Here is a 117,108-nt window from a genome sequence, read left to right on the forward strand (position 1 = left end):
CCAAAGCCAGGAAGTAAAGGATCTGAGGCCCAACCTAAATCACACTCTTCCCCCACTGCTTTCATGACAGCACAGGATCTCTAGAAACTAAAAGAGGTTTTGGAGTAACAGTGTCAGGTTACTTTTATGTTTTCCCTCTTTACAAGATGGTAACATGGGTCTGCTTGAACTTTGATCTCAGTTTGAATCCCAGCTTTGACCCTTCAATGCCTGATTCATCTTTGGATCCTGAGTATTTGGTGCAAGGAAATGGCAACCCACTCAAGTAGTCTTGCCTAGGAAATTCTATGGACAGAGGAGCCTGGTGGGCTACAGTCCATGGGGTCACAAAGAATTGGAAATGACTTGAAGCAAGGTAGCACGCATATACAGGTGTCCAATAAATATTATTATTTCTTTTTTCTGGACCTCAGTTTTCTCAGTTATACAGTGAGGTTTCTGATATATTCCTTGAGGTTTTAGGTGTCCAGCTGATTTCCCTCTTCCTCATTTTACATTTGTCACTTACTTACACCACATTATAGAATCTGATATGGAAAGCCAACTCACTGGAAAAGACCTGGATGCTGGGAAAGACTGACTACTTACACCACATTATAGCATCTGATATGGAAAGCCAACTCACTGGAAAAGACCTGGATGCTGGGAAAGACTGAAGGCAAAAGGAGAAAGGGGTAGCAGAGGATAAGATGGTTAGATGGAATCACCAACTCAACGGACATGAATGTAAGCAAACTCTGGGAAAGAGTTTAAGTGAAGGACAGGGAAGCTTGGCATGCTGCAGTCCATGGGGTCACAAAGAGTCAGACTCAACTAAGCAACTAAACAAGAAAAACAACCTACTCACACATACGTTCTCCTCTCCTGATATCCCTACCCTCACTGCTGATTGGTGGGGGGCGGGAAACAGAGGAAAAGGCAGCCTGAAAAGGAAGGGGAGATGCGGCACAGAGAGAAGAGAGGGGTCAAGGCCAGGACGTCTGCTTTGGACTCGTCTCTCAGCGTTGTACTGGAGATTCTAAGACAACAACACAAGAAAAAGAAATCAAAGGCATCCAGATTGGGAAGGAAGATGTAAAACGTCATGCAAATGACACCATCTTGTATCTAGACTAGCCCCAGGAATCTACTAAAAAACCATTAGAACTAATGAATGAGTTCAGCAAGCTTGCAGGACACAAAACAATCCAGCAAAATTAATTGTACTTCTATATATTTGCAATGAACAATCTGAAAATGAAATTAAGAAAACAATTCCATTCACAATAGCATCTAAAAGAATAAAATACATGTGAATACATTTAACAAAAGAAATGTAAAATTTATGTCTGAAATAAAACATTGCTGAAATAAACTCAAGATTTCAAGAAATGGAAAAACACCATGTATTTATGCGTTGGAAGACTCCATTAATATGATTAAGATGGCAATACTGGGACTTCCCTGGTGGTCCAGTGGCTAAGATTCTGTGCTCCCAACACAGGCGGCTCGGGTTTGATCCCTTGTCAGGTAACTAGATCCCACATGCTGCAACTAAGAGTTTGCAAGCTGCAACTAAGACCTAGCTCAGGTAAATAAATACATAAATAAAAATACTTTTAAGAAGATGGCAATATTCCTCAAATTCATCTACAGATTTAATACAATGCCTATCAGAATCCCAGCTGACTTCCTTGCATGAATTAATGAGCTGATGCTAAAGTTCAAGGGATTGAGAATAGCCAAAACAACCCTGAAAAAGAAGAGTTAAGTGGGAGGACTCATACTTCCAGATTTCAAAACTTACTACAGAGCAATGATAATCTAGATGGTGTGGTATCAGCTCAAGGCTAGACATTCAGAGCAGTGGAATAGACATCAGAATCTCTTCTAGAAATAAATTCATACATCTAAGTTCAATCAATTTTTGACAAGGGTGCCAAGACCATTCAACAAGGAAAGAGCAGTGCTTTCAAAACTACTTGAAAGAACAAGGAAAGAAAAAGCTTGGTTTGGGGATAAGGCAGCCTCCGCCATTGTCTTGTTGTGTGACTGAGCAAGTGACTTAATCTCTCGGAGCCTGAGTTTTTTCATCTGTTAACATGAAGATAATGAGAGAGTGCCCTTCTCATAGCTACAAGCGAGATAACCTTACGTGAAATGAGCAGCTTAGATCTGGCCCCTTGAGCAAACCCGCAGACAGGGTTGAGGACCAGGGTGGGACATGCTAGTGAGGGTTAGGGTCTGGCACTCCTCCTAGGCCCCCCTGGGGAACCTCTTTCCCCAGGAAAAGGCAGGGCTGGTGAGGTCTGAATGTGCAGACTGTGCTTGGCAGAGCTCTGTGGGTTGGTAATAAATGGACAGGAAAGGAGATTCCATTACGCAGGAATGTCTGGGGAGGGGGTGGGGAAGGAGCCGGCTCCCTTCCCAGCATCAGCCAGCCCTGCAGCCTTGATTGATGTGCCTTGCATCACAGCAGCGATGGGGCCTGGCGGAAGGAGGCCCCTCCGCCACTCACCCCTCCTGGAGCAAGGCCAGTAGCCAGATGTTCCTGGACTTTGGGGAGCTGGGATGGGGGTAGGGAAGGCCGGCCAGGGGGCAGCCACCCAGATGTCGAGCTTCTGCCTCCTTCTCTTTGGCAGTTGGACACAGGTGGTGTTGGTTCTGCTGTCGACCTTTGGCCAGTGGCCACATCTCCTTGGGACCTGACTCTGTTCAAAATTGGGGATGGTGGCCCTCCCCTGCCCTGTTCTGCTGGGAGAGGCACATAACCACCTAGGAAAGGGCTTTAAGCTCCGAAGAGGAAAATGTCCCAAGAACCTGCCCAGAGCTCTTGTGTTACTCTGCCCAGAGCCACAGAGAGAGTTATGACTGGGGCCTGAGCCCTCTGTGAGTTTGGGGGATCCCAGTGAGGGTCCTGAATTTGTGATTTAGTGAGTGGGTCTCAAGGCAGATTCTGGGCACAAAGGTGGTTCCACCAGCACTAAGATAAGACCCAAGACTTATTGCCTCGTGCTCCTGTCAAGCCCTGTGACTGTAGCTAAGACTTACACAACATCATTTCCAATCTACTAATGATTAGTAGTATTAAAAATATAATAATTAGAGGAGAACAGGAAAAAACATAAGGAACAACAAAAAAAAGAGAACGTCATTCCAAGATTCACCATGCAGGATAATTAACTGCTAACATGTTCATATAAATTCTTCTTTTATTTATATTCTGGACCTATTGATATAAATATTTAGTTAGGTATGCACATTTGGGGGCTTCCCTGGTGGTTTAGACTATAAAGAATCCACCTGCAATGCAGGAGACCTGAGTTCGATCCCTGGGTCAGCAAGATCCCATGGAGCAGAGAATGACAACCCACTCCAGTACTCTTGCCTGGAGGATCCCATGGACAGAGGAGCCGGGTGGGCTACGGTCCATGGGGTCACAAAGAGTCAGACACGACTGAGCGGCTGTCACTTTCACTACGCACATTTTTCCAAAACGTGGGATCATCATAAACATCCAGCTTTGTAACCTGCCTTCCTCCACCCAGCAGCATGTGGTAACCACCTGCCCTCTTCCAGGATTGGAGATCCCCATAGCGTTGTTGATGCCTTTCCCTTGTGTAGATACCCCATGTTCTTGGCTTTTGGGTGATATCCAAAATCTCCCCAATCTGGACAATGTAGCCCTGAATCACTTTGTACCAGTACCTTTGTACACACGTGGATGATTTCCTTAGGATAAATTCCAAGAAGTAACATTGGTCGGTTGAAGAGTACGTGATACGTGGAGTTTGGGGGACACATGACGAAACTGACTTCCTGAAGCTCGAGTCAATCTCACTCACACACACAGGTCCTGGTTCCCCCAATTTGGCTCACCAGCTTGTTCCCACACCTGCCCTCCATGTCCACATGGCCTGGCCCCCCACTTTGCAGGAAGGTGGTGGGCAGGGCCCACAATGGCCAGCCAGGGTCAGTCTGCAGGCCCAGAAACACATCCTTCCCTGTTGTTATCAGGAAGGCAGCAGGGGTCGGGGAGTCCTAGATGGGAACTGAGGGGTCTTTGGATAAGTCCTGTCTGGTCCTAACTTTGTCCATCTGCAGATCTCTTCCAGCTCACAGGGTCTGTGAACCCACATCTCCACTGCAATCCTGCCCAGCTGGAAGGGATGTCTGTGACTCTGGCGGGAACTGTGGTAGCCACAAGGGCCTGCTCACCTCTAACAGACATGAAGACCAGGCTGGATGAGCAGCCCAGCCCTCAGGTAAGCTGCCGACAGTCTCCGCTGTCTCCCGGGTCCTCAGGGAGAGGGGTGTGTGACAACTCAGAGGAGCCGTGACCTCTCAGAGAAGCACTGGATGAGGGGGTAGCATTGGAGGTGACTCCTCAAGGATTCCTGGAACCCAAGAATCCCATGAGTGGCGTGGAACCTGTGCCCTTCATGATATTCCCATGCACATTCAACATCAGTTACTCCTGACAGTATTCCAGACCTTGCTTTACTTCACATGTGTTCGTGTGAGTGTGCATACACATTCACACTGGAGCCTACACTTTCATTGTTTCTCACAGTCTTGATCATGCTTAGACATACAATAATGATAATAATATACAATAGCATTTTTACTAACACAATGATTGAGCATTTACTATGTGCCAGGCACTTCCCAGGCACTGTTTGATCACCCCTAGAGCAGGCACCATCACTAGTTCCATTGCATGGCTGAGGTGAATTCACCTGCCTGAGGTCACAGAGGTGGTAGGCAGAGGAACTCTGCGCTTGGCATGTACACATGTGCATACATACACACACACACACACACACACACACACACGGCCCCTCTCCACCAGCTTAGACACACCCAGCTCACTCCCGCTCCCTGCCTGCTGTCTTCCTGCCCAGGCTGGGTCCTGGCCACACAAACCTCTCCGCAAAGCCTCTCCCAGCCCTTGGTACACAGTGAACAGACTCGGTTTGTTCAGATTCAGGCAGCTGGAGATGCAGTAAATCCAGGCTGTAAGCCCCCTTCTTGGCATCTTGTGTTTTCCCCAGCCCTGAGCTTCGGAACTGGAAAGAGGCACCACCACCTCAACAGGTCCCTGAGCCCTTCACCTTGCAGCTCTCCCCCTCCCCCCTCTCCTTTCCCCTCCTTCCCTCCTCTCCCCTCTTTTTCTCCCTCCTCTGCTCTCTCAAGCCAGTCTTGGGGACCTGCCTCCTGTGTGCCTGGCCGCGGGGCTGGGCTGCAGTGGGGAGGGGAGCCCAGGTTCCCCTCCTCAAGGGACTGACAGCTCTTCCAGCCATGAGGCCCAGAGGATGGGCTTGCTCAGGGTCACACAAGGAGTGAGCGGCAGTGGGGTCAGGCTCGGACTAGGGCTTTTGTTTGCAGAGACACAGCACAGCCTCTCCCGCCAGGAGATCTGAAGGGTGTGTGAACCCTGCGAGATCACAGAGATCAGAGCAGCGCTAACACTGACTGTAGCTCGTGTGTTGGGTGCTGCCTGGCGGCCATTCTTTTTATGCCTTCTCTTCTTCACTCCCCTAAAAACCCACCACAGCGGAAAGTAGCGTTACCATCTCGCCCCCATCTTACAGAAAAGAAACGCAAGGCTTACAGCCAGACAGGACTCAAACCTAGGACTGTTGCTCCAAACTCCAAGTTCTCACTAGGCCGTACTCACAGGCTTGAATGAGGAAGAAACCAGGGCACCAAACAGGTGAAAGCTTTAGGAAACTGGGATTTGAGCGGGCTTTTTAGAGGATAGGGGTAAGGATGGGAGGGGAGAGGGGCGTATTCTAGGAAGTGAGTGCGGCTTGAACCAAGGGATGAGGGTGGAATGTCCCATGAGCCCCGCACCAATGAGGGGACAGACCAGCCCAAGGGGGGCTTGTGGCTAAGTGAGCCACACACAGACTTCTGTCACCCCTCCTTTCTTGAGAGAGGGGTGACAGGCAAGCCTGGCCCTGGGATCCTGTCTGGAGTGCTCCTGGCGGCCCTGCCAGGGTTGGCCCAGAGCTGGGCAGAGGTGTCCCTGGTGTCACTAATTAGGACTCATGGAGGGAAGATCCCTCGTGACTCTGCCACCCCCAGGGAGGATGCTCCGGGGCAGCACAGGTACCGGGTCCTGACGGTCCTTGGGACACATCAGCGTCAAGTCCCTGGCACAGACCAGCGTGCCACACGCTGAGTGCCAGGCAGAGGCTGGAGACAGAGGAGGGGAAGGGGAATGGCACCTCGCCAGGAGTTTCCGTGTGAACCCGGCAGGAGATCGGGCTCCTGCCCCTCGGGCGGGGCAGCTGAGACCAGCACTGCGATATGCTCAGCCAGATCCCCAGGTCACAGGCTTAGAATGGCCCACACTGCAGAAACAGTGAATGATTCGGGCAGAAACCCCCTAAACCACAGCCTGTGGGGTCACGCTCCACTCCTGCTTCCGGTCTTCTAGTTAACACCTCCTCCTCTTTCGGGTCTCGGCTCAGGTGACCCCTCCTGGGGGAAGCCTGCCCTGATACCTGCCTCCAAACTCCACCACACCACGCTGGAGTGCAGCTAAATTCCTCCAGAATAGCACTTACAGAACGAGGGCTTCTCCTAGCATGGCTGGTAATTAAACTCTCCTCTGCAGGATTATTTGGTTGATACTGTGTACCTTCTAGCAGCAAGCTCTGGGAGGGCAGGAGATGTGTCTGTTGTGTTCATTGGTGTACCCACCAGCCCTGGAAAATAGTAAAAACCTATATTTGTTGAGTGAATGGGTGGATGGATAGGTAGATGAATGTCTGTATGTTTATATGGATGGATGGGTAGATGGGTGGATGGATGGATGGTTGAAGGGATAGATGGATGGATGGGTAGATAGATGGAGGGATAGGTGGATGGATGTGTCCTGGATTTGGAGGTAGATGAATTGGTGGGTGGACAGAAGCATGAACAGAAGGATGGTTGGGTAGAACTATAAAACTCTAGATTGCTAAACTCAGATGCTTTTTATTTATTATATCATTAGAATAAAACAGCTCAGCATATAATTAGAAGGTGCAATTACAGAACTCAATCCCCTCTTACAAGAGATAGACAGGCTCAGAAAGGTGAAGTTTTGTCCAAGATCACACAGCAAATCTGGTGACCCTAAGTCCATTTTCTATCAAAGAAAAACAGCCTCCAAAAATGGGGTTAACATCGCTTGTTTCAGTCCTGTCTCTCTGGGTTCTGTGTGACCTGAGACAAGTCACTGGGCCTCCATGTTTCCCTTTAAAAGCAGAGGTTGCTAAATCTCGGGTTTCCTCTGCATTCTTGGGAAGGCCAGCCTCTCCACTGGGTTCTGTCAGGCCTGGTACAGACGCCCTCCCACACCTTCCTCAAAGCCCAGTGGGGCTGTCAGGGTGGACTCCAGGACCCTGGGAGTGTGGTGCATGAGGCCCCAGGTCTGGGGTGGGAGGACCAGTCAGTCTCTCCCTCTTGAGTTGGCCTGGCCATCAACCGTATCTCAGCGTACGATTTTCTATTCTCAGGTGTGCCCCAGGGGGCTGCAGGTTGTGGAAGGCCCACCTGCATGAGTTTCTGGCTCCACATATCCTGCCTGGAACTTCCTCATATTCATGGACACCTGCCCTCGCAGCCCTAAAGCTGGGGAGGGGGGAGTGTGTTCTGTGGAGGCGAACACCCCTAGAGCCAGCCTTGGGCAGCCTGGCCCAGGACCAGGCCAAGGCTACAAGCCAGGGAAATAGTACAACTGAATATTTAGTAAAAAATAAACTTCTTCTCTGTCTCCAGTTCCCTCCCTAGAAGGCAAAGAAGGGGCTTTGTGGACTCAGAGGTCCTAGACACAGGCCTGTAGGAGTAAGGAGGAGGGGAGTGTGTGTGTGTGTGTGCACGTGCATGTCTGTGTGCGTGCATGCGTGTGTGTGTGTGTGTCCCCAGACAGAGGACTGTAGGAGTAAGGGGAGGAGGGAATCATATGTGTGTGTGTAAGAGAGAAAAAGAGAGAGGAGCTAGCCACAAGCCTTGTGGCAGAGGTGTGGGGTGGGATGCGGAGCGGAAAGGCTCTGAGGAAAGAAGAGGAGGCTTGGGCAGCTGTCACAGGGGCTCCTGGGGCCATAAAGTCAGTTTGAGGCCTTTGGACTTTATCCCCTAGAGTAAGGAATCTTTTTTTTTTAAGGCTTTCATGTTTTTTTTGACACTAAAAAAGTTTAAGTTGCACATTCATTGTAAAAAAAAAAAAAAAAAGCAAATAGTACAATTAAATGTTAAGTAAAAATAAAAATAAGTTTTTCTTCTCTGACATCAGTTCTCTCCCTAGAAGCCACCCTGACTGCCAAGTCTTTCATACCCTTGAAGAGAGAGTCCAGGCCACATTTGTCCAATGTATCCATCTCTCCTTTCCACACAGTGGAAACCTATCCTGCCCATTCTGCTGGGTTGTATGTTTTACACATCATTTCTTAGTACATATCTGAGCACCAGGTGCCATCTGCCTACATGCACACACTGTACTTTGGTACCTGGTCCCTACTGATGGACAGTGACATGCTTTCTAGCCTTTCACTTACACGAATAGTCCTGCAATGAATATATCCTTGTGCCTCCCCACTTTGAGCACATGGGCTGATCTATGTTGGATGAATTCCTAGCCATGGCACTGCTGGGTCAAAGGATACATGCATTCAACACTCAGGACACATCCCCAAGCTGTCTGCTTGAAAGGTCTCAAGCAGAGGGAGGACAGCCCTCCAAGGTCTGGTCAGTTGCTCCTGACACATTTGACAGGGATGGAAATAGCAAGGTATTGGATTATGAGCCACACAATCTCGAGGTCTGAGATGGGCTAAAGGATCATCAAATGAGGGTCCACTTGTGAGCTCCCAGCTCTCTGCTATCTGCTGTGCCTTCTGGAGGCTGAAAGAAAGGGGCCCCTGATGACATGTCCCTTTGCTGTGGGGGGAGGCCTCCAGCCTGGAGGTGGTGCACAGGATCCACACCCCCCCACCCCGTGGGATGGCTGCAAACAGCCTAGCATGGACAGGACAGGCTGCCGGCAGCTGTGAGAGGTGCGAGTTCAGCCAAAGCCCGTGCAGAGGGCTGCCAAAAGCTTTTTCTTTTCATTTTTCCAAGGCCTGCATTTGGGGCTGGGCACACTGTCATCCTCATGTTTCCTATTACTTTACAAGGCTCTGCATCAAAGCACCAGCAGTGCAGGCCCTTTGATGTCTGGGCCCAGCCTGCCTCCGCCTTTGGGAGAAGTATCTCTGCTGAGGATCAAGAGGGGAGTCAAGCTGAGATGGTCCCTGGCCTGCCCTGGCCAATGTGGTCCCCTGGATCCACGGACACTGAGACCGAAGGCTCCTGGGGGAGGGTGGAGGGACCATCACAACCTGACTGAGGCCCCCGTCACTGAGTACAGAGGACCCCGAGGCCCAGAGAGGGCAAGGGCTACCCCAGGCCACATAGAGATTTGATGACGGTGGATCGATGCTGGTGGAGGGGATTCCTATTGGATCAGGGGGGTGGGGCAGCCCCTCGCTTGTTGGTCTCTCAGGTTTCCACTTTGCTTCCTAGGAACTTTCTGGTGCTGATACCCTGCAGCTGAGGGAGGTGGTTCGGTGAAGGTGTCTATAGTCACCCTGCCTTGGTTCAAATCCTGGGCTCATTCCTTTTTGCTGTGTTACATTGGTCAAGTTACTTAACTCCTCTGAGCCTCAACTTTCTCTTCTCTAAAATGGGATAAAGATATTTCCTATCTCAGAGGGTCCTTGTGAGGGTGAAATGAGAAGATTCACAAAAGTACTTAGCTCAAATGCCTGACACAGAGTCTCAAAACACACACACACACACACCTCTTATCACTTGATGATAAAAAGATCGGGGAAGGGTTTTCTAAGGAGAGGGGGCTAGTGTGAAGCTGACTTGCTAATACTTGCAGGTCCCCAGTCCTGCCCAGATGTGCTCTGAGGAAGAGCTGGGGCCATCAGTGACATCCAGGGAATTAAGTCCTTCCGTGTTCCTCTCCCAACTCCCCAGCTCCAACTCAAGGCTCTCTTCTGAGCCTCAGCTGGGGGTGTGGGCCCGGGCTGGGAGGTCTGGGGAAGGGGCGTGTGGGAGGACACGGCCCTACAGCCCCGACTCCCAGCCCCGACTCCAGGAGACAGCCAGAGTGGGGAAGGAGGAGCAGTTTCCTGGCACAGCTGAAAAGGTTTGGATTTGACTTGGAAACACATTGAGAAGTCCCTGGAGGCTGCCTCCACAGAAACAGCCTCTCTGAAGTGGAGCCCGGACTGGGGAGGCTGTTTTGTATAAAGGGGCTCCGGGGACCTCAGTGATGGAAGATGGGCTGAAACCTCTACCCCAGAATTTCGCCACAGGCAGACCAAACCTCTGCACTTCCCGAGGGCCTGCCCTGAGTGTGGGAGAATTCCATCCTCAAGCCTGTGCCAACAGGGGACCGAGGCCTGAGCCTGGAAAGGAGGGTTCCTGCCCCTGGGACCCCGCAGATGGGGGAGGAGGAAGCACCTTCTCAGGCAGCCCCAGGACTTATTCCTGGGCTGCACCTTCCTGGTTTTGGCCATATCTAAGTTTAGCCTGTGATTTGACTTACACAACATTTTTTCTTTAAATTGACTCACCTTTAAAAACTTGAATATATTTTTTTTTAAAGGAACTTTATATATGCTACTGTAAATGGAAGACCTGTATCACTTGTCATACACAATAACCATATAAATAGAGTACAATAAACAATGTTAAATTCTAGCTAGTGCCTGAGACTTGTTCTTTCTTTGATTAAAAAATAAAAGGGAAGATTAGCAAGTATGAGAACTGTGTTAAGAACGGGCTAACACCCAACTAAGACCTTTTCCTAGATTAGCACTGCCAGATAAAATGCAAGATGCCCAGTTACATTTAAATTTCAGATAAACAATCACTAGTATTTTTAGTATATCTTAAATATTTTATAGGTCATACTTAGACTAAAAAAATTATTTGCTATTTAACTGCAATTCACATTCAACTGGGCATTATGTATTTTTGTGTGCTAAATCTGGCAACCCTATCCTCAATGAACATAAGATATTCTTTTAAAAGAATAACTTTCTCACTGCTGAGAGATTAGATGTTTGCATGTGGTGTCCCTATGCCACCAAAAATAATCTTGAGAAGAACTGTTCTGATTCAAGGTGGAATTGGAGTGACAAAACATACTAGTGTGGGAATTTGGAGGTGGGGAAGAGAGTTGTGGCTGGGAGAAATTCTGAAATGCTCTCAGAGGAGAGGGAGACATTTGGGCAGGACTCTAGGGCCAGCGAGGGCATGGCAGTGATCTCGGGGTTCTGAGGGCCCTTCCCCCCCACTGGCCCAGGGCTTGAGCGACAGAGGACACTCCTTAGGAATAAAGCCTTGACTCTGCTCTCAGAGGACAGAGGGGCTTGTGTTGGCATGACTGTGGCTTGTGAGTATGAGTGACTGTGTGTGTTTGCCCAAATCACACCCTCTTGGGGTACAAAAGGGCTTTTGAGGGCCTCTCCTCTCACACCACCCCTGCCTGCCCTATGTGGAAATCTGAAACTTGCTTGCATTTCTCCAGTGGTGGGGCGCTCGCTGCCTCCTAAGGAATCTCTCATCATTGGGCAGGGTTGATTGCGAGAAAGCTCTTCCTTAGCCTGAGCAGAAATCTGCCTTCCTGTAGGCTCCCTCTGTCCCGTGACAGTCCTTCAGAGGTTTGTCATCCATGATGACAGCCCACTGGAGTCTGAACGGACCCATTTCTTTGAACTGCGCCCCTTACGGCTTGGTTTCTGGCTTCCTCATTTGCAGGGAAACAGGGCCTGGGAGTGGAGGCAGTGGCTGGACAAGGAGAAGGAAAGGGGCTGTGTGTGGGCAGTGCTGGGAGCTGAGGCGAACACACACCAGCACGCGGACAGGAGTTCCCTTCCTGCAGATGCTCAGCCTGCAGGGGCGGCAGGAGAGCCCTGGGCTCTGCGCCCTGTTCGGTCCCCAACCTGCTGTGTGCCTTCGGGCAAGTGTCCTCTCCTTTCTGGGCCTTCGATCTTTGCCTCATGCACCGTGAATGCACTGGCCTGTTCTTACAGGTAAAAACACCTCTGTCTGTTCTGATTGACTGGTGCTGTGCTGGCTTGGATCTCTGTGATAAGGATTCTGAGGCAGCGTCTGGGTCCAGAGGGAAATCAAGCCACATACAGACAGTGCAAGAGTGGTCTGGGAGCTGCATATGGCCAGTCATGGCCTTGAGGGGGCTGCCAGCTCTGGCAGGGCACGACTCTGCAACGACAAAGCAGGACAAACCAAGCTGCTTGGTGAACTCAGGTATGGGGCAGGGGCTGTCTCTGTGGGGAGGAAGGAGGAAGCCTGCACAGCGTTGATGGCCTTGGCCCTGTCTTTGCCCAGCTTACTGCGGACTCTCACACGTGTGGGGGCCCACGCCCTGCCACCCAGAGGACCGGGGGACAGAACTGCTCTGTGGAATCCTGTGAGCAGGCCAAGACTCGTGGCTGGAGGGCCATGTGGAAGGCGGCAGGGGAGGCTGGCAGGGTGGGGCTCGGGGAGTGCAGATGGGGCTTCTCTGCCGGGGGCAGGTCTTTAGGGAACAGAAACAAGGGTCAGAGCTGGGGCTTGGTTTCTACACAAAGAGGCTTTCTGCCCATCCCTGCCCTGCAGGGCCAGGAGGCTGGAAGAGGGCAAAGCCCAGGCTCTGAGTATCTCAGAGGGCTCAAATTGAATTTGAAAGCTGGGTAAAATCTCTTTTTTGTTCTTCAATTGCCAAGTCATGGTCTGACTCTTCATGACCCTATGGACTGCAGCACTCCAGGCTTCCCTGTTCCTCACCATCTCCTGGAGTTTGTCCAATGAATGCAACTGTCTGGTGGGCAAAATCTCTACAGATCAACAAGTGCTCACTCCAGTCTATGAACAGGCTTTCCAGACAGACGGAAACTCTTACTTCAAAGGTGGTGGAAGAAGGGGGTTCTTCCATCTTCCTGTCTCTCTCCTCTTGCCCCTGGTTCACGACAAGTTTGTCAAGTTCCTTCCCATTCCTCTGGGCCTGGCTTCCCCCATTGTATGAGAAAGGACAGATGGTCTCTGAAAGGCCTGCAGGTCTCACATTTACAGACTCCAATATCTCAGGAATGGTGATGGTAATGAAGAGCTCTTAGGGTTTACAGAGCACTCCCTACTTCCCATTTAGTTTACCTTCTAACTGTGAGGTGGTTAGTGCAGTGACCATGGTAAGTATTATTCCCTTAACTTTTTTAAGATGACAAAACTGAGGCTCAGAGAGGGCAAAAGGGTCTTCCAGGGACTTCCCTGGTGCTACACTGGGTAAGACACCACGCTCCCAATGCCGGGGACCTGGGTTCAATCCCTGGTCGGGCAACTAGATCCCACATGTCTCAACAAAGATCGGGCACAGCCAAATAAATAAATAAAAAAGGGTCTTCCAAGTTCATACAACAAGGTGGTGGCCAAACCGGGACTTCCATGGCTGTGTCCAGACCTTAGTCCACTTGTAACACTAGTTTGCAGGCTCCCAGGGTGGGGCAGATGGGGCCTGGGCCAGAAAAGCCACAGTGGCTTCACCTGTCTGTTTTCCATGTGGATTTCTATGTAGGAAACATTTTGAGGAGCAAATATTTGTGTCTAAAAAGAAATGAAAGCCTTGTGCTCTTCCGGGATTTCTCAGGTAGGAGCTGGGAAGGACCCACTTCTCAGCTGCACAGACTCTGGGTTGGGTAGCTTCGTCTGGGGTTTAGATGAGAGCTTCATGTGTCTAATGGAAGTGAAAGGGATCCGCACAGTTTTTAGCGTGTGATGGCATTTTGGTGAAAACTGGAAGTTTTCACAATGCAGAGAACCCCACGGTATGAAAATGTCAGTATCACAAAGTGTTAATGCTGAAAGGATCTTTAGAAAACATCTGGCTCGTGCATCCCTCCCCGCCCTTTACTGAGGGGAAACTGAGGCCCAGAGAAGGAAAGGGGTTTGGCCCAGGTCACATGGCATCAGAGACAGGATGTGGGTACCCTGACTGCCCAGAGATTTTCGGCACAGACCACTTTTTGGGGCAGGGGAAGGGGAAGAAGCTGAGGGGGCTGCAGCCCCGGGACCGTCAGACGAGAGGTATGTGGGACCCAGCCGCCTGCTGATAAGAGACCCACAACGCCTTTCCAAAGGGATATTTTATCAAGATGTAATTTTTCTCACCGCAGACACTATTTTCTTTCTTGCAGACCATGCTGGCCTTTGCGATAAGGCGCCCAGACATGTTCACACTGAGGCAGCCAAAACATGAGGCAGGAGGAAAAAAATTCCCTTCTTAATCTAGCCCCCCCACCACCATAGCCCAATCCCCCCCCTCATTTCCTCTCATTCTCTCCAAGTTCTCGTGCCCGCCCCCCCCACTCCCCACCCCCACCCCCACGGCTGGCTGGCCTCTTCCTGCCTTCCAGTAAGTCAGCCCGAAGGAGCCAGGAAGGTATGTGGCCCGAGGAGGTCAAAGGAGAGATGCGTGGAGGGGTCTCCCCTGGGGGAGGAGGTCCCGGCCACAGGCTCTCCAGCTGCGTGCAGGGGTGGGTGGTGAGGGGAGGGCTTCCTTTGGAGCCTCTGCCTGCCCCAATCCCCGCAGATGGAACACAGACCTCTCCCTGGTTTGGGGGTTTGAGCTGGAGGTGAGCCCCACATGCTTTACCTCCTGACCCCCCCTTCTGACCTCCTAACTCAACGGTTGATGGGAACTTCTGGGGAAGGGGCTATCCTGCCTACTTCTATGCAAACCCCCCTAGATTTAGGAGATCTGGGACCCACCAGTCATGGCCTAACCAGTCCCTTCTGTTCTCTAAGCTCTCTAGGCCTCAGTTTCCCCAACTGCCAGCTACAGGGGGCTGGATTCAGATGTCCTGGCCCTGAAATTCTCCTTCTGGCATTTTCAGAAGATGGGGTTGTATCCCAGGCCTCCTGGGTGCTTGGCAAGTTGGCTGCATGCCCCCGTGTATCAGTACCCCGCCTCTGCTTTGCTCAGGAAGTCCACCCCGCCCTCCACATCTGGATGGAATTTACCCCCCAAAGCAACTCAATTACCGGTGATCTGATCAGGACGGATCATGTGTCAGAGGGGGCCCTGGTGAATGCTGCTCTGCCAGAGATGAGGGTTCCTGGGTCTGTGATCTACCCCTCAAACAGCCCAAGGGCCCTTCCTGGGGCCCCAAAGACACTGGGCCAGGTGGGCAGTGTTCTGCTGAGCTGGACACTCAGAAGGGGCTGCCACCTCCTTCTCTGTCCTAGGCCCCCTATTCAGTTAAGACCAAATCAGTGCATAAAAGCTTAAAGGGGAAGGAAGATGCTGTATAAATTTTACATCGTTGATTCAGCCAAGTGTCCACTCAGCGGTGTTTGTAAGGGTAGCAAACCTCGTGCCTTCTCTCTACACTCTGATCCCTAATAGGGCACGCTGGAAGGTAAAGGATGCCAGCAGCTCACATGCAGAGCTGCAACAGCAAGGCCTGGGAACCCAGTCCTAGGTCTTGGCATAGCCTCTTTGGGAGGACCTGCTGTGTAGCACAGGGGACTCAATGCCCTGTGGTGACCTAGATGGGAAGAAAATCTAAAAAAAGAGGGGATGCATATATACGTGAAGCTGATTCATTTTGCTGTGCAACAGAAACTAACACAATATTGTAAAGCAATGATATTCAAAAATTTTTTTAAAAAAGCAGGGATTTCCCTGGTGGTTCAGCACCCAGTCATTAAGAATCCACCTTCCAATGCAAGGGATGTGGGTTTGCTCCCTAGTAGGGAAACTAAGATCTCACAGGCCATGTGCTGCAATTAGAGAAAACCTGTATACCATAATGAAGAACCCTTGTCTCAACGAGGACCCAGCACAGCCAAAATAAAATAAATAATAAAGCTTCTGGCTTGAGCAACCAGAAAAAAACAGAAAAGACAATCCCTTCCTGTGGCTTCTGCTAAATGGGTGAATGAGGGGCAGTGGACTTGGAGGTTTCCTATTTCTTCAGGTCTGCCTTCAATACCTCTCATTCTGAGCTCATTGCTCAAGAAATGTTTTCCTGGACATGAGGGCTCCGCCCCCCTCATTACCCACGTATGGAGGAGGGTCACTGAGCCCTGCGCTCCAGGCACTCGAGCTCTGTGCCCATCAGTATAGTGACCTCCTGGCAGCAGGGACCACCAGGTTGAACAGGCCTGGATTGGAAGTCCAGCGGGTCAAAACCCTCATGCTCAGCAGCCCCAGGATCACATGTGAGTGCCCACTGCCCTCCAGGAGACACAGCCCCAGCACACTCCGTGTGGGCTGGGCAGGCCTCGCCAGGCTGGAGAGGCAGTGCACATATGCACGCAGACACGCCACCTCCTTCCATCAGAAAATCACAGCAGGATCAGTCCAGCCAGTTGACTCACGCTGGTTAAGAGCAAATCACCGAGCTCCGTGCTGCTGCGAGGAGGCTGAAGAGTCTGAGGCCAAATGTCACTCCTCTGGATCCCACACTGTCAGGGACGGAAAACACTGACCCAAAAGGCAGTGAGGAGCCCAGGCCGGCGCCAGCAGGCCCTGCATGAGTACGGCTATGCCCCGTGCAGGCAGAGGGCTTCAGGCCAACAGGTTAGCCTCCCTACCTTCCTCTTGCCATTGTTAGGGTGTCAGGAGCGAGCAGATGATGCTTCTGAAACACTAGCAAGTACTTGGCACAGAGTAAGTTTCCCATGAAATACAAAGGCTATTTTATTGTCCATCTTATGAAATAATGAGCATCGAGGCAACCACCTTTCACTTGCCTGGAAACCTTCCTACCTAAAAGAACCCAGCCAAGAGCTTGTTGGAAGCTCCCCTTCTAAAAACGCCTCTGAGCTGTCACCAGTAAAGAGTAGCAAGTTTGTGCTCTGAAGCTCATGGACCTTCACATCAGTAAACTGATGATAGAAGCAGGAGTGATGAGCAGGTAATGGGCGTGCTGATCACTTGGAGAAGGGAAAGCTTTCTGGAAGCCCAAGGATGCCAAGCCGACGCAGGTAGAGGGTCTGGGTTGGGAAGGAGAGGGGAGGCTCAGGTTCAAGCCAGGTCTCTAGAGGTCATGATTGCCTCTTTAACTCATTGATTGCTGTGGGGTAACTGTGGGGTGACAAGATGAAGGGGCTTCTTCAGGAAGCTGATTCTGGGCGCTGATGTGGGTTGCAGCAAGGGGTACCTACTGGTAAGGAGGCCAGTCGGGACATGTTGGAACCTAGACAGGACTGAATGCCAGGATCCATCCATGATGCAAAATTCCAGACAGGGAAATCACCATGTACATGGTAAATCCCCCCTCACATCCTTTATATCACATGACCTTCATGATTCATATTCCCTCCTACTTTACAGAGGAGAGAAACCGTGTCCTTAGCAATGGGACCTCACACAGCTGTTAATGGCAGGGCGAGGCCAGGAACCTAGGGCTCCAGCTCCTGCATCAATGCTCCTCCTTTATGGAAGCTTTGGGGTTGCTCTGCCTGCCTGCTCTTATTACCTATAGAGATATTTAATAATAACACAGTGATGCACAGTCTTGGGACCAGGGCACGGCAAGTGATGAATGAGCCCCTAGAGGGTAACAAGCATTGATTCTGGAGTCAGGAAATCCTGGTTGGAGGCCCTGCCCCATTACCTACCACCAGCGTGGCCTGGGGAAGCATCTGAAGCTCACTGAGTCTCACTTTGTCCCAACTGGGGAGAAGATGTCTGTAAAGGAGGCTCCTTCTCTTCCATGAGCCCTGGGAGGGTATGGGCTTGCCCCCTGTGCCTGGCATGGAGCTTGAGGCAGGGTAGAAACGCAGTCAATATCATCCTAATAAATTGTTCACATTTACCACGGGCATTTTTTTCCTGTGTCAAGCATTACACTAATTACTCAACTAAATGGATGGTTAGGTGGTTGGTAAGAAGAGATCAGACTCTAAGAAGAGTGGTGTGGGGTGGGCGGTGAATACGGACCAGGAGGAAGGGGCCCTGTCTGGAGGGAGCTGGCGAGGAGCTTACCAGCAAAGCATGCCAGCAAGCACAGACTCTGAAGACGCAGGTTCACTTTCTCTCTCTGTCGTCACCTTGCTGTGTGACCTTGGTCAAGGACTGACCCTCTCTGGGCCTCTGTCTTTTTTCTCACAGAGGACAGATGGAAGGCACAAGGGAGCTGGGAGCCAAGCTCTCAGGGCGGGAGGCACCCTCACCTGAGGTCTCCAGGCCTGTTGGGATCTGCCAGCCTGAAGGGGATTTCCTGGGGCCGGCCCAGTTTCCAGCCCAACTGACGTCTCCCCTGGATGGGTGCCCAGAACAGCTCTCTAGTGGAAAAGGCAGGCGGGCATTCTCCCAGCCCACACCTCAGCCCTCCCTCTGGGGTCTCCCCACCCCCAGCTCAATGTGGGGAAGTGGGGGATCCCTCCTGCTGAAAGAAGAAGGCACTGCCCCTTGGCTCAAGCTCCTGATTTGCTGTGTGACCTCAGGCAAGTCCCTGCCCCTTTCTGGGGGCCATGAGGAGGGTAAAGATTTCCAAGCTCTGTGGGGACTCTGACACTCTGGGATCCTGCTGGGGGCTGGGGGGCCTGGGAAAGAGGCTTGAGATGGGAGCTGGACCCCAGGGCCTTGCTTTTCTTGCTGCAGAGTGGACGGTGGAAGGAGGGCAGGGGGAGGCCCCCAGGTGGCTGTGAGAGGGGGCAAGGCGGGCCTGGGGTTTAGGAAACATATTTACTTTTAAGTGTCCAGTGTCACCGGGGGTTTTTTCTTTGGGTTTTGAAATGCTCCAGAAGTCAGCGCTCTTCTTGTGCGTGTTTACCGAGGAGAATATGGGCTGTATTTATTCATCCTTTAGCCCGAGCCCTTAAAAATATAGACGGCTAATGTCTTCAGTATGTATGAAATATCCCATATGCTCGGAAACAAAAGGGGCTCTGTTATTAAAGTTTCATTTCCACACGCCCCCTCCCCTCCCTCCCGCCCGCCCCCCTGACACCCTGCCCTCCTCCCATCCCGCTCAGCCTGCTCGAGACAGAGCTGAGTGAGGAGGCAGGCGGGCAGCCGTGGCTGGAGCCTGGGCACAGCGGTCCCCAAGAGAGAGGGTGCGGATCCGGCTCCAGGTGAGGTGGAGACCATGGAGGACGAGAGCAGGGTCTTCCTGGGGAGAGGGGCCTCTGGGGCCGCTGGGATGGCAGTGGAGGGGTGGGGGCCAAGGTGGCCCCTCTTGTGGGCGCCTGTGGGGCCAGGGCCTGGCAGGGCCCTGATGTCTGGGACGGAAATGCCCGCTCTGCTGCTAACTGAAACCACATGTGTCTCCCAGGCAGCGGGACAGAGAAGCCGCCAGGCCTGGGACTGGGGACTGGGGGGAGGAGAGATGCAGGCTGTCCCCAACTGTGTGCCCAGGGATGGCTGCGGGTAGGGAGGTTCGGGGTCATTTGCATGTGTACAAGAGCATGAGTGATGCGTGAGATGTGTGTGTGTTCACATTGCATGGGTGGGTGGGCAGTGTGTGTGTGTACGTAAGCATGTCTGCAGGTTGGTGGGGTGTCTGCTCTCAGGACCAAATGAGTCTCCCCCGTGGCCTCCTGTGGCCTGAGCCCTGGGCAGACTCCTTCCTAACACTCAGCGCCTGGGACACTGCTGGCTGCCCCCTGGGATGGTCCTCAAGGGATGAGGAGACAACCTGGCCGAGCTGGTGGCAGTCCTTCTCTGCTGTCCTCTGGAGCCACGATCCTCCTTCCTTTTGTCTCCAGCCCAGCTCAGTCCCGTCACACCTGCACCACCTCTACCCATTTCCCAGAGAGAAAGGCTGAGGCATAGAGCAAAGGGCTGACAACAGTCTCTTCTCCCTCATCTGCCTTCATTTTTTTCAGAGTGCTTGTCTCCGGGAACTTGGCATCTTCCCTGTAGCCCTGGGAAGTGAGGAAACCAAGCCAAGATAGGGGAGAGCTTGCCCATGGCACCAGGAGGACAGAATGGGGCTGCCCCAACCCGCAGGGGTCAGGGGATGACTGGGACAAGGGTTCCTTGGAGAACAGCTGCACCCAGATTCTGTGGCAAGTAGGGGCAACCCCCTGCCGGGGGCCCTGTGACCTGAGTTTTCTCTTCCAAAAGAACAAGGCTTGGTGGGAGCTGGGCTCTGGGTTCTGGGGTTGACCCTGCCACTGCCTTGCTCTGGATGTTAGATGGGCTTCCCCTAACTCTGGGCTTCAGTTCCCCCATCCCCCCAATAGCAAGTGTAGACCAAAGTAGTATTTCCCGGAGTGAGGTGTGCACAGCATTGGCCACTTGGAGATGGTGCCATGGGGACTGCCAGTTTTCATTTTAACAAAGGTTGTGTGTTATTTATACCACCACCCCCCCCCCCACATTAGGGGAAAATATATAAAATCCAAACCAGGGAGTGGATTTAAAGAAAAATATAAACCACCCAAATGAATGAAGACTGAGGATTGCTAGGAGATCCCTGGGGTCCTGTTCATTTTGGCAACAGGCTCTCTTTATGTTTCTATCATTTTTAATGTTCACGAGAGTGTGGGTTCTGGTTATCCAGGATCTAAAATGCGATCTGCCAAGTAGGTCATTTTTTGGCCTCTACAAATTAGCAGCCCTGAAATTCTGTGATTGGAGTAAAAAGTTCAGTTGTTACCTTGACGGGGGTGAGGGGGCGGGGAGGAGTATGTGTGTGTGTCGTGTCGTGTTGTGTTGGGTAGGAAGGGACCACGAGTGGAATTGGCAGATCTGGAAAAAAGATCAGCCCATCTGAGGTTGAGGCTGCGTGCCCAAGGTCAGAGGCAGGGAGTTGGGGAAAGAGATTGTTCCCAGACTGACATTTTCAAGTGCTTTGTCTGGCCTCAGCCTTGCACTGAATTGTCAGGATGGGTGGGTAGGCGAGGGGCCGCCCTAGCTCCTGCCTTTCCTGCCATTCAGCCCCAGCTCCCTGGCTATCTGGCTGCATTTTATGTGCCAACCCAGGAGAGGCGCACTGGGAGGGTGTGCGGGTGAGGGCAGCCCCTCCCGTGGCAGGGCACCATCACCTCTCCAGGCTGGGCTGGTTGGAGCTGGTATCACTGAGGATGTACTCCCTCATCTCCACCCCCAGCCCCCGGAAGGCTCCCTGTTGCTGCTATTGTTACTCATGACTGATGCCTCCTTTTCCATGGATTTTCACTGGTGATTTGTTTCATCACCAGCCCTCTAGGCTAGCACACACCGCCCTGATGCAGGAAGTTCACCTCCTCAGACTGCCTGTCTTGTCTCATCCTGCAGTGGGAGGAGGGCATCCAGGGGGCTCACGGAAGTGGATGGCATCCTTGTGGGGATGAATGCATGGCCCCTTCTTGGGGAGGCAGCAGGTGTGGAGGAAGGAGCCCAGAGCAAGTGCCCTGACTGTCTGGGGCCTTAGTGTTCCTACTGACCTCAAGAGGCTGAAATAATTTTCTAGTTCTGCCCTGGGATGGACCAACATCCATCTACCTCTAGAGGGTTCTTGTTCCTCTGCATGCACGCCTGCATGCATATGTGCTCAGCCACTTCAGTAATGTCTGACTCTTTGCAACCCCATGGACTACAGTCCACCAGGCTCCTCTGTCCATGGGATTTTTCTAGGCAAGGATACTGGAGTGGGTTACCATGCCCTCTTCCAGGGGATCTTCCCAACCCAGGGACTGAAGCCACATCTCCTGTGTCTCCTGCAAGGCAGGTGGATTCTTTACTGCTGAGCCACTGAAGAAGCCCCCTTGTTCCTCTACAGAAGTGCTTTCCCAGGGAAGGTGGGGGATAAACCATGTGAGTTTGTGGAGGAGCTCCCTGAGCAAGGATGGACCACATGTAGTCATCCACACTCCTTGGGCCCAGGTTCCCTTGGGGGCTGGACTAGCTATCTCAAACCCTGGGGAAGCAGCTGGCCAGGGTCATGGCCAAAGTTCCTGCTTGCAGACCTTATCACATTCTAAGTGACTTTCAGTGGCCTTGAGAATGACCAGCAGCTACGCCCAAGACCAAGGGCAAACGGAAACCTGGACAGTTTTATGGGCATCGTTACAGAGAAATCAGCCTGGCCTGGGAGTGGGAGGTGGCCCTGATTAGTAGGGAGGACATGGGCTTAAAGAGCAACTTCTTCCTAAGGAAACATTCTCATCTGGCAAATGAAACTGTTCATATGACCACTGTGTGTTTAAACATATTCCCCATGGTGGACTCAGCCATGGATTCGGACAGAGGGAGAGGATTGTAGTTAAACTTGCAGCTTATCTACCCACAGGGATGCCGGAGAGCTCTACTTCCTTAGATTTCATCTTGTTTTTCCTGGGTTTGCCGCACATAGGGTATGAAGCGGTGACAAAGCAATTCACATATAGCTGTCAAACCCAGATCTACTGATAATATTGGCAGGAGGCAAAAGAAAGCTGCACTTTGCTCTTGGGTTAGGAAAAAAGAAAGGGATCAGGTGACCCTGAGCTCTTCTACCACAGCAGTGGGAGCTTGCCAGGTCCCTGCACCTCTCTCAGCTTGACTTTCCTGATCTGTAAAATGGGATGTCACAAAGAGTCAGGAGGTGATGGTACAGAAGGCCTGGCACACACTGTATCCGGCACTCAATAAATAGCATCTCAAAGGTATCAGGTCTGAGGATAACTATGCTGATTTAGGGAGGGCATGGCATTGCCGCTTCATGGAGGGGAGGGGACACGGAGCGTGAGCAGTGAGATGAGGGACGAGCACGAGCTCCCCCAGGCCTGGTTCCCTGGCTCTGTATCTTCTAGCACCTTCCTTCACTCTCTGTAAAACTGGGCCAGGGATAACACCTACCAACCTTGTGGGACAGCTGTGGCGATTAAACAGGCCAACAGGTGCTCAGAGAACACTGCTCTAGCTGAGTAGGATCCTGGAGGCCTGAGGCCAGGTCCTGGGCTGACCCCAGGGACCAGGCCCCTCAAAATCTTTGCTTCAAATTGTCCCACTTATGCCTGGTCAGGGCCAAGGCGCCAGGAATAGGGAGGCCAGAGGCCCCACAGCCCGGGTAGGGCATCCCCCTAGGCTGGTTTCAGAACCTGCCACACACACCACCCCCTGGAGCTCTGATCCGTCCCCGGGCGAAGGGTGGGCAGCAGCAGGGCTCCTGTCCCCGCCAGCAGGGCCGTGGGGCGGCTTCCTACCTGAAGGGGCACAAGAGAAAGGAGGAAACGGAAAAGTGAGGCTCCGAGAGGGAAAGGGGCCTGTGTGGGGTCCAAGTGGAGCCGAGGCAGGGACTGGAGGGGTGGAGGCGAGAGGGTGGGAAACCCTGCGGGGAGAGGGAGGTGGGGAGGCCCCGTGCCGACCCGGCCAGGGCCTCCTTCCAGCTCTGCTCCCTGGAAGCGGGAACCGGTTGAAGGAGAGCCGGAAGGGAGAGAAAGAAAGCAAACAGACTCAGAGAAAGCCTGGAGCTCCGAGCGCTCGGGTTGTTTGGTCTGGCGGAGCCACCTCCCGGGCCACTCCCAGCCGTTCTGCAGACAGACTCCAACAACCCCCACCACACGGGGTGTGTGCACACTCATGCACAAACACACACATACACAGATACAGATATCCAGGTATATAGACATGCACATACACAGACATGTTTGTGTGTACAGACACACACACACCCCCCCATACATACAGACACACACACACATATTCACAGACACACACCCATACATACAGACACACACACACATATTCACAGACACACACCCATACATACAGACACACACACACACACACATATTCACAGACACACACCCATACATACAGACACACACACACACATTCACAGACACACACACAAGGCACATATTCACATGCACAGATGTAGGGCACAGAAGGTCTAAGAATGAGAGGGGGTGCTGGGGACGGAGGGTTTCCATAGCATCTTCCAGCTTAACCACCTCGCTCCTCTCACCCCACAACACACACAGCTCAGCCCCTCGCTGCAATTACAGTAACACCTCCCATGCACTTACCCCGAGCTCTAAGCTCCTTACTTGGATAAACTTGTTTAAGCCTCATAGCCACTCCACAAGGCAGGCACTGTAATTAGCCCTGGTGTGCAGATGGGAAAGTGGGCTCAGGGCAGCGGGGCCCAGAACATGGTGCCCTCCCTGACTCTGTGCCAGGCCCTGAGACCAGCACTCTCACCCCCACGGTCCACACCATGTGACTGGCAACGTGATGCTGCAGGCCCCAGGAAGGCTGGATGTCTGTGTGTGCTGAGCAAGGCTTAGCAGAGAGGAGAGGCAGGGGTCGGCATCACACAGGCTCTCACATCACACTCAGGCTCCATGCCCTCAGGCCTCTTCTTCCAGCATCTCTTCCACAGCTCCATTCAGTCACCTGCATGACCCCTAAGACTCAGTCTGCCTCCTAGGCCTTACCATCCTGTGTCTTTTACCCTCACATAGTTCAGCCAGCCAGCCATTGCCTCAACAAGAAGTGTGTCCTGAGCTTCCTTAATGATAGCTCTGGATGCCTATTGACAAAACATGTTTCCCTTCCATTATTTTATTTCATTTTGCATGTGTGTGTGTGATGGGGAGGTTATTATTTTCTTTCACCTTGGCTCCACCACTCACTGAGAATCCTTTCAGTCAAGAATCAAACTAAAATATATATACATATATCAGAGTCCTCCACTGGGCTCAAAATGCCAACTGCAGAGGTCCAGGGTATGGGAGATGTGGCAGAAAATAACAGCAGCATAGTAACATCTTTGTGAACCGTATGGACAATATATTCCTGTAGAGATATAGCTGTTGAAGGGGGGAGAAGTTAATCTGATGTTGTTCGGTTGCTAAGTTATGTCTGACTCTGCGACCCTATGAACTATAGCCTGCTAGGCTCCTCTGTCCTCCAGTCTCTCTTGGAGTTTGCTCAAATTCATGTCTATAGAGTCAGTGATGCTATCTAACCAACTCATCCTCTACCTCTCCTTTCTCCTGTTAGGCTGCATTAATAAAGGTAGAATGCCCAGAATGAGGGAGGTGATGGTCTTGCCATAATCTGTGCTGGTTTGATTTTCCTGGTTTATTGTGGTCATGTTAGTTCTGAGAATCTGACAGATAGACTGACAGTAAACGAGGGTCAACAGGATGGAAGGGGTCAGAAATTCTTTTCTGTATGAAATAGTTGAAGGGATTGAAGTTTAGCCTGAGGGAGAGAATAGAAAATACTCAGAGGATGGGGTTAAGCTCAGTAGGATAGAGTGCGGAGAGATTTCACCTCTCTAGAAAAAGGGACACTAAAGATGGAATGAATGAGTTGCCTGGAAAGTGAGGCCTCTAACACTGAAGATGTACAGGCCAAAGTTGGAGGCCTGAGTGAAAGAGGCCAAGATCAGTGTCTCCTGACTCCTGCTCTTTCAACAGGTTGTGCTGAAGGGAAGGGGTCCCCAGGGAGTCCTGAGCACACCTGCTCCCCTGGTCTCTCCAGGGCCTCAACTCCTACCCCTGCCCCATGGCCCACCAGGATGAGGACAGAGTCTCAGACAGGGTCATCCACAGTGGGGGAGGAGGCCCTGGGCAGCACCTTGTCCACCCCCTCCCTTTAAGGAGGGGTGGGTGAATGCAGGCAACTGAGGAGAAAGGGTTTGCATGAAGTCAGTGGCTCAGACAAGGCGGCAGATCATAACCCCAGCTTGAACCCAGACCTCCAGCCCTGGTTCCTGCCTCCCCAGCCTGCGAGGTCATTGGTGGACCGACAGTCTGGTTCTCCCCAGGGAAGGCTCCCAAGTCCACTCTTTCCCTCACTCCCTAGTGCCTCTCATTTGAGGTCTGCTCGACATGCATTTATTGAGCACCCCCTAGGTGCAGGCGTTACACTGGCTTCTAGGGGTGCAACAGCAGCTGCACTAGAGCAGGGGGTGAACTTCCTCCCTCTGTCATCTACAGATCACTTCTCATTTTTGAAAGTACTTTGTTAATTTTTTCATCTGATGGCTTACTGTCTGTCTTCACTGTGCCACCCTGCCCTGCTCTCGACCTATCCAAGCCCCCACTGTACTCCCAGATCCAACAGGAGTCCAGGCTCATAGGGTGTGTTTAAAAACTGCTTGCCAGGGGCTTCCTTGTCAGTCCCAGTGCTTAGGACTCTGCAATTCTACTTCAGGGAGAGCGGGTTTGATCCCTGGTCAGGGAACTAGGATTCCCTATGCCTTGTGGCACAGCCAAAGATTAAAAATCAAAAAACCCTGCTTGCTGAATAAATGAATGGGGAGCAAAACTCACATGATGCAGCCCCTGTGGAGCCAGAGTAACAACCAACACTTCCTGAGCCTATCCATGTGCCAGGCACAGGGCAAAGTGCTTCTCCTGCACCATCTCATTTCATCTTCACAACAGTGCCTACAAGGTCATGCTATCATTGGCCCCATTTTACAGATGGGGAAACTGAGGCTCAGAGAGATTGAGGCCCCCATGACCCCTGCCACCTTGTATCATAGCTGTTCACACCCCCATCCCATGTCCTTCTGCCCACACTAGACTCTTGAGTGGCAGGAACCACACCTGCTCTCCCTCTGATATCCCCAGTGTCCTGCACAGGGCTGGCTTTTTCATGGCACTTAAAAGCATTTGTTACATTCAATTGGGTTGAGTGAAGATTTACGAAAGAAAAGGAGGACATGGTGAGTGAGAGCGGGTGAACAGAGAGCATCAAGCAAGGGGCATGAGTGTGTGCGCAGTCGTCTCTGACTCTCTGCGACTCTGTAGCCCATGAGATTTTTCAGGCAAGGATACTGGAGTGGGTTGCCATTTCCTCCTCCAGGGAAGCAAGGGGCAGAGAGCAGCATAATGCAGTGTCAGTACTGGGAATCATCTTCACAGATCTTTTCACCAGTGTCTCTCCTACCCACATTTAGCTTGGGGACTCCCTCAAGAGCAGCCTGCCAAGGAGTTTCCAGGCTCTGCTTGTTTACCACCAGTGACAAGGAGCTCAGCACCTATGAGGTACGAGATGACCCAAGGGTATCACTTAGCCCAGGGTCAGGCAGTCCCGGACAGCTCATTTTTACTGAGTACTTTCTCTGTGCCAGGCACATTAAATTCACAAGAGGTAGGTACTATTATTATCCTAGTTTGACAGATGAGGAAACCGAGGCATGGAGAATTGTATAACTTGCCCAAGTTCTCACAGCTGATAAGTGGTAGAACACAGAATATAATTCAAAGCCCAGCAGTGTGGCCCTAGAGAGCCTGCCCTCCCAACCTGATACCAGTGCTGTCCATTGAAATAAATGTAAGCACATACATAACGTTACATTTTCTAAAAGCCACACTAAAAAAGTAAAAAGAAACAGGTGGGGAAAAAAGGAACCTGAGAAATTTATCTTAATAATACACCCACTTGAATCCAAAATAGCATCATTTTAACATGTAATAAATCTAAAAAAGTCATTCATGAGACATTTTACATTCTTCTTTGGGTTCTAAGTCTTGCAAATTTGGTGAATACTAGAGTACAGCTTAATTTGAACTCATCACGTTTCAAAAGCTAAGCAGCCCTTGTGGCTAGCAACCACCATATTGGACCTCACAGTCGAATACTAGACTACCTTTAAAAGTGCTTGCTGTGCTATATCCTAGTGCATAGGAAGCAGCCAATAAATGTCAGGCACTAAGATGATTATTTTTATCATTGGTTGTTGTTGGTGATGGTCCAGGGGGAAGCTGGGCTGGGGCCCCAAGCCCTTGGCATAAGCACTGATATTTCTATTCTTATGAGTCCTTCCAGCCAGCAGCTTGATGTCTCCCAGGCTAAGCCAAGCTGTGTGAGCCCTTGGCCTGTAGGTTGAGAAGAACCAGCCTCATTCTCTCTAGGATGGGAGGGAAGAACCAGGCTGAGGTCTCTCCATCTCCCCAGCTGAGAACCACATGAAGTGAGGCCTCCTTGGGGTTTGCAAGCCTGTGGTCCATCTGCTGTGGTGTGTGGGGTGGCCAGGCTCACATCTGGAAGGGAGAGCGCAAAGGCCCCTCCTTCTGGTGTCCTTGGAAGGACCACACCTTCTGTAGCACCTCCTGTGTGTCTTAGGCAAACTAGGCCTTTACACAGAACAAACAATCAAACAAATCCCCACCATTTTTTAAGTTTTTTTGTTTTTTTTTTTTTTCATGAGACTCCATGAGTTAAATGGAATAAGGATAAAGGGTCAGCATGGTCCCCATCCCTCTGAGGTCTCTGGATAGCTGCTGAGTGCTGGCAGAGTGGTTCCCAAACCTAAATTTCAAAACCTACCAAGCCCCAAAGGTTGTGATCAAACTGGCCTAGGGTGTGGCCAGGGCTCTGAAATGTGTAAAAGATCTTAGGGTGATCTATCAAGCAGACACGTTTGGAAACCCTTTGGGGCACAAACTCATCTAATTCTCACAGTAGCTAGGGTGCAGGTGTGGTTATAGTGTCTACAGATGGAAACACAGAGGCTCACAGAGGTAAAATAACCAGCCCAAGTTCAGACAGCCAGCTAACAGGCATGAGTAGGGGTTTACTAGCAATAGTCTTAGCCAGTGGCGTGCAGTAAAATGTTTAACAAAAATCACTGCAGACAGTGAGTGCAGTCACGAAATTAAAAGACACTTGCTTCTTGAAAGAAAAGTTATGACAGTGTATTAAAAAGCAAAGACATTACTTTGCCTACAAAGGTCTGTGTAGTCAAAACTATGGTTTTTCCAATAGTCATGTATGGATGTGAGAGTTGGACCATAAAGAAAGCTGAGCACTGAAGAACTGATGTTTTTGAACTATGGTGTTGGAAAAGACTCTTGAGAGTCTCTGGGACAGCAAGGAGATGAATCCAGTCAATCCTAAAGGAATTAACCCTGAATACTCATTGGAAGGACTGATGCTGAAGCTCCAATACTTTGGCCACCTGATGTGAAGAGCCGACTCACTAGAAAAGACCCTGATGCTGGTAAAGATGGAGGGCAGCAGGAGAAGGGGGCGACAGAGGATGAGATGTTTGAATGGCATCACTGACTCGATAGGCATGAGTTTGATCAAACTCAGGGAGACAGTGAAGGACAAGGAAGCCAGGTGTGTTGCAGTCCATGGAGTCACAAAGAGTGGGACACAACTTAGAGACTGAACAACAACTACTCTAGAGGGGAAAAAGCCCTGATTCGTAGCATCTGCCTATATCCATGGTGTAATGACTCCCACCACAGCTCACTTCAAGCTATCAAAGCGATGTCACTGAGCAGAGTTGGGAAGTGCTTCCCACAACTGACCTGTGCGTCAGTATGCTGGGCTCCAGCATACGGCTGGGCCCAGGCACGTGGTGAAACGGGAGTCCTGTTGAGTGGGAGGTAGATATGGTAGTAATTTGCTGAATTTTTAGTCATAGAACACTTCCTCAAATGAAATATTGGAAAGCCCCAATATTTCCAACACATAAAAAGCAGTATCTTATCAAAAGTAGAGATTTATTTTATGAACTTAAATGATAATATCTTGCTCTTGTTAAACTAGGTGAGCCCCAAGGCAGGGTGAGGACTTGTGATCCTGGGCAGAGTAGAATGTGTAAAGAGCAGCCTCTTCTCAGAATCAGGAGCCTTGTGGACCAGGTCCACTGCTGACCTCGCTGTCCGTGTGTCCATAGGCACGTCCTTGCCCCTCTGGGCCTCCATCTTCTTGTGTGTCCAGGAGGAGACTGGACTGCCCACAGGACCCCCAGGGTGTGACTTTCCAGGCTGGCATTGACTCTGTTGCACCCCCTGCCCAACCCCAGCCAGCCTTGCCCTGTATTTATAGCCATGACTTCAGTCTCTCCAGTTCCCCTGAAGCTAGTTCCCAGGCCACATATTTATAAACCCAGCAGGGCAGAAATAGACGTGACGCACAGAGAACTTGGCTGACTTGGTGAGCAGCCTGGATTTGGTGTGTCCGATGGAATGGACTCAAGCCCCCAGTATCCTGGGTACTAGGACGCACGGGCAGTTCAGAGCTGGAAGGGCACTTGGAGGTGCCAAGCCAGCCCTGTGTGTGGCTGGAGGTCACTGAAGCCCAGGAGTGAAGGGATGCATCCAGCGGTGCAGAGGGCATGACAGAACCAGACCCATTATGAAGAGATTTTTGGTTTGTACAAAATGGCTCTCCTCGAACCCTGGGGGACCTTCCCCTATTAATGACCATTCCAGGTAACTTTCAGGTACCAGCTTGGTTTTTCTCCTGCTCTGGGACCATGAAAAGAGATTATCCTCTCTCAGTCTCTGTTTCCCCATCTGTTAAATGGGAATAGTAGTGGTACCTATTTTATCAAGTTGTTGTGGGGAATAAACAAGATCATACTTGATATCATATACCTGGATGGTGCCCAGCACACAGTGTTCAGTTAAATATGGCCCTTGTTCTAATTATATCCTCAGTCACTCCTTAACAAACTCAACAATTATAATGACAGCAGCTGCCTCTTCATAAGCATCTATGCACATTAACTTATTTAATCCTCACCACAGCCATAGGATATCCTTATTATTATCCTCAAAATCATGGGATAACATGTTTTCACATACAGGAGACCCTCTATCCACTTAATGTAGTTGGGAAAGAATTTTCTCAAAGAAACAAGCTAATATGTGAAATCACATTTTTATATACTGGACCATAAAAATACTCAATCCTAAATTGTAGACAGGTTTTTAGCAGGACATGAAGGTTCTAAAGTGGTGAATGATTGAATAATCAGAATGTTAGCATAAGACACGTCTCAGGGGCTTGCAGGATTTATGTTCCTGAGTTTGCCATCTAATATGAATTTTATATATTTTTAATTGCAGATGAGAATTCAACATAATAGGGAACTTGAGGGACTTCCCTGGCAGTCCAGTTCAAAACATAGTAAACTTGAAATATATATGCCATATAAACAGAAGACAGCACTATACGTGTTTGTGTGTGTGTGTATATACATATATATGATGGCACTACATATGCATATTTTTGCCACACTGCCACACGGTATGTGGTATCTTAGTTTCCCAACCAGGGATCAAAACCATGCACTCTGCAATGGAACCGCAGTCTTGACCACTGGACCTCCAGGGAAGTTCTAAGAGAGCATCATATTAATGCCACTGTCTTTTCTGTCCTAATGATACACACACTCTCCAGTTTCCTTTTCTGCTTAATTATTTTTCCATCATACTTCTCACCCTTTGACATATTTATTTATTTTTCGTCAATCCCAACTAACATGTGGGCTTCACGTGGGCAGGGTGCTATTTTTTTTTTTCTCTCTCTCTCTCTTTTGTTCACTGTGTACTGCCAGGACTTAAAATAGTGGATGGCACAGAGCAGGCGTTCAGTTAATACGTGTCAAAAGAATGAATGAGTAAGCAACTGCCTGCGTCTCCATCCTACAAGAGGGCAACTGGAATTCAGTTCCAGTTCAGAGTGGCTGGCCCCCAATTACCCAGCTACCATGGGGCTTCACTGGGGCCTGGCTGACACTCCTCTCTCCTGAGACCACCCAGTGCATCTGGCTCAGGAGTTCTTCCCAGCCCCTCACAGCCACCTCTTGTCAAGGGACGGTTTCCTGATGCTTCTGGAGATCTCCCACAGGATGCTCACGCAACACTGGCTCCTCACGTCCCAGGAGTAGGATGGGAACCCAGGGAGGAGGGAAACGGGGAGGAAGGAAGAGCAGTCAGAGCAGGCTGGGCAGCCAGAGAGGTGAGGGCTGCAGGTCAAGACAGGAAGAAAGGAGGCCATGATTGACCAGCCTGTCCCACAGGTCTGAAGGGGCGGGTCAGTAACGTGGGGTCACATTTGCACATCTCTTTGGGACTGACTCTGCCCACTGGACAATGCCTGGAGAGGGCACCTCCAGTGAGGATTTGGGGACACCGTGAACCTTGCATACTACCATCCCCACCAACCAGTCTGCCTTTTTCTGTTGGGAAAACTGAGGCTCATTGAAAGGAAGTTATCCTTCCAGAACACAGAGCAAGATAATTTTAACTGGTGGGTTTCCTCAATCTCACCAGTTCTGGAGGTTGGAGGGGTTTGAGATTCTCCATTTGGAGTCATGGGGAAGAGACCCCACTCCAACCTTGGCTCCTACCCCCTCCTACCCCTTAGAAGCACTAAGGCAGGATCATACTCTCAGCTCAGACACCTGAGGACCACAACAGCTCTCCTCCTAGTGGCAGAGAGAACTCAGCTCTGGACAGTGCAGACAGTAACCCCCACCTCAGCCCTGATGTGAGATGCTGTCAGATGGATGGGGCAGGTAGGTGCACCCTGAGCCATCTGGATCAGTACTGGATTACCCCTATCCCCAGGGTGATTCTATTTCCATCCCTAGGCTATACAGTTAGTACCTCAGTCACACTCATTATTCCACTTGATAAATAATTATTGAGTGATTCCTGTGTACCAGGCTATGTACCAGGCATTAGAGATAGTCTTCTCCTTCTCCCCCTCCCATCCTCCCATCCTTCCTTCTCATTCATCTGTTTGTTTAGTAATTACTTTAACCATTAAGGCAGCACATTCTATGGATATGAGTGATATTTGGAGCTAGACTATCAGGATATGACCCCTGACTCAGTCACTCACTAGCTGCGTGAGCTTGGCCAGTCATGTAAGTTCAATTTCCTTATCTGCAAAATGGGGATAATAATAGCATCTTCCTTACAGGGCTGTGATGAGGGTAACATGAGTTAACGCACACCAAGTGTCTGGAATAGCACCTGACGTAGTAAACACTTCATAAACTGCAGCTATCATCCTTGTCATTGTTATTATGTGCCTGGCCCTGTGCCAGGTGCGGAGGAAGTGCTTCCAAGATGCTGCTCTCACAGGGATGCCTGCATGCCAGCTCTAGTTCCAGCCTCCACCTTCTGCTCTGGCCTTGCTGCCTCCAGTTCCACCCCCAGAACAGGGCCTTGCACTGGCTCCCCCAGCCCGACAGGGCTACCCTCTCCATCACCTCTCAAGACAGCAGGAAAGAGTCCAGACAACTGAAGTCTGTCACAGTTTGACCATGTTCTCTCACCTCCCTTGGCCCTGCCACACATGCCTTAGCCTCTACCTATCCAGGCCCTTGTGGTTCTCCAGGTTCATCCTCAAATGGTCCTGCTTTCTGGCCTTCACTGGGTCTTGATGGACAGAGTATTCTTCATTCATCAGAATGCCAAGCACTTCCTGCCAAATTTCATCAAATTCAACTGAAACATCATCCTTCATCCCCAGGAAGCCCTCCTTTCTTCCCCTCAGCCAAGAAACATGAGACCTGCCTTTGAATCTGCTTTTCCCTTTGTTTGCAACTTTTCTTTATCCCATGATCAATGGGCAGCCACAGAAAGTTCCTGAGCGTGTGAGCAGCACACTCAGAGATGTGCTTTAGAAGAATGGACCAGATCCTACAGAGGATGGATGGAGACAGGGAGAGTTTGCAGATGGGGAGGCCAAGGATGAAGTCTTTCAGAGGAATAAGAGTTTAATCTTCCTAGACTCCTTCTCCTCTTTCTGCCTTCTCTAGTCTCTTCCTTACAAAATCAGATCCTGTGATTTCCCCAGCATTGACTCAGTAAGTCAGAGGGAAAGTCAAAAGTAGAACCCCAGGCCTGAGCCTGCAATGCATCCACTTAAGCCCTGACCCTTTGCATCCCTTCACTCCATTTACTTCCTCTGCAGCTGCAAAAGCAGGCTGGGGGCCCTGCAGATGATGGAGAGTCAGAGGGGCCAGACTGGGCTTTCCGTTTGCCCAGCCTGTGAGCCAAGCATCCCTAGAGCCCCACAGGTGAGCAGCACACAGCCCTGGTCCCTCATCCACTGCTGAGTGGAGGAGGAGCCTGTATTTCCCCAACAATCCTGGGATGCTGGCCGTGTTTTAATCTGTTTTTCAGAAGGGGAAACCAAAGCTCACAAAGAGTCAGGCAGCCAACGAATGGAGGAGACAGAATTCAAACCCAGATGTGATTCCAAAGCCAGTGCCCTTCCCCCATGACACAAGGAACAGCAGAAGGGACTTGAGGCTCCAAGGCCATGTTCCCTGGGCCCACTCATGGCAGGTGCCAGCCACAGAAGGAGCCCGTGGAGATCCCAACAGCAGGCCCTCTACAGCCTCAGACAAGGGCTGTAGAGATCTGATGCTCAACTAGGCTTCCAGTCCTGGGGACCCTGCTTGCACTCATGGGATGTCAGGGGAGGGAGGACGGGACCACTCAGGAGGCAGCACGGGTTACGTGAGGGGCTGAAAGCAGGTGACTTGACACCTGGGCTCTAGCACCAGGCCTGCAACTAAACTTTCTCTACAACCTGGGTGATCCCTTCCCTGTTCTGGGCTCCTCAGAGCCCCCCTCTCTGAGGTGAGCACTATGGGTATGCAGGACTGTCAGCTCTGTGCTAAGGCTGGAAGGCCTAGAACCTCAGCCTGCAGCCAGAGCAGGGCTGTGGCTTTTAGGGAAGCTGCTATTAGAGGACCTCCTCTCGTGTCTGCTGAGACGCGAGCGGACTCACTCCTGCCTGTGGTGGAGCCCACACCGACAGTGTGCTAAGTCTGAGCGTAGCCTCAGGGGCCCTGTGGGGTGTTGCGAATGAGTCTGATATATGAGTAAGAGCACGGGGGCCCAGCAGCTCCGCCACTCACCGCCCTGTGACTCTGGATGCTGAAGGTACTTCTACGTGCCTCAGTTTCCCCCTCTGTAGACAGCACTCGTGTGGCTGACCCACAGGATTGCCAGGTCAAAGCCCTGGCTGAGCACCAGCAGATACTCAGTACATGGTGGCTGCCATTATTGTTCTGGGTCCTGACACCCTGCCCGGCCCCAAGCTCCCAAGTAGGGTGGGTGTTCCAGGGCTTGGGCCCACACGGGGCCTGCCCAGACCCCCCAGCTGGGTTGGGAGTCTTCCCTCCTTAGGAGGGAGACTTGAATTGGTGCGCTCCTGCCAACCCCTCCCTCCCATCTTGGCAGTGTGAAGACAACGCCGGCCAAAAATATTTGTGTGGGTGGCGGAAAGTTAACTTTTCCGCCTCTCTTTTCTTTCCTGGAAACCGTGGCCACCGTCAAATAGAGCAAAACAGAAGCAGGCATAGAGTGAGGCGAGGCCCCGTGGGGCGTCACAGGGAGCCCTGCCCCCACCTCCACACCTACTCCTGCCTCCTGCCATCTGGCTCTCTCTCTGGTGGGGCGGTGGCTGTGGTGGTGGGGAGAGCCAAAGGCTTAGAATCATGGCATCCCACAATGCCGGGGTTGGATGGACTCTCCAGCATCATCTGGCTTAAGCCCGCCATGGTGCCTTTGGGCAAAATGACTCCAGAGGGCAGAAAGCACCAGCCCAAGGTCACACAGCCAGTTAGGTCTCAGAATTCTCCTGGTCCTGCATGAGATTCTAGATTCTTTGAAACTGTAGTGGCATAAATCTGGCAGCAGCTGGTGAGTGAGAAGGAATTGGGAGACAAATGAGACTCTGGAGACTCTATTCTCTGAGTCCATCACAGTCAAGGTGCCAGATCTAGGTTCAGAGATTAGACTTACCAGTTGCTAGCTGTATGACTTAGGCTGGAAGTCACTTGGGCTCTCTGATCCTCAATTTCCTCACCTCTGAAATGGGATAATAAAAACAGTACCTCCCTCACTGGGTTGTTCTGAGGATCTCTTTCGATGACATAAGTGAATAACCCAGCGTGGGATAGGGTAGGTGTTTAATATCATGAGTGCCCATTCTCCTCCGAGCAGGAGGTTGGCTCCTCTGTACCGATTTCCCCACCACTGAGGCTGCCGTAACAGGTGTCTCTTATCTTTCTGACCGAGGTGCCTGTTGGCTCCCCCTGGTTGGCACTGATGTGCCGTGGCACCTGGGAACATGCTTATCTTTCCTCTGGTCTACCGCACTCTGCCAGCACAGCTCCAGTCAGAAGCCAAGGCCTTGACCCAGCCTGCTGAGGTGGGGGATGCCTGGCCCTGCCGGTGGGCAAAGCTGTGGCCTCCAGGCACCGCAGCAGCAGAGGTCAGCCCAGGCTCCGAGGTTGCCAGTGTCCACAGTCTTTCACGATGCTCAGGATTCTTACCATCCATGGGACTGCAAGGATTCTCCCCTCCCTGTTTTGCAGTAGGATAAGAGAGTTGTAGAGAGTTCAGGTTCTCCCAAGTTCACACAGCTAAGCAGTGGTGGAATACGAGATCTGGTAGCCAATATCTGTAAACTTCAAGGTTTCCTCCCAATGCAACTGGTCATCGACCCTGTCGTAAGCTCTACCTGCCTGTCCTGGGCCATCTGGCCCACCCCTGCCCAGGACCTCCACAAGTGATTTTCACATTCTTGTCTACAAGCCTCCACAAGTGATTTTCAAATTCTTGTCCCCAAACTGGAACTCTCCCCTGCTCTTCAGGCCTCTGTGTGGAGCTGACCGTGTGCATCTCCCCCGGAAATCCCAAACTGAATTCATTTCCCTGCTCCCCTGAACACCTGCTCCTTCCCATTTATTCCTGATCTCTATTAACGAAATCACGCTGTCACCAGAGTGACGAACTGGGCTGCATCCTAGCCTCCTCCCTCTTCCTCCACACCTACTCTCCATCTGCCTCCCAGCCCAGCCAATTCTTCCGCCCAAGTTTCTCTCCCATCCATCTCCTCCTTGCATCCCTATAGGAAGCCTCCATCCCCTCTCTCCTGGATTATTGTCATTTTTAACATTTCTAAATGATCATACTGTTATTATGATTGGCCCTGTTGTCATCCACAGCTCCCCCATCCACAGCTTCATGAGTCAGAGTACCATATCTTCTTTATCCCCATTGGATCTCCAAGACTTTTTATGGTGTCTGAAATGTAAATAGGAGCTCAAATTTTTGTGTATGTGGAATGAAAAGAATAGTTGATATGTATTAAGTTATGACTCTGAAACTGTCTTAAACCCTCTGCAACGCATTTTCTCACTTAATCCTCATTGCAACACTGAGATGGAAATATTACAGTTCCTGTTTTACAGATGGGGATGCAGAGGGTCACAAGGTCACATGACTTGTTGCCCACCACACAGGTGGGATTCTAGCTCAAAGCCTGGGCAAATCACTGCACTACCTCCCTTGGTGCAGAGCCTCCTCAGGGGGTTGTGCCCCTAGTCTGTACCCTCTGCACCAGCATTCCTGTGATTCCTGTGGCACATGTATCTTTGGGCCATATGAGAGAATTTTTTCTAGGAGGTGCCCAAATAAATATTTTTAAATAACTAGATATTTATTTAATGCGTATTAAGGGGGGAAATGACTTAGCACAACATACTTGTGGTTTTCTGCAATTATTGCTTAAGATAAGTCTAAAATAATAGAAGTCATTTAAAGTTGATTTATGGGACGATAATAAGCAAATAAAGTGTCAGGTGGCATAAGGATATAGCAGAAATGGGGGATGTCGAATGATTAAAGCTTGGAAATTTCCTGCAGACACATGAGACCCAAATCCCAGTCAGTTCTCAGGGTTCCCCTAAAGTGGACTCAGAAATTCAGCCTGTAACACCCAGAGAACCAACTCATGCACTGTTTCTTTTCTTGCTTTGCAGATAGATCATCTTGAAGGGGAGGCCTCACAGACAAGAGACGGGTTAAGAAGGAAGCCTTGGGGGTTCACCATCCCCCCAGGCCAGGAAGGCTTGCAATTGGATCCCCTTCCAACTCTGTGAGTTGGCTGAGGAAGGAAGGGCAGTCGAGAGCGAGAGAAGGTCTTAAGAAGATCAGACACCAACAATCACTCAGGCGCCTCTGGCCCCAACCCCAATACGGGTGACAGCTTCTTTGTGTCCGTGAGGAGAGGCTGAACCATGCTGGGCCCCCACCTCCCACCCCTACCCCCGGCACCCAGTGAAGGCAGGTCTACCCCCTGCGCCTTTGGGATCCCTGATGGCAGCTACAGGTGTCTGGCCTTGGAGGCCGAGGAGAGCGGCGGTGAGGAGGGCCTGCAGGGAGAGGTGGGGCTCACAGATGTGGAGGAAGACCGAGTGGCCAGCAGGAGTGGGAACAAGGCCTGCAGAGCCACCCAAGGGGCACCACAGCTGCCCAGAGCCCTGGGCACCCGGCCACCCAGCTGCTCCAGGGAGGCACGAGGGGTTTCCCAGCTTGACAACAGAACCAGTCAGGACGGGGACATCGTGAAGGTCCGGCAGGTGATGACAGCCAGCCTCAGCCCCAGTCCGGGGCCCAGGGTTGCCCAGAAACCAGGTAAGCTCATGGCCCTTTTCCCCTGAACTGCCAGAGTCAGGGAGGACCCCACAGGCGCTCAACATGTACACACACCTCTGGCCATATTTTCCCATGTTACACGAGAGTCCATCCGAGTCCCCTGGGCCTGCACAGGCTAACAGCCATGGAGACACGGGGAGGCTGTGCCGTCTGCGTCGTTCCAGCTGGACCACATTTAAGGGCACCCTTGGCTCTGCCAGAGATGGCATGTGAGAAGGCAGCAAGAGAAAGCCACGTTATCATGCTTAGTTAAAAAAAGCCCATCGCTCACTCTTGTCTGCCTGTTAATGGTTCGTGGTAACAAATGACCTTGGAGTGGGAACACCTGATGGGGTGGGACCATCTCGCTGAACAGGCTGAGTGCCCGCTAGTTGAGGGGGCTGGGGACGCAGTGCTGGGCCACACAGGCGTGGCCCCTGCCCTCATGGAGCTTCTGAGGTAGAGACTGAGCCTCTGCTCTAAACAGACCTCCTGGTTTTACAGGTGGGAAACTGAGGCCCAAAGTGAGGAAGAGACAGCTCCTGGTCAGTCTGCTGGTGGTTGAGTTGAGCCCGTATTCCTCATCCTGGCCTCAGTTTTCCATCTGTTAGGGGTGACAGAGGCATGTCACCGGGACTGCAGTGAGGACCCAAAGACAGTGTGTAGGGGAGAGCTTGGTGAACATAGCATGAAGGAAGGAAGGAAGGAAGGATGATCAATTTCCTATGGCGGCAGGAGACAGCTGAGCAGGGCGGGACAGGGAAACCCACACTGAATCACCTCTACTGCCAGGCCCATGGAAACACTGAAGTGGGTCCAGATGGGGAGGACGTGAGCCCAGCCATGCTCGCTCAGGCATGAGATGCTGCCAGCAGATCCCCGGGGCGCAGGGCATGTGGGGGACCCAGGCCTGGGAGGGCTTGTGCGTCAGGAAACTGAAGGAGCACTTCATTTCTGTGCAGGCGTTGCTGACACCCAACCTGGCATCTCACCAGCCTCCCGCCCACTCTCTTTTCTGAAATAATTCTCTCCAGGGTCTGACCAACCCCCACGGCCACCATTTCCTATTCTCTGTTCCCCCAGGCTCCGGTTACAACAGGGAGCAGGGGCGAGGGGACTTACAACCAAGGAGGGGACTTAGATGCATCTAGGACAGGAAGGGCAAAGGGTCCCAGAAGCATCCAGCAAACTTGAACTTGGAGACAGACCTCCAGGTCCCCTAGATATGGGAGCCCCAGGATCTGCTCCCTCCCCTCTCACAGACCATGGCTAGGGTCAGGAAACATGGGTGACAGTTCTGGATCCCCTCAAATCCTTTCCTAGTTTCTTCATCTATGAAAATAAGAACATGAGCCCTATCTACCTCACAGAACTATCATGAGGTTGCAGGGTAATTTAGATAAGCATGTAAGGGATGTTGATAGCAACTAAAATGATAATCATCAGCTCAACAACACAATAGCTATTATCTGTTGAGCCCTATGTGCCAATTCCACTGTGCTAAGAGCTTCACAGGTATCACTTCATTTAATCACATAACAATTCCCTAAGGGACATACCGTTACTATCTCCATTATACAGATGAGAAGACTGAGGGTCAGAAACTATAAGTAACTCGTCCAAGACTCACAGCTAGCAAGCTCCAAGGCCATAATTCAGTCGCAGTGTTTTGCATGAGGACTTTGTTCTTGGCTACCACTGTGTTTTGGATCTATATGGGAGAATTCTAGGGAGAGAATTGTCTGCTGACACCTTGGAAGGGAAGAGAACGTGTAAGGAGAGACAACCATTAATGGGTCCTGTTGGCTTTTCACATGGAGCTGGTCCATTTCATAGTATCTCATTCTTGTTGATCTTACTCTAGCCTTTCTAAGTAGGTTTTACTATCCCCATTGTACAGGTGAGGTAATTGAGGCTCAGAGACTTAAGCCCAAGGTCCTAGTCAGCACTGGAGCTGAGACTATCTTATTCTTCTTGCTCATAGTCTGGTTCATTCCTCTCTTTAACATCTAGCCAGATGGTTATCTAGTACTGTCCTGAACATTTCCTAGGACAGAAGAGGCAGGAGTGACCTCAGGAGGATGGAGTGGGCAGGGAAGACTTCTCAGAAGTAGAGGCAGAAAGGAAGCTGGGTCTTGCAAGAGAGCAGAAACCCGGGTGGTCTTGGGTTGGAGCCTACACTAGCCTTTCTGCTCCCTTGGGAAAGAGAGTGGCCACAGTCCCTTCTCTCTGTCTGGAGATTCAGAGGGAAGAGGCCTGTGGAGCTGCCAGGCTATTAGTGGATTAGGGCTTCCTTTTAAAGCTTCCTCCCATTACCGCCAAAGGATTATAAGCATCTTCAGACAATCACATCTATCCTTCTACAATTATACCTGCCTCTCTTGAGTGCTCCCTGAAAGTTTTAAGTATGTGCCAAGGCATCTTCTGCATTGGGCATCCAGTACTTGGGGTAGGTGGGATCTAGTGCCATTTCTCTAAGGCCTTAGTACCAACTGAGCAAGGTATAATGGGGTCCTTAGCAGGCTGGAGGGTCAGGGGATGCAAAGAGAGGAAGTGGGCAGCAGACTACAGTTCAACTTTCTTGCCATCAACTGCTACCAACTTGAGAGAAGAAACGTGGAAAGGAAAGTTACCTAGGGCTCCTCATCAGTGCTAGTTAGTCTATAGCTCACCAGAGAGCCCCTCACTGTCCTTTCCACAAAGTCTCAGCTGATCATAACTGGCAGGGCTTATTGAAATTATTCTATAGATAATCTTGTGGAGATCCTAAAGTGCAGAGATGGCAAGTAGCTTGTCCAAGGTCACACAGTAAGCTGGTGGCAAAGCTAGGGCTGGAATCCAGGGTTTCTACCTCCCAGTTCAGCTGCCAGGCCCTGGGCTAAATGCTTTGTATGGGCTATTTCGTCTCATCCTCTAAACAACCCTAAGAAGTGCACGCTTTTCTCAACTGTTTCACAGATGAGGAAACTAAGGCATAGCAAGTTTAAGTGACAAGTCAAAGTCTTACGCTGGTGGGTGGAGGAGCTGACATTTGAACCCTGGGAGATCTGGCCCATGCTTTCAACTTCCCTCTGTGCTGCCATGTCTCCATGGAGACAAGGCAGCAGGCTGTGTTTTTCACCCACGGGGCCTGGGGAAGGCTGGGCTCTGAGGGATGCTGGGGGATTCTGCCAAGCCATATCCTCTCCTCCCAGGGAGACCAGGGATCCACTGCCAGTCCAACCCCTCCTCTGCCCAGGGCTTTGGGAGACCCACCTTCCCTCCTCTCCAGGCCATTGTTTTTGGGGGCCTGGGGTATCGGGAGGGTTTGGAGGCCTTTCCAACTCTACTGGACACAGCTCCGAGCCTCTGGGGTGGAGATGGGGGTATGGACCTGAGTTGTCAGGGTAGCCCTGCCCCTGGCCATGTCTATCCTGTTGAGGTAGAGGAGTCAGTGTCCATGATGAGAGCTGACAGTGGTCACTGGGCCAGGGACAAGGACCCTGCTCCTCAGGCCTGTGGAAGAGAGGCTGGAGGCAAGGCCCCACCTACTCCCCTTCCTTCCCTTCACCATGGTGACCATAATATGGGGTGATGGTATAGAGGCAGGGCTCACAAGTTCACATATACTTCACACATGTACCCACACATACATGCTCACATCCCCTGCAAACATAGGTACAAGCAAATGATGTCTACACACCATGTTCTTATGCAAATACTCACGGGTATATATTCACATCTGCACACATGTGCCTACACATACGTGCTCTCAGACACCAACATACCCGTGCATAGGGTAGGCATTGGCACATACCCTCCCACAGACCCCTGTCTCACTCATGCAGGTTTAACTTTCACATGTGGACACATTCACCAAATTTGTATACATAGCAGTCCCATCAGAAAACACACAAACACACACATTCCTTCCCTTAGATACAGGTTAAAAGCATGTTCTTCTCTCCATTTTCCTTTGCTCACACACCTACACTGTGCAATCTCTCTTGCAGGCACACACGTTTTTTCTGCAGGCATATCCACTCTGCACACCCACTGTCACACACCCACATACAGACCGAACCACTTTCTGTCCTTCCTTTTCTCCATCTTTTTCACTTTCATAGCCACCCACACAGTAATCCTAGCCTCCCTCCCTCCCTCCCTCTGTCTCCCACACAGTTTGTTTCCTGGTTTCTCACAGGCTGGGCTGTAGCGCATGCACTCACAGAGCAGGCAATACCCTGCCTGATGCCAATCCCCCAACCCCTTCAGTGCCCGCTCCCCCCACCACGCCACCTGGGGCAGCCCTGGCACAAGAGCAGCTGCTGGGTCAGAGGAACTCTCTGCAGCCAAGAAGCCAAGCAGAGGGTCACGAGAAGCCAGGGAGGGCTTGTCCCGTCTGTCAACTGACCCCGTGCACTCTAAGCCCAACCGCTGAGGACAGGGGACATCTCAAACCAGGCCACTTGCAGCTCTGCATTTCACAGAACCTCAGGTGGGTGGGCTTACGTCAGCACATTTCCAACTTCCTCTAGCAGAAATCTAAACACAGAACCCTGACAGAAAAAACACACAAGTGGAATCACCCTGGTTAAAGGGGTGGGGTACTTGGAGCCCAGGGAAACTTTGGTGAAAACCCAGGACAGCGTTTTTCCAACTGTGGTTTTGTTTCAGAATTGCTGGGGGAATGAAGGGTGCTTATTATTCCAAGCCCACTGCCAGCCCTTCCACCACTGGGAGGAGGCACCTGATAGTGAAAATCTCAACTTTCCACAGCATCCCTACTTGATTCTGATGCATGATGACCCCTGCCATGGGCCTCTGAGCATCACTGCCTCTGTTATTGCTGGCCCACCAGTTAAGTCAGGGGATGGCCCCAGACAGCCTGGGAGATGACAGCTTTCCTCAATCTCCCTTTGCCTAAGTCCTACTTGGGCAGTCCTGCCTGCCCAAGTCCTGAATGGTTATTCTGGCTACTGCTGCTGAGGAGGGAGAGGATGGGCCTGAGAGGGTAGGCATCTGAGTCTGAAAGGAAACGGGCTGGTGAGATTGGAGGTGCTGTTAGTTATGGGGGACAGGATCACAAAGACAGATTTTAAATGGAGTTAATGGGAAGAGAGAGGAAAGGGGGTGGGGGTGAATAGATGCGAGAGACAAGAAGAAACTGAAATAGCAGCAGAATTTAGGGAACGACCAAGAGGGAGAAAAACTGAGGAAACAGAGAGACACTCAAGCAGCAGAGAGTGAGGCCAGGGAGAGGAAAGAGAGGAGGAGGAGACCCGCGGGGAGACTGTAGGCCGAGCCCCAGGGGGAGGGAATCGCACCTCCGAGGGCTGGGCGGGGCGGGCGGGGCGGCGCTAGGGCCCCGGGGAGCGGGCGGCTGGAGCTCGGCTCTCCAGCCCGCCCAGCCCTCCCGGCTCCGGGTCCCCACGCAGCCCGCTAGGCGGTGGTGGAGGGGGCCGTGGCGGAGGCTCGGAGGGGGCGCCCGGCGTGGGGTGGGGGCGGCGGCGGGGGGTCTCACTCGGGGTGGGGCGCGCTGATGGACGCGGCCAGGTGCGCGGAGGTGGCGGCGCTGGTGAGATCTGGGACCCGGCGCGGAGGCTGGAGGTGAGTGAGGGGGGCGGCCGGGCAGGGGTGCCGGCGCCCAGCAAGCCTCTCCCCTTCCCACCTGTGTTAGTCCGGGCGCCGCCCAGGTGGAGGTGCGATCTGGGCTCCAGTCCCCACAGGCAGGGTGACCTTGGCCAAGTGGCTGCTACAGGCTGGGCCTCAGTTTCCTCACCTGTACAGTGGGGCGGCAGAGGAGGGGGCTGGGGAAATCGCGAAGCCTCGAAGCAGCTCAGCGGCGGAGGATGGGGTAGTGGGGGGAACACCCCTGACGCCGGGCAGCTACTCCCCGAGGCTGCGTGGGAGATCCAGCCCTCGAGCCCCAACCCGCCAGCAGATCACGGCTGGGACAGCCCCGGGCTCGCAGGTGGGCGACAGCCGGAGGTGTGCGCACCCAGACCCGTTCTGGAGAAGGTGGGGGGGGCGACGGCTGGACGCGTGAACGCGGAAAGCGGCGGGCTGGGTTGGGCCCCTTGCTGGCTTGACCAACATGGGCGCCTGTGGGGCAGCGGGAACGGCGTGTGCTGGGCCCGCGGCCCCCCTCTTCCCGCGGGCGGGGCGCCCACCGGCTGTGCGGGCTAGGCACGCAGGATCTGGGCCCCGCAAACCGCGCGAGGGGGACAACCTGCGCAAGCTCCACCTGGGGAAATCGAGGCCTCTCCTGAGTGCCTATGGGGGCGAGGCGGAACTGCCCTCCAGGCTCTACATCACATTCTCACAACTCGCCGCGTGTGCCAAGGTGATTGCTGAGGCCGGACAGCTGAAGGGTGGGGCTCCTCTCTAACCAACCACCGCACCGCCGCCTCGGCGGCTCGGTCCAGAGCCCTGCCAGGACCTTTGTGAGAACTCGGGAGAGAAGTTCTCCCTCCCTCCCCACCTCCACTCCAGGTTATAAGCTAATTCTGGACGGGGACAGGACCTGTGTTCCGCAGGTTGTTCACAAAGGACAAGAGACAGTGGGGAAGCATCATGCGACCCGGTCCCCACCCTACCCCCAGTGGCAGGTGGCACGGGAATACACCATTTTGCTCTGTGATCTTGGGGCAAGCCCCCTGCCCTCTCTGACTCCCAGTGAGAGGATGGGCGGGTGGCCCCTGAGGGGCTACCTGCATTGAAGACAGCAGCCACTGGTAGAGGCTTTAGGGGCAGTCAGAGTTTACCCCACCCTTGTCATGCTGCAAGGATTCAGATGAGATAGGATGCTGTTCAGAGGGACTAGGGGAGGCTAGGTAAGAGGTTAGAAGCCTTGCAGGTGCCAGCCTGCCTGTCACCAACCCCAGGTCTGGGCCCCATCCTGTATTGGGGGACAGCACCACAGACAGACTGGTGATCTCTTCCTCCTCCCAGACTTGTGTTATGTCAGACAGTGGGATGGCACCTTGAGGGAGATGAAAATACTGTGTGTGCGTGGGGCGGGAACCCCTGCCTCTGTCTCCCAGGGGGATCTTCCATTGGTTCCTCCTCTCTTCCCTATCTGTACAAGGAGGGCAATGGACTCTGATCATGCTAGTCTGATATTCAGAGAAAGTGAATTGTTTGCTGCTATGCCAACCTTGGCTCCCAATTGCCACTTTGCAGGCTGGCCCTTGGAACCACCCCTCTTCTCTCCAGTCTAGTACCTAAATGAAACTGTGGTTGAAATTAGGATTTACATGGTTAAAATAAGGCCTTTAACTCCTTCCTTAGCTTGTTATCTGTTACTTTTCCCCTAAGGTGAAAAAAAAACTAAATAAATAAAGACAAAAAACCCTGTGGCATTTCGAGCCTGGCCTGGTTCCCAACTAATCCCTAGCCTCTTCAGTCAGCATTTTATCTAATCTCTCCATTTTAGAGCTGGGGAGACTGAGACCGGGATCAGAAGAGATTGGCTCAGGGGCTTCTGTGACAAGAAGGCAGCAGAGCCCCCTTTCCTTGGGACAGAGCAGCTTCTTGACAAGCAGGAGGGCCAATGTGGCCGAGGAGCCTCTGGAGAGATGGGAGAAGTGCAAGAGGGGCCTCCTCTGCCTCTCCTCTCCAGCCCTAGTCATGCCCCATCTCCCTGGGTGACACGTGTTTCCCCGAGTCCACCCCACAGCCCTGGGCTGGGCAGGGGTCAGCCCACTTTCTCCACCTGCCAGGACCAGGTTTCTCCATCTGGCCAGGCTGAATACACCTCCTGGCCTAGGGGCCTGGCCTGGGAGGCACCTTCTCCTTCAGGGCAGCTCCCAGGCTCCCAGACATGAGCTCATCGGAGCTGCTGGTGCCAGGAAGGGAGGGACTAAGGGGGAAGCAGGCCGTGCTGCCCAGACCGGGGCACTGAAGGCCCCTGGGGCAGTGGAGAGGCACAGCGGCCCGGGGCTGGCAGGCTCTGGCCCCACTGTAGTGTGAAGGCAAGGACAAGACAGGTCAGCAGAGGGTCAGCTGGGGTGGGGATGGGGGCGGGCTATGTGCTGGGGGGGCCCAGTGCAGAGGTGCAGGTGCTAGGCTGACCTCTGCCACTTGCCTGCCACATGACCCTGGGTGAATCCCTTGCCCTGTACGGACCTCAGGGTCCCTGTCTAATTAGGGGGTGCATAGGTCCTTAGGCACTGGGGTTACACTAGTGAACATGATATAGAAGTCCCTGCCCTCAAGATTGCATTTTAACTGGAGAGAGAGAGAAGAAAAAGGAAAGCAAAGAAATCAGCAGGACAGTTTCAGATAGATAAAAGTAGTATGAAAAACAACAAAAAGCCATGTTGCAAATTTGGCGAGCACTTAGAGCGGCTTCTTCGTGTTGGTGGGTAGGGAAGGGCTCTCTCCAGAGGTGGCATCTGATTGGAAACCTGAATGGTATTTGAAGGTGTGGTCATGGCAGGCTTTGCGGAATTGGCTTGTCCAAAACTTGGGTCTAGAAAAATGGTAAGAATTGGGTTGGGAGGAAAGATGTTTCAGAGGATGGTAAATACTCTAAACTAAGAGCTGGGGATGGGGAGTGGGGTGGTCATGGGCTGTGGGTTATAAAAATGCCTTCATCCCTCAGAGCTTCGGGCTGTGGACCCAAAGGAACCCAGGCCTGTGATCTGGTCACGGGGTGGCTGGGCTCTGCTGAGTTAGGCCTGTGAGTGTGTGAGTGTGAGCTGAGTCCTTTGTAAACTGTCACTGGACACTGTGGCTCAATTGCTACCCAGTGTGGCCAGAGGAGGAGTCAGCTTGGGGACAGCCTCCAGGCCCTGTAACTCCAGAGGTGCACAAAATCCCTCTCTCCGGAATGAAATCTTCACCAACTGGCCACTGTGTGAAATTCCACCATCCTAGCTTCATCTTTTCCACTCAGTGAGGCAGTATATAGCGTAGGGCTGTGTTGACCTGACCCTACCCTGCCCAGCCTCCTAGGGCTGCTGCAAGTGAAGCAAAATTCTGTCTACTCCTGTGCTAGCTACTTCCTGCATGCCTGATACACAGACCCTGGGGTTGGACCCCTGGACTCTCTCTCTGGCTTTCTGGGAGATCTTGAGCGTGTTACATAACCTCTCTCGGCTTGTGTTTCCTTGTCTATAAAACAGAAACAATAGCAGACCCTATCCTGTACTGTTGTTCTAAAAATTTAATGCGAAGATAAAAATAACTATTACCTCTTAAATAGTATTATCATGTTTTGATCTCTATTGAAATAGCAAGCCCTGGAGAAGATGGACACTCGCTCAAGACTTGTATCTCAGTGTGTATTACTTTTTGACGTTTAGCCAGGAACAGGTTTTGATAGTGGGAGGATGAGCACAGTAGAGTGGATGGGGCCTGGATTGGGCTTCAGGAATAGATACTTGAACCCCCTGCCTCAGCTAACAGGCTGGTGGTCTTGGACAAATCACTTGCTCCCTCAGGGGCTCAGGCTTTGGTCCTGAGCTACTATGGAATGGACTAGGAAGGATGGAGTGGGAAAGAGCTTGACAGACATGAAAACCACTGGGCTGGCAGGACGGGTAGCCACCAGGGTGGGGCAGGAGGGGGCAGGCTGGATAGGAGAGGGGGCTGATGTGAGACTGAATTATGTGAGAGTGCATGTAACCCTCTGGAATAAAATCTCTTGGAGACTGTTTGACAGATAAAAGCCAAAGTTCTTGGGAAACAGTTATCTTTTAGGGTTGCTGTGTGCCAGAGTGTTTTAAGTTCTTTACATGTCAGCAACTCTATGGAGTAAGTACTGTTATAGGTACTATTATTATCAATAGCTTACAGATGTGAAACAGGCACAGAGAGGTTAAGTGAGCTTCCCAAGGTCACACAGCTGGTGACCAGCCAGGTTCAAACCCAGGCCTTTGGCCCCAAAACCTGTGAGCTTAACTCCTGAACACCATGCTCTCTCCTGCCTTATGGAGTGCCAGAGGCTCGGAGGGGCCAAGCCACGTGCTTGAGAACATACCTCATTCCCCTCTGACCCTCATCATCCCTGCCCCCGAGGTGCTGGAAGGAGGAGCCTCCCTGGGCCTGGGGTTCTGAGGTGCGCCCTTGAGCCAGCGCAGCCTCTTGTCTTCCCCTCTCCTCCTCCTCTGGGAGTCGAGGTCGGGGCGCATCGAGTGCACTGGGAGTGCATGGGCACAGGAGGGCCTGCCAGGGCCTGACGAGTGGGCGACCTTAGTGTCGGTCGTGGCGCCTGAGTGGATCCCAAGAGCTGGAGCTGTAATACACCCCCATGGAGTCTGGCACGACTCCCATCGCTGGACGGACGGGGGAGACTGAGGTCAGAGAGTCCAGGGACAGGCCCAAGGCCCCAGGCCACACAGGCTCTCTGAGTCTCCTGTCATGCTTTCCAGGCTGCTCAGGACTCGTGGGCTTCATGAGGATGTGGGACTTTGGGGACCCTCCCACCGATGGCCAAGGTGGCCCCTGGTCTCAGCCAGGACGTGATTCCTGACATGGCGCCTTTGAGGACGGCTCATGAAGTTGGGGGATGGGGAGGGTGCTGATTAAAAAATAGGCTGTCACGCGCATGGGGAACAGGCCTGCCACCACCCAGCTCTCGCCAGTTGGCTCCCATGCCCAGCTGCCAGGCCCCACTCAGGGCTCCTGCGGGAGGCCCGCCTACACCAGCACTGGCTCTGGGCCTGAGGCTGGATGCTCCCAGCCACCTCGCCTCTCCTCCTCCACCCCTGCCCCACCTCCAGGCGGATGGTGCCCTCACTGGGCCTGGGTGGGCCTGTTGGCTTTAAGCTGTGCAGGGGGTTAGTGGGGGGCGCGTCTGGCGTCCCCACACACTGGCTGTGTGGCCTTGAATGTGGCCCTTTGCCCCTCTGGCCTCAAACACGGAGGAAGAGTGTTACCAGCTAAAGCTCTTTCCTGCTTCCAGAGCCTTTCTCAGATTCCACTGCTCATTTAGACCTGACCACCAGCACTCCCCACTCAGAGAGGTGATGTGCCCTGTGAAGCCCACTCAGCTGGACTGTAGCAGGGCAGAGAGTTAGAACCACATCATCTTCCAAGTCCTAGTCCCTTACAGCTTCTCCAGGGTAAGAAAAGTCACAGAGAACCACCAAGGTAGATGTGAGCACTGTTTCTATTCATTTATTCCCTCATTCAGTCAGCAAATGTTTATTCAGCCCAACTATGGCCTAGGCCATAGGACTGGAAAAGGTTGGTTTTCATTCCAATCCCAAAGAAAGAATATTCAAACTACTGTACAATTGCACTCATTTCACATGCTAGCAAGGTAATGCTCAAAATCCCTCAAGCTAGGCTTCAGCAGCATGTGAACCAAAAACTTCCGTATGTACAAGCTGGATTTAGAAAAGGCAGAGGAATTAGAGATCAAATTTCCAGCATCCATTGGATCATAGAAAAAGCAATGTAATTCCAAAAAATATACCTACTTCTGTTTCATTGAGTATGCTAAAGACTTTGACTGTGTGGATCACAACAAACTGTGGAAAATTCCTAAAGAGATGGGAATGCCAGACCACCTTACCTACCTCCTGAAAAACCTGTGTGCGGGTCAGGAAAAACAGTTAGAACTAGACGTGGAACAATGGACTGGCTTAAAATTGGGAAAGGAGTACGTCAAGACTGTATGTTGTCACCCTGCTTATTTAACTTATATGCAGAGTACATCATGCAAAATGTTGGACTGGATGAAGCCCAAGCTGGAATCAAGATTGACAGAAGAAATATTAATTACTTCAGATATGAAGATGATATCACTCTTATAGCAGAAAGCGAAGAGAAATTAAAGAGCCTCTTCATGAAGGTGAAAGAGGAGAGTAAAAAAGCTGGTTTAAAACTCAACATTCAAAAACTAAGATCATGGTATCTGGTTCCATCACTTCATGGCAAATAGATGGGGGGAAAAAGGAAACAGTGACAGATTTTATCTTCTTGGGCTCCAAAATCACTGTAGATGGTGACTGCAGCCACTAAGAAATTAAGAGTCATTTGCTCCTTGGAAGAAAAGCTATAACAAACCTAGACAGCATATTAAAAAGCAGAGATATCGCTTTGCCAGCAAAAGTCCATATAGTCAAAGCTATGGTTTTTCCAGTAGTCACATACAGATGTGAGAGTTGTACACAAAGAAGGCTGAGCACTGAAGAATTGATGCTTTCAAACTGTGGTGCTGAAGAAGACTCTTGAGAGTCCCTTGGACTGCAAGGAGATCCAACCAGTCAATCCTCAAGGAGATCAGTCCTGAATATTTACTTATAGGACTGATGTTGAAGCTCCAATACTTTGGCCACCTGATCCAACGAGCCCACTCATTGGAAAAGACCATGATGCTGGGAAGGATTGAGGGCAGGAGGAGAAGGGAGTGATAGAGGATGAGATGGTTGGATGGCATCACCAACCCCATGGACATGAGTTTAAGCAAACTCTGGGCAATAGTGAAGGTCAGGGAAGCCTGGGGTGCTGCAGTCCATGGGTTCACAAAGAGTAGAAAACGACTTAATGTCTAAATAACAACAAAAATGGCCTAGGCATGGGGGCAGGGAAATGACATTTGAGGTCCCTGCCCTGCAGGGGCTCCTTACCATGGGGCAGGACAGACTGACATTAAAACAAATATTGATGGAATTACAAATCTCATGAGAATTTGCAGGAGAGGTAGAAGGTGCTGTGGGAGGAATGTGACCTCCCAGGGCAGGTGCGTCCTCCCTGAGACCTGTCAACAGACCTCAAGGAGAGGTATAACCAGAAAGGGACAACTTAGGGGTATGGGGAGAAAGGGTTCTAGGGAGGAGTAGCAGCCAGTGCAAAGGCACTGAGGTGCAAAGTGCTTGATATCTGTCTGAATCCTTGAAGGAAGGCCAGCATGACTGGAGTGTAGGGAGGGCAGACACCATGAGGGGAGCTGCAGCGCAGCCTGGAGGGGCAGTGAGGCTAGTCTTGAGGGCCTGGAGCCTGCAAAGGGGCTTGAGGCCAAGCATAGAAGGGAGGAGCTGTTCCTCATGCTGGTCTTAGAGGCTGGTCTTGCCTCCTTTCTTTTCTGTTTTCCCTCCCATTCCCATCCTGACTGTGCAGCAGACCCCTGCACACTTCCCCAGCCACTGCACAGAATGATAATGCAGAGTGCTCACACCTGACCTTCCTCTGCCTGGATCTTGTTTGCATTCTAATAGCCTGTTGCTTCATCTTGCCTCCCAGGGGGGTTCCAGTCCCTGAGATCTTGAATGCAAGTTGATGAGGGCCTGATCTTGGGCTGGAGGCTACTGTCACTCCAGCTGAATGCCTCTGTTCAGGTGGGAGCCTGTGGACCAGGAGGTTCAGCTTTTGGCCGAATGAAGGCCTGCCCCTGGACCAAAACCCGCTGCCTGAAACTGTGACCTGTCCCCTGTTCCACTCCAGGCACGTCCATTCAACCCCAAAGCCTCGCTAAGACCCAGCCCTAGGAGGAGTTAGGAGGCCTGCATTGTGAGCTGAGCTCTGCTGTATGCGTTTGGGCATATCCGTCTTCATTTCTGGACCTTGGTTTCTCCATCTATTTTGATAGGGAAATACTTGAGTTTTTCTGCACTCATTGTATGGCCATCATGGATGCAATACCAGCATCACCCAGAAGCTTCTTAGAAATGCAGAGTCTGAGGCCCCACTCCAGACCTACTGAATCAGAATCTGCAACTTAACCACATCCCTAATTACTATGCACATTAAAGTATGAGAATCACTGTTCTAAGTCCGTCATTTTTAAACTTAAAAAATGTTTTAATTAAAAGCTATAGGATCTTCCTCTCTCTCTGAAGTCTTACAGATGAAATACATAAGAGGGGAACCACCTACTCTGTATTTATTCATCACATGAATGAGGAGGGGATCACGGGGGCTAGGCCTGGGGCGCGGGCTTTATTGAGAAGGGAGGAGGAAGAGAAGCAATTCTGGTGGGAGAGGGTGGGTGGTGCCTGACTGCCCAGGCCACTCCTGACCAGGTACCCCTAGGAGCCCTTTCAGCTCTGACCTCTAGGGCCCTCAGACTTAAGGGTTTGGAAAAGTGGGCGCTCGACAATACATAGCCTAGCAATGCCTTTCCCCGCTTGTCCCCATCTTGGTGTCCTACTCTGTTCCCTGAGAAATCCCTGAAAGGGTAGCCGGTGCTATTCTTAGCGTGACAGGATGGTGAGAACATGCTGGTGCATTATTTATGCCTCTGAGTCAACAGGATTACATTCAGGTCTCCCAGAACACGGCCCTCCCCGGTGGCCTTCATCACTGCCTTCCCAGGACCCAGGACCCCTCCCCCTCTGGCCCTGACCATCCCTGCTCCCTGCCTCCAGCTCCCACACTGGGAAATGGGTCATGAAAGACAACGGTGAGCTGGGATCAGAAAGGAGTTCACGATGTCATCTCATTTCTCACCCATTCGGCACATATTAACTGAGCATACGGCACGTGGTAGGCGTGGGTGCCTGCCTTCCAGGAGCTCACACTTTAGCCTGCAAGTTAATGGTGCTTTGTCATCGCAAGAGCCTGTGTGCCAGGCCAGATGCCGCGAACTTCTCATGGAAGAACTTATCCTCCCAATCACCCGGCAGGATAGGAATTAGGAGACCCCTACACCGAGGAGGAAACTGAGGCTTAGCATATATCAGGTAGTGGTTGCTCAGCTGGGATCCGAACTCAAGTTGGCTGGAACAGAAAGACCATTCCAGCTCAAATGGTAGCATGGAGCATTAGGGCTTTGGGAAACCCTTGCACTACCTGCTGAGAAGGGCGGTTCAGCTGGAAGGAGATTAACTGGCTGAGGTTGTCCCATTGTCAGTGAATCCTGAGTAACTGGAGAAGCACCTGGAGTGGAAGAACTATGTTTGCTGTGTACACAATGCCTACTGTGGGCTGGAAGGCAACGCCTTATAGGATGAGATGACAAGGCCCCAAGGTGGCACATCTCAGAGAAGCTAAGCCAAGGACCCTGGCTGGGAGCCAAAGACCTGTGTTCTGTGAGATTCTAACCTTTCTCTGCCTCAGTTTTCCGGTCTGAAAATAGCATCTCTGCTCTACTTCTTTCTCTGCCGATATGAAGCTGCTAGGAAAGCTATAAAAGTGTGTGCGTGTTCAATGATAATTACTACATAGAATTATTTATATAAATATATTTTCTTAAATGTATTTTCTGTTGACATGGGGTCTATTTGCCAGACTGTGTTCCAAGCATTTTCCTATTTGTTAATTTACTTATAAACATGTTTATAAAATCATGAGCTCTAGGGACTTCTCTGGTGGTCCAGTGATTAAGACTTCACACTTCCACTGAAGGGGGTTTGGGTTCAATTCCTGGTTGGGGAATTACGATCCCTCATGCCACAGCCAAAATTTTTCTTTAATTAAAAAATAAGATAAAGTCATTAGCTCTAAAGTCCATTGGGTCCCCAACCTGGCAGTACTTCAGAACCCCTCAGGAAGACTGTTAGCATGAATATTCTGTGGTCCTGACTCTGGGGCAGAGCCCAGGAATCAGCACTTTGGACACACACACCCCTACCCCAAGAAATTCTGCAGCACCTGTAGGTTTCTGATTTGGGCCAGAGAGGTGAAGGGACTTGCCTGAGGTTTCACAATGAGTTGGAGACCAGATTGAGACTAAAACTGAGGCCTGAAGTTCCTAGTCTGGCCCTTTCCTCCTACTCATCAGTTGCCCCCGAGCACCTTAAAGGAATGAAGCCAGGGATGCAGATGACTTTGAAGAGCGATGATGCCAGTAGCTACTGGTACCATTTTTTCCATTTAATTGCTAAAGGGATAGAAAGGGGGATGTTTTCCACAGCAACATGATCCCTTAGGACATTTGAGCATCAGGTGGCCGATTTTAATGTTGACCTAGAAATGGGAAACCATGACTGAGGTGCAGAGATACAGAGAAGGGAATTTGAAACCACACATCAGGTCATGTGCCCTCCAGACAAGGGTGGTCTGGTAACTTGGTTACCTGGAGACAGGGCAGGCTGGCAGGAGGGAGACACGTGTGTCTGCCCACAAGGTGTGTACCTGTTGTGTCTGTGTTGATCTGTCGCCTGAGTGCCTGTGTGTCTCCACATGCATGCCTATGGTTGTTCTGTGTGTACACACTGGTGTGTAGGTTCTGCCACCTCTGTGGGTGCACGCGTGAGCAGCACCTTTGTGTGCTGACGTGTGTGCAGAGGAGGATATGCTGTTGCCAGCTAGGCTCTCACCAGCATTAAGGAGGTATCGAGAATGTGTGTGTTGCAGGGTGCGCGCGCGTGCGCGTGTGTGTGTATGTGTGTGTGTGTGCGCGCGCACACGCGTGTGCACACAAATGGTTGCAATGCAGGGGGGTCCCTGAGACCCTGCAGGGCAGAGGTAGAAAAGCCACTTGAGAAAATGTTTTCCTTATTCATGTCCCACCTCCACATTTTCGTGCACCATCCTCAAGCCTGCAGCGTGTGAGCCTGCCTCCGCACCTTAGCCCTAGCAGTTCCCTCTGCCCGGTCTCTCCCTAGACATGCACAAGCCTCACTGCCTCACTTTCTTCACTTCTTCGCTCAGACGTGACTCCCAGTGATGTCTACTTCGATTACCTTATGTACCTTTGGACACCACTCCCCACCCCTTGCCGGCTGTGTATCTCCCACCCCTGCTTTATTTTTCTCTCTGGAATTTACCATGTGACTTAGTTGTACGGTTATTTGGCTCCCCTGCTAGAATGCAAGCAGGGATTTGTCTGTTTCTCTTCATAGTTATTAACAGTGCCTGACCCTTAGCTGGTGAGCAATAAATATCAGTTGAATGAATGAGTTCATACACCACCTGTACTTACTTGTTTCCTTTCAATTGTCTAACTTTTGTTACTGAGATATCCACTTTTACCTCCCCCTAAGCAGTAATATCAGAGAAGGTGATGGCACCCCACTCCAGTACTCTTTCCTGGAAAATCCCATGGACGGAGGAGCCTGGTAGGCTGCAGTCCATGGGGTCTCGAAGAGTCAGACACGAGCGAGCGACTTCACTTTCACTTTTAACTTTCATGCATTGGAGAAGGAAATGGCAACCCACTGCAGTGTTCTTGCCTGGAGAAGCCAAGGGACAGGGGAGCCTGGTGGGCTGCCGTCTATGGGGTCGCACAGAGTCAGACATGACTGAAGCGACTTAGCAGCAGCAGCACACAGTAATATACCTTTGATGTGTTTATTATACTCCTTTTCCAATACACACGTGAAATTTATATAACTAGTAAGATGTTAAGTATCAGGGTACCAGTTAAATCCTTTTGCTCCTACTTAAGGTATGGGGGTACCACACTCTGGGGATCACTGCTTTCCCAGTGAAGGGGTCAACTTCACTGGGAATCAGAGAAGTCTGATGTCTTCTCTGAAACACATGGACAAAATGAAGCTCAAAGAGGATCAGGAACTAGTCCAACATCTCGTCCGTACTGTGACAGAACAGACACCAGAACCAAATTTTCTGACCTCCAGTCTGCTTTCCTTTTGCAGTGTGAGGGACAAGGGGAGGGTGGGGCTGGATGGTTCAGCCTCTCCTCTGGCTCAGGGGAGCCAGATACGCCCGGTAACTGGCGAATGGCATGGGAGGTATTGGTAGCCTTCTGCCCGCTGAGGGCTGCAGGACTACATACTGAGTGGTGGGAGCCTCAGCCACACCTTCCCTCCCAGGAGTCTTGGGTCTGGGGGCCACTCCAAGGGGGCCTGGGCACTCAAATCCAGCAAGAAACAGACCTGGGATTCAAACCTGATTCTCCCCTGCCACAGCATGTTAGCTAGGGGTTGACACTAGAGCACCCTTGCTGAGAGGATGCTGGAGTGGGAGGGGTGTCAGGGGGAGCGGAAGGTTGCGCTGTGCCTGACTGTGAACAGAAGAGGGAGAGCAGACCCAGAGATAGCTGGAAGGGGGAAGGAGACATACAGCAGCCTAGCCTGGGAGAATTATACAGAGGTAGGTTTGTGCAAAGGCTGAATTTAAATCCCCCTCAGGCGTGCACAGTGTTTTATGCTATAGAAATAATTCCTGCATTTCATTTGCTCAGCAGTGACTCTGCAAAGCAGACAATCAGCTCTAGTTTCCTGGTAAGGAAGCGGAGACCCAGAGGTGAAGTGACGTGCTAAAGGCAACCTTCACAGGACGCTCTCTTGAGCAGGACATGGGAAGGGAACAGGCTGCACCTCTGGTTGGATTTGGTAAAGGAGGGCTGTCTAAGGGAGGGCAGGCAGGCTGAACAGATACAGGAGTGAGAGGGTAGACCACTTAAGATTTCTAGCACCTTCCTCAGCAGAAATGAGTGAACCTGAGACCAAAAGTGAGTTGACAGGGCTAGGGTAGCTGCAGGCAGGTGAGCTGTCTATCCCAGGGCCTGCAGTGAAGATGCCTCCTAGGGAGAAGCAGCAGCGTGCCCACCCTCATCCCCCCAACGGGCTCTGCTCTATAGAGCGGGCAGGGCAGCGAGCTGGGACTGGGACTGCTGCGTGCTGGGGCCGTCATTATCATTCCTCCAGAGTTTTTTCTCCTCGTTATTTATTTTTCTGTGAGGAAGGAATGTGGGGAATTTACCACAGGGTTACTTGCTTTCGGCAGTGCAGTGTGGCGGCCTCCTCTATGAGAGGGAAGCAGCAGAGACAGATGGCTGGGGAGGTGGAGGCGGAGGAGGGTCCCGGCTGAATCTGTGGCCCCAGCAGTGGGGCAGTTATGTAACCCACCCGGAGGCCCAGGGAAGATACCACGGTGCTTCTGGGCTCTGAGCATGAGCCTGCTCATGTACACAGCTCCCTGAAACTCAACCTGGGCCATCCCAGTCACCATCAGCCTCTGGGCAAGCCTAACGAGGGGATGTATCCCCTTGTCAGAGGTGGTTTCCTCTCCAGCTGTCTTGACTGGGGGTATGAGTGGAGGCGGGGTAGGGGAATCAGGTGGGGACTGTCTTGAGCGTTCCAGCCTCCACGAGGCTGCCCCATTGCTTGGAATGCTTTCACAACTCAATCTTTTCAGAACTAGGGCACATGCTACCTCCTCCAGGAAGACTTCCCAGATTGCTTCATCCTCATTCCTCTCTCTTTTAGGCTCTATGTTCTCCTGGCACTCAATGGAATATTTTGCCTGTTGGATCTAACACTGCTGTTTGAGTTTCATCTCCCTTTTCAGTCACAGGCTTGTTACTACCTCCCTCTTTCCTTTCCCTGCTTCCTCGAGAAATCACTCTCTAGATCTGGAATCTAGGATCTCAAGGAATCTGAGGCCTAGACAAATCTAGAATTCGTCTCCTGGGATGCCTGGTGGAGTAAAATGTGAAGGTGAATTTGGATTGTGGGAGGCCTCCTGGGTGATGACCTCTGCTGAGTCTGGAGAGGATGGGACCAGCTCTGCCCACAGGCTGCCACAGAGCCAAGAAGAAAGGCTATATCTAGGCTTTCCAGGTCGCATTAGTGGTAAAGAACCCGCCTGCCAATGCAGGCAGATGCAAGAGATGTGGGTTCGGTCCCTAGCTTGGGAAGATCCCTTGGAAGAGGGAATGGCAACCCACTCCAGTATTCTTGCCTGGAGAATCCCATGGACAGAGTAGCCTGGAGGGCTACAGTCCACGGGGTCACACAGAGTTGGGCACAACTGAAGCAACTTGGTATGCCCTGGGCTGGGTGCTGGGGACCCTGAGATAGTCTAGACCCCGCTCTACTCCTGGGAGAGGCACAGGTGGGGGGAAATTCTCTCTCCTCTGCCCTCACTCACTGCCTTTTTGTCTCCTAGATTAAGTGCTTTCTCTGGAAGGGTAGGGTGCGGTAGTCCTTTCTGTACACTCAAGGCTCCCCGAGCTGGGAAGATGGAGGCTGCAGCAGGAGATGGCTTGGGGATGGGGGCAGGCCTGGCTCAGCAGGGCTCGACTGGGAGGGGGAGCCTGGGTCTGAGCTTGGCTCCCTGGGAACCAACCTTTTCCAGTTTGCTCTGCATCTGGGGCTGACCTTGCCTCTCTCTGGGTCGCCATGTACAGGTCCCTGAAAATCTGATTGTGGGTGAGTGTTCCGGCTAGTAGAGTAGGTGGAGGAAGGTGGTGGCTCTTGGCCTTCAGCAGAGGAGGACGGCACAGCATCAACCAGCATAGATCCGTGCCTGTGGCCTACAAGGGTTAGCTATTCACCAAGGCCCATACCAACCTGACCTGGGGGCCCTCGACTTGGCCCATGCGCTGCGCGCTGCCTGGTCCCAGCCCCCGGCCAGCAGGAGATACGGGAGCTGGGCCAGTCCCCGCCTCCTCCTCTTTGGGCCTTGGTTCCTCGGCTTTCTCAATCTGTTTGCTTCCTCCAAACCCCCTCCTCTAGGAGGCCCGTGGGCCAGGTGGAGCAGGGCAGGAGCGCTGATCTAGGAGTCTGGATGGATTGATGGAAGCTTCCTGGAGGAAGCAGCAATGGGGCTGGGCCTGGGGCAGTAGGTGGGGAGAGTGTGCTTTGCGGGCAGAGCTCTTCAGAAGGAGGGCCCGGGCGTGGAATCAGTCAGACTCCCGGCTCCAGCTCCACTCTGCCTGTCCCTGGCTGCATGGGAGACCTGGGGTGAGTCTGCCAATTCTCTGGTCTTGTTTTCCTCATCCCTTAAACAGCGGTAAGGGAGCCTCCTTTATGAGTTGCCATGAGGATTTAATGAGAGCACACACACTACATACAACTTTGGCTTGGCAGCGTCTGGGGCACCTCACTTGGCTATGGCATCCTCATCGACTTCATCATTTCTGCAAGCCCCCAGGGAAAGTGCAGGGGACAAGGCAGAAGCAGCTGAGACCCTTGCCCCTAGGCTCTTGCGCTCTCTGGGGAAAATCAGACCCAGACCCTGACTGCGGCAAAGCAAGACGTTGGGAGGAGGCAGCATGGCCCATGTGATGGGTCCTGGGCTGGGTGCTGGGTCACCCTAGGTTCGAATCCCACCTCTGCCTCTGACTAGCCATGAAGTGACTTGAGCAAGTCACTTCACCCCTCTGAGTCCATTTCTCCTCTAATGCAGAGCTGAGGGGACCACTGTCCTCCTGGCTGCTCTAAATGAAGGAAAGGCCTGGCATGGGGCATGTGGTGAGCATGCCCTGGAGGAGAACTCTCACTCAAACGAATAGTATACAAAGTGATGAGGTTGTTAAGTGGTTCAGATAAAACCTGGATGGTCTGAGGACTGAATCTATAAAAAGAACAGGAGGCAGAGCAGTGTTCTGGGTGGAAGGGTCTGTGCAGACCCATAGCAGAGGCTGGAACTCACAGGGCAGGTGAGGGAAACACTCACGTTTGGACTCCCTCTGACCCTTGCTGAGGACGCAGGGAGCAGGTGAGCAAGCTCTTGGGCAAGCCTTGACTGCCAGGATAAGGCCTGGCTGCTTGATGCCCCATGTTCTGGAGAGGAGGAGAGAGGCCCGATACAAGTGAAGTCAGGAGGGAAAAAGATGAATCTGGCAGCGTGGGGCGGGTAGATTGGCGGGGGAGAGACTGGAGGCGGAGAGGCCATTTAAAAGGCTGTTGCAAAATCGGTTTTCCTGATAAAGAGCTAGGCTGAGTCATCTGTGGAGGAGAGAAGTCAGATCCAGCTCCTCTGTGTTGCCGTCGATGTAGGATTTTCCTCTTTGTCAGCTGGTCGATGGGCTGCCTTTCCAGGAGGCTTTCAGAATCAAGGCCGGCTCAGCATCCAGGGGGGCGCAGGACAGCAGGGAGGACCCTGCCAGCGTGAGTAAAGCGAGCCTCGGTGGTTTGGGGTGTGTGACTCAGGGCATAGGGCATCCTTCTCTGGTCTCAGGTCCCCCCCGGGGCATTAAGGGAGAGGCATGCGATGACTTCTGCCAGCCTGTTGATGGCAAGGCTGGAGCTAGGTCTGGGGCTCTCCACTTTCATTCCTATCGTCTCCTGTTCTGGCAGTCCTTCTCACCTTAGTATGAATTATTCGCCTCTGAGAAGAGACCTGGCAGTCTGCCGGGACTCAGTCAGGTTGTGCTCACCAGGACTCTGGCGAGGATGGAGAACTCCCCAGGGAAAGGAGGCTGTGTCATTTCCTCCTTTCAGTAGGGAGGATGTGGGGCAGGGGCTGGCAAGGTAGCCGGGCCATTACTCAGGCCCAGTTCATCTTCCTGCCCCCAGCTGAGGCTGAAGTTGTGCAGCGGCCAGCCATTGGTTCCTTCCTGACCCCACAGGGGGCCAGTTTACCCAGCCTGTTTACCTGTCCCATTGCCAAGACTTCCAGGCAGCCACAATGGGCTGTCTCCAGCCAGTCTCTCTTCTACTTCTGGCTCCCCGACCCTTTCCACCCTGCTCAGGGCCCGGGCACTCCCATTGACGGCAGCCGTGTGAAGAAGCATTTCCTTGAATTCTCTCTCTGTCGTGACCTTCTGTTCTGGCCTCCGTTCCCCTGCCCCGCCTCCCTCCTTTGGGTCCTTGGTCAAGAGGCCTGATGGTCAGCAGAACAGACAGCCGCCTACAGAAGTGATGGGGTGAAAGAAAGGGCTTATCGCCGCCTGGGCACAACTCGAATTCAGGTCTCCTGACTCCCCACAGTGCTCTTTCCACTCCACTAGTTTTTTATGTCCTAGCAGTCATTTTTCCCTTAGTAACAATGAGTTTATCAGCTCTTCTCCTGAGAGGAAAAAGGGGAAGAAAGCATCAGCCGCTCTAGGCAGCTGCATATGCAGAAGAGAGAACACCATGGTGGGTGCAGATTGCCAGATGTGGGAACAGAGGGGCCCGCAGATCAGTATCGGGGAGCGCTGGAGTCTCTACCCATACCCCTCCCACCAGAGTCAGGGTCCGGAAGGCAAGGTGGTTAAGAAATGAGATTCAGCAACCAGGCTTGGGAGTTTTGAATCCCAGCTCTGCTATTTACAAGTCATATGACCCTGGGCAGGTTTCTCTGAGCTCTGGTTTCATTTGCACACTGGGAAGAATAATAGTACTTATTCCTCGTGATTGTTGGGAGGATCGGATGAGATGATGGGTATAAAGTGCATGGCGCAGCACGTTATAACGGGCTGTTGAGGGCTCAGTGATTACAGCAGCCACTGCGATCTTCACTCTAAGGGGTGTACTCAGGGCTTCTGGTTCCCCTTCCCCACTTGGGGATTCAACCCTGTCAGACTCAGGTCCCCTGACCCTGGGGCAGCTCTTCCTTGAGTCTGCCCTCATCCCTTCATCTCCTGAGGCCTGTCTTCAGAACCCCTCATCCATTGTCCAGGGTGGGTTTTTCAAGGACCACCACTGAAGAGGCTGGGAGAAGAGGGAGCTGTTACGACTTTTATGGGTGGCAAGCTGAGCCAGGAAGACTGGGAGCTCAGCAAGGGGGCTGCCCCTGTGGGCCGCAGCCGTCTCTTGTGTCTCTGACGCTGGGGACCACAATCTTGAACCCAGCTGGTGGCAGTTTCCTAGTCTGGGGAATTTGGGGTAGAGCTGCCGCCCCCGATGCCCTGCAGTGGGAGGATCTGAGGTGCCTCTAGTTGGCCCAGCCCCCCATTCTCTCAGCCTTGTTTGTGCAGGGTGGCAAAAGTCGTCTGGATTGCTGGCTGGGTCTGGTCCAAGCCTCCTGCCAAATTCCTTTTCCATGGAGTCACTGCGGGCTGGGATGGGGGTACGGGAGCTCCCTAAGAGGCAGGGCTGTCTCACCCCCTGGCCTTTTCTGCTGGGTTCCTCTGGCCTGGGAACAGTAGCGTGGGGGAGGGTCCCAGGCTGGCAGGAGGTCAGCAGACCAGGTCCTGGCCCATGGCCTTCCCTTTGACCCTCTCACTCTCTAAGGCCTCCCAGGCCAGCTTATCCCTCAGGGCCCTTCACGCTCTAACACTGGAGCATTTTCTCGCCCTGTGACCCCGAGAACCAGCCTTGAGATAGGACTGAAACAGAGACACGAAGAGAAAAACAAAACAAGCACAGAGACTTGGGAAGGTCTGAATTATACACACACGGAGGCCCTGTCTAGGAGCCTGGCACTGTGGAAGCTGCTGACTGGAAAGCCTGGTGCTCCCTGGAGTCCTGAAGAGCCAGGGGTGAGCCAGCCCCCGCTGCTTTCCGGCTCTGTGACCTTGGACATTATCTCCGAGCCTTGGTTTTCTCATCACTAAAAAGTGAATCATAGGGGCTTCCCTGGTGGCTAAGTGGCAAGGAATCCGCCTGCCAGTGTGGGAGACACAGGTTTGATCCCTGATCTGGGAAGATCCCACAGGCCGAGGAGCAACTGAGTCCATGCATTACAGCTACCGATCCCGTGCTCTAGATCCTGGGAGCCGCAACTGCTGAGCCCAAATGCCACAACTAGAGAGTAGCCCCCGCTCCTCACAACTAGAGAAAAGCACATGCAGCAACAAAGATTCAGCACAGCCAAAAATAAACAAATAAAATGATTTTTTTTAAGTGAATGATAGTAATTTGTGCTTCATAGAATCGTTTCGGGAATTAAATAAGATAGTATGTGTGAAGTCTGGGTACACAGCAAGAGCCCAACCAGTATGAGCTATGATGGCTGCAGCTGTGTCATAAGAGCCGCTGTGGGCCCAGGGATGTCTGTCCTGACCGTGCCCTGTAGGATGGGACTTGTGGCTGAGTCTCTGCAGGGCTGTAAGTTGGAAAGAGAAAGCACTTTATCTGTGTGGCGGTGGGGGGCAGAGCCATGTCAAGAGGTGGGAGTTAATATGACTTTAGAGCTGAAGAATGCTAATTAGTAGAAGGCGCATCCTTAGGGTAGTGAGCGCCCTGTCAGTTGAGTATGTAAGGCTTGGACACTCAGGGACGTGGTTTCAGGGGTGCAGGAATTGTTTGGGGAGGTAGGCACGCTGACAGCCATCCCTGAGATTCTGAGGTTCTGTGATCACTTGGGGCAGTGATCCCTGCCTGCCGATCACCCTGGAATCCCCTGCTGTGTGACCATTAGAGAGTCATATCCCCTCAGGACTATGATCTGTGGAATGAATCTCCTTTCCTAGAAGCAGCTCTGACCCCTTCCAGGGAGTCACGTGGGGTCACCAACTTCCAGATCCATTCCAGGGAAGCATGGGCCCTCTGTCCTGTCTACTTGGGCTGAATGACAACAACCCCACCCCCACCCCCCGGCATCCGTGACCTCATTGTAGCCTCCAAACCCTAATGTCAGGGCTTTTATTGCCTTCTCAATTCAGAAAACTGGCTCCAAGAGGAGCAGTCACTTGCTAAGGTCACACAGCTAGCAAATAGCAGAGGCCTGGTTTCTGAGCAGAGCAGAGGAGAGGGACATCGCATGAGCTGAGTAACTCCTCCTGTGTGGCTGGCCTGCTTCTACCTAAGTTACCCCTGGGAAGCAGCCTGGCTCAACCTTCAAAGCTGTCACCTTTTATCGATGGGGTGATCCAGGCAGGAGAGGAGCTCTACCACAAGCAAACAGGTATCAGGGGGCAGGCTGAGTTATAGCTGTTCTGCAAGGTGGGCGCAGGTGTGTGTGGTGGGGAGCCAGGTGGTGATGGGAGGAGGAAGCAGGAGGTTGGGGCCAGAGAGTCTGTGGACCCGTGAACTGGCTGTCGGCAGTCACTGTGCCCCGTGTGGGCCTCCCCTGGTGTCAGCTCCACCTTGAGTCATCTCCAGACCTTGATTTCTTCATCTATAAAATGGGGGTGATAGCGAAAAAGCTCCTTTGTAAGGGCCCTTCCAGCTCTGAAAGCCCATGAATTCTGAGCTTTGCTGCCAAGATGCCTAGGAAAACTGTCCCGGGAGACCCACTCAGCATGTCACGGCCAGTGCTAATGAGGGCAAGGTAGGAGGGAGGGCAGGGTCAGATTCCTCAAGAACTAATTAGCTCCCTCGGTGGGGAGGGGTGACAAAGGGAGCAATTTTCCCAGCCACCGACTGAGCTGCTAGCCCTGGCCACAGGCTGTCCCATCCATCTGTGCACAGGTCCATTTGTTCATGTGTCCATTTCTTCATTCCTTACTCAATAAACACAACGTGAACACTGACTGTGTGCCAACCGGGCACTGGTGATAGAAAGAGGAATGGTGGCCTGTGGTGAATTTGCAGATTAAGAGGGGCTGACCCCACCTGATCCCTGACCTCAGGCCCCAGACTGAACCCTGACTCCCACCGACTCTGCCCCCTGTATGTCCCAAGAGGGACCTCTGGGACAAGCAGGCAGCTTGAGCATGTACTGTGGCCCAGAGAGAACTGGTTCTGACTCCAGCCTTGCCACCCTTTGCTGTGTGATCTTGGGTGAGTTACTTACAAGCCTCTGGACCTCATTTTCCACTTCTGTAAAATAGGGGTTCCTAGGGTTCTTGTGAAGATAAGATGAGGTATGCTGTTCCAGTATAGTCACTGCTGAAATTAGCCCAATGTATTACCTTTATAGTATTAGAGTGTGAGAATTTTTAAATGATTGTTTAAATGAAAATGGGAAGAAATTTTTCAAGGATTTATAAGAAACCATTAACAGTTGCTACCTGATTTGTGATATGGAGCACTCGGAGGTAGAGGGATTTTTTTCACCATATACTTTTTTATGTTTTTAATTTTTTTTAGTTCATGTAAATGTATCACCTATTCTAAAAAGGGGAAACGTTAGTATTAACAGATGACTATACTCTGAAACTATAAAGGGCCCTAAGAGATGCAGAGAAGATGTCCTGCCAGTTCACTCATGCAGATAGTGATGCTTACTAAGTGCTCACTTTTTGCCAGGTACTATTCTAGGGGCCAGGGTTAGGGGATGAACAAGTCAAGCAAGGTCATTTCCCCCTTAGAGCTTATGTTCTAGGCAGGGAGATAGATAATAGCCAAGGAAACTTGTAAAGAAAATAATACTGAATTGTGTTGAAAGCTATGAAGAAAACAAAGAGATGAGTTAGGAAAGGGTAGGGCTGATTATAGAGGAAGACCCCTCCAGAGAGGTGAGTCCTGAGTGATAAGAAGGAACATGGAATGCTCCCTGGAAAAAGATCATCCCCAGTAGAGGGAACCACAAGTGCAAAGGCCCTGGGGCAGGAACAAATTTGTCATTTTCAAGAACCAGAATGTCAACCTGGGCAGAGCCCAGTGAGAGAGAAGAGTGGCATAAGATGTGTCCAGGATGTAGTAGGGCCTTGACTGCTGGGGTGAGGCATTCTTGCTGAGTCTGGGAAAGTGTCGTGTCAACAACCTTCAGGGGGAATCCAAACAAGGGGTCGGTGAATACTGAAAGGGTAGTCTGGGAAGGTTTTACATGGTTGGTGGCATTTGAGTTGGGCCATGACGGTTGGGTCAGGGATCTTTATGAGGAGAGGAGGTTCTAGGAAATGGTGAGTAAAGATCAAATTCCAGAGGAAAAGGCCATCTGTAGCTGGGGAGCACGAGTGACCATCTGTCTGTCTGTGTACCGCTGTGGCTCTGCAATCCCATGTGCTAACTGGGCCTCTGTCCCTCCCGCAGCGCTGGGCCGGAGTACTAGCCTCACCGAGAAGGATCTAAAAGAGGCCAAGGCGAGGAGCCAGCAGATCGCAGCCCAGCTGACCACCCCTCCAAGCTCCAACTCCCGCGGAGTCCAGCTCTTCAACAGGCGTCGGCAGAGGGTGAACGAGTTCACCTTGGAGAGCCACGGCCAGAGGGGACCGAAGTCTAGCCAGGAGCCCCTCAGGGTGCCCCCCGCCAGCCCCGCAGGCCATGCCCCGGGGCTCAGCCTGAGTCCCACCTCGCTCCCTGAGCCAGGCCCTCCGAGAAACCCCGCCTGCCAGAGCACTGACACAGGGGTCCCCAGTCACAGCATGGAGGGCTGCTCGGAGGAGGCCAGCCTACTCCGGCACCTGGAGAAGATGGCCAGCGAGGAGGAGGAGGTACCCCTGGTGGTTTATCTAAAGGAGAACGCAGCCCTGCTGACGGCCAACGGGCTTCACCTGTCCCAGAACAGAGAAGCCCAGCAGAGTCCCCCAACCCCACCTCCAGAGGAGGTCCGCAGCCCGGCCACAGATGCCAGCCAAAACCTTCCCTCGGCCGGCACCACGCTCATCATGCCAGCTTCTAACGGCAACCACAACCTGCCAGCCACAGATGTCAACCAGAACCTATCGGCAGCCGTCACCCCGCAGAGCCTGCCGCTCTCCAGCGTCCAACAGAATTCTTCCGAGGCGCAGCTCCCTCCGAATGACACAGTGCCAGATTTTAAACCCAGCACCCCGTGTGCTGGCGGGCAAACCCAGGAGTCAGCCACGGAGGTGAGATCCAGCACGCTCCTAATTGATAAGGTATCAGCTCCACCTACCGCCACCAGCACCTTCTCTAGAGAAGTTACTCCCATCTCCAGCTCCAGGCCCCTGGGCCCAGATTTCATGTCCAGCTCCCTGCTCATTGACGTCCAGCTTGGAGCCCCAGCCGTGTCCACAGAGCAAGAGATGTCCGGGCGGACAACCACCACCACGCCCACCAAACTGTACAGCGAGGTCCACCTCACACTGGCCAAGCCTCCATCCGTGGTCAACAGGACGGCCAGGCCCTTTGGGATCCAGGCGCCGGGCAGCACCGGTCAGATGGAGCGAAGCCCCATGGTAGAGAGACGACATCGTGGGGAGAAGATCCCTGCCCCCCAGCCCTCCAGTGTGGCAGACAGGAGCCCCAGGCCACAGAGACACGTAATGTCCCACAGCCCCATGCTGGAGAGGAGGCCCGTGGCACAGCGAAGCCCCGCCTTGGAGAGACGCCCCGTAGGAAACTTCACCCCACCGCCCACCTATGCTGAGACCTTGTCCACAGCCCCCCTGACTTCCCGGGTTAGGTCTCCCCCATCTTATTCTGCCCTGTACCCCAGCTCCGACCCCAAGCCTTCTCATCTAAAGGGCCAGGCTGTCCCTGCCAGCAAGACAGGCATTTTGGAGGAGTCGATGGCCCGCAGGGGCAGCCGGAAATCCATGTTCACCTTCGTGGAGAAGCCCAAGGTGACCCCGAATCCAGACCTGCTGGACCTGGTACAGACGGCTGATGAGAAGCGCAGGCAGAGGGACCAGGGGGAGGCAGGCCTGGAGGAGGAGCCCTTCGCCCTTGGGGCCGAGGCCTCCAACTTCCAGCAGGAGCCCGCACCCCGGGACAGGGCCAGCCCTGCTGACGCCGAGGAGACCGTCCCCGAGTGGGCCTCCTGCCTCAAGTCACCGCGCATCCAGGCCAAGCCAAAGCCCAAACCCAACCAGAACCTCTCAGAGGCCTCGGGGAAGGGGGCTGAGCTCTACGCCCGCCGCCAGTCCCGAATGGAGAAGTACGTCATCGAGTCTTCGGGCCACGCAGAGCTGGCCCGCTGCCCGTCACCCACCATGTCCCTGCCTTCATCCTGGAAGTACTCCACCAACGCACCTGGTGGCACCTTCCGAGTGGCCTCCCGGAGCCCGGCCCGGACCCCACCTGCCTCGCTCTTCCACGGCTACCTGCCCGAGAATGGGGTCCTGCGTCCAGAGCCCACCAAGCAGCCGCCCTACCAAATGCGGCCCTCGCTCTTCGTCCTCTCACCCATTAAAGAACCTGCCAAGGCCTCGCCCAGAGCCGCCTCGCCTGCCAAGCCCAGCTCCCTGGACCTGGTGCCCAGCCTGCCCAAGGCGGCTCTCCCACCGTCACCTGCCCTGCCTCGGCCCTCCCGCTGCTACACCGCCGCTGGCCAGGACGGCCTCCAGCCCACCACCGTGAGCCCCACCTACAGCAGTGATATCTCGCCCGCATCACCCTCCAGGGCGTGGTCTCCCCGAGCCAAGCAAGCCCCCAGGCCCTCCTTCTCCACCCGGAATGCGGGGATCGAGGCTCAGGTGTGGAAGCCATCCTTCTGCTTCAAGTAACGGACCCCGCAGGGATCCCACTGCCTGTCTGAGCCCCTGTCCGGGGACCGGATGGAGAGCAGGAAGTGGCACGGGGCTGAGTCAGCAGTACGGGGACTCAGGGCTGACGCTGCCACCAGCTAGGTTTGTGCCGTATGGGCAAGTCACCTCCCCTCTCTGAGCTATCGCTGCCCCTTCCCTCCTGCGAGGTGGTTGGACTCCACGTCTGAGAGATCTGAAGTCAGCTACCAGTGGGGAGAAGGGTCATGGAGAGAGGACCACTTGGCCGGCCCTAGTGAGACTGGGGGCTTCTTCACCTGGCCTTTATAAGCTGTAGGGCTGCCAGCGTCTTGCTGAGGAAAGGCCTAGAGGGGCCCTAACAGGGGCTTCTGCAGCACACAGAGCCTGCCCTTGCGGCGGGACCGGCCAGCCCAGGGCCTGCCGCCCCGGTGGGCTGCCCTCGCCGTGGCCCCGGCTCCGGCCTCTTTCTGCCTGTTGCTGGATTCTCACCTGCTCGGGTCTGTCTCTTCCACCTCTGCCTTCCGGACACTGTTTCCTCTCCGCTGCTTCAGAGACCTCTGCCTCGGCCTCCACACTATCTCCTCTCCCGGGTTCTGCTGGATGAGGACTCAGCCCACCACGGCTGGCTGACGCTTTTCTTCCTGCCCCTCTGCTCAGCTGCCTTCACGCCCTCTCCGAACATCTGGCTCTGCTTTCTAGACAGCTTATGCAGTTCATCCCAGACTTCAGTCCTGGTTCCACCTGGCTTGCCCTCACTCTTCTGGGGTGTGGGAGGTCCCCAGGGATCCCCGAGAGAAAGCCCAGGAGAAGGCTCTGCAGAGGTGGGTGTGTAGCAGGGAGAGAGGTCCCTAGAAATAGATCCATTGGCTGTTTTGGTTTCACCCTCAGCCCAGATCTGCACGGCTGAAAGAAACCATCCACGTGTCGCACAAAGGGGCCCCAAGGAGAGAGGCATCTCGGCCTCCCGTTTGCTGTGTGACTTTGGTCAAGTCACTTTCCCTTCCTGGGCCTCAGCTTTCTCATAAACACAGTGAGGGCCCTCCTAGCTGTGACCGTCTGTGAGGAATGAGAGGACAGGACAGGCTGGCACTTTAGGAGAAAGGTCCTGTAAGTGACAAGAGAGTCCCCTGGGAAGAGAGGGGAAGGAAATTAGGACAAAGGTGTCCTAGGACAGATGGGAAGTAGATGTCTGTAAGGGCGTCCGAGGAGGGTGTGGCTGGAGAGGCCAGGAAATCAGAAGTTTAGGCTCAGGTTCAGGATTGCCTGGAGACAGACCGTGGGAACACAGCAAGGACTGGGGCAGGAGCATGGCAGCCCAGGGAGGGGACAGAGGAGAACTTGAGGTCTGGAGGAAAAGGCTGGGACTTAGATCTGGATTCTAAAATATGGCCTCCATGTGTATCTTTGGGTCTCGGTTTCCCCCTTCATACTGTGAGGGTTTTGAGTCAGGTAGCCTGAGATCCTTCCCATCTCTGACACCTTTGATGTGCTGCAGCCCCCCAAAACCACGTTTCGTGAGGGCGAGAGAATATAGACGCAAGAGGCAGAATTCAGATGGAAGCCTCCCAAAACCGGGGGCTGAGCACCACCCACTATCTCTTTCCTAGCCCTATTTCTGGGCTCCCCAGCGGAGCAAGGGGTGGTGGAGGCGGTGCCCGTGCTGGGCTGAGCCTGCAGTTTTCGTGAGCTCTCGGCTCGTCTCCATGGGAACAGGGGGTGCCTTCCCAGTGAGTTCATTCTGCCCGGAACGTGGGGGCATGCGTGGGGAAGTCAGGAGTGAGTTCAGCTTCTTCATGCCAAGCCCCTCCCAGGACAGAGTGAAGCCCGTGTTCCGGACCCCTGCTCCCTTCAACACCCGAGGGCCAGCAATGGAAGAGCCCACCCTCCGTCCTGCAGTTCCTTCGGCCAGGCTGTCTGAGCTCTGCCCTCAACTTTGTTTTCTCTCCTGTTCTCAATACACTCTGCCTCAAATCTGTCTTGCTTCTTCTTTTCTGCCACACTCACGGACTGAGGGTCCGGGCCCTCTCCCTCCTCCCCGACTCTGGCCTGGGAACTGTGGTGACAGTCCGCATGCTGCCTGCATCTGCTGAGTGTCTGGATCTGCTGTGGGTACAGATGTGTGCTGGCTTGGCAGTAAGGGCTGCCCTCTCTCTTCCCCCAGTCAGCTCTCAGGGAACCAGAAACCCTTGGAAGACACATTCTGTTTTCTCCTTCCTTTGGAGTTTGGCCAAAAAGTCTGTAGATGGGAAAAACCCACGCCCCTTATGGTCCGGATTTATTTGGATTCTTCATAAGTGCCTTTAGCCAGAGCATGTACACTTTTTCCCCCCTTAGTTTCTCCCAGCATCCCACTCTCCCATTATCTAAATCTGGGAGCTTCCCAGTCATCACTGCATATAATAAGTTTCTGCCCCTCGTGGAGCCGAGCAAACTGCCATCGAGAGCCAGAAAACATGGGTTCCAGCCTCAGATCTGCACCTGACTCCTTGTGTGACCTTAGACAACCCCTAGGCCTGTCTCCCCTTCCACACAAGGAGAGGATGACAGAAGCTGTGGGTAGCTAGCTGTCTTTGGTCTCTGATATTCCCCTTTGCTCCACTCATGCCCACCTCACACACATGCCCTACTTTGGGACTGGTGCTGGGTTAAGTGGGTGCTCCTTTCTGAACTTTCACCCATGTGCATTTCCAGGAAGCTCTGGGGTATATGATGAATTGAGATCTTTTTCAGAAAGTGAGTAATTCTGATTCCCTGCAGCATTTTTGTATTATACACTCCCCCCAACCAGGGTGCAGATGCCCACGGACACACACACACGCATACACACACAGTCAGTACCCAGACAGGGCAGTTCTGATGAGGTCAGGCCGTGGCCCAATGCCAAAAGATGAGGAGCTGCTCACCACTGCCCCCAACATTCCAACCCACACATTCTGAGAAGTAAGTTCTGTTACTCCTTCCACTTGCTGGCCCTAGCTTTTCCCTTGAAGCCACCAAAGGCAAAGGCAGTCCTTAGAGGTGTCAGACAGTTATCACAGCTCCTCCTGCCGCAGCCTGCTTTTCTCCTGGCTGAAAGCCCTGGTTCCTCTGCCTTAGTGCTTGTTGATGGACTTGGATCATGAACTCTTGGCCCCACTTCCCACAGCCTGGCTGATTGAAAGATTCCTGAGATGGCTCACAGACAGCAGCTCGCACTGTCTCTGGCTCATATACACACAACTGTGACCCTGGAGTAAAAGGGGTGGAGTCCATGCTGAGCTTTAACTTTCCTACTTGATGATTGGAGCCCTGGAAGTCCCCAGGAGTCCCTAACATTACCAATCCCATGAAAACTCTTTAGACTGTGATACATTCCTCTTTAGGTTAAAAGTCTCCATTTCTGAGTCTGGGCCCATCTAGTAGCTGCTGCGTTGTTTGGAGAAGACAAATAATTTATCGCTTCCTTTTGATGGAGAGAAATGAGATTCTGACTGGATGAGAGGTTGACCGGTTAGGCTGTGAAAGTTCACTGATTGGATGAGAGAATGGAGCTTATGAGTGGTTCTAGATTTTGATTGGCTAGGAGACACTGAACAGACCAGCTAGTTCTGGACTCAGAGATGACTGCTGGTTAATTTGGATTGGATTGCAGGTTGACTGGCCTGGCTTTTGCTGAAATCTGATTGGCTAAACAGATGGATGGTTTAGTATAGTAGTCCTCAACCTTTTTGGTACCAAGGACTGGTTTTGCGGATGACAATTTTTCCACCAGGTGGGAAAGGGTGGGGGTGGGATATGGCTTTGGGATGATTCAAGGGCAGTAGGGTTCATGCTCTTATGAGAATCTAATGCTTCTGCTGATCTGACAAGAGGCAGATCTCAGGGGGTAACATGAGCAATGGGGGGAGGGGGATGACTGTAAATACAGATGAGGCTGGCTTGCTGGCCACTCATCTCCTGCTGTGTGGCCTTGTTCCTAACAGGCCACAGAGCAGTACCAGTATATGACTCGGGGGTCAGCGACCCCTGATTTAGCAGATACATGCTGGACATGGGTCCCCAAGATCTGTATTCTCAAACCAGTTCAAACTACTTAAACCCACCTGCAGCCTTTGAGCAGCAGTCAGTCACACACACATTTCCTGGTGGGGCAGAATACACCAGAAAGCTATTTACACCTCTGAACATCATTTTCATCACTGTAAAATGGCTTGTGATAATACCGGCTACCTCACCAGACGGTTGTGAGGATCTGATGAGAGAGGAAGAATGAGAACAAACTTTGTAGACTGGAAAGTCCCCATGGAGGTAGGAAGCAGGTATGATTGTGCAGAGCAGAGCAGTGCTTTATAACCTCAAGAGGGTCACCAACTTGGCCTCACCAAATCCACTCTCCCCTACCCCGTGCTGGCAAGAGGTCCAGGGAAGGGAGCAAAGACCCAACTTTCTTTTATGTTTTATCTGTTAGTAGGAACTTACATGATCAAGGATCCAAGGGGCAACTAGCAGGTGACCATGGCAATACAACAGGGGGATTGGGACTGAGAAGGCCTTTCCCTAAGTCCAGTCTTAGAAATAATGATCAATATTTTTGGTTTTAATTTTTTAAATAGATAGCATATCCATACGGTTCAAAACCTTAAACTTATATAAAAAGTAATACATTAAAAGTCTTATTCCCACCCCTGTGGCTGTGTACCCTGCCCAGTTCACCCTACTTCCCAACAGAGACCCACTCTGGTTCATTTCATGTATATCCTTTCAAGTGTGTCTTTATGGTAACTAACATCGGTTGCACACTTAACCTCTTCTAGCAAATCTTATCATACTGTGATATTCTTTTACATAAGTTATCTCATTTACTTCTCACAGCAACCCTCTAGGGTACAGGCTGACATTATGCTCCCATTTCACAGAGGAGGAAACTGAAGCCCAGGGGCTTCCAGTTGCTTCTGTTGCTGAAGCAATTTGACCAAGTTCATTCATTAAACAAAGGGGTCTGCCTCCTAACCCGGCTCTCTGTGACGCACAGGGGCAAGCAGCATGGGCTCTTTCAAGCATCTGAAAAATGAAAATTGGGGCACCTGCATTCTACTGCAGTCACTGCTAACTTCAGTCCAAAACCCCGGTATAGAGGAGCCCAGCACTAACGCCTGCCCCCAACCTCTCTGCTCTCTCCCCAGGACCGCCGGGAGAGCTTGCCCACCTCCCCGCCCTGGACGCCCGGCGCATCCCGGCCCCCCAGCAGTCTGGATGGCTGGGTGAGCCCGGGGCCCTGGGAGCCGGGCCGTGGGAGCAGCATGAGCAGCCCCCCGCCGCTGCCACCGCCGCCGCCCATGTCCCCCTCGTGGAGCGAGCGCTCCGTATCCCCGCTGCGATCTGAGACGGAGGCGCGGCCCCCCAGCCGCCAGCTGCAGGCGCTTCTGGCTAGAAACATCATCAACGCGGCCCGGCGCAAGAGCGCCTCCCCGCGGCCAGCGGGCGCCGAGAGCCTTCGGCCCTTCTCCCCGCCGAGGGCGCCGCCGCCGCCGCCGCCGCCGCCGCCGCCGCCACCACCACCGCCGCGCATGCGCTCGCCACAGCCTGCCCGTCCCGGTCCTGCCGCGGCCACCGGGGCCACGTTCGCTCCGATCCCCAGGAGCCCGCTACCCGCACCGCCTAGGCCCTTCCCCTACCGCCGCTCGCCCACGGACTCCGATGTGTCCCTCGACTCCGAGGACTCCGGGGCTAAATCACCCGGCATCCTCGGCTACAACATCTGTCCCCGCGGGTGGAACGGCAGCCTGAGGCTCAAGCGTGGCAGCCTCCCCACCGAGGCCTCCTGCACCACCTAACAAGCCTTCCCCGCCCGCACCCCATCCCTGCCCTGGGAGGGCCGCGCAGGAAAAATTGTCATCGGGCTTGGGAGATCCCAGCACCATGTCCCCAAGGGGTCTGGCTACTTTGACAGCCCCAGAGATCAGGAGTCAGCGGGAGAGAGCTCTGGGTTTGGGGGTGCGGTGATGATCCAAGTTTGGGTTCTAGCCCTTGCTGTATGGAAAGACCTTTCCAATGCTCCTCAGCTTTGCCGTCTGTTTAATAGAGCTTTGGCCAAGGCAATCTCAACCTCTAAATTCCCCCCTTTATTATTACACACAGGCAGGGCATTGTATGTATGGCCCCCTAAACTTGCTGCACTGCAGGATTCCATACTCCTCTCCCACCTTCCTGGCTCTGATCTCTGGAGTCTGGCAAATGAGGGGGTGTGTTCCGAGGATCCTATGCCTGAGTTGCCTGTCCAAGTCCTGGCTTGACCATCCGCCTCCCTGGCACCAAGTCTCAGGGAGCAGCTGTTTTCCATCTCTTCCCAGACAGGCTCTATTTTTACCATGATGACCTTTAGAGAGGGTCTCCCAGGCCAGCTCAAGGTGTCCGGCTGGCCTCTCTGGAGAGAAGAAGCAGGAAAATTCCTCCTCTCAGATCCCTCTCATGTTTTCTCCATCCCAGTTCAGACTGCCTGGGACATCTGTAGCCAGAGAAGAGTTGTAAGGCGATATTTCCCCCAGGCCCAGGACTTGGGCCTCCAGGAATGCTATAGGTGTCTGCAACTCATCTGTCCCTTCTGGGCCCTTTCATGGCAGACTCTGGGCTCAGAACTGAGCTGGGGAGAAAACAGTTTGACCTGGAGCAATCTGTTATTCTCTGGCTTTACTTGATAGCTCTGAGTTTGAGGTTGCCCACTTGGAAGGAGGGAGGCAAAGAGTTGTTCTGGGCAGTATGCAAGCCATGGCAAGGATGCAGAGAGGAGATTCTAGTAGGGAATGAATTGGCTCAGACAACCTCTGAGGGCTCTTCCTGTCCTGAAATGCATTCCATAGTATTAGGAAGGAAGGGAGAGTAAGTAGTACTGGAGGACTGGCTGGGCAGATGCGTCTGGGTGGGTGAGTGAGGGGTTAGACCAGAGTCTGCCTGTGTTGCTAGTTCCTTAGGAATTACCCCCACTCTTTGGTTTTAGGCTCAGCATCTGTATTGTGCCCAGATGAGTAGGCACTGCTCTGCCTCATCTCTTTCCTATCACACTCTGAGCTAGCCAGTGTCTGGTGCCCAGTAACAGTGGGCAGCCTGGCTGCAGGCCCTGGTCTGTCCCTTAAGCTGTAGTGACTCTGATTGGGAACCCCAGAAGGGACACAGGGAGGAATGTGCCTCTGTCCTACCTATAGTTTCCAGAGCTGGCTCATGGTGCCCTCTAGAGGTTTAAAATATCAGTTTCAAGATCCTAAGGGTTGGGGTGGGGGTGGGGGCTGGAACTGGCTGAGGATCAGAGGTATGTATGTAAGTGAAAGATACCAGGATGTTGCTAAAGGTGAGGGACAGAGCGTGATTTGGGGGGTTAGGGGTAGACTTACCCCACCCCTCAGGTTTATATTAGACCTGGAACCCCTTAGTGAGGCTAGGGCAATCTGGGGTCAGGATGGGAGAGAGAATCAGGGGGAGATGCTTTGGAATAAAGGACTGATCCCAGAGGATTCCTCAGGCCTAAAGATTGGGAACATAGGCTCTGGTGGTAGGACGTTGAGAGGGTGCTCCAGCTTGTCAGTGATGAGTGATCATATTACTGAAGTCCCCACCTGCTTCAGGGACCCTTGTAGCATGGGAGACTGGGGCTAAGGGCCTCTTTCAGAGAAAAGACCCTATTAGGTTACAGTTAATGCAGTGGCACAGAAAAATCCACTTGTACCTGCATTTCCCACAAAGAGCCAGCAGGAGGCAGCCTTGGGAAGCTGCAGTTCTGTCTGGCTGTTCTCTCCCTGTCACTGCCTTTTCCCCTAGTCCTCTTCTCTAACCCACTAGAAATTGCCTATGTCCTGCCTTTTGCCTCCTGTAGAATTCAGCTCTGGCCCTCAATAAATGCTTCTTGCATTCTTCTGTCCCTTGTGTCATTTTCAGTTATGTCTAAAGCTCTTCTCTTTCCCCCAACCATGGAACAGTCCGTGGGATGTGGGGTGGATGAGAATGTTTGATACACAAGGGATGGGCGCTTGGAAAGTAGCAACCCTGAGAGAGATGGGGAACAAAGATAACACTCTGGACCACAGAAGAAGTCCCTGGGTTGAAGTTCTGGTCCTATCACCTACTAGCTGAGTGACCCTGGGTAAACCTACTCCCTCTCCAGGCCCTAGCATCCCTATCTGTATAATGAATGAGTGGGGTGAAGGGATGTCTCAAGGTGGTATCGCCTGGGCCCTGACCACAGGACACTGTCACTGCAGTGGTCAGGGCCAGGCTGCATCAGGGCCCAGCATTCTAGGCTGCTCCCTGATGCCGGGCTTCAGGCAGGAGGAGGAGCCCCTACAAGAGGTAACATCAGAGTCCAGGCAACCCTAGAGAGCTCAGGACCCACACCACTAGCAGTGCTCCTCTTCTGATGGGGCGTCCTTTGCCCAGAGAAGGGGATCATGGCTCTTCTCACAGGTGAGGCCAAGCCTGCCCCCGGGACATCCCTCACCTTCCTCTAACAGGGACAGAGCAAAGGACTCTGAGGGTCAGGAACTGCGCTGGTGATCCACAGCAGAGTCCAGGCTTCTTAAGAGAGATGCCCTTGGACAACCTATCTGGCACACAGGTACAGGAGATCACGTCCCTGGACCCAGCACATCCCCGCCCCTCCCACCTTTCCCTGGCAGTGGTTAACGCACCTCTGACACAATCTTTATCTTCAGCAGAAGATAAACCTCCCCTGAGCACACTGTCCCCATGCCTACTGGTGATCCTGGTGCCCAGACACCTCAAACCAATTTCATTCCAAACTGAACTAAGTATCTGCCCCCCATCACCATTATTTTCCTTGCATGACTCAAGCCAGAAGTGGGAGTGGCTCTTTCCTCATCTCCTGCAACCAGTCTCTCCCCACGACCTGGTAATTTCCCGTACCCCTCAAGCCCCTCTCCTTCTCTCCATGCCCTTTGTCACCGCCCCGGTCCAGCCACCCGCTGGCTCTCGCTTGACCACAGTGAAATCCTCCTGCCTCCAGTCTCGCTCCCGCCAACCCACTTTCCATAGGGCAGCCAGAGATATCTTTGGAAAATGCCATCCAACTGCTCCATTCCACTGCTCTAAACTCCAACAGCCCTTTATAAAACTTTGCTTTTGAAAAGTCTGCTGTGATCCAGCCCCTGCCCACCTGTCTGGCCTCATCTCTCAGCACCACCCCAGCCCCCAGTCCTAGCTGGCCCCTAATATCCTTATATGTGACGCAGCCTCGGCCTGCAATTACCCGTGCCCCTCTCTGCCCCATGAACTCCCACTCATGCCTCGAGGCCCAGCTCAAATGTCTCCTCCTCTGGGAGGCCTTCCCCACCCCCAGGCTGAGCGGGTGGCACCCTCCCCTGGGGCCCTCTCGGAGCATTTCCCATGATGCGCTGCAGAGGCTGTTTACGGGGCTGACACGGGCCTGGCTGAGCTCCTTGAGGACAGAGCCCTGCCTTATTTATTTTCAGTCCATAGAGAGAAGCTCAGAGAATGTGAGAAGGTAGAGGGAGAGAGAGAAGAAGGGAAGAAGGAAGCAGAAGGAAGAAAGGAAGGCAGGAAAGAAGGAAAGGAAAGAACAAGTCAAGCAAAGACATTGGGGGATAAATCATTCATTCACCTACCCACCCATTCCATCACTCGTTCAGCAAATATCTACCAAGTTGCTACCAGGCCCCACTCTAGGCACTAAGGATATCGTTAGCAAGCTCAGGGGACTGGTGACTCACTCTCAGCATTTCCAGGTGACTTTGGTGTGTGCATGTGTATGTGTGTTGTACATGTGCATGCAAGGCCTTCCGTGTGTGAGGGCTTGCTGCCGGGGCACCTGTCTTCTCTGGGGCCTGGTGCTTTTAGCATCTGTCCCTGGATCCTATTGCAGCCCGAAATAAGGCTGTGAGCCACGACAAGGCAGGGGCGACTCTCGTCAGCTGAGGCCAGAGCTGGCTGCAGGGCACACCCAGCTCGCCGACCGCCTGCACGGACACTGACCACTCGGCTCTCAGCTTCCCGACAGAGGTGTTAATCTGAGGGTCTGACACCCACTCCTGCCCACTGTGGCTCCATCTCTCAGGTACCAGGATCCAAGGGAAGCTTGAGGACTGTGGGTAGTGGGCGGTGGAGAGGAGTAATTCCAGAGCCCCTTCCCCCCACAGCAGAGCAAGGACCCTGCGGAAGGGCCGGGAGTGTGGGGCCTCATGGAAGCCTGGATCCTGAATTGGGAAGGGAGGGATCCTAAGCTCTGGGTTAAATGGGGAGGGGTGGCTAGGATTCCAGCTGGAGGGTAGGTTATGACTCTGCTCAGACTTCAAGATCTTTCAGCAACAGAGGGAACAGGGTCCTTGTCTGTAAAATGAGGGGTCCTTCCTGATGTCTGTGAATTTCTGTAAGGAGAGTGTTTGTCAAGAAACAGATCTAGGAACTTGGAATCCTAAGTGGTCACAGTGGAGCATGCTTCACCAGCTCATGGGCCCCACCCCAAATGCATGTACTTGTGCTCATGTTTGCGTGCAGTTTTAGGTGGCACAGAGAGACGTGGAGCTGGAGAGCCGCTTGCTCACACTTACCGAGGGAGTCAGGGGGACAGACTAGAATCCAGGTTGGAAACTCAGCACCCAATGACCTGGGGCCGGGTATGGGCATGGGAGGGGAGATAATGGATGGAGGCAGGTTGTTTTTCTAAAAGAAGGAATATAGAAAAACCTGGCAGCAAAGCAGAGGGGCACAGAAGTGGGTACGGCTGTCAGGAGGCTCAAACGCTCTGCCTTCTCTCCTGAGGGCAAGGTAGGGACTCTGGACTTGGGGCCTGCAGGGCTTCTCTGGGGCTTTGGACCTCATTTTATTTTAAATCACCTCCAAGATTCCTGGGACACACCATAGATGCAAATGGGGGACTGGTGGAGGAGGAAGAGAAGCAGAGCACCATGGAAGTGAGCCGAAAAATAGGGCTACGAAGGGGCTGATGGCCCTCCCAGCTTCCTTGCACCAGCCTGTGCCCCCAAGCTTCAGAGCTGAATACTGGGGACATGAGGCGCACACCTTGCAGACCCCAGTGCAGCCCCAGCCTAACCAGCCATGCTCCTCTCCCCCAGACTTCAACCTTCAACCTCTTTAAGCCCCTGAGTAGAGCTCACCCGAGTCAGTGGACAACAACAGTCAGACACCCCCCACCTCCCCTTCTAACGTCCCAGAAAAAACCCTCGATGAGCCTGTGCTTCCTTAGCAACCTGGAGGCAGATCTGCATGACCTTGAGCATCTCCCTTGCCCTCTATGGACCTCAGCCTCCTCTTTCCCACCTGGACAGCCCTTGCTTGAGACTGGGGTGAGATACAGCTGTGTGGGGCTAAGGCTGGGTGGACCAAGGACTGGGAGGAACAGAGGCAGCTAGACCCATCTGTAGGGGTGTCTCCTCCACAGGATGATCCCCAAGGAGCAGAAGGGACCAGTGATGACTACCACGGGGGACCTCACTGAACCAGGTAAGGCTGACCCAGCCCCTGTGCATTCCTCAGATCCCATCCTTTCTTGGTCCCAGGCTATAGCCACTCAGCCTGCTGGCCCCAGGCCTGGGCAAACAGGTGTGAGTTCCAGGCCAGCCTGTGGAATCTACCGCCTGGACTGGGAAGTTTCCCGAAGCATTGGGAGGGGCCTGGCCCTGATTTTGGGGCACACGAGAGCTGAGGTTGAGTGCCAGACACTGGGCCCTGGCCCCACCGGAGCCATTCCTCAGCCCCAGATTGAGCTCTGAGGGTCCCAGATCGAACCCTACCAATGGCCCAAGCTTCCCACATAATTGCCCGTGTCGGGGTCTCGCTGAGCAGCCACAGCATGAGACAAGGGGTCAGGGGAGGGGGGGCAGGGGAGCAAGAGCAGGCTGCCCGACCTGAGTCAGACCATTTCACTTAAGAGCTGATTCAGCCAATGGATAAATCACCTAAAATACATACTTATCAACTTTATAAGACCTCTTACAGAACTCTTGGCATAATTTTGGAGGCTTTATTTGGTCTACTTTAGAGCATTTCATATATTTTAAAAAACAATTCAGCTAAGTCAGAACTCTCACACTTTACTGTGAATCATAGTGACATGGCACTGTTACTTAAAGGTACAGATTACTGAGGGAGCCAGGGGGCCGATCAGAATCCAGGTTGCCCAACTCAGCGCCCATGGACCTGGGGCCAGGTATGGGGGGTACAGATGGAAGCAGGTTGTTTACCCAGAAAAAGGAATATAGAAAAACCTGGCGGCAAAGCAGAGGGGCACGGAAGTGGGTAAGGCTGTCAGGAGGCTCATCCCAACATCCCTACCCAGGAGTTCTGATCCAGGGGACCGAGGGAGGAGGCCAAGCATTAGCCGCTGAGACAAGTACCCGCATGGCTGCCATGCAGGAGAGCAGTGAACCAGGCCCTGATAAATCCCTGCCTAAGGGCTTCGCTGCAGTTTTGCCTCCTTCAGCGTTCCAAGTGTTTCATCATGTGTACAACTTCATCTGTGAGGCATACTTTTAATTCGTTTTGTGTGTTCCTGTCTCCTTTTGTTGGTTTCATTTTTTTTCATTCCGTGATTTTCATGCTGAAATATGTAAGTTTTGTGAGAGATCGAGGCTCTAAATAGAAGAACCAGGCAATGCATTTTCTTTTCTCTTGTCTAATTAGTTACAGACCCCCCAGTGTTGACGCACATCATTTATGCCAGACTGGAAATACGTTCTTTTTTTGTTGATTATGGCTAGAGTATTAATTAAGGACAACTTTGAAACTAAAGAAAAGCAGAAACGGAAAAAAAGCGCATGAGCTCATCACCAAAAGACAGCCATTGAAAAATAATAATAAAACATCGTTCTTGTGTGCTTACTATGTCTCAGATACAGTGCTGAGAGCATCTGTACTTTTTGTTATATATATAACCCTCACAACAGCTCTGTAAATTAGATATGATTGTACCCATTTTTTAGAAGAGAAAACACAGACTCAGGAAAGCCAGGAAATCACATCCTCAGTAGGTGCAGAGCTGAGATTTGACCCCAGATCTATCTCTCTGTCTCCAAAACTGCTCCTTTACCACATGGTTACATAAATAAAACATTCATTTTATAAAATATTCAGACAAAACAGATATGAATGACTTTGAAAGCAAAAGTTCCTCATAATGAAACCATCTGGAGATAACCATTGTTAACAGATTTGTGTAAATCCTTCTTCTGTTCATATATAAACATATTTATATAAGCGCATATACACGTGGGCTGAATACTATACACTGTGTTCATCATCTTTTTTTTCACTTTGCAGCACACCACATCTTGAATTTCTTTCACTTAGCAGCATACCACAGACTTCTTCCCATCTTAGTGTAATTTATCTCACCCCTCCCCTCCCCTCACTTCCCCAGCATATAAGATATTATATATATTTATACACCCTCCCCCGACAAGGAGGCCATGAAGGCTTGACTAAGGTTAGGGGTAGAGCCTGAGGATTCCTGAACAAGTGACTTGTTGAGATTGCACGCCTAGGAGAAGGGAAGTGACAAAAGCAGGACTGGGCAGAGAAAAGTAAGGAAGTGGGTTCCAGAGCATAAGTTAATTGCCCTATAGAAATCATCTCAGCTTTAGCAGGGGGCTGTTGCAGCCTCTACTCACCGGGGCAGTTATCTGCAGAGGTGGCCGTTGTGAGCTGTGAGTCACTGATAAAGGGTGTCCAGGCAGCATCCATAAGACTCATTCCCCGTTTTCATAATCTGACACCTCACTGCAGCAAACATCCTTGTACGTATATCCTTGGGCGTATTTATTCAACTTTTCTCCCCAAGGATGAATGCCTAGAATTAGAATTGCTTAGTCAAAATAGGTTTCATCTATAGCTTTTTTTTTTGTCTTTAAATATTGAGCTCAGTTCATCTGAACAGCACTTGAGAATATATGCCAGGGGACTTTTATTACATATTTAGGTATAAATGGTCTTTCATCTGTTTAAGACAGAGTGCATTGTCTCATTTGGAAAAAAAAAACAAAAACAGTGCAAACAATTTCCAGCCCTCCTCTTTTGTATATCCCATAAATAGTCACTGCTCATATTTGGCATGTCTCCTTGCAGATTCAATACACGCATAAGCATATGCTTATTTTTTTAAACATATGAGTGGGATCTTAGAATACAATTCTTCAGAAATTTACTACCCCCCCCCCCGCCCGCCCCCCCCCCCCGCCAATCTATTTCTTTCTGATTCTAACATGTAGAAGTTTCTTTCTCTACATTTGCCGAAAGAATGAAAAAACCATCAGCCTCCTTTTTTAAAAGGTCATTTAGGATTCCGCTGAATGGGACGAAGCACCGCACTTGCACGGTCTCAGTGCTAACTGGTGACCATGTCTGTCTCCCTGACCCGTTCACTCTACTGTTCTCTGGGACCATTTCAGCAGCTGCTCTTCTCAAACCTAAAGTACTTCCTCCCCCACATCCATTCTCAGCTATTAACCTTGCTTCTTATTTCACTGAGAAAAGGAGCCAAGAGAGGCTTCTGTGAGCTCCCGCCTCCACATCTGTCCGCTTGTTTGCATCCGTGGCCCTGTTCTTCGTTTTCCTTCCTCGTGTGCTGGATGAACTCTCCTTGCACCTGTCTGAAGCCACCGCTTCCAGCTGGGCTGGGCGCCGGACACCCTCCCTTCCCTCTCCCCTGCTCTAGGACATTCCTTCAGTAATTCCCCTCTTTAAAAACAAGCAAGCAAACAAACAAATCCCTCTTGTTTCCATAGCTGCCTCCAGCTGTGGTCCTTCAGAGCACAGCTCCTCAAAGCTGCTGTCTTTACTTCCCTCCTCTCTCTCTTTTTAACATTTTATTTAACCAACTTAAACACACACACACCAAAGTAGAGAGGGCAAGCCCCCAGGGTCCCCCTTTTACTCCTGGAGTCCAGAATAAATCCCAAGAAACATGTCATTCCACCCCCCCCCCAAACACTTCACAATGCATCAAAAAGTAATAAAAAGCACATTTCCTTACATGTAAAGGTATTAACACACTGAACAAAATGAACAATACTGATTTAATACTATCTAATAATCAGTCATGTAGTCAACTTTCTCCAATTCTCTAGTTTGTTCACAGTATCTAAATAAGAGCCACTTTGGATTCTAACATTATCTAGTTTCATGTGTACAACATTATATTTCTACTTCTGTACACATTAGGACATGAAAAGTGAAAGTGTTAGTCCCGAACAACTATTTGTTGCCCACCAAGCTCCTCTGTCCACAGAATTCTCCAGGCAAGAATACTGGAGTGGGTAGCCATTCCCTTCTCCAAGGGATCGCCCCAACCCAGGAATCAAACTCTGGTCTCCTGTATTGCAGGCAGATTCTTTACCATCTAAGCCACCAGGGAAGCCCATACACTATAGCATATACACCACCAAAAGTATGGTTTCTACCTTTCACCACAGTTGACCCCTTTACTCATTTCGCCCTCCCTCTTGGCCCCCATTCCCTTCTAGTAACCACTGCTGTTCTCTGTATATGCATGTTTGTTGATGTTTGGTTTGATCATTCATGTTGGCTTTTGTTTATATGTTTGTTTTTATATTCTGCATATAAGTGAAATCATATGGCATTTGTCTTTATCTGACTTCTTTCACTTAGCACAGTATCTTCAAGGGCTGTTGTTTTTATTTGGTAGCTATGTCTCTTAATCTCCTTTAATCTAAATCACCGTCACCCCCTCCTTTTCTTGCCATGTCATTCACTCCTTTGAAGAAACTGGGCCAGATGCTCTGTACAAGTCCCACATCCTAGATTTGGCTCATTGCTTCCTTGTGGTATGGCTAAACTGTTCCTCAGTCCCTTTTCTCTTGAACCTTTTCCAATAAGGCTTTCACACCCAAGTACACCACAGAGACTGCTTTTGTGGAGATTACCAATAATAGCCCCATGTTACTAAATATAATGGTCAATTTTCAGCCCTCCTCTGACTCGACCTGTCAGCAACATTTGACTCTGTTGATCAGTTCATTGTCCCTGAACCCCTTTCATCCTTTGGTTCTAGGACACCACAGTCTTTAGATTTCCTCCTACTTCTCCCCAGGCTCAGGCTGTTTCTCATCTCCTCAATCTAAATGTTAGAGGCTCTGGGGCTCAGTCTGTAGATCTCTTATGCATCCTCATATCCTTGGTGATCTCAACCAGCCTCCGGGCTCAGAATGTCATTTAGAGGCCTGGAACATGAACCTATGTGGATCTGATTTTGGAGATGACAAACAACTCTGCCTGTGCTGTCCCCACGTATCCCTCTCCTACCAGTGTCCTTATCAATTTTGACACTCCTCTCTTCCAAAAGTCTCCCTTTGTTGGGCCAGCATGAAATGTGCATTTTGCTGGTGGGGAAAGCATAAAGGATATGGATAGGCCCCCAAACTACTGGCAGTCATCAGCCCCAAAGTCCTTCTACATGGCTGTAATGACTGGTCCTAACTATGAGAAAAGAAATCAACAGAACACTCTTCACTAAAAAACAACGATAGCCAATACCATTTGTATACTCTCAATGTCCCAGTTTTTATATCCAAGTCAGTTTTCTCCCCAAGCACTAGACTCATATATCCAGCTCCCTCATCAGCATCTCCACTGGGATGCCTACAAGACTCTTCAAATCTTATTCTCAGTTTTGGAAACCATTAGGGGAGTCTGAATATGGGTTAGGCATTACATTGATATAAAACAAAAATTCATTCTATTGAAAAGGTAGAGAGCTTTGAATAAAACCAAGTTACAAAGCAGCTATGCTATGATTTCATTTTAGTTAAAAAGTCACATGAATATATGGTCAATTAAGAAGACAGGGGTCTTCCCTTGTGGCTCAGTTGGTAAAGAATCTGCCTGCAATGCAGGAGACCTGGGTTCGATCCCTGGGTTGGGAAGATCCCCTGGAGAAGAGAAAGGCTCCCCACTCCAGTGTTCTGGCCTGGAGAATTCCATGGACTATATAGTCCATGGGGTCACAAAGAGTCGGACACGATTGAGTGACTTTCACTTCACTTCACTTCACTTCACTTCATGAAGACAGGAAAGGATATACACTAATGGGTTAGGAGTGGTAATCTCTGGATGGTAGAAAATGGTGTTCTTCTTTCCTTTTTCTCTTATGTCTATATTTTCTAACTCTCTTCAATGTACATATATGGTGTTTTGGTGGCCCTAATGGTAAAGAACCCACCTGCCAGTGCAGGAGATGTAAGAGATGCAGGTTCAATCCCTGCGGTGGGAAGATCTCCTGGAGAAGGGTATGGCAACCCACTCTAGTATTCTTGCCTGGAGAATCCCATGGACAGAGGAACCTAGCAGTCTACAGTCCATACAGTCGCAAAGAGTTGGACACTACTGAGCAACGTAGCATGTACACACAGCACATGATGACAAAAGGCTATTTTAACACGAAAAGAAGACTTGTCTAGACCTGAATGCCTGGTCTTCCCCACACCTCCTCCTCCTCCAACCTTCCCATCTCAGAGAGCGGCCGCTCCATCCTCCAAGCAGCCCAGGGCAGAAACCTTGCCGTCACCTCCAGTCCTCTCTCTCTCTCTCTCTCTCTCACACACACACACACACACACACACACACACACACACACACATCCCACCCCCAGGACCTTCCTTCAGAAGATATCTGAAATCTGATCATTTCTCATCACCTCCACCACTATGGGCACAGAGCTGCACAGGAGATTCAGGGACTAAATACACCTGGCCAAAGAATATCTGAAATGATGCTTGATTTCAGCATCAAACACAGGCAAATCACACTCAGAGGAGTCATCTCAGCCCATTGGCTGGGCAGAGAATCCACAGAATGACACCCAGTGTCAGCAAGCCCGGGGGGAAACTGACATCCTTGTACATAACGGACAGTGCTGTGAAGAGGTCCTCTTGGAGTCAGCAGCCGGAGTATCCTGCAGGTTTGGCAGTGAGAGCTCTCTCTGTCCTCTCCCGCAGTTCCTCTGCTGGACCTGGGCAAGAAACTGAGCGTGCCCCAGGACTTGATGATGGAGGAGCTATCACTGCGAAACAACAGGGGGTCCCTCCTCTTCCAGAAGAGACAGCGCCGCGTGCAGAAATTCACCTTTGAGTTTGCAGCCAGCCCGCGTGCTGTGAGTAAGCTCCTCCTGTGCTCACAGGGAAACTGAGGGCCAGTCATCAGCCACACAACGAGCCAAGTGAGAATGTCTGGCCCCTACAGGAGCCCCTTGAGTCCAACCAGGGGATGACTATGGCGTTGCCATCAGAGTGATGCCTGCCCTGCTCTGTGATCTTAGAACAGAGTCAGCTCTTCAGGCATCTCTCCCCAGGCACGAAACAAAGTGGGTTGGACAGGGTAAGCCATGGAATGAAGGGACTCTGGCTCCTGTGAAAAGTGCCGAAGGACAGTCAGGTGCTCTGGGCTGAATGTGCAGCAAGCAGGATTTAGATTAGACTTGAGCTTGATCTAAGATGGAAAATGCAGAACACTTCTCTCTTCTTCCCACTGGAAGAAGGTAAAGTCATCTAAAGAATGGGGCTTCCCTGGTGGCTCAGTGGAAAGAGCCCACCTGCCAATGTAAGTGATGGTTCGATCTCTGGGTCAGGAAGATCCCCTGGAGAGGGAAATGGCAACCCAGCCCAGTATTCTTGCCTGGGAAATCGCATGGACAGAGGAACCTGGCGGGCTACAGTCCATGGCTCGCAAGAGAGTCAGGACATGACTTAGTGACTAAACAGCAGCAGAGCAAGGAAACAAGAATGACCTGCCCTTGGACTTCGGAGAGGCGGCAGGCAATCTCAGGTACCTCTAATGAACTCAGGGCCTGCCATCCGGCTCCACTCCATTTCTGGATGAAACAGGAGATGGCGACAGGGCACCATGTGGCAGAATAATAAAAATGACAAACACCTGCCTTTGCTGTGTGCCTATGACAGTGCTCGCTAAGCGGTTTGCATGTGTCAGCTCATTTAATGATCAGAGAGTGACAGTGTTATCATCACGCCCACTTTACAGAGAAGGAAACTGAGACTCAGGGAGGTTAACAGAAGTCCAGGGTCAATACAACAGCAGCCGCTAACATTTATAAGAGCACCTCTCTGTTCCAGGGTCTAGCACTCTACATTATGAACTCATCCCCCCAACATCCTTGGGAGGTGGGCTCTAGGATTATGCCCCTCCCCACTCCCTGTCTTTTTTAGTGGAGGCAGAGCCCTGGTGAGCCTACCTGTGGTTTACTTGCCACCCGCCCCCCAACCCTACAGGTCGTGGCAGGAAGTGCAAAGGAGAAGGGGACTGGAACAGCAGAACCTGGGATGGTGAGTGTGGACAGAGACCTCCCCAAGGAGGGGAAGCCCAGGGGAAGGGGCCAGGCAACTCAGATTCTCTGAGCTTCACTCCTGTGCCCAGGTTGCCAACAGCCATGAGGGGCAGAACTACCGCTCTGAGCTCCACATCTATCCGGGCTCGCACGGGGGCCCTGGGGATGCTGAGTCCATGGCCTCCCAGCCGGTGAGCACCTTCAACCCCAGCGCCCTGGCACCAGGTAAGTGGCCTCCCCATGTCCCAGGACCAGGGCTGGAGGACCAGAACATGGGTGTGTTCCCTGATGGGGCAGAAAGAGCTCCCAGAGAGTATCAAGTCCATCTCCTTACACACACAACCCCCTCTCTGCAGATACAACACAAGCCCAGAGAGATGCAGCCATGTCAGGTCACAGAGCGTGCCAGAGATGAGCCAAGACTAGAGTCTCTGCCCCAACTTGCAATCCCCCTGCTCCATCCTCCCCATTTCCAGGGATGGGGAAGGGTCCTCTTTGCTGGAGCGACTTTGGCATCACATTCCACGCCCTCCCTTGACTTCCCTTTCCTAGCCCTTCCTTCCCATCCCCAAACAGTGTCCATGGGATGGGTGTGAGGGCCAAAGGAGAAGGGAACCCAGGCAGCCCACTCGCCTGCCTGCCACGTGCCATACTCCACCCCTAGGTTATGCTGAGCCACTGAAGGGCATCCCACCCGAGAAGTTCAACCACACAGCCATCCCCAAGGGCTACCGCTGCCCGTGGCAGGAGTTCATCAGCTACCGGGACTACCTGGGCGAGGGCGGAAGTCACACCCCCAGCCTGGCGGAGTATCGAAATTTCAACAAGTAAGACAAGGCGGGGCTGCTCAGGGAGAGACCTGGAAGGAGGATGCACTGGAGCCAGTCACAACCACAGCAGCAGCTGCATTTCCTGAGCACTTTCTACATGCCAGGCTCTACCCCAACACCTTGTATACATTCATTGAGTTCCTGCTAAAACACAATAGAACGCTTATGCCTTAGCACATAGTAGGTGCTCAGTAAATGCACACGGAATGAATGTCTGTGTGTGGCACACATCTTGTTGAATCCTGCTTCACAACAGGGTGGGGCAGATGCTACAATTTTTCCCATTCTGCTGCAGAAGAGGATTATTAACAACCTGCCCAAAGTCACACGGCAAGAAAGCAATGGCAGGGCTGGGATCCACATCTGGGTTTGTGGGACTCCAGAGTTCAGTTTCTTGTTCTTCATCACTGCTGTGTGCCACCTCTGTGATGGATGTGGAAGTGTGAGTCCTTCCCCAGGTGGGGGCCCCAGATTTCACCAGTCCTAGGCCAGTTCAGCCCTTCCCTTTCATCAATGGCCTGGAAGAGGCCTAGAAAGTGACCTTGAGGCTGTCCCACTGTGGGAAGTGGCAGTGAAATGTTGGACACCAGAGATGAGAACAATAGATAAGGGGCTCATAGTGTTTAGAGCGTGGGGCTTCATCAAGGGCTTAATGCAATCTCTAGCCCTGGCTGTGTGACCTTGGGTGAATGGCTTAACCTCGCTGGGTCTCCAATTCCCACTTGTAAAAGGAGACTCTTATAGTATCAATACCTACTTCATAAAATGGTTGTGAGGGTTGCATGAGAGGCCATAGGCAAAGTTTCTGGCAAGTGAGAAGCTCTCAAAAATGGTAGCTTCTATTATTACTATTTACAGGTTATTATTATTTTCAGGGGAGAACTTGAAAGGAATAAATTTAATGTTCCACTCTAAGGGCCTGAAAACAAATCACAGCAGGCAGGACAGGAGCCTGGCACTGGAGGAAGGCATGGGGCTAGAGGATGCATTTCAACTGCAATTGGCTTCCTTAGTCTGCTGCTATTTATGAGAAATTCTCTGCTGGCCTGGGCTACATTAAGTGAGAAACTGGAGGGTCCACAGAGAGGAGGCCACAGCCCAGTTCTTCTGGCACCTGCTCAGACCACATGTGGAGACTATCTGCCTGGCTTGGCCTGGAGACGAGGCCCCCTAAGGAAGGGTTGAAGGAGCCGGGGGTGATGGGCCTTGAGAAGAGAGTGCTCTGGAGGGATGTGACTGCCCTCAAACAGCTGAGAGCATGGAAGGACCATGATGGGAAGAACAGGGTCCAACAGGCATCGTGTGAACCACGAGCCATTGGCAGAGGATTGGGGGTTTCCTGCCAGGAAGGACTGGGCTGCCTCTTCTCCTGGGCCCTCCAGCCCTGCCTGTCTAGCTATTTAAAACCCTCAGTAGACATCAGTGCTAGCAAGGCAGCTTCCGGACTGGCCAGGGCAGGCTGTGGCCCCACCGATCTCATGCTGTAACGGGCTGAGGCATGTTCCCACCAAAAGAAGGGGGTTTCTTAAGGAGCCTCAAGGCCAGACCCTTCCTGGCACAGAAGAGGCAACGGAGGTAGAGAGAGAAGGAATAGCAGTGTTGGCAGTCAAGCTGCGCTCAGCATCCACGGCCCGACCATAAGGTCTGCTCAACTTGGAAGCGGCCTGGCCTACTCCTGTGGGGCCAGGCTGTTGCCACCACAGCTGGGGTGGTCCAGGCAGAAACCCTGTCCTGGCTGGAACCTGGGTCCTGGCTCAGGAATGGTCCCAAGCTGCAGGGAAAACACTGCATGAGTAACGCTCTTTGTTCTCGTAAAAGTAAAAAATAGTTTGAAAATCATGTATTTGTATTATCTTAAAAACAAAACAAAACCCAACCCTAGGCAACTACAAATAAAAGTAGGGCCCCTTTGTTCCCCATCCTCCAATCCCAGGTCTCTTCCCAAAAGTAACACTGTTGTCAGGTTGGTGCCTGTTCTCAGAGCATTCTCTACAAGCAGCTACATACCTGCGGGGATGTAGCATTGTTTGGTTTGCATGTGTGTGTCTTTTTTGATATTTTGAATCTCATCCTATAGCTTGTTTTTTTCACTCAACATTATGCTTTTGAAATCTCTTAATATCTATAGCTCTGTTCATTCCTTTAAAGCTGTTATATAGTACTCTGCCATGAATATATCGATCTTATCCATTGCTCTGCCAATGGGCATATGGCGTGTCTGGTTTGTCACTAATCACTACTCCTATCTGCTTCCTTGTGCACATGTGCATGCACTGCCTAAGCCATATGCTTACAGGTAGAGTTGCTGGCTGACAGAATTTGCACATTCTCAGGTTTAAAGGATCCTGCCAAATTCCCCTGCAAGGTAGCAGCACCAGTTTACCCTCCAGCCAGCAGTATATGAGTAAGAATCTTTCCACCATTCACTAACTTTGGCCCATTACCAAATCACTTATTCTTGCCAGTATTATGGGTGAGAAATAGCATGTCTTGGTTGTAATCTGTATTCTCTGATTCTGAATGTTCTTTCTAACTCTCCTTTCTCCCTCCAGTTTGTGATATATTTTTGTAAGGGGAGATGTCGAGAGGAAGGAAACACCAGATTCCAATTCTTCTCCCTTCTGGACTTTATTTAAGAGGATCCGAGTGTTTTGCCAGGACAGGCCAATTCTCACTCTGAAAACGTCATTCTTATTAATATTTCCAAACAATGAGCCATCCTGACTGGGGGCAGATTTGGGACTGGGCAGAGCTGGAGAAACCTGTTAAAGGTAGTACAAAATCTTTGCTGAGTATCAGAGAAACTGAAGCCCAGAGAGGCGAGGAGGGGGCCGCACGCGGTGACCCCAATGTCTGTTCTGCCATCCCACCTCCACACAGCCCACCTCCCCTGCTGCTCTTCTCTCCCCAGGACCCCGGTGCCCTTTGGAGGACCCCTGGTGGGGGAAACCTTTCCAAGGGCAGGCACCCCCTTCGTCCCGGAGCTCACCAGTGGCTTGGAACTCCTTCGCCTTAGACCCAGCTTCAACAGAGTGGCCCAGGGCTGGGTCCGCAACCTCCCAGAGTCCGAGGAGCTGTAGCCCCAGCGCCTTCACTTCCCTCATCTCAGAGTTCGAATAACACCTGGAGCCATGATTTGTGGCCAGCACTTCACAGTTTATGAAGGGCCATCACACATGAAACCTTACTGCAAATGGCCTCAAAAGTCACAAAGTTCAGCAGTCCCCAATGTGGCATACTCCAAAATCACCTGGGGGTATTTTCCTACAGGTTTCTGACCTGCCCAAACTTGCAGCATCAGAATCCCCTGAGCAGAGGATCTCTATTAGTAACTCACACTCTGAGCTGATTCTAAGAAAACTTGTCCCTGGTTTGTGTCTTTAGGAATCCAAGCCTCCAGTGACCACGTCCGGCCTCCACTCTCTCCTGCTCCTGTACTCTAGCGTAGTCGCCCCCAGTGACAGGGAGCCGCTAGCTGCCTATTTACCTGTGAAGCACTCTGACAATTAGCTTTCCCTTTTACTGAGACACAGATGGTCTTTATCTACTCACGCTGCTAACGTTTACTAAGCACCAACTGTGTGTTAGCTGCTGTGCCAGCCATAGGGAGAGGGTGTGGGGAATAAGCCCAGGCCCCAGCCTAGACAGAGGAAGGAAGACAGATTTGTAAAGCAGTAAATCACCTTAATGCTCCCTAAAGCCTGCTGACAACCGAGGAACCATGTGAAGCAGAGGGGGGGGTCTCTAACCCTGGGTGTGGGGTGGGGACTCTGGGAGGTGTCCTAAAGGATGAGTAGGGCCTTGGAGGACTGAAGGGAGGGGCTGTGACAGGGAGGCTGTGGAGATGAAAGCATTTCTGGCAAGTGGGTGGTGAGTGCAAGGGTGCGGAATTGTTGTGGGTGCCGGCGTGAAGAAGGGGGACAGCAGTGTCAGAGGAGGTGGTGAGTCCTCAAGCGGGGCGGAGTGGAGTGGGGTGGGCTGCACTAAGGAGATGGGGAAGTTCTTAAGCTGGGGAGTGAGGGGTCTCACTGGTTGCTATGTGGGGCACAGACTGGAGAGGAGCAAGGCCGGATGCCGGGAATCCTTCAAGGACCAAGGCCTGGACTAGGGAGGCAGCCATGGGGTCAAAGGAAGGAGCACCCCTCGACGCCCTCCAGGGCAAGTGTGAAGTGGGATGCTTACAAGGACGACTCCCTTCCACCCGCTTCCACTCACCATTTGGAGCAGACCCTGGGCTAGGTCTCGTTCTAGTCCCCGCCAGGCGTAGTTCGGCCTCTACGCAGGCTCCTTGGAAAGAGAAGGGAAGGGAACGCCCCCGTGCTGGTGGTGACGGCGCTGATGGTGGCTGCTTTTTATTGGGTGCCTCGGTGCCTGCACTGGTAGCAGGTGTTCTACGTAGCCCATTTCTAATTTTCAGCACAACCTTGAGACAAAGACGTGGTCCCGCTTTACAGATGTGGTTATCCAGGCCTAAGCAGGGGAAGTGACTCATCTGGGGACAAAGCCAAAGGGGGGATCTGTCCAATTCCAGTGAATATTTCTTATCACTCCGCTGGGTGGCCAAGTCAGTGCCCGTTCAGTCTGGAATCACCTAATCATGGTGTCATGCTTTCAGATTTTAGAGCTTAAGAGTGCAGGCTGGAGGTCAGACTGGATGGGGTGGGTTCTAGTGCCACCGCTAGCCGTGTGAACTCAAGCAAGTCATTTCTCACCTGTAGGCCTGTTTCTCCACTTGTAAAATGAGGACAAGAGTACAAGTCCCTGCATGGGGTTTTGTGAGCATAGTGATGGACACACAGGTAATAAGCAATCAGTCAGATTTTAGGCAATTACTGCTCTTGGCCGGATAAGATGTTCCTGCAGTGAATGCACCTTGAGAAGTAGGCTCATGGAAATGCCACTGGGGGTCAGTAAGGCTGAAACCTGAAGGAGAGCCTCCGATGACCATAGGGCTCCCTTTGGACATGACTTATTCCTTCCCCGCTGCCTCTCTCTTTCTCCTCCCTGACTCCCTCTCCTGGGGAGAGGAGAAGGCCACGAATCCACCTGGTTCCCAGGTATGAACCCTGGAAATCTAGCTGGTTTCCAGAAATAGAAAGAAAATGGCTGCATCTTCCTTTTGCTCCAGAGGAGTTTCGCTGTGCCCCACCCAGTCTTAACGGGCCAACAGCTGATTTAGATTTACTTGCAATTGATGTGCAGTCTTGAATGTGGGGGCTGCCATTTAAAGCTGTGTTTCTATGAACTGAAAGCCAACCATTAAAGTGTCTGAAACACGGAAGAGAGGATGTGGACTGTCTTGGGATGGCTCTGCTGTGCTCTGAGGGTAACGTTAGCCAGGGAGTATGGAAGAGAAGCTTGCTGCACCCCAGAGTAAATCCTCATTCTTTCTTTTTTCTGAGGTGACTCTTACTGATGTTATTTAAAAAAAAAAAGGAATGTTTATTGTAAAAGTAAATAAATAAATGAGGTAGTAAAATGTGAAGGCCCATAGAGCTCCTCCCATACACATAAGGAGCCCTTCCCCCCTTCCTGCATTCTGCCCCATTCCCATATATACACCAGAGGTAACCACTGCTAATTGTTTGGCTCCCCTAGAATTCTAGACATAATTGAATAAATATGTAACATGTATATAGATGCATAAGTACAAAGACATGTCTTTCTTTTAATGGGATCATACATTATTTGTTGTTCTATATTTTGCTTCTTTATTCAACAAGTAAAATTTGGATCCTGAAAAAGTAAGTCATTAACTTTTTATGTAATTTGGGAGCCTGGTATGCCCTTTCTATAAATTCTGTACTTTTGTCTGCTTTTGTTCTTTACATGAATGAAATCATACAGTGATATGGAAATGAAAGGGGCTGAGGATAACCCAAACACTGGGACAACTGACAGCAGACACGGCAGCAGTGAACATGGATGAACTACAGTTACATACGACAAGGAGGCAACTTAGAAACAAAATAGTGAGCAAAGGAAGGCAGGTATATAAAACATGTTTACTGATGCAAGGAGGTGTTTAATATGAAATCAGGACTTTGGAGGAAAGAAAGGTTTGTGATTGTGAAGGGACATAATGCCCCTTCTGGGGAAAGCTGGACAATTTCTATTTCCAGATATATGTGATTGTTACACAGATATCCACTTAAAATATTTAATTTAGTTGTGCATCTGTTGTTTATGCACTTTTTTGGTACATGAGTTACATTTTACCAAAACAATCCCTCCTTTTAAAAAAAAGTTAGTGGACATGGGAATTCCCTGGCGGTCCAGCGTTAGGACTCAGTGCTGTCACTGCTGAGGGCCCAGGTTCCCTCCCTGGTCAGGGGACTAAGACCCCACAACTGTGCATTGTGGCCAAAATAAATGAATAATAAAATAAAATAAATTAAAAAGTTAATGGGCAGATTGATTGTTCAGCATTATTAACAAGAGTTCCAGGAGTTTTAAATGACTTCGGGTTCTCTGGATTTGATCAGAGACATAAACTCACACAATCTCCATGGCTGATTCATGTCAGTGTATGGCAAAAACCACTACAATATTGTAAAGTAATTAGCCTCCAACTAATAAAAATAAAGGGGGAAAAAAAACTCACACAATCTTCATCCCGTCATGAGAAGGATAAACTAAAGCCACACTTAAGGGCCATGGCAGTGAACATTCACAGAATCCCAAAGTCACAAAGATACTTTGGAGGTTCCAGACAAAAAAGGTCACCTGACAGCAATAATGGAAAAACATCTTCAAGAAGTGAGTGCAGAGACTTCCCTGCTGGTTCAGTGGTTAGGACTCTGTGCTTCCACTGAGTGGGGTGAAGGTTCGATCCCTGGTGGGGGAACTAAGATCCTGCAAGCTGTGCACCACAGCAAAAAAAAAAAGTTAACTTTCAGACAAATAAATAGGAAGAGAGTTTTCATTAATCTCCGAGACAACTATAAAAGAACATTTTTTGGGCAAGATCCATAGAGAAAGCATAGAATCTAAGGAGCAATGATGAGCAGAGAAATCAATTCAATAGACATCAGGAAGAGTTTAAAAAAAAACCCAAAGGCACATAGAGTGGTATAAATACATTTAAATATAAATGCACATGGATAAGACTCACCAGTTTAAAGGCAGAAACTCACAAATTCGATAAAAAGTAATTCTAGCTCTATGCTGTTCACAAAGCAGCACTCCTGAAAATACGACACAAAAGTAAAATAAATGGAAAAGGATAAGCCAGTTAAATATTATTCCAAAGAAATGTGCTCTAGCCATATTAACATCAGACAAAGGGGACTTCTGGCAAAAAAAAAAAAAAGGATTATTGTGATAAATACCCTTATATAATACACTAAACCCATAATCACAGTGGAAGGTTTAACACATTTTTTTCAATCGTTGACTGCTTAGCAGACAAATAATGGATATGGATATAAAAATTTTGAACAATAAAATGAAAGTGTAGAATTCTGCCTCATCAAATTAGACAATACTCATTATTTTCAACTATGAAACACTTTAAAAAGTGAATACACAAAATTAAAACTTTTGTGCATCAAAAAACAGTCAAGAGAGTGAAGACAACCCATAGGAGATTATAACTGAAAGAATAAAGTAAATTCAGTGAATTCAGTGATATAATTAAGTGACTGAATAAACAAATACATGAGGGGAAAGGACAGATCTTCCTTTCCTACAAGACTTACAAATAATACATATAAACAATGCACGTAGGTACCACCTCTTCCAGGAGGTGGAACTTATTCCCCCTCCTACTCATTACAGACTGGACTTACTGACTTGCTTCCAAAGGGCATAGGAAGGAAAAATAGTAACTTCACAAAGACACCACTTTAACCAAGTGATCAAGGTTAACATCATCAGCAATATTCAACTTCCTGATGTAAATGGATGAGAAGGGCACCCCCACCCTGTGATACTTCCCCCAAATTCATAAGCCCAGTCTAAACAAATACAAACTGAGAGACATTCTACAAAATACCTGACCAGTTAGTCCTATTTAAATCTATCAAGATCACGAAAAACAAGGAAAGACTGAGAAATTGCCACTGCATTCTCTATTCAGGAGAAGGCATCTTTCCACCCAGTTGACTAAACCAGACACTTGACAGGTTAGTGGTGAGGGAAGAAGGGTCACCCTATACTCCTCTGATTTCACCTCCATTTACTTCAGGTCCCCATGTACCTTTGGCTTGGCTTTCCAACAGTCACTCTGCCCCAAGGGCCATTACTGCCTTTGTCCAGCTGTCATGAGGCTATACCTTCTGAGCCTTCTCCAAGAGGGGAGGAGCTCAAAATACTACAGACAGTGAGAATGGTTAGGAGGTAAGACATTATGACAACTAGAGAGAGGTTAAGTAGTGTGCGAGCTGGGAGTGCTGAAGTGAGGATTTGAACTCAGGTTATCTGGCCCCAGAATCTGTTTAAATCACCATTACTCTCACCCAAGTACTAAACAGGTCTTATCCTGCTTAGCTTCCAAAATCAGATGAGATCTGATGTGTTCAGGTGACAAGGCTGTAGCAAGGTGGCAGGATATAAGATTAACATACAGAAATCAGCTGCATTTCTTTATACTAACAATGAAATAGCAGAAGGGGAATATAAAAAGAATACCTTTTAAAATCGTGCCAAATAAAATACTTAGGAATAAATCTGACCAAGGAGGCGAAAGAGTTATATGCTGAGGACTTGCTTTTGACTTGGAAAAAGACTCTTAAGAGTCCGGTGGTCTGCAAGGAGATCAAACCAGTCAATCCTAAGGAAATCAACCCTGAATATTCATTGGAAGGACTGATGCCAAAGCTCCAATACTTTGACCACCTGATGCAAAGAGCCAACTCAGGGGAAAAGACCCTGAAGCTGGGAAAGATTGAAGGCTGCAGGAAAAGGGGGGTGCAGAGGATGAGATGGTTAGATAGCATCACTGACTCACAGGACATGAATTTGGGCAAATTCTGTGAGATAGTGAAGGACAGGGGAGCCTTGCATGCTGCGGTCTGTGGTCACAAAGAGTGGGACACCACTTAGTGACTGAACAACAGCAAACAAAATGTTAATAAAAGACATTAAAGAAGATTCAAATAAATGGAAAGATATCCCATGCTATTGGATTAGAAGAATATTGTTGAAATGGTCATACTACCCAAAACAATCTACAGTAATGTGATCTGCATCAAATTACCCATGACATTTTTCACAGAACTAGAACAAAGAATCCTAAAATTTATATGGAAACATAAAAGACTCAGAATTGTCTAGGCAATCCTGAGGAAAAAGAACAAAGCAGGAGGTATAACCCGCCCAGAATTCAGACAATACTACAAAACTAATCAAAACTGTGGTATTGATAGAAAAACAGACACATAGATCAACAGGACAGAATAAAGAACCCAGAAATAAACCCATACACCTACGAAAAGTTAACCTTCAACAAAGGAGGCAAGATATAAAGTGGGAAAAAGGTCTCTTCAACAAGTGGTGCTGGGAAAATTGGACAGTTGACTGTAAATCGATGAAGTTAGAATACATTCTCACACAATGCACAAAAATAAACTCAAAATGGTTTAGTAACTTGGAAGAGATCACTGGCAAAACATTCTGACATAAATCATACTAATGTCAGTCTCCCAAGGTAATAGAAATAGAAATAAGCAAATAGGACCAAATCGAACTTAAAAGCAAAGGAAACTATAAAAACAAACAAAATGAAAAGACAACCTACAGAATGGGGGAAAATATTTGCAACTGATGGGGCTGATAAGGGCTCAATTTCCAAAACAATGTTGAGCCCATACAACTCAACAACATAAACAAATCCAACTGAAAAATGGGTAGAAGACCTAGACATTTCTCCAAAGAGGACATACAGATGGCCAATAGGCACATAAAGATGCTCAATATCACTAATTATTAACTACCATGGGGTACCACCTCACATCAGTCAGAATGGCCATCATTAAAAAGTCTGCAAATAAAAAAAAAAAAAAAAAGTCTGCAAATAACAAATGCTGGGGAGGGTGTAGAGAAAAGGGAACTCTCTTATACTGTCACTGGGCATGTAATTGGTGCAGCCACTATTGAAAACAGTATGGAGGTTCCTCAGAAAACAAGAATTACCATATGATCCAGCAATCCCACTCCTGGGCATATATCTGAACAAAACTGTAATTCAAAAATACACAGGCACCCCAATGGTCATAGCAGCCAAGACATCTATCAACATTTAGGATAAATGGATAAACATGTGGTTCATACATACAATGGACTACTGCTGCTGCTGCTAAGTCGCTTCAGTCGTGTCCGACTCTGTGCGACCCCACAGACGGCAGCCCACCAGGCTCCCCCGTCCCTGGGATTCTCCAGGCAAGAACACTGGAGCAGGTTGCCATTTCCTTCTCCAATGCATGAAAGGAAAAGTGAAAGTGAAGTCGCTCAGTCATGTCCGACTCTTCGCAACCCCATGGACTGCAGCCCACCAGGCTCCTCTGTCCGTGGGATTTTCCAGGCAAGAGTACTGAAGTGGGGTAGTATACATGTGTGTAACTGAGTCACTTTGCTGTACATTAGAAATTAGCACACTGTAAATCAACTATACTTCAATTTTAAAAAAAGGAAAAATCTCCATTACTCAGTGTAAATAAAAAAGGAGTTTCTTCTTTATTTTTTTGTCATCAGATCTGACATCTTTTATGAGAGTAACACTAGCTGCTTTTACAGATAGATCCTCAGGACTCAATGGCTTACTGTAACAAAAATTCCTCTTATCATAATGCTCTCCTTTTAGCAGCAATAGAGGAAGCCAGCCTCCTTCCATTTTGTGACTGCCATCTTCCAGAGATCATTCAGCCAGCAGATGGGAAAGAGTTCATAGCTCTGAGTGGGTGAGATGTTTCTACAGCCGAGGTCTGGGAATGGCAAAGTTTACTTTTCACCAAGTGAACCCCTGGCTATGTGCCCTAGAGGAAAAAGAAATGGAATTTGGTAAGCACCTCTGAGTTTTTGCCAAAATCTAATTGCTCATAATTCTGATTTACTTAAGGTTAATCAAGTACTTACTTTATACTTTGCTTATACTTTTTAAAAAACACTTATCCACAGCCAGCTAGTAAACAAACATTTAGAATGTTCTCAAAAAGGCAGGAATACACAACTGGATAGTCAAGATTACATATGTATATATACATACACAGATAAGAGTTGAATTCGGAGATAAAAAACACTGCTTCACATTACCAGACTGGCTAAAAATCTCTCACATGCTCAAAAGTAACCCTCCCTCCACGATCACAAAAAACCCTACCTGAAGGGTGTCAGAATATTTGGAAGTATCCCTACATTGCTTCACATCTGATACTAGTAGAATTAAATTACCTAAGTGCTTCTAGATCAATTTTAAATCTTAAAAAAAAAGGCAAGATAAAGTTCTCTAGAGGAAAACAACAAAAATTCTCAAGCTAAAACAGGGTAAAAAGAGGTATATTTATTCTATAAGTAGGTACTTTTGAGATAAAAGTGACATGGGAATTAGTTCTAGAAAAATGGGCTTGTAGATCAATTTTCCCTGATTCCTTTTAAAACAACTTATATAATACTAAGATGACACTTTAAAGCTACTATGTATCCACAGCCACATGGCAGGCTCTGTGTTGAGTACCTTCTGTGTATTATCTTATTTCCACCCCACAAGTAACCTTTGACATAAGTACTAAAAGGGCCTGGGTCTTTAGAATAGATAAAGATCAGAATCAAAACAGAAACATATCTAAAGCACAAACATATCTTTATATATAACTTGTTTCTAACTCCCACTGACCTCAAGTTCAGCTACCAAGGATAAAGAAAACAGAAATAAACCTATGACAACATTTGGAAAATTGACCCGTTTTAATTTTTCAAAACAAAAATACAACACAACATCCATTTTTTTTTTTTTTTTTTTGCCATCTACAATTCAATTATTTCCAAATATTCTAAGGCCAAACAGAATCCCCTGCCCAGAGCAGGGAATTAAAATGAGAGGCTGAAGTCACACAAAGGTGAATGCTGAAGATTGACATTCCAGCCGTAGGCCACAAGTCTTCCATTCAAACACACTCTTAATTCTTTTCCTTTCACAGTTTGCTAAAGTGTTTTACAGGAAGTTCTTTAAAATAATTTCATTTCAAATACCAGGTTTCTTCATTGATACACAGCTCCATGAAATCTGTGTCTCCATCTGATTGACAGAAATGAAAAGGAATTTTTGTCTTTTTTGGTAGCGTAAAGACATAAACCTATCAGCCAGATTCCTTTAGTAATAAATCAGGAAAGGAGAGATAAGATCTGGGTTGTGCTGGGTGCTGTTTCTACTTTTCTTTCAAGAGTGTGACTTTAGAAGCATTAAATCACACTCTTGCCACTACAATGATTAGTACTAGTAATCTTTTTTTTTAAGATGATAAAAAGGAAAATATCCAATGGACACAAAAAAGGTCAAAAATTGTTTGCTTGTTTTTCTTACTGCAGGTCATTTCCCACTCACCCCCCCACCCACCAATGGCAACCCACTCCAGTACTCTTGCCTGGAAAATTCTATGGACTGAGGAGCCTGGTAGGCTACAGTCTATGGGGTTGCAAAGAGCTGGACATGACTGAGCAACTTCACAGGCCAGGCACCCGCTAAAAGAAGATACAAAATGAACATACGGTTGGGATGGTAACTCCGTTGGACATTCCAATTCACCCAGTTGCTTGTTCCCCATACAGATGAGGGGAAGAGGCATTAAGTTTTATTAGTAATGTTATAGCAGTAACCAGATGTGTTAATGGCAGATTATTTCAGGTCCATCAATCCTTTGAGAATACATAGAGGAAATCATGGCTGTCGTTCTCCAACTGCCCACATCTGAATACATTCCACTACCATGGAAACTACAAAGGAAGGAAAAATATATTTATTCCGGGATTCATTTACTAGGATTTTTAAGCGCCCTCTCTTCTGTAGAGCCCCAGAGCGGTGATGAGTGCTAGGGGCTGCTGTGTTTCCCAGCATGTGCTCCCATCCTCTGAGGGTCCTGAGAAGGATAGTGGATTGGTCCTGGAGCCCTCATGAATGGAGGGGGTGGTCCCATGGGGTGGAACATGTGTGGCCCAAAACCTACAGATGGGAGAGAACAAATCTGTTAGGTTTGCAATTCTCTTGACAACCTTTCAAACCATGAATCTAAGGTCCAAACCAGCTACACATAAATCAAACTGACATGGTGCTTTAGAAAATGCTGGTTCACAAGACTTGCTTAGGAATGTCTACCTGCATGACTTCTTTGGTTTCAGAAATCTTTCCCCTCGGACAGCTGAAAACAACTCCATAGGTCTCAAGGTATTGTTAGTATGTCAGCTGAGCCTTTGCTATCTCTCGAACATGCCAATGCTACCAGACAGGATTTGATCAGAATTTGGGAGGTGAGGGAGAAATCAGGCTGACAGCAAGACCCTGTCATTGTTAATCTCAATGCTTTATACTAGAACGAAGGTTGTTCAGAAACCAGGACTTACTCCAGCGAGTATGGGAACTCTGCCCAGGCGAACTGGTTACTTGTGATTTACTTACAGAGTTCACGCTGGCACTGACAGTGCTGTACACAGTGCTGATCCCTGCACTGTTTATCACTTGTCACGAACAAGGTAAAGAGCTGGAGCCAAACTGTAACTTCATTACACAATTAAGCACACTGTTCAGTTCATCTAACAATTTTTTTGTTAACACGACTTCCTTAGGAGCTTCCTTGGTGGTTTAGTGGCTAAGACTCCACACTTCCAATGCAGGGGGCCCAGGTTCCATCCCTGGTCAGGGAACTAGATCCCACATGCCACAACTGAAGATCCCTCATACTGCATCAAAAACCTAAGATTCTGCATGTGGCAACAAAGACCTGGTGCAGCCAAATAAATAAATAAAAATATTAAGAAAAAAAAGAAAGGACTTCCTGAATGAATTTACATTCTGGTGTAAACTCCTTATCTTGCTGCAAGCAGATGACACCCACAGCCTACACTTTAAGCAATGATGCTCCAGGGCATCAGTTAGGATTTAGAACAGAAAACAAACTGATGATGTTAAGTTGCTTTACAACTTAAGTTTAAGTTAAGTTTAAACTTAAGTTTGTCCAATTCTTTGTTAAGCTATGTACTGTACCCTGCCAGCCTCTTCTGTCCATGGGACTTCCCAGGCAACAATCCTGGAATGGGTTGCCATTTCCTCCTCCAGGGGATCTTCCCAACCCAGGGATCCTCTTTATGTCTTTTGCGTTGGCAAGTGGGCTCTTTACCACTAGTGCTACCTGGGAAGTCCCAAACTGATAATAGATCGTTGTAGTCACCGTAACTCCCATTCTGATGATACATATACTTAGATCTTTAGAAAACTGATGACTTCCTTCTTAGCAAAGCAGTAAAAAATGAAAATACCCAGAATGACATCAGTCAGGTTTACTTGCAGACTTCTATGGAGCAGACCTGAAGGCTTAGATATGTTAGACATGATGGTACAGGGTCTGAACAGACTTCAGGAGGATTTCCCTGAGTAAAGTCTAACCCATTTCCCTACTTCCTAAGAAAGAAGTTACCTGGGGGTGGGGGCGGGGCAATACCAGGTGGGGGTGGCAGGGCAATGTTCACCACGGCCGGAGGACCACTGGGCGGTAGGTTGAAGTAGTTGGCAGAGGCTTCTTCTTCTGCGGCAGGAGGAGGAGGAAGAGCTACAGAAGAGAAAACAGCTAGTGAGAGCAGAAGACCACTGTGCCACAGTTCCCACTACCCTGAAACCCTGAGGGGTCCTGCTGGGAGAACACAGCTGCTGGGAGCCAGAGGCCGGTCTCCTCTAACATTCGAGGAAGGTCAGGCAGTATGCGTACCTGAAGTTAGCAAGCTACTGGGCGGGCAGAATCTGCACTCACCTCCTGGGAGCCCTGGAACGGGCTCAAGCTTGATTCCAGAGTCTGTGGTCCCGTCCTTCTCCTTTTCTTTCCCTCTGGCTGCCTGGGACCTGGGAGAGACAGACATTCATGCAGTCAGCACTTGGTTCCACCTTCTCTCACACCTCTGTTTCTCACATTTCCTAGTCAAACAGAGCTCCTTCACTCCTGCCTCCTCTTCAGCACTCACTTTTTCCTCAGAAATGCCACACAGTGCACAGTGGATAGGAGCATAGGTTTTGAAGACAGAAAGACTTGGTTTCAAAATCTGCTAGAATCGCTTTAGGGGATGCAGGAGGAAACAAGACTGGGTTGAGACAGGTGTTCAGGAAGCACTCTATGAGGTCTCCCTGGCTCCAAGCCAGAAACCTGTTCCACTTTTGAATGTTCAGGGCATTTTACCTGTCTCTCTCTTATGCAACAACCACTTTCAGGCTTAAATTAGCTGTTCTTCTTCACTAAACAATTGGCCTTTAAGGACAGAATCCAGGTCTATTTAATTCATGTGTAAACTCGCATGCCCTAGTATTATCCTTGGCCTATAATATCTGGTCACAGAACACATGAACCTTCAAACCATCAGATTGCTACACGAAAACCCTGAATAAATTTCCAAAGTAGCATCTTCCTGATATCCACAGGAATGAGCGTCAGACATAATGAAAAATTCTTTTTAAATGTCCTGCCGATTTAAGGCTGTTCACCAAAAGCTTACTAATCCCCAGATAATGAAAAGGTTTCCTGAAAATCTCAATAATGGTTTTTTTTTATTTTTGCTGTGCCACGCAGCATATGGGATCTCAGCACCCTGACCAGGGATTGAATCCACACCACCTGCAGTGGTAGCACAGAGTCTTAACCACTGGCCGGCCATGGAAGTCCCAATGCTATTTTAATATAGTCTCATGCTCACCTTCCCCATTTCACGTTGAGCCTGCGGCCATTGACAATCAACTTATTAAAGGACTTCTCGGCAGCCACTTCTGCAGCCTGCCTTGTGGCAAACTGGATGAAAGCACACTGCTGTCTTTGCACAACAGTGATGGTCCGGATCTCTCCAAACTGGTAGAAGTGATTCCTGAAGGGACACAGGTAAAGAACAAGGAGAGCTGACAACACAGACATTCCCAGGAGGTTGAATATATATTATTAACTCTTTCACTGATTCGCCATGAGGCAAGTGGCCTCACAGTCATCTGCCTAATCACCTGTAGGTGATTTCCCCTATGCCTACTGTGGTCGCCCCTACTGTGGGCGCCCCTACTGTGGGCACTGTATACTGAGAAAGGGAAAGAAAAAAAATGAGTAAAGGCTATCAAACATTTTAGGGCTTTTCCTATGGAGGAAAGGGGGCTCCAGTAGGTTCCCTAAGGATGTTAAATCCTAGGTAAGAGGTTAGCAAAGTATTGCACCCAGGGCTGATAAGCCAAGAATGTTTAAATAAAAAATGGTTTAAGGTTGCAAAAAAGAAGAGAAAGAGGAGGTGGAAGAAAGTCTGCCATCCCTGGAGAACTGTGTAGCTCACTTAGGTTTAATGTACATAGGCTAACAAGGGTAGGTTCTACACCTGTAAGAGTTTCTTCTCCACGCTCTTTGCAAGAAGTAATTTCCACCACTATCTGCCTAGATGTCTTATCCAGCCAAGCAAAGTACAAGAATAACACAAAATTACCAAATACCAATCTCTTAAAAAAAAAAAAAAATCAACAAGTTAAACCATCTATTCTTTTTTAAATAATTGCAAATCTCTCTTTCTCCTATGTAATTAATCATTCCTGGTTGTGTGCCATCTTTAGAAATTCTTATGGTTATTAGGTCAAATAGAATCTCATGTAATTATTATCCTAAGCAAGCACAGAATAAGCACTGTTGAAGAGTATTATCTGTCATCATAAAGAACTTTATAAAAATTCCAGTGATTCATATCAATGTATGACAAAACCCACTGGAAAAAAAAAAAAAAAATTCCAGTGAGCATGATACTACAGGGCAACTAAAAAAAAAATGTCCTTGGTACAGAATTATCATGTTATCTCAAGTTTTTGCCAAAAAATATTATTCCAGGGCAGGTGAAAGTAAAGATAACTCATAAATTATATTCACAAACCTTAGATCGGTCTCAGTAATGGTATCGCCCAGACCACCAACATACAGTGTGGTGATAGTCTTGTCCTCTGGTGGGTCCAGACGTGGCATTGTTGAAGCCCGCTTCAAGAGTTTATCTGCCACAGGGTCATTGATTCCATAATATCGGTCTTTAATGTTCTGATCAGCAAGAGGGTCATCCGGATCTGTTGGTTTTTCATGTCTATGGTTCAAGAAAGAACAATGCATAAAGATGAAACAAAAGAAAAAATTTTACACGTACCAAACAACAGCAGCTATATAAAGACCCCTGAAATGCTTTTTGAACTAGATACCATGGCCATACCAAAACATAGCTATTAAAACAGAGCTAATATCAAGGAACTTACTGTATCACACAAGGACGTGCTAGCCTCCTAAAGTCATTTAAATGGCCATAGGGTGGAAGTTTCCTTATAAACAAATGCTTTTGGGCTTCTCTGGTGGTACAGTGGATGGCAGTCTGCCTGCCAATGCAGGGGACACAGGTTCAATCCCCGATCGGGGAAGATTTCACATGCGGTGTAGCAACCAAGCTGGTGCACCACAACTACTGGAGCTCGCATGCTGCAGGGCCCTTGAGCCACAATTAATGAGGCTGTGTGCTTCAACTATTGAAGCCCAAATACCTAGAGAGAGCCCATGCTCTGCAACAAGAGAAGCCACCACAATAAGAAGCCTGTGCACCGTAACGAAGAGCAGCCCTCACTCACTCCAAACAGAGAAAAGTTCACACAAAGCAACAAAGACCCAGAGCAAGCAACAAATAAATAAATGCGGAAGAAATGCTTCTCGGCGCAATTCACTTCAAAGGTAACCACAACATGGTTACCCCTCTCCAGGGCAACGGTTCTTAATGTACCTGAGGTCTTGTATTCCACGCAAGAGTATAATTAATCTATGGACCCAACCCCAGAAATAGGGAGAGTTAATTTTTTGTCAGGGGTGGGGTTTACCAACGCCAAGGTAAAAACTCCTAATCCAGATGCCTGGCAGTCTTGACTCAAACATACTCACACTTTAGAAGTCTGGCTTTAATCTTATTTCAACTATACACTGAGATTCAAGCCAGTCATACCATGACAGCCAAGACTGACATCGTAGGTAGGAACCTGAGATCAACACTGATATTTTACAGCAAGGCAACTTAGTCTCCCAAGGCTTGGTCACAGGTAAAAGTTCCATTATACGTTAAGAACAACAATTCAATCTATCTCTGCTCCTAAGATACATTACACTAGCTATATAAACTTTAACATTTTGAAGCATAGTTTAAGCCAGCACGTCCCCCTTCATAGATAACTAGTCATCTGAAAGCAAACACTGAAAAAGCAGTTCGGCTCTTGCCTGTATGGACACTCCTCTCCTCTCTTACACTCTCCTTTCACCCAGAAGGAGCAAATGTGCGGTCGATTCCTTTTGTAGTAGGGTGTGGTCCGGGCCAGTTTGAGCAGCATGTCACTGGTGGATGTGGCTTTCCCCAACATGCCAACTGGCCGCGTTCCATCAGAGTTGGAAATCTATAGAGGAATGACACATTCCGAAGGTAAATTACACAGACTATGTCAATCCCCTAGGATTCTTTCATCAAATATAAAACTATATCAAGCAAGTGGCAGCGCACCTCTCTCTCCATATTCTGCGTGTAGTACTCTTTGTTGACGTCGGACTTTGGCATGTCATCCTTAAAAGACAATCCTGCATCACGAACCTGGATGGGCAGGCCTGAAACAAAGGAAAGGAAGAAAAAACTCAAGATACATTTTAAGCCATATCCAAACTGAGTATGTAGACAGAACAATGTAACATCATTCTTCTTTTCTCCACTTTATTTGGTAATAGAAACTTTATTTTAATTCAGAATCTGTAGCACTGTCAAGCTAATACTACTACAGAGCATTCTAAGACATTCAAATTCCTAAGTTTTCATGAAATGAATGTTTAAATATTTTAGATGAACAAGCTCTTACTATAGTCAGATTTGACCTGCAATTAATAATGCATCTAGCTTTTACTGTATCATGATTTAAAACAAATGTAAAAAGTGGATTATTTTTAGGTTTGTCGTGCAGATCCTCTGAATAGTCATAGTCATGTAAGGATCACTGTACTGCAGAACTAGAACACTCCCTTAACAAACATACAAATAATATTAAACAGAATGTGACCAGGACTCTGATTTGCAGAGTTAACTTTCTGAACTTAACATAAATAAACTTAGATTTTTCCTTTTCGTTTTATTGCATAGTAGAAACTTGCTGAAAGGATGTTTTTCTGAAAAACAAAGTTGCCTGCAGTTAAAAAGTCACTCCCCAAAGCAGTTACTCTGAAACAGTAACAACACAGTGTATCAGTCCTAACAACACAGTTGATACAAAAATTCAAAGCACAATAGCCTGAACTCTGGTAGGGAATGTGGAAAAAGTGTTCCGGATCTAGACAGGAGTCCCAGGCAAAGAAATTACCTGTCATAACAACAATGCCTCTAACTTACCTTGGCTACAAAGGTATACAGAAGGGAGGTTTAAGGACTCCCTTCTGTATAATATAGTATTTAGTATAGTTGTTTTGACTAATTACCGACCTTTCTTAAAATCACTATTGTTGTTCAGAACTCTAGAATAACCTAGTATGGTTCTTTTCTTCTTGGGAAAAGCAGAGCACAACAGACATTTCAAAGTGGGTCAGAGCCAGAGACAGGGTGAGAAGAGGGAGACAGGACGCCTGCTGTGTTGTTGAGAGCAGCGGCACACTTTCAGAACTGTGGAACAAGTCAAACATACCGTACTCTAGGTCTAAGAGGCAGGTCTGACAGACGTTCTTCAATTTACTGCAGGTCTGGCACACTTCAGTCTTCTTGAAACGCATGCGGACCCCAGGGCACCAGCGAAACACTGTGAATGGCCTGGCACAGATCTGGAACACAAGATAAAGCCACAGGGTGTTAACGGTCCTGATCTGGACAATTAATCCAGGAGATTTAGTAACATCAGGGGATTCAAAGAAAGGATCCCCAAATCTAGGGTTTAGAAGAGATCTTAGCAATCATCTAGTCTAAACAGGATCTGATGTTTCAATCCTTTACAACATTCTTCTTCAGTGGTTTAAATACTCAAAAATCAAAGTCCTCCCCACTCTAGAGGTCACCAGCATTAACAATGTAATTCTTAAATCTTTTATGGGGTGAGTAGGGAGTGTCCCACACTTTTTTAAGAATTTTATATCTATGACCTTCCCCCTCAGCTTAAAAATGTTCATGGGTATAATCACATAACATCTGATATATCCAATCCCAGGGGGTTCAAAGACCAACCACAGACATCAAGGTAAGAATCCCTGCATTAAACGGCTCATTTTCTTACCTCTACCCTAAACAGTTAACAGCCAAAGAGTACATAAATGATGCATGAATGCATGTGTCACACTCACTTTTATAAAGGACTTCAAACCTCAGGGAGTAGAAGAAAAAAGGAAAATAAATCTAAAACACTACTCTTTAACACACTTACTTTGCATTCCTTCCCATACTTTTCTTTGGTCTGAAAGAGAAAAAAGAGAGGAGTTACAGACACGGGGGAAAAAAGCTGATGCCTGCTCCTTCTCTACATAGGATCCAAGAAAAGTATCTGGAAATCCCTGGCATCTTAAGGGCTGGGAGGGGGAAACGGGACCCTACCCTTTTTGGGGAGGAGGGCAAAGAAGGGGCTGGGATATAATCTAATCACATACAAACTATGACCTCTTAGGAATTTTATGGATCTAACATGGAGTAAGTATGTACCTTTCCACAACCACAATTCTTAGATTCACCTCTGGCTCCCAAGTTCTCTCCCAAGAACAATTTCCTAATGGTTTCCACAGTCCCTAAAGCACAGAGGATGCAGCCACGGCCAATCCATTTTCCAAAGTTTAGTCAGAGGTAACTACTACACACTCATCCTCTGATGGTCCTCTGTATATAATAAATCAATACCTCCGAGATTGATCACAACACAGCCCTAATTATTAAATATAAACTGCTGCTAATTTTACTCTTATTTATAAGAAGAGAAAGTACCTTACACTAAACACATTATAAGGTGTGGAGGCCAAAAGGCACTTGACTTCAGTCCTGGTTCTCCTTCTAGTTTTCTGAGGTCCCTGGAGTCAGAATGTCTGAACTTAAATCCTAGTTCCACACCATACTTGCTGTATTCAACATAAACTCTCTTTGCCTCTGGTTAACAGACCTAATTCCTATGTAAATGTTCAATGGATATTAGCTATTATTATGACTTCTAGATCACAGACCGCCGCCGAGTTCCAAAGTGAGAGAACATGACAGTCCTTTGCAAATTCTTCCTACGCTTCGGGTTAGTAAAGAAGCATCATTACTTCTTCGTGGCTAAGAGAAATACATGACCGACAGTGTGCGAGTACCACAACACTGACAGACATATACAGCAGGTCCCGTTTTACACTCAATCACTCACCATTCGGATATATGGGTTTTCTCCAAGACACGTCTGGCACAGAATAGGGAAGTCCTGGTGAAAATGGGAAAAGTGGTTGAACGCCAAGCTCCAAAGGCCTTGCCATCTCAGCCACTGTCGTACGGCGGGGGGGGGGAGGGGGCGAGGAGCGAGGCTGGGGAACAGGGGGAACCCGTGGTCCAGCACAGGCCGGGTCGCGGGAGGGGGTGCTGTATGCACTTCCGGGAGGCGGCGGGAGTAAAGACCCGCTCGAAAAGAGTGGAGGGAGTAGGGACAGAAAGGGAGCTGGTCCCAGACCCTGGCTAAACCCCCTCCATCCAAGCCCTCAGGAGGGCCGCCCTCCAGCCTTCAGCCGTAGCCGAGTTAGGCCGCGATGCTGGCTTCTTGGAATTCCCTCGGCCGCACCGCAGCCACGTCCCTGCCCGCCCGCTGGAGGTCTGACTTCGCTGCCTCTTTCTGTCCTCCTCCGGCAGGCTCACTCACCGCATCCTCCCAGTTCTGCCTGTTGTAGGTGTTGGAACCTAGAGAGGTCGCCATCTTGAGAGCGTCTGGAGGCAGCCGCAGCTTCCGAGTTGGGAGAGGACCGCCACAATCCCGTCAGGCCACGCGGCTGCCTCTCCGCACGTCGACGTCTTATTTACGCGTCTTGCGCGCCCTTAAGGGAGGAACCTTGTGTAGTGGAATCGCTTGCTTGGAATTTCTTAACAATTGGACTCCAGGTACTTCCTTCCGGGGTGACAGCCAGGAATGAAGAGTCACAACTTCAACTGGTTTATTTAAAAATTGAGTGAAAGAATAAAGGAACTATAATAAACGAGGGCCTGGAATTAAAACAGCGTCGACCCCAATGAGCGCTTATTATGCCGAAAAGTGGGGGGAACGTCTTGGGGTGACTATCTCTTTTAATTCCCACAATAAGCCCGCTATAAGGTTGCCAGATTTAGCAAAAACCCAGAACGTCTAGTAAAATTTGGATTTCAGATAAACAACGAAAGTTACTTTAGTATAAATTTGTTCCAAACATGCTTGCACTAAATAATGACTCGTTTTTCTGAAAGTGAAACTTAGGAGGATGTCCTGTACTTTTCTGGCAACCACTGCCCTCTAGGCAAGTGGGAGTGTACCTCGTTTATAGAAGGAAACCGAGGTTTAGAGAGATTAACTTGCTTCTGGTCGTGTAGCTAAAAAATGGTGAAGCCACAAATACAAAGACAATAGTACTTTTTCCAGCTTCTTAAATGAAACGCTTTATGGATCAACACTGCTGCTGCTAAGTCGCTTCAGTCATGTCCGAGTATGTGCGACCCCATAGACGGCCGCCCACCAGGTTCTGCCGTCCCTGGGATTCTCCAGGCAAGAACACTGGAGTGGGTTGCCATTTCCTTCTCCAATGCATGAAAGTGAAAAGTGAAAGTGAAGTCTCTCAGTCGTGTGCGACTCTTCGCGATCCCATGGACTGCAGCCTACCCGGCTCCTCCGCCCATCGGATTTTCCAGGCAAGAGTACTGGAGTGGGTTGCCATTGCCTTCTCCAATGGATCAACACATGTACTGTTAAATCATTTTTGGAACAACTATCCATTTGGGTTTGACTTCTCTTGCAGATAGTGACTGCAGCCATGAAATTAAAAGACGCTTACTCCTTGGAAGGAAAATTATGACCAATCTAGACAGCATTTTAAAAAGCAGAGACATTACTTTTTCAACAAAGGTCCGTCTACTCAAGGCTACGGTTTTTCCAGTAGTCATGTATGGATGTGAGAGTTGGACTATAAAGAAAGCTGAGTGCAGAAAATTGATGCTTTTGAACTGTAGTGTTGGAGAAGACTCTTGAGAGTCCCTTGGACAGCAAGGAGATCCAACCAGTCCATCCTAAAGGAGATCAGTCCTGGGTGTTCACTGGAAGGACTGATGTTGAAGCTGAAACTCCAATACTTTGGCCACCTGATGTGAAGAGCTGACTCATTTGAAAAGATCCTGATGCTGGGAAAGATCGAGGGCAGGAGGAGAAGGACGACATGGCTGGATGGCAACACTGACTCAATGGACATGAGTTTGAGTAAACTGCAGGAGTTGGTGATGGACAGGGAGGCCTGGCGTGCTGCAGTTCATGGGGTCGCAAAGAGTCGGACATGACTGAGCAACTGAACTGAACTTGGCATACTGTATTTGAAATTCATCCATATTGTTACATATACCAGTAATTTGTACCTTTTTATTGCTGAGAATTTCACTGTATGGATCTATTTGAGGTTAAAACACACACACATTTGCTAATTAATGGACATTTGAGTTATCCAGATTTCAGTGAATACAAATAAAAGCATTATAAACATTCACATACAGGTTGTTGTATAGACATAGGTTTCATTTTGCATGTGGACTTCTTGATCATATGGTCTATTTTTTCCTGTATAGGAAAGTGCTTGGGTTTTTTCAACCTGAGCTTCAAACATTTGTGATTTGTTGTCCTTCATTATAGTTTGAAAATTCTTAACAGTTTTAAATATTCTTTAAATATTCTGCCCAGTTTCTTCTCTGTCTGGGACTCCAATGACATATTAGACTATATGATATCAGCCCATAGACCTTGAGGGCTTCCCTGGTAGCTCAGACAGTAAAGAATCTGCCTGTAATGCAGGAAACCCTGGTTCAATCCCTGAATTGGAGAGATCTCCTGGAGAAGGGAATGACAACCCCCTCCAGTATTCTTGCCAGATAATTCCATGAACAGAGGAGCCTGGTGGGCTACAGTCCATGGGCTCACAAAGAGTCAGGCACAACTGAGCAATTGCTATATATTATTATTCATAGACCTTGAGTACTGTTTTCTTTTTGGGAGTTTCAGTTTGGATAATTTCTGTTCACCTGTTTCCGAGTTTCCTGATTATTTCCTCAGGTATGATAAGGTGTTCTGATGAGCCCAGAGAAGATATTCCTCATCTCTGATCCTGTGGTTTTCATTTCAGCATGTCCCTTTCTTATAGTTTCTGTTTGCTGAAATCTGCTCATGTATATTATCCCAGTTTTCAACTAGGTCTTCAACATGTTAATCAGAGTTAAATCCCTGACCAATAGTTCCAATATCTAGGTCATATGTGAATAGAGTCTTATTGTTTTGTTTATCACAAATGGGTTCATTTTTTTCTTGCTTCTTTGTGTATCTCAAAATTTATATTGAATGCCAGTTGTTACTTATATATCAGTAGAGACTTAAGTCAATAGTATTAATGTCTGGAAATAAGCAAGTCTCTTCTTCTGCCAGGCCATTTGTGTGGAGTTTGGTCAGTCTAGGCAGGAACTGGGCTAGGTTTGGGCTGTTGTTGCTATTCTTGCCGTTAGTGTACCACAGGTTTCAGATCACTGATGTTATTCTGTCTTTTGCTTGGGACTGTAGAATTTTTCTCAAGTGTTCATACTTCATCCTTAGCTTTTAGCTGTTGTGCATAACTGCACCATAATGACAGGTCTCTATGCCCTTTGCCCATGCCCCCAGCAACTGCTTGCTGGGTTGGTAGTCAGAGAGAAGTCAGGGTTCTTTGTTCTAATTCAGCCTCAGTCTTTAGTAAGTCCTTTGTGCCCAGTCCTTGGGAATGAGTCTCTTCTCAGCATTCTTGTCCCTCCTTTCTGTGGCAGCCAAACCCCGACTTGTATGTGTGGTTGGTCTTGAGAGGGAGTTTCCTGCCCCTCTTGCATTGGCAGGAGGCCTTTAATGGTAATGGTATAAAATCCTGGAGCTCAGGATTGAATCCTGTCCCTCCCAAGAGTAGAGGTTTTTTCTTACCTTGGCCCAGCAGCAGTGAGTCTTTACATGTGCCCTATGTAGACAGGGTTTTCTGCTCCCCCCAGTGGCTTAGGCCTTTTTTGCTCTTATTGAGGGAAGGACCTAGGCAGGGAGAAGCAAGGTTTCATGACTTTCCTATGCCTCCTTCCTTTGCATGCCTCCACACCCAGGGAGGCGCTACAGAGGTTCAGCACCCCCATTCCTCCCAAGTCTTTCTTATGAACACAGGGTGGAGTTTTTGGGAAGAGCTGGTCTGTGCATGCAGGGTCCCTCAATATCTCAGGCTCCCAGGGGTTTTATACTGTCATGTTAGCTTCAGTTTGGCCTTTAGCAATTCTTTAATATTTTAGTTGATTTTCTCTTATCTGCGTATATGGTGGTCAACACTTCTCCCATGCCCTGCTACAGGTGAACAAGTCTACGTCCTGTTTCTCCTTGGAGGGGTTTGTCCATCCTTGAAATTCAGGCTAGTTGACTGCCCTGCCACATCCGCCATCTGACAGACCCAATAAAATGCATGATTTTGTCATCTATCCAGTTTTCTGTTTGAGTCAGGGTGATACTCTTTCCAGATAGCTACATCACAGGCGTAAGTGGAACTTCTGAGTCTCCTTTTACCTAATATATTTTAAGAGGAACATTTTTAAAATCACTTCGGTAAATGTTAAATCATATCACGTGTGTATCGTATCACATGATGTAGCCTTAAGAACAAATACAATGCAAACGAAACAGTACTTTTCAGTAAGCTACTGTTGTCTGCCAAAGGCTGAGCCAGAAGCCCATGTTTTAAGAAAAAAAAAGTGTTACATAGGACTTCCCAGGGGGCGCAGTGGATAAGAATCTGCAAGTCAATGTAGAGAACATGGGTTCCACCCCTCGTCCGGGAAGACTGCACACGCTGCGGAGCTGTGTGCCACAACTCCTAAAATCTGTGTGCTCCAGGGACTGCAACAAAAAGTAGCCCCCAGTCTCCAAAACTAGAGAAAGCCTTGGAGCACCAAAGACTCAGCACAGCCATGAATAAATAAAATTATATATATGTGTGTGTGTGTGTGTGTGTGTGTGTGTGTGTGTGTGTTACATAAAAGAACTGATATTTACCTTTGATGTAACAGAAAGATGGGTGGGAAGGGGAGCAGGGCATGAAAATGAAACAACTTTTTGACTGTTTGATTCCATGTTATTTAATGTTACTTTTGCTTCACTGTCTTGTGTAGGCAGTTTATATTGTGAAATAAATTTCACTATAGATGTCCCTGACCACTAGAAAATGGGGATAAATAAAGGTTGACCCTTGAACAACACAGTTTTGAACTGCATGGGTCCACTCATACACACTCCCTGCCCCCTGTCCAGTAAACACATACTACAGTACTATACAATCTGCAACTTGGTTAAATCCATGGATACAGAACCTTGGATACAGAGGCCAACTATAAACTTATACACAGGTTTTTGCCCATGTCAGTGTCCTTAACCCCTGCACTGTGCACTGTTCAAAGATCAACTATATTGCAATTGAGCAAGTGACTTAGCTCTTGAGTTTTTGAATTTATTCCAGACTACCCTTTGACTGGAATATACTGGGTTGGTCCAAAAGTTCGTTTTGAGTTTTTCCTTAACAACTTATGGGAAAACCCTAACAAACTTTTTGGTCAATCCAGTAGAAGAAACAACAAAAGAGCCTGGATTTGGCTCTGTGGGTGTGCAATATAGCAAAGGAGTGATACACAGACAAAACCCAGTAATAGTAAGTGGTAAATGCCCTGGTGGCTCAGACGGTAAAGTGTCTGCCTGCAACGCACGAGACCCGGGTTTGATCCCTGGGTCAGGAAGATCCCCTGAAGAAGGAAATGGCAACCCACTTCAGTACTCTTGCCTGGAAAATTCCATGGATGGAGGAGCCTGGTGGGCTACAGTCCATGGGGTCGCAAAGAGTCGGACACGACTGAGAGACTTCACTTCACTTCAAATGCCCTGGAAAGGTTGGGTACTAAAGATTAAGACCACATCTAAATGGGATGAAGAGAGAGGTGAGAGCAGGAAATTAACTCCAAGAAGGCACAGTGAGGAAAAAGTATCCTAGGCAGAGATGACACCAGCACAAGAGAGGTCAAAGCAAGTAAGATATTTGGCTTATGACAAAAAAAAGCATATATATACATATATATGATACATATTATATATATATATTTTTTTAAGATAAAAGGTCAACAGCTATATAAACAAGAAAAAGGCAGATGGTATTATTTAACAAATACTAGTTGCCTGCTACTTGCCAGACATTGCTCTATGCTCTGCAGATATATCAGTTAAAAAAAAAACAACACACTACGGAGCTTACATAAGCTCCATAAGTACAATGAATCAATAAATATATAGTGCTGGATGGTGATTAGTGCTACTGGGGGAAAAAAGCCACAAAGAAGGGGGATATGTGTCTATTAGTGGAGAAGAGTTTACATGGTTATCTAGAGAGGTCATGGAAAGCCTGAGGAGGAAGCAATTAAACATAGATCTGACTGGTGGGGGTTTGGGTCATACAGGAGTCGAGGAGTTCTCCAGGCAGAGGGAACAGCCAGTGCAAAGACCCTGAGAGGGTGCCTCCTGGGGTGACTCAGGAACAGGAGACCCCCATGGCTGGGATGCAGTGAGCACAGGGATGTACTTGATGAATTCGGGGAGGCAGTGGGGTTCAGTTCCTATAGGTCCTCCTAAGTTATTGTAAGGACTTTGTTTTGCTCTTGAGCAAGCTAAGAAGCCAAAGGATTTAAAGCAGCAAAATGACTCTGGCTACTATGCTGAGAACTGACTAAAGAGTGGGGCAGGGACCAGGATGGCTTCAAGATCAATTTAGACTTTACTGGATTAATCATCTAGGGGTCTATGTAGATGACCTGATTTAGTCCAGGAGAGTAACACTGGAGAGGCTGTGGAGTGGTCACAGTTTGAAGACAGAACTGAAAGGGGTTGCTGACTTACCGCATGTGGCACGTAAGAATTGTCATCGGTGATGTGTGATGTTGTGAGCAACTGAAAGTATACAACTGCCATCTGCTCATTCGCTTCAGGCATGTCTGACTCTTTGTGACCCCACGGACGGTAGCTTGCCAGTCTCCTCTATCCATGGGATTTCCCTGGCAAGAATACTGGAGGGGGTTGCTATTTCCTCCTCCAGGGGATCTTCCCCACCCAGGGATTGAATCGGTGTCTCCTGCATTGCAGGCAGATTCTTTTCCACTGAGCCACCTACTGGAAGCCATCTAGTTAGGGATGAATCTGCTGGAGAGGCAGATGCGGTGACAGAAAATCCACAGCATGGTTTTGGACTTTCATAAGAGTAGAGTTGGTATGTAAACTTGGGAATGGCTTGAAAAATGGGTGAGATCGCTAACAGTGAGTAGCAATAAGACCTGGCATATGCTCCAAGGTTAGGAAGATGGGACAGAACTAGCAAAGGACACAAAAGCAAGCAGCCAGAAGGGTACAAAGAAAACCAAGAGAGCTGTGTTCTAGAAACCAAGTGACTCATTCTTTCAAGCAGGGAGGCATCCACTGGCAGATGCCACCCACGTACTAAAGAGGTAAGATCTGAGAACTGACCACTGTATTTAACGGGGTGGACGGCTGGGGACCTTTACAAGGACTGTTTTGGTGATGTGGTGGTGGTGGCAGCCTAAGTGGAATGGGTTCGGATGAAAATGGGAGGAGGAACTGGAAGGTA

The 117,108-nt window shown here is 50.0% G+C and overlaps 3 protein-coding genes across 14 annotated transcripts; 2 read left to right on the top strand and 1 right to left on the bottom strand.

The window, feature by feature from the left end:
* Nucleotides 1–18,347: 18,347 nt before the first annotated feature.
* Nucleotides 18,348–75,777, top strand: SYNPO (synaptopodin). 5 transcript variants are annotated; one of them, XM_065918919.1, is made up of 4 exons: nt 18,348–18,484; nt 37,510–38,160; nt 65,514–67,861; nt 73,054–75,777. In XM_065918919.1, exons 2-4 carry the CDS (start codon nt 37,764–37,766, stop codon nt 73,702–73,704), a joined length of 3,396 nt encoding a protein of 1,131 aa, XP_065774991.1. In that variant the 5' UTR covers nt 18,348–18,484; nt 37,510–37,763; the 3' UTR covers nt 73,705–75,777. The 5 variants fall into 5 exon arrangements, 4 of the variants coding, with proteins under 4 accessions (XP_065774991.1, XP_065774993.1, XP_065774992.1 ...); XM_065918920.1 differs by lacking the exon at nt 18,348–18,484 and adding an exon at nt 19,042–19,110 and having other exon boundaries at nt 37,506–38,160; XM_065918921.1 differs by lacking the exon at nt 73,054–75,777 and having other exon boundaries at nt 18,351–18,484; nt 65,514–69,866.
* Nucleotides 75,778–77,329: 1,552 nt separating this feature from the next.
* On the top strand, nt 77,330–93,861 carry MYOZ3 (myozenin 3). Of its 7 annotated transcripts, XM_065918927.1 has the most exons (8): nt 77,335–77,948; nt 78,389–78,473; nt 79,293–79,354; nt 85,861–86,015; nt 87,148–87,201; nt 87,293–87,428; nt 87,868–88,030; nt 90,945–93,861. In XM_065918927.1, the coding sequence occupies exons 3-8, from the start codon at nt 79,294–79,296 to the stop codon at nt 91,111–91,113; spliced, it is 738 nt and encodes a 245-aa protein (XP_065774999.1). In that variant the 5' UTR covers nt 77,335–77,948; nt 78,389–78,473; nt 79,293; the 3' UTR covers nt 91,114–93,861. The 7 variants fall into 7 exon arrangements, with proteins under 7 accessions (XP_065775003.1, XP_065774999.1, XP_065775000.1 ...); XM_065918928.1 differs by lacking the exon at nt 78,389–78,473 and having other exon boundaries at nt 79,276–79,354; XM_065918929.1 differs by lacking the exon at nt 78,389–78,473 and having other exon boundaries at nt 77,335–77,619; nt 79,276–79,354.
* Nucleotides 93,862–98,690: 4,829 nt separating this feature from the next.
* On the bottom strand, nt 98,691–110,226 carry RBM22 (RNA binding motif protein 22). 2 transcript variants are annotated; one of them, XR_010660925.1, is made up of 12 exons: nt 110,082–110,226; nt 109,599–109,652; nt 108,636–108,665; nt 107,910–108,042; nt 106,751–106,851; nt 106,474–106,646; nt 105,110–105,310; nt 103,916–104,080; nt 102,985–103,073; nt 102,655–102,786; nt 101,004–101,186; nt 98,691–99,006 (listed from the first exon to the last, which is right to left on the bottom strand). XR_010660925.1 is itself a non-coding variant. In XM_065918924.1 (11 exons), the coding sequence occupies exons 1-11, from the start codon at nt 110,133–110,135 to the stop codon at nt 101,056–101,058; spliced, it is 1,263 nt and encodes a 420-aa protein (XP_065774996.1). In that variant the 5' UTR covers nt 110,136–110,226; the 3' UTR covers nt 98,691–101,055. The 2 variants fall into 2 exon arrangements, 1 of the variants encoding a protein (XP_065774996.1); XM_065918924.1 differs by having other exon boundaries at nt 98,691–101,186.
* Nucleotides 110,227–117,108: the final 6,882 nt, after the last annotated feature.

The sequence above is a fragment of the Muntiacus reevesi genome, chromosome 1 (assembly GCF_963930625.1).
Source record: "Muntiacus reevesi chromosome 1, mMunRee1.1, whole genome shotgun sequence".
NCBI lineage: Eukaryota > Metazoa > Chordata > Mammalia > Artiodactyla > Cervidae > Muntiacus > Muntiacus reevesi.

Excerpts from the sequence above, each read along its gene's own strand:
- SYNPO (XM_065918919.1), top strand. The coding sequence starts at position 37,764 with ATGCTGGGCCCCCACCTCCCACCCCTACCCCCGGCACCCAGTGAAGGC. Across the intron at positions 38,161-65,513 it reads CAGGGTTGCCCAGAAACCAG|CGCTGGGCCGGAGTACTAGC; the intron begins GTAAGCTCATGG and ends TCCCTCCCGCAG. Across the intron at positions 67,862-73,053 it reads ATGCGGGGATCGAGGCTCAG|GACCGCCGGGAGAGCTTGCC; the intron begins GTGTGGAAGCCA and ends CTCTCTCCCCAG.
- MYOZ3 (XM_065918927.1), top strand. The coding sequence starts at position 79,294 with ATGATCCCCAAGGAGCAGAAGGGACCAGTGATGACTACCACGGGGGAC. Across the intron at positions 79,355-85,860 it reads GGGGGACCTCACTGAACCAG|TTCCTCTGCTGGACCTGGGC; the intron begins GTAAGGCTGACC and ends CCTCTCCCGCAG. Across the intron at positions 86,016-87,147 it reads TTGCAGCCAGCCCGCGTGCT|GTCGTGGCAGGAAGTGCAAA; the intron begins GTGAGTAAGCTC and ends CCAACCCTACAG.
- RBM22 (XM_065918924.1), bottom strand. The coding sequence starts at position 110,135 with ATGGCGACCTCTCTAGGTTCCAACACCTACAACAGGCAGAACTGGGAG. Across the intron at positions 109,653-110,081 it reads GGCAGAACTGGGAGGATGCG|GACTTCCCTATTCTGTGCCA; the intron begins GTGAGTGAGCCT and ends CATTTTCACCAG. Across the intron at positions 102,787-102,984 it reads CGTTCCAGGGCTCCCAGGAG|CTCTTCCTCCTCCTCCTGCC; the intron begins GTGAGTGCAGAT and ends TCTCTTCTGTAG.